This window comes from Anabrus simplex, chromosome 8 (assembly GCF_040414725.1).
Source record: "Anabrus simplex isolate iqAnaSimp1 chromosome 8, ASM4041472v1, whole genome shotgun sequence".
Lineage (NCBI taxonomy): Eukaryota > Metazoa > Arthropoda > Insecta > Orthoptera > Tettigoniidae > Anabrus > Anabrus simplex.
Window position 1 is genome coordinate 164643144 of NC_090272.1, and position 121896 is coordinate 164765039.

The following is a 121896-nucleotide window of genomic DNA, read 5'->3' on the forward strand; positions in this document are numbered from 1 at the left end:
TCCCCCAGCTGAGTCTGGTGGGGTTTTTTTCACTTACTTGTGTCACGTTCCTCGCTCTTACGTTTCCTCTCTGACCTCCCTTGGTCAAGTCTTGTTCTTTTCAGACCTCGATGGTGTTAGATTTGCGAGGCCTAGGGAGTCTTTCATTTTCGCGCTCTTCGTGGTCCTTCACTTTCTTTGACCGATACCTTCATTTTTCGAAGTATCGGTCCTCTTCGTTTTCCCCTCTGATTAGGGTTAGTAGAGCATGGTTACCAAGTTGTTCTTCCTCTTAAAACAATAATTACCAGCAGCACTTAATTTTACGTAGGAAGGACGGGAACTGGCAACCCTCTCGACCATTTGGCTTGTGGAGATTTCAGTAGAGATTTGTGTGATATGAAAATATCGTTTGTGTAGTTTATTTAAAATGAAATTTTCTTAATTATAAATACAACATGTTATTTCTTTTACCGACACCTGATGACTACAGTATTAATACAGAGACATTTATATCTTGGTTAATTTTGAGTACGTGGCTTACATTAGGCAAATCATCTATTTTCTTGTTTTTCCTACTCTTCATTTCCAGTCTCCTACCTTCAGGATATTTTCTTTTAACACTTTTCGATGACAAATATTTTGGAAAATTTTGTAAAATAACTGGACATGCATCAGGAAGAAGCTCATTAGGTTTAGGTGGTAGTATAGTTATGTTGCCTTTACTATCGCAAATTGTATTCCCTGTTGAAAAACTTTCGTCTGTGAAATGTTTTATGCACACGACTGAATCCTTCCCAGGTTCCCCAATTATACCCTTTAAAGCGACAAATCCAATTTTTGTTTTAATTTCTGAAGGAAACCTCAACGAGGTAACAAAACAAATGCTATAGTTGCTATGATACAAATTCAGACTGTGCCTTCATAAATAATAATGTTGTTGATTTACAGTATGTCCCAATAACTACTATTACCGTTGACGTTATTCTATCATCGCCACCCAAAGGCGGATGTTGTAAGATTAAGTACTAACATATGATGCAGATGTCTGTTTTGTAGCTTACATTAAATCATCTTTATTATTTTAGTGCCTTTTCTGTCATAATAATTACCTATTTTAATTATTTTACTGCCTACTTCCTAAATTCTAAGTGTTTATTTGCTTGCCTATTTTTAGCAAAAATAAGTGCCTGAACTTCCGAGCTCTAGTTATTACAGTTGTACAATACTTCAGCTTCGTTTGTTTTAGTTGTTTGTGGCTGTACGCTTCTTACTGTTGCATGGTCAGGCGCATAATTTTGGTTTAATACGGCATCAGTATCATTTTTGAAAGAAAGGAAACTTAGAACACTCCTTAAAAAACTGTACGCATGTCATATCAGCTTCTCTGTAATCTTCGTAATCAATCAATCAATCAATCAATCAATCAATCAATCAATCAATCAATCAATCAATCAATCAATCAATCAATCAATCAATCAATCAATCAATCAATCAATCAATCAATCAATCAATCAATCAATCAATCAATCGATCAATCAATCACTCCCTGATCTGCATTTAGGGCAGTCGCCCAGGTGGCAGATTCACTTATCTGTTGTTTTCCTAGCCTTTTCTTAAATGATTTCAATGACAATGGAAATTTATTGAACATCTCCCTTGGTAAGTTATTCCAATCCCTAACTCCCCTTCCTATAAATGAATATTTTCCCGAATTTGTCCTCTTGTATTCCGACTTTATATTCATATTTTGATCTTTCCTACTTTTAAAGACGCCACTCAAACTTATTCGTCTACTAATATCATTCCACGCCATTTCTCCACTGACAGCTCAGAGCATACCATTCAGTCGAGCAGCTCGTCTCCTTTCTCCCATTTCTTCCCAGCCCAAACTTTGCAACATTTTTGTAACGCTACTCTTTTGTCGGAAATCACCCAGAACAAATCGAGCTGCTTTTCTTTGGATTTTTTCCAGTTCTTGAATCAAGTAATCCTGGTGAGGGTCCCATACCACTGGAACCATACTCTATTTGGGGTCTTACCAGAGACTTATAAGCCCTCTCCTTTACATCCTTACTACAACCCCTAAACACCCTCATAACCATGTGCAGAGATCTGTATCCTTTATTTACAATCCCACTTATGTGATTATCAATAGTGTTTCTAAATATCTACCTTTCACATAAATAATTCACAAATTAAACAAATGAAAATTTTCAGGACTGCTTTTTAGAACATCGTAAAGGCACGAGGAAAGTTATATTTCGCGAAACAACGCGAAAATGTTTCCTTTTCATGAAATCGTACATAAATTAATGCGAAAAAACATGCTTCTGTGCATAAGAAAACATAAAGGTCCAATAATAGTTCCTTGCGGAACCTACGGGCTCAGATAAAGCTTCACCTACTCTAAACCTCTAAACCTCTCTCTATGACGTGAGGTCTGGACAGCAACACTTAGGGTGAAGTCCCCATCCAGGCGCGGGCAATTCCCCGGCCATGCCCCCACAACAAGGTCGTTCCCGTCAGACGGTCGAACACATCTGCGAACAACAAACAGAATTCTCTACACACTCATGTCTCCTACACTAGCTGCAGTAGCCGTCTTTGACACAATCACTTAAATGTGCATGATTACTTTCTTATCTCCCCCTGTAATCGCAAGTAAAATTACGAGGCGTACTAGACGTTTTATACAGTAGAAAGATGATTTACATCCTGTTTTTGCAAAAAAGAAAGTTTTGTTATTGCTATTGTTGCTGCTTGATCGGGCGTTTGAACATATTGCTTAACGATCTCATATACTTGGTAGTTGTAATATCTGATTCCGCTTGATATTTTTAACATGGATATGTTTTTGGGCTCGGACAATAGAGGAAGAGTGGAAATTTTTTAAAAATACATTTGTGGGAGAAGCTAAAGTACTCAGTGGGTTAACAGGATCGACCAAGAAGGAAAAAGAGACACCTTGGTGGAACGACAAAGTTAAAACAGCCATTAAAGCAAGAAACCAATTCAAAAAATGCTAGATAAAGAAAAACAAAAAACTATCCAAGATCAAGCAAGCCAAGAAATGAATAGACTACAGGAACTTTATAGAACAAAGAAGAGAAGAGAAGAGAAGAGAAGAGAAGAGAAGAGAAGAGAAGAGAAGAGAAGAGAAGAGAAGAGAAGAGAAGAGAAGGAAAAAGCATGGAATGAGTTTGTGGATAAATTGGAGTTAGACAGCAGAGGAAATAGGATTTTATTGTATAGGACAGTCAAGAACAGAAGGTGTGAACAAGAGGATATAAAGGCAATAGAACAGGACAACGGAACTTAAGTGCGAGAATAAGATGAAATCAGGAATGAAATTAGCCTTTTTTGATAATCTTTTAAATGGAGTAGCGAGCACTACATCAGACAGTGAGGAACCCTGTGGTAGTAACGAGGAAAGTAGAAGCATAGAACACCCAATTACATGGCTGGAGATAGAAAAGTCCATGGAAAGTATGAGGAAAGGAAAAGCAGTCGGAATGGACGAGTTAAGTACAGATATGTTGCGAACAGCAGGAACTCCTGCAGTCCAATGGTTACATAGACTCCTTAACACAGTATGGCAGGAAAACACTATCCCAGAAGACTGGAAGAAGGGTATAATCGTACCTCATTTCAAGAAGAGGAGTAGACGGAAATGCATCAACTACCGTGGAATAATTATGTTAAATAGTACTCGTAGCATTCTTACAACGTTCGCCGTCTGTTTCCATATCTGGAATTCCAGGCGTAGGGTACAATGGAAAATACCTCAAATTTTTGTTAAAGCTGTAGAATTAGGGGGAAACGTGTCCGCCTGTCATCCGGCGGGCCCGGGTTCGTTTTCCGGTCGGGTCAGGGGTTTTTAATTTTAAATGATTAATATCCCTGGCCTGGGGACTGGGTATTTGTGTCGTACTTAACTTTCCTTCCCTCACATTCAACACTTTACACTTCCGCCATTTACATAATACACGCAGGTTCCGCACATATGGTGCAAGTAGAGGCAAAAGATCTTCATAGGTCGACGCCCCGAACAAATAAAATGAAATAAAGATATAAAACCCGTAATAGGCCACAACCCCCTCCCCTCTCCTCCTTCTTCTTACGCTTTTGCCCATCTCCTTCGTACTTCACATCTTCCCAACCCGCCCGCACCTCTCGGGCAGAGAGAGGGCGCAACCCTCTAGGTGGCCAACCCCGGCCCTTCAGCGTGGGGAATGATACTTTTGATGTACGTACAATGGAACCCACAAATACGAAAGTCATTCATATAAATATATTAATCAGGAATATTTTCATTGTAATAACTTACACTACAAACCGTCCGACTCGTTGGCTGAATAGTCAGCGTACTGCCCTTCGGTTCAGAGGGTCCCGGGTTCGTTACAGGTCGGGTCGGGGATTTTAATCGTTTCTGGTTAATTCTTGTGGTTCGCGGACTGGGTTTTGAGTCCGTCCGAACACTCTCCTCTTCATATTCAGACAACATACCACACTACCAACAACCACAGAAACACGCAATGGTGATTACATTCCTCTCTGTAGGGTTGTCGCCAGAAAGGGCATCCGGCCGTAAAACAGGGACAAATCCACATGTGCGACGCAGTTCGCACTTGTGACTCCACAGGTGTGGGAAAAGCGGTATTAAAAGGACTTACACTACTAACCACGATCATGCCTGTAATTTTGTACCGTACCGGTACCCAACGAGCTCACTATTGGTTATCACTGGAAACCGAAACAATAATCCCGCCAGTTGACTTATTTAGACAGTTTGGTGTAGCGCATTACCCCATTTTCCCTAAAAATGCAAATATATTTCACATTATCTCATCGCGTTCGCCCACATCATAACGAATCTTGACTCAATATGGCCGTCACCACAAAGCGTAGTGTGTTAGCGTGTCCAGACCTTCCTAGACAGCCCTTAATCTTGATCAAAATCTCGTAGCAAAAGCTTTCTTTCAGTTACCTCTATGGTGAATCCAGGGCCCGGTGAAAATAAATCGAGTGTTAAGGTTATTTTGGTTATTAAATGTCATGTAAACATTTAGCTTACCGTGATTTTGTCATTTGATTTCAGAGTGCCACGGAAATGTAATTTCACAATGTGTTTCATTTTAAGTCGTATGTGTGACTTATAACCTTTCACATGCTGTTGAAATACAAAAAATTGTTGAAACGTGGTAGTGCACTGTTATTTATTTCGGGGTGAGTTCCATACATCTGTCTTGTGATATGTCTTCTCGATTTCTTTTTTATTGAAAAAAAAATTGTAATACAATAGAATTGAATGGAATACTTATGACTCCAGGGTATGCACACTAGAGTGGTCCTTATATGGGGGCTGCACAACAGTTTCGAATGATTTCAACGCACACCCCTAAATTCTTTTTTTACTTTTGGCTTGTTTTGGTAATGTGCCAAATTTCATTACAATTAGTTAAGGTTAATCCTTGCCGCACTGAACCTAAAATTTAAATAAGACTAAATTAGGGTCTACTAAAGGAATATATGTATTCTTCTATTCTCATAAACAATTGAAATCAACATACATATTTTGCAGATATACCGGTACTTAAATAATGTATAACTATATGATATATAGATTTATTAAACACACTGTGTAGTTTTAAACAAAGAATGGTTATAAGGTCCCTTGAAAGTTATCATCGTTTGCATAGAAATTCAGGGAATTTATCCTCTCCTTACAATCAGTCAAGTGGTACTGTGGACAATACAAGCCACAGAGCATACAGGAACACTGGGTTGAAGCATGATGGTAACCTCGTTGGTGACAAATTCCTGGTGAAAGCTATGCGCTGCAGTCCGCGTGAAGACTTGTCAGAGTTCAAAGTTGGGCTCTTTCCATACATCTGTGTTCATTGCAGGAGTTTCGTAGAAGTCTGGATCTATTGCTGCAAGCTTTTGCTGTCTTTGTTCGATGTGGGCCTCATTTGCTGGGGTGGATTGTAGATTATTACTTATCATTATCTCCCTGATGAAAAAGTCTGTGTCTACCAGTTTGTACACTAAACGTGTCCGAACTGTTCTGTGTAGCCATAATGCTCTTTTTAAGTAGGTGGCTTTCACAGCTTCCAGTCTCCTCAGGTTGGCCATAGTGAGGTGCGTCCATATTTTGCTGATAGCATAGCAGGCTGTTGGAGCTATCTTAATGTTAAAGAGAATGAGGGCGGTTCTTACTGATAGTTTCTCAATGCTCTTTATTTCAAATATAGACTTGATCACTGCAGTGCATCGTTCCTCTATGTGTTTAGTAAACGTCTTCCCAGTTACTTGCAAGGTTAAGCCTAAATAATGATACGAGTTTACCAGCTCTGGTTTGTTATTGCCGCACTCAAAGACATCTTCTGTGGAGATATTTCCTCCTCACCTAAATTTCATAACTTTTGTTTTGCTGGTATTTATCTCTAGATCATTTCTCAGAGACCATTCGTTTAGCTTATTGAGTCCTTGCTGCAGGGATTTTCTGTTTTTTGATAGCAATATCATGTCATCAGCATACAGGAGCATTGCAGTATCCTCCGAGGCCACCTCACTGATGACATCGTAAGTCAACAGATTAAAAAGCATTGGGCTGAGAGGGTCTCCTTGGAGTACGCCATTAGTCTGGGTTATAAGTCCAGACCGGCCTACTTTATCACTAACCGTAAGCCAGTTAGAACTTAGTATATCTTCCAATAAGTGCAATAGTGAATTCCCTGGTCCTAAGATAAAAGATAGTTTCCTAAATAGAAATGTTCTGTTAACTCCATCGAACACTTTCGTATAATCCACGAAGATAGCATAAAAGAAGCCTCCAGTTATGCTTGTAGCATCCCATATGATGCTAAGTACCCTCTCAATTGCTTGGATTGTTGATCTACCAGCAGTAAATCCATATTGTTCTTCTGGTATGTACATCATGGCTTGTGGTAGGATGCGATCTAATATTAACTTGGTAAATACTTTAAAAGGAGCACATTTGAGGGCTATCCCACGATAAGAATCTGGTGAGTCCTTTGGCCCTTTTCCTTTATATAGCACCTGGATATTAGATTCCCTCCACCTCCTAGGGATTTTCCTCTGTACGATGCATTCATTGAATATTGCTGTCCATATAACTACAGTTAGAGAAACTGATTCTTTTAGAAGCTCGTTTGTGAGGTTGTCCGGACCTGGTGCTTTTCCTTGTTTACATCTTTGAAATGCATTCCATACTTCTTCCACTGTGATTGGCACGATTGGATCCTGCTGCGTGGTTTGAGTCTGTATGTCGGCCATTTGGGTCCTTTGATATAGGCCTATACTTGAAAAATGCTCCTCCTATATTTTCATTGGTATAGCGGGATTCACTTTCGTTCTGTAGGGTTCATGTATTCTATACGGTTCTGATTCTGTGACTGCTATTGTCTCCATCTCTTGCTTTACAATGAAATTCTTGTCGCTTCTTTCTGATTAATTCCTTGTATTTACTCCTTTGTTCTGAATATTTTTCCAGCGTTATTTCTGTTTTGTGTTCTCTCCATCTGTAGAGTTTCTCCAAGTTTACTTTCCTTTGGGTGTAACAATCCTCGTCAAACCAGGACTTGCTTATTCTTTTCGGGGGCATCTTTCCCGCTGAGTTAAGTAAGGTATTTTGTAGTAGGTCTAAGGCCCTATCGATATTCCCTCTAGATGGATATGAGGTTATTGCGTTTTTATCTAGTGACTTTTCCAGTAATGCTATGTTGATGAGCCGTGGGGCCCATTGTTGCTTAATGTCAATGGTTTCCAAGTCCTCCATTTTGAAACTAGTATGTATTGGAATGTGCTTTCTGATCGGTAACCAAATGTGTTTCTGTTGTAGTATGTGAAATTCGTTGCCTCTGAAGAATATTAAGTCTATGACACTGGAGCCATTGTAACCTATGTACGTTGGGAGTTGTTCTTGGTTGACCAGGGAAAATCCTTCTTCTTCAAGGGCTTCAAAAACAGTTAGAGCCTTACGGTCGGGTTTGTCCAGACGGCAATTAAAGTCGCCTGTTAGTAGTATTGGCATGTTATTACTCACTTTCTGTAAAGCATGCAAAATTGTTTCTATGACAACAACATTCCGATTACAGCAAAGTGTCTAAAAGTGACGATCACGATGTCGAATTCTGTGTATTCACTAACTATTTGACCCATAGACGGCTTGTAGAAGCAGGATACTCCTCCAGACAATCTGCCTTGATGTCCTATCGTTGCCAGTGAGTGAACCGAATAGTAGCCCTTGATGCTGATTGGTTCCAGGAGGAAAGTTTCAGTTAGGATTATTAAATCTTGAACTAATATAGATATCTCAGGAGTGCGCATAAGTGACTTGAGGCCTTCGACATTCCACAGGAGGCATGTAAGTTCACTGCTGTCGGATATGAAAGGAGCGAAAAGTCACATCTTCTGGCCAAAAATCAGGGCTGAATATTCTCTCCTTAAACTTGATGGGAACTCCAAACTTAAAGGCTTTGTTTGATCCTTGGGTGGTCAACATGGAACATTTGGTGACTTTATCATTACCATTCTCCTTTAGATATTGAGTGATGTCAAACACAGTTGTTTCGCTGCTAAGGTGACCCACATATAACCATACATTTCTTTCTGCTGCTTTCGGTGCTCCAACTGTTGCAGTACCTCTTTGAGCGTCTAGTGCTCTTCTGCGTCTTGATTGCACCTGATGGTCTGGATGTTGATTGTATTGTCCACGTGTGCATCCTATGACTTTGTTCCATGGGGCTTCCTCTTTACCAGGTTGTACAGCTACCTCATCTATATCCGCCTCTCTCTCTACGCCGACTGGCGCAGTAACTCTTTGGAAGTCTGGTGAATTTCCGATTTTTTATTGCAATTTTTGTTCTGGATGTTGACTGTTTTGTCTACACTTAAGTCCCATAGCTGTGGGCTGCTGGGCGTCCCTTTCAATGAATCGGTCACCTGTATCTTCTGTTTCTGTCACCAAAGTTTGTAGTGCGATTGTGACAACATTTGAGGTTATCCCGGATTGCTGATCATTTAAGGAACTCCTACGTGTAGATGCAGCTGGTGACTCTGTCAATATTCTTCTCGGCATCTGCTTATGCTTCTCCTGTATTCTCGGGGCGTCCAATTTCTTGTAATTGGCAACGTCTGTTTGTCCTTGGGAGCGAGTGATTTTGTCCATTTCTAACGCTATTATTTCTTGAATTTTTCCTGTAAGTAAAGTCTCCATATATTGCTGCATATGATCTATAGCAGACAGAATAATATAAATAATAATATAATATAAAAGTGTTAAAACACCATAAATCAATACCAAGTTCAGCACAGTTTTCATTTCAATGTGTCTTGGCTGCAACTGGGGTATTGTCTCCGGTGATCTTGCACACATTGCAAAATTAATTCTCTTCATTCATCATCGGCTGTTAAGAGCCCACTGCAATCTTGCATTAACTTAACTCCTCTCTCTGCCGTATCATTTGCCACCTTAAGATTTTTCATAGTCTTTTTGGGATTAAGGTAGGAAATCTTTTCGTGCCAAGAAGCAGGATCCATATTTAAGAAATGTAAATCTATGCTTAACTTCTTCAATATGTCCAGACTCTTGACTGAAGCGAACTCGTCAATTCCCTTACCTGTGTTAGAGTTTTAAATTAAATTTATTAATATAGATTTTGATACATTCTGAATAGCTCGTACAAAACTGCTAAATTTAAATTTATAGAATTATCTACGTGAAAAAATGGCCAAAATGTTATGCAACTGCACCAGGTAGAACAGTGTACCTCCTTTCGGTTCCCAAGGTTTCCTGCTTCAGAGTGTAAACCATACATGTTCTTGTGTCATTACTAACCTTGTCATCAAACAGTGACACCATACAAACTTCTTCATTTAAATACTGTAAGTGCTGACAGAATTTCTTTAGAGATCTTGAAGACATCCTTGCATTTACTTTTTCATACTGTTTTAACTCTTTCAACCAGCACAAGCCATTGTAAGGTACAGTACCCCAATTGGTGATGAACTCAGAAACCACCACTTTGCATATATTTTTACACACAAATAACTAAATGTTCTTTAGGCCATCCAGTTTACTCAACTGAGGAACAACTGAAAATGAATGAGGAACACCTTCAATTAATAAATATTCCTTTGGCCATCCATCTTGCACGATGCAAGCTCCAGGCGGCTTTACTTCTAGATTGAAGTCCGCAGTTGTCCACAAAAACATGATGCACAATTCAATGACTTCATGGTTATCATTTTTCGGGCCTTTTTCTTGTAGTAGTTTTCGAAGAAAGACAAGTGCTGCTTGAATTTTGACATCACTGAAAGCCTCCTGTAAATGTTCGTGCTCGTCTTCATAAATTGCTTTTTCCATGGTAGGCCTGTTCCACTTTTCTCTTAAGTTTTTGAAAAATGTTACATCGGAACTAACTTAACTGCCACTTGGATGGAGTAACTCATTTTCGAACACACTCCATAACACTAGCTTGTACATGTGATGAGAGCAAGGGAGTAATATAATTTCTCTTCCTACTAACTGTTCCCACCAAAGTAACAACTCCACTGAAACGACCTGTGTTGGATGCTGTAGTCTCGTCCACTCTCGAAATTTTTATGGCATTTCAAACTGTCCGTGATTGTTCTTTTCCACTAGAACTCAGTACTGCAGGCACACCAATTAATTGTTCTTGATTTTCATAAGTTATGATGTTTGGTAGTCTTTCAGTTCTTGAATCCCTGACATTTAATGCCGGTACCACAAAAAATTTGGATTCGTCTTTTTAAACAAATATATAACATCTTCTAAGTGTTTCTTTGTGAATTGTTCTCAATATCTTTGAATTGAACTACAATTAAGTGCTATTTCATCAATATCATGGACTAAGGACTCAGCTGTAGCTTCAAGAACAAACACAGGATCTCTGACTTAACTAACATCTGTCTAAACCGGTACTACTTTTGATGTCCTAAAGCACTTTCATCCACGTTTCTTTTTCTTCTCTGAATTTGCCTTCCATCTACAATAGCATCACAACCAGAAATTGAAGCTCAGCTTGTGGAGGGTTCTGTAAAAATGGAATTCTCATCAGAGTCACTCACTTCAGTTGATTTGTCAGACAGATCATTAATAATCTCAAAAAAACTGTGAACTTTTATCATCCTTCATCTTCTTTTCCTCTTTTTTCATAACTCTAATCCATTTCCTTTCCTGTCTTACTACTAACTTTCAGTCAACTTGAAGATAACCTCTACGGCAGGGCTCTCTTTGAAGTAATAAAAAAAGTTTATCCCCTTCTATTTTCATCATGTTCGAAGTATTAGCAAGGACAATATCGAAGAGTTTATTTACATTTGCAACAAACTTACATTCTCTTTCTTTATGAGTATTTGTCCTTCTATGTGCACATTTTTGGCATATTGCACCACTCTGAATGCAGATCTATATTTGTTTTTGTACAGCAAGGTAAAGCTCTTGTGGGAATCCTAGCCTTCTCCCAAAACATTACATATTCATGCGCAACTAAATTACCACTTTCACTGATAGTTAATTTCACCTTGCGTATGTTATAAAAAAGACTAACATCATCATCATCATCATCATCATCATCATTGTACAGTTCCAGTTTCCCGGGTACAGTTAATGAGCTTCTTCCACTTCTTCCTGTCCATATACAACTTGTCATGGAGAACATCATCCACTGTCCATCCTCTGGTAACTAGATCAACCTTGATCACGTGCATCCATTGGGTTTTAGGTCTTCTGCAGGTCTTTTCCCCTCCAGCTGTCTTTCCAAATTTATTCTGGCTGTTCATGTAGGCTCCATCCTCATCACATGCCTGTACCACCGTAGTCTGGATGTGCCGATTCGGTCTAATAGGGATGTCTTTATTGGCTTCTTTCCTCACTTCCTCATTACTTAACTTGTCCATCTTGTTCTTCTGGATGGTGGATCTAAGAAATTTCATCTCTGATGCTAGCAGTATTGATGAATCTATTTTTGTGAGGGTGCATGCTTCAATACCATAGGTCAATATTGGTATGAAATAGCTGTTAAATATCATCAGTTTGGCCAGTTTTGGATTCGTGTCATCCCATAAAAGTGTTCTTATTTGTTGGTAGAATTCTGATCCCTTTTTCACTCTGTTTGTAATTTCCTTTCTGACCAAATTATCACTGGAGATTACACTTCCAAGGTGAGGAAAACTATCTACACACTCTAGCTGGTGGTCTCCTAGTTTTATACTTGCTGGACACCCGTCTCTGTTGACTGCCATCACCACTGTCTTGGTCTCGCTAATGTTGAGATTATATTCCTGGAACGGGGATTTCCATAATACGTTGAGTCTGGTCTGTACGTCCTTTTCTGTTTCACCCCAGATCATGATATCATCAGCAAAGTTCACTGCATTCAGTTCACCTAATTTTTCCTTGATGTTCTTCATTATATTGTCCATAACAGTGATGAACAGTAGTGGGGACAGTGTACTTCCTTGCTGAACTCCACTTTTGGTCTCAAACCATGACTGACAAAACTTGTCAATTAGATGGTAATTTAGGCTATGTCCACTGATCTGGTGTTTAATTTCAGCACAGTAACGTAGCCAGGACCGGCCAATGGGGGAGGGGGTTATAGTTACAAAATGATAGAAGGACGTAACAAAGGTGCTTATGTGTGTGTGGCATGCGCATGCATGAGTGTCTTTAAAATGACATATATGATCAAGGTTAACAGTTGTACAGCGAACGAAATGTTCAGATTACAGTCCACCTTTCGGGCCTTCTTAGAAAATAAATTCAAGAGATTTTTTTGGTTTTACTATTATATATCTGTGAATGTTCAAAAGAGTCAACCCATTGAGTTGACTTTCACTTGTTTGTTGTCAGTTTCTGTTTATTTTCTTTTGTAAAAATTCCATGGTGGGGGTTCTAACCCCTCCCCCCCAGTAAACCCCTGTTGGGTTCGCCCCTGCTTCACCAACTAAGTAAATAACTGTGTCACTACTTATTAAACTACTCCCCATGATGTTAATAAACATTCACAGCACTACAGGATGGAAGCTGACATTCATCTGAATGTAGACCAGCAGTAGAGCACATGCATATGCAGGAATAAGCTAACATGATGCTACTTCCCAGCCATTGTGGCATGGGTTCCTCCTATTCGATTTCAGTAAAATAAGTATTAATATTCTTCTTATAACCAAAGGAAAGAAAATAGGGAGTGTGCATGTAGATATTCAAAAGTTGAAAAATAAGGACCATCCTAATGCATACATAACACTTACTATTTAGAGTAAAATATTGGTAAGGTCTAGATATTGATCCTTGATAGATGAGCTTATTTTATATCATCATTTAAACTCTTGACACATTTTAAAAATGTGCCAATTACAGGTGAATAGTTTATTACTTACATAATTTGAAAAGTTGTCTTGTTATTTATGTTTTACTGATTACAGTGCTGTACATAGTTTATTTTGTGGGAAATTATATGGGTAATGTTATGCTAATATTTTAAGAACTTGGGATAATTTTAAATGTGTATGGTATTGAGGAGCTTTGGCTATTGACTGTTATCAGTTATTTCTTGTAAAGTAAATAATATTTCTATCATTAAGCAGAATGAATATTATTTTAAACTTTCTTATAATGATGTTGTCTTGTGTTTGCAGTGGAGGATGGATGTGGTATCAAGTACATAAGATGAGGGATACTTTAAACCGTATTGTGAATACCGATGTACTTGATGCCCAGAGAAGCCAAGCACAATATGTATATTTAACAGATCCTCCATTTATAGGTAACATTTTTGTGTCTTATATTATTGTTATGAACACCGTACTGTTTTTTAACAGTGTCACAGAAGTTGCTTATGTATTTTGAGAAATATAAAAGTGATCAAATGATATTCATGATGTTCGTGATTTATGGGAAATTAGGAGATAATTTTCACGTAAGGAAATAAGAAAGGTGATAAAAGAATAATTAATCCTTGATGTGAGTTTCTATATTTTCATTTAAGTTTGTGAACCATTTTGATGGCCAGGTGGTCCAGTAAGTGGCCCTGGGAGTTGATTCCATTTACTATGGAATAAGAATGGGCATATTACTTATTGGTACTTATTAGAATGTTAAGAATCCTGTTTACATTTTACGAATCATAGATTCACTGAAAGCAACAAAACTGACATTCAAAAAATAGTGCCATATTTATATCAAATCAAATCAAATCAAATCAAAATCTCTTTATTTGCAAATGAGGTGTCTACCTCGGTGGCAAATGGTACGCTAAAATACATTATTGTCAAGCACTAAATATTAAATTAACAAGAGAAGAAAATTTTCCTATAATACAATATTATACAATTTACGCTAACAATGTTTTCTATTAAACACACAGCTCATCCTTAATAAATTTATATTGTTTACAAAATTCTACTTATAATATCTCCTGTACTACTTACAAATATAGTCAACTGATATACAGTATGTGGAATTACTTCAAATGATACTATATAACTGGTATAAGATTAATATTTACATTGCATTTATTTATTTACTATTTTTTTTTAACCCGTTCTGGATCCTAAGTAGCATAACGACCTGCTGCGTCTTAACCAGAGCCCCTTTTGCCACCACTTTTCAGAGTTCCTGAAGGGCCTTCACAGCTACCGTAGCGGTCCCAGGGCCCTCGAAGTCCCCACTGCACTTCACCCCTACAGGCAGTCCCCTACTTTGGCTGTCCAAACTCCTTAGACCAGGGGATGGAATTAATTTATTCACACACATTTTTTTTATTTACAATAACCTGCACTGGTCGAATGCCCTCTAACACTTCATTTATTTTCTCTGTTGCTGTTTATTCTCTTCTTGAATATCTGTACAGATTTTGGAAAAGGATCAAACACTACCCCTGGTAAACTGTTCCACTCCTTCACACCCTTCCCAATGAATGAAAATTTACCCCAATCGCTTCTGCTAAAATTCCTTCTAATTTTATATTTGTGGTCAGTCCTGCCGATATAATTATTTTCCAACTGAAGCCTCTCACGGATATCTCCCCATGCTTCTTCTCCTGTATAGGCTCTATATAATCCTATAAGTCTAGTTTTCTCCCTTCTCTTACTTAAAGTTTCCCACCCAAGTTCCTTTAACATTTCTGATACACTACTTTTTCTTCTGAAATCCCCTGTTACAAATCTTGCTGCTTTCCTCTGCACACTATCTGTTTCTTTTATTAGGTATTCTTGGTGAGGATCCCAAACACTGTTTGCATATTCCAATAATGGACGAACCATACTCGAGTAACTTTCTTCTTTTAATTCTTTGTTGCATCCTTTAAGTAGCCTCATTATGACATGTAACGATCTGTATGCTTTCCCAACAATGTCATCAATATGACCCTTCCAGTGCAAATTACTTTCAAATCTCACACCTAAGTATTTGCACTTGCCATCTTTTGGGATAACTACCTCAACCAAAGTATATTCAAATTCAGTTTTAAAGCTCCTGTTACCGAGCTCGATAGCTGCAGTCGTTTAAGTGCGGCCTGTATCCAGTATTCGGGAGATAGTAGGTTCGAACCCCACTGTCGGCAGCCCTGAAAATGGTTTTCCGTGGTTTCCCATTTTCACACCAGGCAAATGCTGGGGCTGTACCTTAATTAAGGCCACGCCGCTTCCTTCCCACTCCTAGCCCTTTCCTGTCCCATTGTCGCCATAAGACCTATCTGTGTCGGTGCGACATAAAGCAACTAGCAAAAAAAAAAAAAAAAAAAAAAAAAAAAAAAAAAAAGCTCCTGTTTGTAAAAGTTGAAATGGTTAATTTGCCTCCATTAACCTTCATATTATTTTCTTCAACCCATTGTTGGATTCTTTCAAGGTCCCTTTGTAATTCTGAACAATCCTCAATGTTGTTTATTTCCCTATAAACAATTATGTCATCTGCATACAATCTTATTTTTGATGTTATATTGTTCCCTAAATCATTTGCGTATATTAAGAAATGTAACGGACCGATTATACTACCCTGTGCAGTTCCCTTCCAAACTTTCTCTTCCTGAGATACATTATTTCCTACTTTGACTTTCTGAACCCTTGAATTTAGAAATGTTTTTATCCAACGTGTAACCCTTACGTCCAATCCTATTCCCTCCAATTTCTTTAATAATATTCCATGTTCCACTCTATCAAAGGCTTTGGAAAGATCTATGGCTATGCAATCTAACTGACCTCCTGAATCCAACTGATCTGATATGTCCTGCTGAAATCCCACCAGTTGTGCCTCACAAGAAAATTTCTTTCTAAATCCATACTGGCTCCTCATGAACCAATTTTTATCATCACATATCCCTCTGATGTACTTTGATATTAAACTCTCCAGTATTTTACAAACTATACTGGTCAGGCTGATTGGTCTGTAATTCTCTGGTTTCCTTTTATCACCCTTTCCTTTATAAATTGGTATTGTTATAGATTCCTTCCATTCCTTTGGTATTACACTATTATTTATGACATAGTCAAATAGAAATTTTAAATAAGGCACTATGTACCACCCCATTGTCTTTAATACCTCCCCAGTAATTTGATCACTTCCTGCTGCTTTTCCTTGCTGAAGCAGTTGGATTTCTCTGAAAATATCTTCGTTTGTGAATGAGAAGCTTCTTGTTTCCCTCTGTCTCTCTCCCTCTCTATCTTCTGTTTCGGTTTCCAACTCTTGACAATCATCTACTGAATCTCTAAATTCTCTACTAAATAGGTTTGCTTTCTCAGTATCTGTTAAATAGTGTTCACCCCCTTCTCCCACCATTGTAGGAATTTGGATTCATTTTCCTTTTTGATTCCTGATATATGAATACAGCTTTTTCCATTTCCCTTTGTGGTCATTACCCTCTTGAAGTATGCCATTCATATAATTCTCTTTTGCTTCCTTTTTCACTCTATTCAGTTCCCTCATTAGCTGTTTTCTAGTTTCTCTACTCTCCCTACCCTCTTTGATTTTCCTGTTTACTATTCTACATTTTCTTTTTAATTTTCTTATTTCCCTTGTATAATAAACAGGGTCTGAGGTCATTTTACCCTTCTTTACAGGTACAAATCTCTTCTCTCCTTCCCAAATGATTCCTTTAAATTTAGCCCAAAGTGTATCCACGTTACTCCCTTCACTTATCCAACAACTGAATTGTAATTTAAGGTAAGTCCCAAATTCATCAAGTTTAGTTTTCCTGTACAATTTCTTGTCTTGTGTAACCCTCTTATTAAGCCTTTTTGGTACGAGTCCTACATCCATTATTACAGCCTTATGGTCTCCTATTCTTTCAATTACCTCAGTTTTATCAACAATTTCCCATGGTTTAACCAAGAATACATCTAGTAAGTTATTGAGACGAGTCGGTTCTTGTACTACTTGTGTAAATCCTCCCTCCCAAATTAACTTATTTGCCAGTTTCTGTTCATGGGCTTCACTTGCAGCTCCTTTCCGTTCAACTTCAGGCAAATTTAGATCTCCCCCAATTATTACCATATCATTATTATTGTTTTTACGAGTATAATCTATTATTTTCTCAAAGATTTCCATGTCTCTTTCCTCTCTTCCAGGCCTGTATGTTCCTATAATTCCCACCTCCTTCATTTTATCACAAACTAATTTTATCCCTAATATTTCATCCCTTTCATCAGTAAACCATTCATGTGAACGGTAAGTTTCCTTCACCAGAATAAACACCCCCCTTCCCTTTTTATCTCCTTGGTCTCTACGATAGACTGTGTACCCTTCTGGAAATACTTCTCTATTACCCACCCCTTCTTTCAACCACAATTCCACTCCTATCACCACATCAGTCTCATAAGATTCCATCAATGTACCGAATTTTAATTGTTTATTTACTACACTTTGACAGTTTACCAAGAGCAATCTCAGACCCCCTTCCTCCCTAAAACTTGACTGTTGCAATTGGGTAACTTGAAATTCCTTACTATCCTGAGTTTCTTTTTCTAGTTGACTGAACCAGCTTGAAGTACAGCTGGCTCTTTCTACTAGTTTTATCACAGACAGGTATGAAAATGTGGAAGCTTATTCATCAAACAATGGGATAGAATGTGTTAACCGTTAGCAATAGGCAGTCATGCATCCTTGAAGAATGATGGTGTAGTTCACTGGTTATTATTATTTATTGTCTTGTTTTATATGGCGGGACTCAGGCTATGAAGCCTGCTATTCTGTCCGACCATACATACACCTACATGAAGAGTTAAATATACACTAAATTATCTACAGTTTAATATCTTAAGGTATCAATTAAATGTTTTAATTAACCTAATTACTTAGCTATGATCTAATCCTACTATGTTATAAGAAATTATTATTATTTATTAACCAGGTTTGACAAGAGTTTCTTAAAGCGGAGGTGGTTTGACATGCTCCTAATTTCAGCAGGTAGGGAATTCCAAATTCGGCTGGTGGCGTCTACAAATGATCTACTGTAGCCAGTTGAGCGGTGAATGTGAATGCTTAGTACTGCGGTGGATGATGATCTGGTGATGTGGCAAGGTATTCAGATGTATTAAGGTTCAGTATACGATGTAACAGGGAAAGAGTGTGTAAATTTCGTCGCTCTCTTAAGCGTAGCCATGAAAGCCTACCAAATGCGGGAGAAATATGGCTAAACCTTGGTATATCTGAAATAAATCGAACGCATGTGTTATGTGCCTTTTGGAGCTTGATGGAAAATGAGGCGTTCAGGTTACTGTATACTACGTCACAGTAGTCGAATATTGGCATTACCATACTTTGGTTAAGCAGTTTTCTTACATTTTGGGGGAGTAAATCTCTGAGTTTTTTAAGGGAATGTAAGGAATAAAATACTCGCTGACATATACCTGTTACATGATCGTTCCAACTAAGGTTTTTATCCATTATCATCCCTAAGTTTTTAACTGTGTCTTTGAATTGTAACTGAGTGCCTGTTAATGTTACTGAGTGGGTATGGACGTCTGTAAGTTATGCGTGGGTTTTTTGGGTAGCTAAAAGAATACACTGCGATTTTTGGGCATTGATTTTTAGTGCATGGTCATCGGTCCACGTACATATTCTTCCTAGGTCGTCATTCATATTATTTATGGCAGTCGGTAAGTCACGTGGATGTGCATGTATATGTATCTGTATGTCGTCTGCGTACACGTGATATTGACAATGTTTAATTACTTGTGTTAGTCCTGAAATGAAGATCGAAAATAGGAGTGGCGCTAGCACTGACCCCTGTTGTATTCCAGTCTCTACAGATTGCCATGAAGAGAATTTTCACCTGTAGATACACACTGCCGGCGATCAGAGAGATAGGAATACATCCAGGATAGTGTGCTTTGTGAGAAATTAAGAGCACGTAATTTTGCTATTAGTATGTCCGTGTCAGCGCAGTCGAAGGCCTTACTAAGATCTAGAAGAGCTAAAACAGTAACTTCTCCCTTATCCATAGCTACTCCTATGTCGTTTGTAACTTTAAGCAGTGCAGTAGTTGTGCTATGATTGTTCCTAAAACCAGACTGGTATTTGTCGAGAAGCATATTGTTTTTTAAATATGCGGTTATTTGTCTGTGAACTATTTTCTCTAAAATTTTGGACAGAAATGGTAAAATGCAAATGGATCGAAAGTCTTTGGGTTCCACGGAATTGTTGGTCTTGGGGAGTGGGCGAACAATTTCATATTTCCAAAGGGAAGGGAATATGCCGGTTATCAGTGAGGTATTAATGATGTGGGTTAGAGTTGGTAGGATTACGTCTAGAGTTTCTAACAGTAACTGTGGAACAATCTCGTCGCAGTTGTCTTTATTGATCGTGCAGTTCATCTCACTTCTGCCGGAGTTACGAGGGAAAAATAAAACTGTTCTCCTCCATTGTTAGTATTGCCATTGTATAGAATTTTGTTAATCATCTGTTCTTTTGTTGTATTGTCAATGTTAACGGGTCTTGTAGTAAAGTATTGGTTTAAATCATCCAGTGATAGTTTAATGTCAGCAGTATGTATTTTATTTCCACCTATGCCCATTTTTTTAACGGTTTTCCAGATTGTTGTCGTGTTTCGGGTTAGCAAAATGTTCTGTGAGTGTCTTATTTTAGCATTCCTTACGGCCTGTGTGGTCCTGTTATGAAGGGTCTTGTACAGGTCAAAATCGTTTGGTATTTCTGAAAGCTTTGTCTCTCTCTGTCATTAAGTCGCGTATTTCCTGAGTCATCCATGGAGCCGCAGGGCGTGTTTCGCGAGCAGTACGTTTTGGCGCGTGTTTATTAAGAAGAGCTAGCAGTTATGTGTTTAAGAACTCCCTCCACTTTATCATCTATATTATCTAAAATATGGACATTATGCCAAAGTGTGTTTGCAGCGTCTTCTAATAGGGCTTCGTTATTTATACTTTTTAGGTCTCGGAATGTAATTAATTTAGGTCTGTACTTGGGGCATTTAAGTTAATAAGCTAAATAAATTAAGTCGTGATTGGATAGTCCTCAAGCAGACATTTGCCCATGGGTCAGTACCCTGTCAGGGTTATTCGTCACGTCCAGTAATGTATGTGACGTGGCTGTGTGATGTGTTGGGTTAAGTGGTAAAATCGTCATGTTTCAAGATTTAAATATGTTGATTAGTTGTTTAGTCTCAGTCATTTTGTCGTTAAGGATGTCAGTATTGAGGTCTCCTAGTAATAAAACATGCTCATACCTGGGTAAGGGGTCAAGTAAGATGTCTCAAGGTTGGTGATGTATCCTATCTTTGGTGGGCGATACACAACGCTCAGTAAGCACTTTACACTTAAAGCCTCAATTTCAATGAACATGAACTCAGGCCTTGCGCAGTATTCACTAATTGTTTTGTAGATTATTTTATATTTTAGGTCGTTCCTAATATACATAGCTACTTCGCCGCCGGCTTTACCTGTGCGACCATTTCGGATCAAGGTATCATTTTCGAGGTGGACAAGAGATTCTGACAATCAAGGTTTCATCCAGGTTTCCCCGTTCATGACAATGTGAGGGTTGACATTAGCAATTATGTTACGGAGTTCGTGGAAGTGAGGAATTAGACTTTGAATGTTAGGATGTACTACCTGTAAGGAATTTGGAAAGTTGTTAAAAGCATTTGTAAGGGGATTAGTATTAGGGGGCTGTGTAGGTAGGGGAGCGGAGATTCCGCTCAGCTGACCACCAGTAACCTTGCCGAAAATAGAAGCATGTTCAGCACTCTCACTTTGAGTTGCCAACCTGTACGTTATCTTGCCTAGTTATTATATGTAAATCTAATGAAGATATAATTTAAAAGTAATAGTTTGAATAGTAATTATAGTCTAGTGATTAAAAGGCTAGTGTCTAAGTTAGTTAAAACTGTAAAATGTGTAGTGCCATGTCAGTTTCGGTCTGTCGGTTTATTTAATCCTGTCCAATTCCGGTCGGCTCGACACACGATATTTCACACCATTGTGTTTCACAATAATTGTACCGTTTATTGTCCAACAATTGGACACAGAAAATCTATTGATCGCTTCTTGCAACAGTTTCATCCTGATTGACGTGAGGTCTTCTCTAATTGTTTTGCCCATTCCTTTCAGTTTCTTTTGAGATTTGAATAGTTCGTTCCGTTTGCAGTACGACACGAAATTCACTATTATCGGACGCGGCTTATCTGTACTCATCTTGCCTACCCTGTGACTTCTGTCTATGTCCTCGTGCGTTAAATGTACTCCAATACTGTCAGCTAGCTCGATGACAATTTTGTCCGTGTCCTCGCCACTCGATTACCGCACCCCAAACACACGTAGTGATTGCCGCCGCTGATATTGTTCGAGAGCATCGGTCTTAGTTTCGAGCTGTTCCCTGAGGTCTTATATTGTCTTGTCTCTGGCTTCGAGCGCTTCCCTCATCTCCTCGATTACTTTCGTATTAAAATCTATCGTAGCTTTAAGTTGGTCTATAATGGCCCTGGCTACCTGGTCTTGTATGATGTTTGCTAGCGTGGCGAGTGTTTCCTTGTCTCTCAGAGCTTCCTGTAGGGCCGCTTCACTGAGCTGTCTGTTTAGCTACCTTTCCTTTCCCTGGCATGGCTGTTTACAAGAAGGATTATGTTTTTAATTACTTGTGATACACTTTGAACTGGCTGTTTGTAGCACGGTAGTTTTACTTATCACTTAGTTGAGAGTTCCACGCATAAATGCCGATCGTACACCTTCAAATCACTGATAAACCTGGAGACTGAAACACACGCTACTAAGCACTGGTCGCCATTCTTGAATGTTTCAATGACTATGACTGGTTCATTTCTTACATTTCCTGAAATGTGCTGAAAAGTTGCACTCTTGAGTGGCAGCTCCCTGCACAGTTGAGGCATAACTTATATGATGTTCGAAAGAGTCTCCAACACACTATGACATTGTAACTCCTTAGTTATTCAATGTCATGGTTGACGTGTGCTCTCCTAGTCTAATTTATAGTGCATTATTTAATTTATTTAGTACCCTGGATAGTGCTAGTGTACAGTATTTTCATATCTTAACTCATTCCTTGTACCTTAATGAGTATATGTAATAACATATCATCGGCTTACTTCTAAAACCTCATAAGTCTGATTTTTCACGATTTTTAGGTTTGGAACACGTTATCTGGATTTATGTTTGCTCTTTTTGCTGGATAAAACCTCATATGCCTTTCTCGCATGTTTAAAGAGTTATTTAAAATAAATTAAACCTTGTAATCATTCTCGACCTTAGAATGTTACTATAAAACCTCATAAGTCTCCTGGTGTGACATACGTGTTTTTATATCTCAGGCGATGGCATGAAGTTTACCTAAGACCACATAATTCTGCTCTTAATAGAGCTGCCCACTTGTCCGCCACTTCTAACAATGAATTAAACAACATTCAACCTCTCTTGTTGTTGTATGTCCGGCGCTCCCTTCTCGCTCCGCCAGCCAGCTGCACGCGCGCCTGTGTATCATTCTGCTAGCTTCGACGCGCAGCCCTCAGTGCGCGTGCCTGACCATCGAGTGTACTATAAATAGGAGCTCCCTGCCTGCTCACTTGCCCACTTGCCCCGGTGTCCAGCTCCAGAATACACCCTACGTCGAGCACGGAGGCTACTCCTCTTGAAAATGTGCTTCGACCAGGTGGACTGAATTTCTGGCAGTACGAGGTTTCACCTCTGGTCACCGCTCCCTTTCCTGTTTCCGCTGCCTATGTTCCGTAATTCTTTTACAAGCCATTTTCATTCCCTAATTTATGCAAGCTCCCTTAGTTTCGCTAGGTGGAATTTCTTCAATCAATTGAACTTGCTTTTTAGGAATTCAGGCACTTCAACAAACAAGGACTCTCAAAGACATTTATGTTAGTGTGCCAGATAGTTCTCGACTATCAACGTGTCAATTCACAAAGACTATCTTTTCAAGATAGAAGTGTATATAAAGACTGTAAACCTGTACATATTGTATAAAGACAGACTTTTCTCAAGATTCAATATTCCTTTTTGCTTCAAAATAAATTTCAGTTATTTGTGTAAATATCATAAAGTGAAGCAATAAAAGTTGTGTTTTGTAAATTTCAACCTTGGTTACAACACAACTCTATGGCGACGAGGTAAAAAAGCAACAACCTACAATTCTTCGACCCCAGTTGCCAACTCTATGGCGACGAGGTAAAAAAGCAACAAACTACACGTCATCGACCCCAATCGCCAACTCTATAGCAACGAGGTAAACACGACACTACAATTCAACAGGCCCAGTTGTCAACTCTACGGCGACGTGCTAAACGACAACGACACTCCAACCAGTTCTGACACACAGCTTACCTTACTCTTTCTTGCACGCATCTCGCAATGGCTACTGCGGAACAACTCGCTACGGTCTTCCAAGCCTTACAGCAGCAACAACAACAGTTTATGCAACAACAACAGGCAGCATTAATTCAGGCTATTCAAGCTATTTCTGTCTCTACACAGCCATCAGCTATCCCTCCGTTCTCTGCTTTTGATCCGGCTAAGGAAGAATGGTCCGTTTATTTAGCCCGTTTACAACAGCATTTCATCTGCCATTCTGTCACAGATGATCAACGCCGCCGCGCACTATTTCTTAGTTCGGTTGGCAATGCTACGTGTGAATTACTACGTAAATTAAGTCCAGAAGAACACTTATCTGAGGTACCCTTCACGCAGCTCTTGGCCCGTCTCACGGAACACTATGCCAAAGCTCCTCACATAGTGGCTGCTCGCTATAAATTTTTTCAGAGCAGAAAGCAACCCCATCAGACACATACTGAATGGATAACTGAATTGCGTGGTCTAGCTAAACCCTGCCAGTTCATCTGCTCCAAGGACGGTTGTGGTTCATCCTACACTGATTCTCTCATTCGGGACATGATAATTTTACATACTCCTGAAGACAAAATACGTTTTGACGCTGTCAAGCAGAGTAACCCTTCTTTAGAAGACGTCCAGCGTATTGCTACGATTTATGAACTTACTACCAAGACTGCCGCAGCCATAGCTTCTCCACACGAAGTTGCACAAGTCTCGCCTCAGGCCCGCAAGTCCTCTGCTACAGTGAACCGTACGGATAAGGCGCTCTCCACCAAGCATTCTCGCCAGGTTCCCTCTCGTAATGCTACACGGAAGCCCAATTCTAAAAGCACCTCGAAACTCCTGCCTTCCTGCCGAGGTTGTTTCAAGCATCATGAACGTCGTGACTGTCGTTTTTTCAAAGCTACTTGTGAACGATGTAATAAACTTGGACACATTAAGACTGTCTGTCAAAGTTCGCTCCGCCCTGCTAAGACTACTGCAGCACGCCGGAAGCATATACAGCCCCGCCAAGACATGGAAGTTGATCAGATCAATCTTATTCTTCCCACAAAGGATTCTCACAAAATCATCGTTCCTCTCTCATTCTCTGATCGATCTGTCGATTTTCAATTAGACACTGGATCACCTGTCTCTATTATTAACCTGACTACCTACCACGACTTAGGTTCACCTTCATGCTCTCCAGCTGACATCCAGCTCGTGACATTTAACAAGAAGAAAATTGACATCAAAGGTCAAATCAAGCTTCAGGCTAGTTATAAAGGAATTCAGAAGGCCATTCCTCTTCTCGTAGTTAACAACTACACTGCATCAAACATTATGGGCATGGATCTATTTAACTTATTTGGTTTCCAGATACATGACAACATTAACGTCGTATCTACATTGCATCCTACTTCTGACGTTACCGCTCTCCTAGCGCAGTTTCCTGAAGTCTTCGACTCTCAGCTCGGAACAGCCAAAGACTATACAGCCCACATACAGCTGAAATCCGGAGCTAAGCCTCGCTTCAAGTCCAGTACCCCTAGCACTTCAAGACCAGGTCACGAAAGAATTAGAAAGATGGATACACACTGGAATTGTTGTACCAGTTACTTCTAGTCAATGGGCTACTCCACTCGTGGTAATCAAGAAACCTGATGGTAATGTTCGACTTTGTGGCGATTTTCGATCTACAGTCAACGCACAACTCGACACAGATATCTTTCCTATTCCACGTCCAGAAGACTTATTCCGTCGTCTCTCTGGTGGACAATTCTTCTCTCGAGTTGATCTTAAAGAAGCATATCTCCAGCTACTTTTAGACGAAGAATCTAAGAAATTTCTCACACTCAACACTCCTCTCGGACTGCTCCAGCTCCAGCGGCTCCCATTCGGTGTTTCATCCTCAGCGGCTATTTTTCAGCGCTATTTGGCTCAACTCACCGCCTCCATTCCCGGTTGTGCTAACTACCTGGATGATATTATTGTTACTGGAAAAGATCATCAGGAACATCTAACCAATCTACGCCTTCTTCTCCAGAAATTGAAAGACAATGGCCTACGAGCGAATCTCGCTAAATGTACCTTCTTTCAGCCTCAAGTTCACTACCTAGGACATATACTTGATAAGAATGGAATTCGTCCTAGTACACAGAATGTCTCAGCGATAGTAAACATGCCAGCACCTCAGAACCTCAAGCAGCTTCAGTCCTTCATAGGCAAAGCGAACTATTATAATAAGTTCATTCCACGCTTCGCTACAGTGGCAGCTCCATTAAACGCTCTACGTAAAAAAGGTGTTAAGTTTCAGTGGACTCCGCAATGCCAACAGGCATGGAAAACAATCAACAACGCCTTAATTCAAGCTATACAACTCACTCATTTTCAGCCCGACAAGATCATCACGCTAGCTACTGACGCTTCAGACTACGGTGTCGGTGCCGTTCTCTCCCAGAAGGATCGTCATGGACAAGAACGCCCCATCGCCTTCGCTTCGAAAACACTTAATGACCATCAACGTCGATACTCACAGATAGAGAAAGAAGCTTTAGCCATCATCTTTGGTATTCGCCGTTTCAATGAATATCTCTATGGCAACCATTTCCTGATCATTACCGATCATAAGCCTCTCGTACACTTATTCCATCCTGGTAATAAGATCCCAGAGAATTCCCTCAGAAAGCTTCAAAGATGGTCCATGTTCCTTTCTGATTATTCCTATCAGATTGTATATCGAGCCACATCCCAGCATTGTAATGCTGATGCCCTCTCCCGCTTACCCGTTGGTCCTGATACTGCCTTTGATTCTCAAGAATCTGAATGTCTTCAGTTGGACATAGAACTTGAAGATACTGTATCCAGTTTTCCTATTGATGCTACCTGCATAGCTAAAGCTACGGATAAGGACAGTACACTTGCTACTGTACGTACTTACATCCGCAACGGTTGGCCTCTTCAGAGCACACTTCCTGCCCACCTGGCACCTTATCATCGTATGCAGCATCGTCTCACGACTCGTGCCGGAGTTGTATTACTAGAAGCAGGCACCATCTTCCGAGTGGTTATCCCACTTAGCCTACAGAAACAAGTTCTCGAATTATTACACCAAAGCCATTGGGGTATCTCCAGAACAAAGCAACTCGCCCGTCAACACTGCTACTGGCCCGGTATTGATGCCGCCATCGAAAAGCTAATACGTCATTGTGAGCAATGTCAAACGAATCAGAACGCCCCGTCTTCTGATCTTGCTTCATGGCCTCCTGCTACTACTCCATGGGAACGAGTTCACATCGATTTCGCCGGTCCTTTCCTCAATTCCATGTGGTTAATAGTCATCGATTCACTGTCAAACTTTCCATATGTCGTGGATATGCATTCGACTACTACAACCGAAGCTACCATTCGTGCTCTCCAGAAAATCTTTACTACAGAAGGCTTACCGCAAGTACTCATTTCGGACAACGGACCTCAATTTACAGCTACTGCTTTTCAGAACTTTTGTACACATAATGGCATTCGTCATATCCTAGCACCACCTTTTCACCCTCAATCTAATGGTGAAGCTGAACGCTTCGTACAAACATTTAAAAGAAGTATGAAGAAAGCTGTCTCTTCAGGCTTAACTAAAGACCAAGCCTTGCTCCAACTCTTAAACAACTACAGAACTCTACCCGGCGCTGATAATATCACTCCTGCACAGAAGCTCCATGGACGACCTCACAGAACTTTACTTTCTCTGTTACAGCCTCTTCCGGCCCAGCATAAGACCTCACCAACGAAGTTCTCCCTCAACGACAAGGTCTACACCAGGACATTCAAATCCAACCCACTCTGGATACCTGGAGTCATCTGCAGATCTTTGGGTCATCGTCTATACGAGATACAGACTACGGAGAAACGTATCTGCCGCCGTCAAGATCAGATACGTCTGCGCTACCGCCCCTGTCCAGCTATTGATGCTATTGCTAAACCTGATAAATCTATTGCTGAACGCGCTTTAGATCATTTAATAACAATGGGTTCCTTTCAGGACGAGACAGCGCCACTCCGCCCAGTTCCAGCTCCGGACAATACAACAGAGAAATCAGCAGCTCCGCCCCAGCTTCGCCGTCGCCGCCAGCGCCGCCGCCGTTTCACGCCGTACCGGCGTATTTAGGAGGGGAGGGTGTTGTATGTCCGGCGCTCCCTTCTCGCTCCGCCAGCCAGCTGCACGCGCGCCTGTGTATCATTCTGCTAGCTTCGACGCGCAGCCCTCAGTGCGCGTGCCTGACCATCGAGTGTACTATAAATAGGAGCTCCCTGCCTGCTCACTTGCCCACTTGCCCCGGTGTCCAGCTCCAGAATACACCCTACGTCGAGCACGGAGGCTACTCCTCTTGAAAATGTGCTTCGACCAGGTGGACTGAATTTCTGGCAGTACGAGGTTTCACCTCTGGTCACCGCTCCCTTTCCTGTTTCCGCTGCCTATGTTCCGTAATTCTTTTACAAGCCATTTTCATTCCCTAATTTATGCAAGCTCCCTTAGTTTCGCTAGGTGGAATTTCTTCAATCAATTGAACTTGCTTTTTAGGAATTCAGGCACTTCAACAAACAACGACTCTCAAAGACATTTATGTTAGTGTGCCAGATAGTTCTCGACTATCAACGTGTCAATTCACAAAGACTATCTTTTCAAGATAGAAGTGTATATAAAGACTGTAAACCTGTACATATTGTATAAAGACAGACTTTTCTCAAGATTCAATATTCCTTTTTGCTTCAAAATAAATTTCAGTTATTTGTGTAAATATCATAAAGTGAAGCAATAAAAGTTGTGTTTTGTAAATTTCAACCTTGGTTACAACACTTGTACTCGTGGGAATGGTAGATAAACGCCTATTGAATCGAATCAAATAGTACTGTGCTAAGGTTAGTGTGGTGTTACAGCACACGCAAAGTATTAATTGTTGAGTCGCTGTTAGTGCCTATTGCTAGCAAAACTGTGTAATGTCGGTGGTTATTCTGTGAATGTGAACTGTCGTTCGCTGCCTGCATTTACACAAATAAGGTAAGTATCTATCTATTTACAAGGGAAAATTGTAAAGCAGTCAGATAATCAAAGAAATAATTTAACATGTCTTTCATAAATCAGTAGTGTTCCCTAGGCTCTCTTGTGCAGATACTTTTCTTATTGTCATATGACATTCGAGTTGGTGGTAAACATTCCTTCGTTGTCTTTTCATTTCAGAGAAAATGTGTTGGAGAAGTATGAGAATGCTGGGTATGTTGGGGATTGATGTGGAACGTGCAAGAACTTACTTACCTATGGTGCAATGGCCTGTTTTCGGGTCATGGCCTCCCCAGTTGCTCTCCGCCAAACTTGTCGATCTCGCGCAGGAACTCTCCAGTTCCCGATCTTGAGGATGTGTGCTGCGTTCTGATGTACACCATCTTCCCATCTGTTACATGGCCTTCCCATAGGCCTTCCTCCTCCAAAGTCTCCTAAGAATACCTTCTTTGGGATTCAGTGTTCTTCCATCCTAATTAGATGACCTGCCCATTTAAGTCTCTTAATTCGAATGGCATGCGACAGGGGTGCCTCCCCATACAGGGAATATAGTTCATTGTTATATCTAATTCTCCATTCCCCTTGTACGCATATGGGTCCATAAATTCTCCTCAGGATTTTCCTTTCGAAGGAATCTATCTTCTCCACAGCTTTCTTTGGGAGGGTCCATGTATCACTTCCATATGTCACTATACTGCAAATGAGGGTTTTGTATAGCATTACTTTTAGGCTCTGGTTTATATCTCTACTTCTGAAAAGAGGTAGTACTGCGAAGTATGCTCTATTGGCAGCTTGAATTCTTGCTTGTATTTCTACCATTTCCTCATTCTTGTTGGTTAGATATACACCAAGATATTTAAACTCATCCACCACCTCCACTTTGGATCCTTCAGGAACAAGTTGGTCATCTGTATACTTCCTTCTGCGAGCCTGCACTATTACCTTCATCTTTTGTTCATTGATCCTAAGTCCAGTCTCTTTGCCTTCTCTGCTTAAGTCTTCAAATACTTCTTTAACTGTCCTTGTTGTTCTTCCCATCAAATTAATATCATCAGCATATCCAACTAGTTGAGCAGTTTTGTATAGAAGTGTTCCACTGGTGTCCACCCTTAACTTTCTAATCACTGATTCTAGTGCCAGGTTAAATAGAATTGGTGCCAGGCCGTCTCCGTGCTTCAATCCCTGATTCACTTCAAAGAAACTGCCTACTTCAGTCTGAATTTTCACTCCCACCATCGTATTTCTCATAGTTAATTCCACGAGTCGCACCAGCTTTTTTGGTATCTTGAACTCTCTTAATATCTCCATTAAGAGAGTCGTATGTTTGTTGAAAGTTGATAAACATTTGTACCACATCTATGCCCCGTTCCCAACACTTCTCCAACATTTGTTTCATTGTAAATATCTGATCAATAGTGGATCTTCCCTTCTTGAACCCTGCCTGGTATTCTCGTAGGATTTCTTCCACCAGGGGTTCTAGTCTCTTCTTCAGGATGGAGGTGAACAGCTTATATACTGTACACAGCAGCATAATCCCTCTATAATTGCTACATAACAACTTATCCCCTTTCTTGTATATTGGGCATATGATGCCTTTGCACCAGTCTTCAGGCATTTCTTCTGTATTCCACACACTCACAGTTAGATCGTATATAGCTTCTTGTAGTGTGATTCCTCAGTATTTCCACAACTCTGCAGGGATTCCATCGATACTTGGTGCTTTATTGTTTTTCGGTTGCTGTATGGCTTCTATCACTTCTTGCATAGATGGTGCTGTGGCTTCCGATTCATTTGTCTCGTAGTTATTCCTTGAGGTAGTTGGTGTTTTCCCTTCCATTTCTACTGGGTTCAGGAGTTGTTGGAAATATTCCTTCCATCTATCTTGGATCCCTTCTTTATCTCCCAAAAGCTGTCCGTCTCTGTCCTTACACATGTTTGTTCTTGCCTTGAATCCTTCTTTCACTTCCTTAACTTCTCTGTAAGCCATGTACCCTCATCTCATCATCTTTAAATTCCTCCACTATTCTAGCCATTTTCTCATTTAATTTTTCTTCTCTTCTTTCTTCTACATACATTCCTTACTTCTTTATTCAGATTTTCAACCACTTGTTTCTTCACCCTTGTTGGTCACTCTAGGTATGCTTTATATGCCTTATCTCTTTCTTCTATGGCTTTTTGGCATTCCTTGTCAAACCATTCCTTTGTGTTCCTTTTGGGTGCAATGTGTAGTATGTCCTTTGCCACGGCCTTAACGCTTTCCTTCAGAACAACCCATTTAGTTTCGACCGTTGCTGTTTGGTCCTTATTACATTTCTCTACCAGAACTTCTGCCATTCTTTCCCTGTATCTTCCTGATACTTCTTTAATCTTCAGTTCACTAGTATTGTACCTTTCTATCCTACTCACTCCTTCCTTGCTTTCATTTTGTGACACCTTAATATTGCCTTAACTTGAAAGTGGTCAGAACAACAACTTGTTCCTCTATATGATCTGACATCCATGATATTGGATGCTCATCTTTTCTCCATCACTACAGATCTATTTGATTACAGATCTTTCCATCCGGCAATATCCATGTTTGCTTGTGTACCTCTTTATGAGGAAAACAAGTTGACATCACTTTCATGTTTCTGCTGGTAGCAAGGTCAAGCAATCTCTGTCCATTATCATTAGTATTGTTGTGTAAGCTATGGATCCCTGTTATTCCTTGATATATCTCGTCCTTCCCAATTTGCGCATTTAGGTCTCCTATTATCATCCTAGCATCGTTTGATGGGATTGAATCTAGCACTCGTTCTAGTTCAGCATAGAACTGATCCTTGACTATCTGTTCCTTGTCTTCCGTTGGTGCATATACATTTTCAATTGTTAGATTGTAGAATTGCATTTTAACACGCAGTGTTGCCAATCTTTCATTTACTCCCCAAAACTGTAGTACATCACCTTTGGCTTGTGTTCGTACTATAAATGCTACTCCTCCTTCGTGTGTATTCCTTGACTTCCCACTACTAAATTTTGTGTGGGTTTTGGTATCCCAAATCTCATCTCTTCCTGACCATCTTGTTTCTTGGATGGCTGCTATGTCCACTTTGTTGGCTTCTAGTTTCTGCGTCAATACTTTCAATGCTCTGGCTCGTAGAAGGGTGCGTACATTCCATGTACCAATTGCATAGTCCATTTCCTTTAGCTTAGCTCGTCGTCTATCAAATCCACCATTCCGAGGCATATTCTGGTGCTTCGCAACAGTTTGTTTTCCAGAGCGAGGTTGATAGCCTTGCTCCAACCCCCAGCAATCCTGGAGGAGCAATTTTTTCTGTTAGGGTTGTCTCCCTTAGCTGATTGGTCCCCATTTAAGCGTCGGGAAGTCACTTTCTGCCCTTACATGTCTTAGGCGTGGACCTTAAAGAATTGCCCAGAGGCCACAGCGTGGACATGCATGTATCGAACTTAGTAGGAATACACGGCATTTCCTGTGTTTTACTAGTGCACTTCCATAAGCAAGAAGTGTACCCACAGGACCACATACTACCCCTTCGACCCCCATGTGCAAGAACTGCACATGCAAATTACATAAAAGAAACAGATGACAGAAAAGACTACGAAGAAAATTACCCCGACTGTGAAGAAAAGACGGTTTCGTATGACACTGATGAAAAAGAATTTCATTCACAAACTCAGGCAAGCGAATTGTATATGGATTTTGATGTTATTCAGAACAGTGAGATATCTTTGGGAGAGTTTGTGGTTGATAACACTGGTTGTCTTCAAGTCGTAAACGAGTCTGCAGAGGAAAACAACTGCACTGCAAATGCCAGTAAACAAAAATCAGACCAAACCCTTCCAATTTCGGGTTCTCCTCCTACAGGAAATAGAGATGAAGGAAGACAAAGCTGTGAAGATGCAATTGAGACTCAAAGAAGTGAAAAAAATAGAGTACAAACCACTTTAATGGTATTCGACCAAACGTTTAGCCCTACAAATTCCTCAGAGCCCCCAAATAAAACCTTATGAAGATGTCGGTGTAAACAGTAATGGGAACAGTGCACGCCGTAGAAGAAAAAGGAAAAGATCATCAGAGGACCCTGAGTGGACATCTGTGGCAAATAAAACTAATATAATGCATGGGAATTCATACAAGGGAACACGGAAATTCACGGTCGGGAGCTGGGAATACGGCGTGGAAAGACCACTGAGGGAAATGAAACCACACTGCAATTGTATTTTGAGTACAAAGTCAGCCAATGTGCATTGCAGGAGTTTCATGGAAGGTGACAGAAGGCAAATTGTCGATGAGTTCTGGAAAGATTGCTCATGGAAAGAAAAGAAGGGGCTGGTAATATGCCTTGTAGATGTACAGGCTCCGAAGGACAAGAAACTTCAGAAGAATGATTAGTCTCGAACAGCAAACAGCACCTACTTCCATTTAAAATAAAATTGGGTCAGGAAGAGGGTATGGAAAAAACTGTTTCTAAATACCCTGTGTATTGGCGAATGGTCAGTGCATAACTGGGTGAAAGAACACTGAACTGAAGAAGGTGATAGGAATGGGATGGGGACGAACATGTTTCGGTTGAGGAATCCCTGGTACGTCTGAGAAGAATAGGACCAGAACGTCATCTGAAGAACAAAACGGAGAGTGCAGAACACAAAGCTCATTTGGTTGAGTTCTTGAACAAGATTCCGAAGTTAGAATCACACTACTGCCGAGTAACTTATGTTAACAACAAAAAATCTTGAACCAGTACGGACTTCAAAAGATGCCCTGCATAGAGAATATCAGCTGTACTGTGGAAGGCTTTGTCTATAAAGTCATTTCATGAGGTATTTGATGAAATGAATCTAGGTCTCTTTTGTCCCAAGAAAGACAGATGTGATACGTGCTGTAGCTACGAAGCAGGAAATGTGTCAGAAGAGGACTATATAACACACAGGCTCAAAAAGGAATTGGCTAGAGAGGAAAAGGCCTTCGATAAAGACAATGCCAATCATGTGTTCACTGTAGATTTGCAGTCTGTTTTACTCTGTCCATATCTACAAGCATCTGCCATCTATTACAAAACGAAGCTCAAAGTACATAACTTAACGGTGTACGATCTCAAGACTCAAGAAGGATACTGTTACTTATAGCATGAAGGTGAAGGAGGACTAACTGCAAATGACTTTGCAAGCATCATGTTTAATTTCACACTGAAAAATGTTGCTTATGAATCAGGAGATGAGATCCTATTTTACAGTGATGACTGTGGCTTCCAAAACAGAAACAGTATACTCGCAAATGCGTTTCTGTTATTACAGTAGCTAAAGAAAAGAACATCACCATCACTCAGAAGTTTGTCGCTAAAGGACATACACAAATGGAGTGTGATTCAATGCACTCTACAATAGAAAGAAAACAGGCATAAAGAAGTCTACATGCCTGTGGAATATCTGTCGGCATGTAAGTCTGCAAGACTGAAACCCAAACCATACATTGTTACGTATTTGACACATTCCTTCTTTAAGGACTACAGTTGCGTGAAGATAGTTTCTTCCATCCGACCAGGCCACAAAAAATGGGACCCTAGAGTTACTGACCTCTGCTGCATCCGCTACCACGCAGACTTGAAAGTAAGGATCAAGGCGTGTTTCATTCATGGCGAAATATTATTTTACGTATGTTTCATATTTTCTCCATTGTAAATTTTATTAAATTGTAATTTTATTTTCAGGTACCTGGGAAGAACTTCCTCAGAGACAACGAAAGAGCAGTGGAAGTTACTAATTGGAGACAGTGAAAAATATTTACAGTGCACCTTTAAAAATAAAGAAAGACAAATATCTGGATCTCCAGCAACTGAAACAGCTGATACCTCAAGATTACCATAATTTTTATGATAACCTACATCATGATTAGAGACAGCCAAAATTCTCGAATAAAAGGGGCTAAAATTCTTGGTTAAAAAGGATAAAAATTCTTGAGTGAAAACTAAAATTTCTAGATTACTCCTGAAATGTTTAAATTATATATACAAAGTTTTATGTTGATAACAATTCTAAGATACTTAACATTATTTAACATACAAAGTTGTAGGCAGACAACAGTTCTAAGTTTGTCATTGTAAGAATTATTCTTCTACTTGTTACCACACACACGAAGTGTGGGGGGGGGGAATTCATAGCTTTCTCAAGTAACTCAAATATTTACCTTTTTTTGTATTTATGCATGTGATTGCTACAAGGTGGTCCACATTAAAACTAGAAAATAACCGGTAACATTAATCATGTTATGAAAATCAAACCTTAAAACCTTGTATGTCCAGATAAGGTTAGAATTTTATTTCTTAAAACCACGTAAACCGGGCGAGTTGGCCGTGCGCGTAGAGGCGCGCGGCTGTGAGCTTGCATCCGGGAGATAGTAGGTTTGAATCCCACTATCGGCAGCCCTGAAGATGGTTTTCCGTGGTTTCCCATTTTCACACCAGGCAAATGCTGGGGCTGTACCTTAATTAAGGCCACGGCCGCTTCCTTCCAACTCCTAGGCCTTTCCTATCCCATCGTCGCCATAAGACCTATCTGTGTCGGTGCGACGTAAAGCCCCTAGCAAAAAAAAAAAACAAAACGTCAGTCTACCTGATATATGAAGACTTACTTGAAATGCTTATTTATGCTATTCAACCGAAATATTAACGCTAAACAATGTGGAAACTCAAAAATGACTATGGTTGAACAATTTCCGTGAAATTTATAACATTTTTACCCTCTCCTGAAAAGTTTGCTAAAAATGACTTGCGTTGTTTTAGAAGTAAGCCGATGATATAAGTTAAGTGCTTCTATAAGTAAATTGGCAACAAGCGACTTATTTACCTGAACCAGTAGTTCAAGTTATACATACTGAAGATACTTGCATTCTCTAGGATATCAGTATTGGGCACTCTGCCTATCCATGTGATCCAGAAGTTCCTAAGAGCTGTTCATTCTCTTCTCAAGGGTGGTCCAAGCCTTTCTTTGTCAGAAGTTTGTTATTCTACTTTCTCTTCTTAAGTCTAGCCATACTGTAACATCTGATGCACTGGTCATCCTGTTCGTAATCTTAGCATCAAGAGATAAATATATATATATAACATGTCCTGACTGACTGACCGACCAACCGATTCATCATCGCCGAGCCAAAACTACTGGACATAAAGAAATGAAATTTTGACAATACACATATCTTACATTGTAGGTGCTCACTAAGGGAGGATATTGGGATATTCCATCACTAAGAGGGTGAAAGGGGGGGGGGGATTTTTAAAATGAGTGTATCTATATCTCAAAAGCTTAACAGTTTAAAGATGTAGAAATTGGTATTCAGAATCTTCTTTAAAAATAAGAAAATGCATATTTTTTTGTTTTCAGAAAATCCTCTTAAGGGGTGTGAGAGAAGGTGAAAAAGGGGTTGAGTACCTTTTATGTGGATACTTATATCTCAGAAACTGAAGATGTTACAGTCTTGAAAATGGTTATTTGAAATCTTCTTTAAAAGTAAATTTGAAACATGGTATTTTATTGTTTTTGGAAAATCTTCTTAAGAGGGAGTAAACAGGAGTCACCAAGCAGGTGAATTTTTAAAATGAGTATATCTACTATATATCTCAAAAACGTAACATGCTACAGACATGAAAACTGGTATTTGGAATCTCCCGTAAAAGTAAAGGAACACGCATAATTTGTTTTCTGAAAATCCACTTAAGGGGAGGTGTTAAAGGGGGTGAATTTTTAAAATGTGCAATCTATAGTATATCTCAAAAACTTAACATATTACAGGCGTGAAAATTGGTATTTTTAATCTTTTAAAAATAAAGTAAGACATATTTTTTTTATTTTCAGAAAAGACACTTGGGAGGGGGGTTAAATTACTGAAAGGGGGATGAATTATTTTTAATTAGGATGCTGGTATCTCCATAATTGAAGATATTACAGACGTGAAAATTGGTATTTGGAATCTCCTTAAAAAATAAAGAAACATGTTTCTTGTTTTAGGAAAAAAGCCCTTAAGTGGGGTTTAAATGACTGAAAAATGGGATAAATTATTTTTATCAAGATACTGGTATTCCAAAACTGAAGATATTACAGAAGAGAAAATTGGTACTTGGAATCTCCTTTTAAAATAAGGAAACATGTATTTTTGTTTTTGGAAAATCCACTTAAGATGGTGAGGTGGGTGAAGAGAACTGAAGAATGTGTTGAATTATATCAAATACTGAAGATGTTACAGACGTGAAAATTGGTATTTGGATCTCCTGTAAAAGTAAAGGGACACGCATAATTTATTTTTTGAAAATCCACTTAAGGGGAAGTGTTGAAGGGGGTAAATTTTTAAAATGAGCATATCTACAGTTTATCAAAAAAACTTACCACATATTACAGACATGAAGATTGGTATGTTTAATCTCTTTTAAAATAAAGTAACACGTATTGTTTGTTTCAGGAAAACACTTAAGGGTTAGGGGTTGAAAAGAGGGCTGTAAAAGGGGACGAATTATTTTATGAGGATACGTGTGGTATATCTCAAAAACTGAAGATGACATAGGCATGAACATTTATATTTGGAATCTCTTTTAAAAAAAGAAACACATATTCTTTTGTTTTTGGAAAAACCAATTGGGGGGGGGGGGGGGGAGATAAATGAATTGAAAAATGAGTTGAATTCTTTGTTTGAGGATACTTATATCTCAAAAACGAAGGATGTTACGGACGAGGAAATTGGTATTTGGAATCTTCTTTAAACATAAAGACACACGTATTTTTTGATAGGGGAGGGGGGTGGAATCTACTTAAGGGGGTGTAAAAGGAGTTGAATTATTTTATGAGGATGCAAATAAGAAGTGGACTTAAAACAACACAGCCCTAAGGGGGTTTTGACTGGGGGGTGAGGAATGATGACAAAAATATGCATTTATATGAAACCGTTCAAATTATGAAGTTAAAATTTCATATGATATCCTAGGTGTTAAGTAACAGAAGGTTTGAAACAAATTTAACCGATCAGAGAGTTAAATGGGGGTTAAGATCCAAAAACAAATATATTCATTCCTTCCTCTGAAACGGTTTAACAAACTAAGACAAAATTCCAGTATTCCAAATTCTAGGTGTGAAATTGGAAATATTTTTTAACGTTCCAACCAAAAAGTGTTAAATGAGGTTAGCTCAATAAACGAAATTATTTATCCCATCAAAACTGTTTGACGTACAAAGTTGTAATTTTACGAGAAGGGTGTTATTTTATGTCCTAGGTGTAAAATATCGTATACTTCAAAATATTTCTCCCCTAAGGGGGTTAGATGGTGATTGACCCTCAAAAACACAATATCCATTCTTCTCAAAGCGAGTTTTATAAAGCATGTTTGTAAACACGGTATATTTCTTGCATGTCAATGTTCGCCACACTACAAAATAATTACTGAAATGATATACCCATGTAAAATAACTTAGCCTTTGTAATAAAAATAAACATTGCAAGCATGTCCTATGGTATTGACAGGTATTAAAGACTGTTTAGAACAGAGTATCCTAGAATATAGGCTAATAAAACGAAGCCCAAATTAGATCCGTACATTATTATTGTGTTTTGATAGGTATTAATCAGAAATGTATACCACTATTAATGCCAAATATCTTCTTTCTGTTATTCAGATTCCCTGGCATGACAGGCTGGGCCTTCCCAGATGACTTTAGAGTCCTTAGGCAATTGAGGAGATATGTTTAGTGATAACTGAATTCTGTTAATTGTTTATGTAACATACATACTGTGAACATTAATTTTTTTATTTAATTTTTGTAGTGTTTTTCACGTGGCACAGAGCACAAACATGAAAACTTACAGGAAATTATGGTTTAAATTTATCTTTCCCGATGCCCCACTCATCCACTCCCTTCCCCTACACATGTTGAGTCATGCAATGCACACTGCCATATTGCTTGCCATCTTCATAGCACATGAAATGGAGTATGGCTTTTAGTGCTGGGATGCAAGTCTTTTGATTTGACTCCCGTAGGCGACTTGCACGTCGTGATGAGGATGAAATGATGATGAAGACGGCGCATACACCCAGCCCCCGTGCCAGTAAAATTAACCAATTATGGTTAAAATTCGCGACCCTGCCAGGAATCGAACCCGGGACCCCTGTGACCAAAGGCCAGCATGCTAACCATTTAGCCATTGAACTATCACATGTAAACAGCTGATACCATGTGTTCCTTAGTCATGCACTTGTATCTGTACTCCATTTGCTAGAAGAGATTCTGGTAATTTCTGCGTAACCCATGCGTTTTCCTTGAGAATTTTGAATGTTAATCTTAATGTTTTTCACTGCTAATGTTCTGTTGCGAATTCAGTGCACTACATCGCAGGACATGAGATATGAACCAGTTACCCCCTGGCGATTAGCGGAAGGGTTTAGGAAAAATGGACGACGGATCCTCTCTTATATTATTGGGTTCATTATGCCCATAAATATTCCGTAACTTATTTTCAGGCACCCTGTATGTATGCATATATATATATATATATATATATATAAGGAAACATTAAGGTCCAATAATACTGCCCTGTGGGTGAGAGAGCTGTAGAAAAACACCTTTGGTATCCCCTGCCTGTCGTAAGGGGCCTCCGGGGCTCTGAACTTTGGCACTTGGATTGGCGGCCATGGGGCCCTCAGCTGAGTCCTGGCATTGCTTCCACTTGTGCCAGGCTCCTCACTTTCATCTATCCCATCCGACCTCCCTAGGTCAACTCTTGTTCTTTTCAGACCCCGACAGTATTACATGTGGGGGCTGAGAGAGTCTTTCATTTTCATGCCCTTCGTGGGCCCCGTCTTCCTTTGGTCGATACCTTCAGTTGTCGAAGTGTCGGACCCCTTCCATTTTTTCTCCCTGATTACTTTTATATAGAGGATGGTTGCCTAGTTGTACTTCCTCTTAAAACAATAACCGCCACTGCCGCCGCCACTGTTCTCTGAGTTCTATTTTGTAGAAAATGTAGTCACCCATTCAGTCACTCTTTAGTGTGGTCCAGTTGCCCACATTTTCATCAGTAGTCTCCCATGATCTACCTTATCAAAAGCCTTGGATGGAGCAGTACAGTCCATTTGACCTCTTGAATTTAAAATATCTACTAAATCTTGTTGGAATCCTACAAGTTGAGCATCACTGGAATAACTTTTCTTAAACCCAAACTGCCTTCTGTCAAAACTGTTAGTAATTTTGCAATCATATATAGGGCTAATATAATCAGAAAGAATACTTTCCCATGACACAGGTCATGCTGACTGGCCTGTATTTATTGGCTTTATGTTTATCGCACTTTCCTTTGTATACAGGGGCAACTATAGAAACTCTTCATTCATTTGGAATTGCTCTTTCATGCAAACATTAGTCATAAATACTTCAAATATGGTATTATATCCCAACCTTTTGCCTTCAGTATACCCCCAGAAATCTTACCAGTTCCAGTGCTTTTCTAGTTTACAGTTTTTTATACTTGAATATCTTTGTCATAATAGCTAAATTTCAATGTCCGACTTGTTGGCTGAATGATCAGTGTACTGGCCTTCGGTTCAGAGGGTCCCGGGTTCGATTCCCGGCTGGGTCGGGGATTTTAATCACTTCTGATTCATTCTTCTGGCTCGGGGATTAAGTGTTTGTGTCCATCCCAACACTTTCCTCTTCATATTCAGACAACATACCGCACTACCAACCACCACAGAAACACGCAATAGTGATTACATCCCTCCATATAGGGTTGGCGTCGAGAAGGGCATCCGGCCGTAAAATAGGGCCAAATCAACATGTGCAACGCAGTTCACATCCGCGACCCCACAGGTGTGGGGGAAAAGCGGTAGAAAAAGAAGAAGAAGAATAAATTTCAATACGTTCTTAGTATTCATTAGTATTAGCTGAGAATTAAATTTTCATACTTCACAGCCATAACAGTTTGAGGATCAATGGTACTTGTTATCCTATTTGTTGAATGTAACGGGTTGATTTGGCTATTGTTCAGGAGGAATACCTGTGTGAACTGCAGTGAAAATATATTTCATAGATTATATCTGATTAAAAGTATGCAGGCATGTTTTTGAAACTGTTCTGTAAATGTTCCTCGGATATAATACCCAGTAGAAGAAATTAATTTGGTGTGGGCCTACCCTTGGCCTTTATTACAGCTCAAATTCTGCGGGGTAGAGCGTATACTAGATGTCAGAACATCTCTGGTGGAATAGCAGACCATCTTCATGCGGTGGTGCAGCAAGTTTATTGTTAATGATGTGGGCTCTCGCATTGTAGATAGAATCTCTGTTCTAGTTCATCCTAGAGGCGTTCTATAGGACTGACATCATAACTTTGAGCTGGCCAGTCCATTTCTGGAAATTTATTGTCCACTGACCACTCACAAACAGATCCTGCTTTAAGGCAGGGAGCATTATTACGCTGAAACACATCTCTGAACTGGTCTTCTACCGTAGTCAACACACAGCAGGTCAAAATGTCCTTATATCCTTCTGCTTTAACGTGCTCAGTAGTATTACGAGAGAACCAAGTCCGTTCCATGTAAAACAATTTCACACTCACCCCATCTCTGGCAGATTCAATTGTGGGTACTTTATAGGGTAGCATGTATTATTCACACCTGAACCCTCCCGTCTGTCTATCACTTGGTATAATATGATTCATTGTTTTGAATTGCTCATCTCCAGTAGTTCACTGACCAGTAACGGTGCTCTTTATGCTACCAAATGCACCACTTACTGTCCGCTGGGGAAATGGGCAGGTGCCTGAGCCAGTCTCCTTACTTCCCAGTGCACATTCATGGTGCTAGCTGCACAATTATGGCTCTGCAGAATTCATAGTTGATGATATAACACGATTTTCCCACCCCACCTGTGGTCTGTGGTCTGTGGTTTTCAACGTACGTGTTTTGTTGTGGTTGTGTTTCTGCTTCATAATCATGTCTCTGACAGTCGACTTGGGCAACTTGGGAGAGGCGAAATTGGCCCTGTCTGATTGCTTACTAATGTGGCAACCAATAATCATTCCGTCTTTTATTGCAGCAATGGCGGTCATAGCGACATCTAGACTCTTGTTTACTTGTACAGCGGTATGTCCAGTTAATTTTGATCAAGTGGTGTTTATCTATTGTTTATTTAAAATATTTTGTATAATTTTTACTAGTCTTTCTGTTGTAGGTAGAAACCTTGAAGATGAACTATATAGCTTTGATAAGCCATCTGTTTCACAGTGGTGGAACTCCTTGAGGAATTCTGTAGCATGGCGATTACTTTCAGCTGCCAAGACAAGTAACCGTATTGACAGATTACATGCTGTGAGGTTACTTGCAAAAATAAAAAACTTGAATGGTATGATTTTCTATTCTTTGTTGCAGTGCACTTTTATGTATCTTCTCCTGCATGTCATGTTATTTCTTTTGATCTACTTTTTTCTCTTGTCTTTTTTCTTTTTATCTGAATTTGGGAGGTTTTTTGAAGGTCTGAAATGTAAATAAAACAAACACTAAAGAAGGAAGAAATTAAGAGGCAAACAGCCATCATAAAGTTACTTTGCTCAAGCAGAAGTAGTGAAGTCTTATAAAAAAAATCAAAATATGTTATGTAAGTGTGGAGCAGATGAAAACAGAGAACACATCTGGTTCATTCAACTTCTTACACCTTGTACAGAATGCAAGAGCAAAACAGACAATGTCAAATCCTACCTTCTACATATACCTTCTATATACAGCTTGGAGAGTTATGTATTAAATGTAAGAAACATCAGTAAATTGCATACATGTGAAGTGGAGTTTCTAAGATCAACTAGCAGGAGACGAGAAGGAATGGAATCAGGAATGATTACAAAAAGAGACACATGCAGGTGAACTTGGCAGTAGAAGGAAGACTGAGAACTGCACGGCTGAAATGGTTTAGACATGTAAAGTGAATGCAGGGAGCACAGATTCTCTGGCAGTACTTAGAAAGGATGGTGCTTGGAGAAAGAATAATTGGACATCCAAGAAGGGGTGGTTGGACTAAATTTAGAATTATTTAGCAAAAAAGGAGCAGTACATTGGAAGGTATGAGAGAAGTAGTTTACAAAGACAGAAACAGATAGAGGCATATCTTCCACATAAGTCCTAAGCCTACTGGAAGAATCCACAGATTATGTACAATTGTGCAAGAATAATAGAGAATGTTTTGGAGAAATAAATTGAGTTATAGTAGAGGAAGAACAAAGGAGAGAGCAATATGACATCAGACCAGGGATATTAAAATAGGTTTTGTGTGCAGTGTCTAATGGAACACTACCAGTAAGGATGGGAAAGACTATGTCCTTTCAGTGAGAGGGAGCAACATGGTAGTGGGTGGTGTCATTATTTTAGGGTAAATACAAAATAATCATCACAAAGGCAGTGTCATTTGTAATAAAGCCCACCTGGTGGCCTGATTGTCAAGGCATCAAGTTTATGGTCTGACTTGGTTAGCCAGTTTGAGTCCCGTTGGTGGTAAATGATGTTCGCCAGCAGGGTAGGAGAGGTGGTGGTACACAATTTCTAAACACTAGATTGCAGGCCAAAAGCCTAAATTCATTTCAAAACCTCTCCACAGTATTCATATGGAGTGAGGGCACATGACACTGTTGATGGTGATTCACCCATCGAATGGCAATGTTAAGCCTTGAGCAGACCCCTTGATGTTATTTGACAGGAGTAGGCTGCATGCAGCGCTGGATTTCACTCTCTCCCTATGTCATTATCATAGTCATCAACTCACACCCAGACGTGCAGGTCGTCATCGGGCATCAAATAGAAAGACCTGCAAGCCAAACATGTCCTCAGACACTCCCAGCATTGAAAGCCATATGTTAAAATTAAAAAAATTAAAGTTATAAAAAGGTAAGAAGTTCACTTGGTCTTTACTAAACAATGGATTGAAAAAAAAAGGAATGTTCGGTTACCCTCACAGTTCATCCTCCTAGTGGATAAGATTATGAATAAAGTAATACTGTAGATAGGAGAAGAAGTCTTTTTGGAATTAATTGATTGAATGAAGAAAAAAAAGAGATATTCAGTAGCTGTTGGTCAATTGGAAAGATGTTCAAGAACAGTAGAGAATAAAATTCAATATGAAGGAGAGAAATAATCATAATATATATCTGAGAAATATGAATGAGATAGTGCATGCTGACATACTATATATGATTATTTCCACACACTGGTACTTGGCAATATAAAGGGATAACCTGCATTGCTTTCGTAATTTATCATTACAGATATTGTTGTATACATATTGAGTAACGTAATTGTGAATCATGGATTCAGAATGATGGAGGCCTAAATGAAGAGCTAAGAGATAGATAGTATGCAGTTGGTGCAAACGGAAAGATCTAACTGGAGTTCTTTGTAATAAGACAACTAGTGAAACTCAAGTCCAAGGTTTACTGTGCTGTTATAAGGCCAGTAGTATTGTATAGATATGAATGCTGGCCAGTCACTAGAATTGTATATTTTATTTTATTTAGTATGTGGCTTCTGGTGTCAGGAGTGTCAGAGGACATGTTTGGCCCACCTGGAGCAGATCTTTCTGTGTTTGACCTGAGTATGGGTGTAAGGAGAGGATAAAACCTAGTGTCAGCTCATAGCCTACTCCTGTCAAATAACATCAAGGGGTCTGCTCAGGCTTAACATCCCCATCTGATGGACGAATCTCATCAACAGCATCATGTCCTCATCCATATGAACACTGCAGAGAGGTTTGGAATTGAATCCAGGCTTTTGGCTCACAATCTAGTGATTAAAAATTGTATACCACCATCTCTTCTATCCTGTCAGCCAACATTCTGATGGTGAAACGTTTTCCCACCAACAGGACTCGAACCAGCTAACAACAATATCAGATCATATGGACTTGATGTTTTAATGATCATGGTTGCCAGGCAGGCAAGGTATGATAGTAGATAAAAGACTAAAGGAAATGAAAATGCTGAGATTATCACTACGTGTCACCAAAATGGACAAACTCTGAAATTAAAGAAATCCAAGAAATTATGGGAACAACACCCATTAACAAAATGGTATGGTATGGGCATGTAAGAATAGCCCAACCGGGCGAGTTGGCCATGCGGTTAGAGGCGCGCAGCTGTGAGCTCGCATCCGGGAGATAAGTGGTTCGAATCCCACCGTCGGCAGCCCTGAAGATGGTTTCCCATTTTCACATGTTGGGGCTGTACCTTAATTAAGGCCACGGCCGTTTCCTTCCCATTCCTAGGTCTTTTCTGTCCCATTGTTGCCATAAGACCTATCTGTGTCGGTGCAACATAAAACAAATAGCAGGGTAGCCCAAATTTCCACTTTAGCAGCAGTGGTCTTCAACCTTGAAGGTGATGGGGACTGAAGTTGTTAGCGAGGAAGACCTAGACAGCGATAGATGAATACTATCAAATCTGATAGGAAATCTGTGAATTTACAGCATTACCAGGTGTTTGATCAGAAAAGGAGCCAGCAAGCAATTAAGGCAGACACAGCAGTGAAAGATGTATGCTAAGAAGAAGACTGAACATTGTAATATAACATGTGTTACAATGATGAAAATAACAAACAGAATCTAAGAATTCCCATTTTCTGCAATTTTAATTTTGAGACTTATTGTTTACCAAAGGCTTTGTAATAATCTCTAGAATTGTTTTTGTAATAAATTTCCTCAATAGAGTTTATTAAATCTTTTTGATATTTTTCCTTAATTCTTCTAATCATTTGCATGAATTCTTTTCTAACATTCTTGCGGTTCATGGTGTTTTCTTCTGTTTTGTAGGCTTTAAATTTCAACCAAGCTTGATGTCTTTCTTCATGCATTCTATCACAATCAGGGGTCCACCAGGCATGTCTCTTCCTTGGATTGAATGGAGCTAGATCTTCTGCATTCTGTTTAAGAATTGGTGTTAGGTCATCTAAATTGTCTGTTAGTCTTGTAGTTCCTGTTCTTTGCCGATACTGGGCATTCTGGATTAACTGATGAGGGTCGTATGTCCTTTTCTCTCCAACTCTATTTTGTCTTTTTCTTCTTAATGGAGAAAATTTAATCGTGATTTTACTGAAATTAAGTAATGATCTGAACCAGTGTCTGTTCCCCTTAGAACTTTGATATTGTGAATTTGTCCATACATATGTGGTCTAGCTGCCATTCTCCTTTTGTCCAATCAGGATGTTTCCACGTTTTGAGTTTGTGTGGTTTTCCTTTAAGATATGTAGATTTGGAGATTAGTCCATGGGTTCTGCAAATTTTTATGAGTCTTTGGCCATTTCTATTAGTATATTTATGAGGAACCCACTTTCCTACTACATTTCGATACTTCTTTTCCTCATCCAGTTGAGCGTTAGTCCCTTATAAGGATCTTGATATTATTCATATTTATTTTATTCATTGTCTGATCAAGGAGATCCCAGACATTATCGACTTCTTGCAGAGTTTGTGTTAGGAAATTTTGTTCATTGGTAGGGGCATGCGCATTTATGATGGTGTAATGTTTGTTTGTGGTTTGTAAAGTTAAAATTGCAATTCTCGGTGAGATGGCTTTAAAATCAAATATGGAATCTTATTTTCAAATTTACTATAAATCCTGTACCAAACCGGGGGCAATGTTTCATGACCCTTTGGTCTGGCATCCCATTCTATACTCTATAACCTCGAGATTCAAACGGATCTTCTGTTAAATTTCTCATTTCTTGGAGCCCTATCACAAGAATATTTTGCCTATCTAATTCATCTGGGAAGTTCTTGAGCTTTCCGGTTTTCAGTAAGGAGTTTATATTGTGCATCGCAATGTAGTCAATATGTTTATGTTTTGATTCTATGTTTGTATGTTTGGTTATATGTATGTATTTTTGAGCGTTCAAATTCATTATAGTCTTTTAGGCGACTACCCACCAAATCCGATGTAGTCTTCTCCATCCTTGAGGGGTTGGATGGTGGAATTCTTTTATTAAAGGCTTTTCCTTATCTAACTATCAAAGGTTATCAACCTTAAGTGGAGCAAGCTCTGATTTACAACTACGGTTGTTAGCCACAGAGGATATTTATGCAGCCACCACTAACATGTGAAACAGACGCTGTTGGGGTACCGCCACTAAAATGTGGAACCATCATGCCCTTTATTGCCTCAAGATGTTAATTTTATGGCTTTAAGCCAACCCTCCTCTTTTATCCGGGCTTGGGACTGGCAACAGCAACTACTGATCTACTCAATCCACCCAGCAGATACTGCAGGCAGACTTCCTACCTTAATTAATATGATTTATTTTATTTACTCTTTTTTAAATTTGTAAAAGTAAATTATACCTAAATAATCATATTAATATATTCCTTTGTTGTTGGTCTACCCATGTTGCATGTTGTTTGTTTCCTTTTTATTTATATCTTCATCTCTTTATAAAATGGCAACTTATTGTTCAATTAGCACACACATAAAATGTGCTAGTATATAAACATGCACTTATGACCTAGTTGGGTATTCAGCCGAAATCATGGAATATATTTATAATTTATAAATTGTTTAAAATTAAACATATTACAGTGAGCCCTCACTAACTCAGAAATTACAATAATTTGGACTGGTTTTCATTATGAAGTAAAACGCTGCAATATTGTACTGGGCATAATTTCCAGTTCAGACTTTCATTTTTTATTACACACTGTGTATGGGCAACAACAAAATAAAAACAAGAACAACATTTCAAGCCCGATTAATGTAACGTTTCAATATTGTAACTTCAGTTTTATTAATCCTACTGTTCATTATTGTGATAACATTAGTTGCTTTAAAATGAAATATGTATACTGTACTGTACATAATATTATGTTATTCATGAGGTATATTTTGGGCTTATGCTGTGTAATTAATTGTAAACACATTCTACACGTTTCAAAAGGAACCTTGCCTTTCTTCATCAGGAGACAACAGAGACATCGATCGAAAAATATCCTCCCCATAGAGGTTTCTAATATTATCATTTAGACTTTCACGGCCCATATAACTATTCATGAGCTATATTTTGGGCTTATGCCGTGTAATTAATTGTAAACACACTCTTCGTGTTTCGAAAGGAACCTTGCCTTTCTTCATCAGGAGACAACAGAGATATCGATTGAAAAATATCCTCCCCATAGTTACACGGGCCGTGAAAGTCTAAATGATAATATTAGAAACCTCTATACGGAGGATATTTTTCAATCAATGTCTCTGTTGTCTCCTGATGAAGAAAGGCAAGGTTCCTTTCGAAACGCGTAGAGTGTGTTTACAATTAATTACACGGCATAAGCCCAAAATATACTTCATGAATTGTTACATGGGCCTTGAAAGTCTAAATGATAATATTAGAAACCTCTATGGCGAGGATATTTTTCAGTCGATGTCTCTGTCGTCTCCTGATGAAGAAAGGCAAGGTTCCTTTTGAAATGCATAGAGTGTGTTTACAATCAATTACACGTCATAAGCCCAAAATATAACTCGTGAATAGTTACACTGGCCGTGAAAGTCAAAATGATAATACCATATTTACGCGAATAATCCCCGCACCCTAACTTTAGGAAGGCTGGTTTTGAAACAAAAATGCCAACATTGACAGAAAATAAAACCCGCACCCTAATTTCGTACCACATTTTAAAAAAAATATGCAGATATTATTCGCATAAATAAGGTATTAGAAACCTCTATGGGGAGGATATTTTTCGATTGATGTCTCTGTTGTTTCCTGATGAAGAAAGGCAAGGTTCCTTTCGAAACTCGTAGAGTGTGTTTACAATTAATTACATGGCATAAGCCCAAAATATACCTCAAGAATAGTTACACTGGCCGTGAAAGTCAAAATGATAATATTAGAAACCTCTATGGGGAGGATATTTTTCGATCGATGTCTCTGTTGTCTCCTGATGAAGAAAGGCAATGTTCCTTTCAAAACGTGTAGAGTGTGTTTACAATTAATTACATGGCATAAGCACAAAATATACCTCATGAATAGTTACATGGGCTGTAAAAGTCTAAATGATAATAATATTATGTTGTTCTAGTTTTTATTTAACCATTGCATACATTGTATAATTATGTATTATATTCCTAACTATAGCTTCTGATAACTATTTTAGAAAACATTTCTATAATTTGGACTTTCAGTAATTCGGTCTAGGTCCCACTCCCATTAGTTAGTCCGAATTAGTGAGGGATCACTGTATATTGAAATGATTCTATCTTCTTGTCCCCACCAAGTAACGTGATTTGAAGCTTTTTTAACATATTTAACTTGTTTGACAACCTTGAGATAAATAAATGTAAATTTGTAAATGATTGTGGAATATTGTGAATTTTCTGTGTACATCTGAATTTGAGCTATGTTTTCTCACTTTATTTTCTAATGCTCTAGATTCTGACTACAAGCAGTTAGCACAAGTGTGTGATGCTAGGACAGCTGTTGGCTTAGCACGTACCAGAAATGTTGACCTCCGGTTCTTCCTTAAGCCTCCTTATTCACATATATCTCACACGAGACAGGTATTATCTTTTCTTATGTCAGAAGTATTCTCTAGGAAGATATTTTAGTACTAAATCTGTTAATTTTCCATAATCAGCTGAAAATAATAATAACAACAATAATATAGTATACCATAGTGTGTTACTGTTGCAGTTGGTAGTGTGATATGTTGTGAGTAAATGGAGATATGTATTAAGACAATCACACACACCCAGCCCCCCCAAGGCGAGAGGAATTAACCAAATGTTGCTAAAATCCCTGGCCCGGCTGGGAACCAAACCTGGGGTTTCTGAACTGAAGGCTGCTACATAGACCATTCAGCTAAGAAGCCAGATAAATCAGACTGTGTATTAACATTAAATATACCGGGCGAGTTGGCCGTGCGCGTAGAGGCGCGCGGCTGTGAGCTTGCATCCGGGAGATAGTAGGTTCGAATCCCACTATCGGCAGCCCTGAAAATGGTTTTCCGTGGTTTCCCATTTTCACACCAGGCAAATGCTGGGGCTGTACCTTAATTAAGGCCACGGCCGCTTCCTTCCAACTCCTAGGCCTTCCCCATCCCATCGTCGCCATAAGACCTATCTGTGTCGGTGCGACGTAAAGCCCCTAGCAAAAAAAAAAAAAACATTAAATATATACCTGTGTATGGGGTTAAATGGGTTTTGACATATATTTACTCTATTTTCTGTGCTCTTTTCCAGGTGCAAAACATCTCCTATGCACAATAATAAGCAAGCTAGCCAGTTTGAGATAAAAGGTAGCAATTCCAGTATACTTCCAAAACAAATAAAAGGAATAATCAAAATTTAAGAAGTTGGTATAAAAACTTGAAGAATATTTGTTTAAAAAACTTTTAGTTTAAAACAAAATGGCAAATGAATCACTGAAAAACATTCTCTTTAGCTTGCCTCTAAAATTTATATTTGTGACATAGTACCCATAGTACCCTTTACCTATGGAGACACACATGTTTTCTTGCCATCTGGTAAGAAAATATTCTTGAGAATCTACTGTTTTGAAGGGGGGAACTTATCGAACCAAATATCAGCTAATGCCAAGTAAATAGAATGTAAGACTGATGATGGGCTGTGAAATTGTTCATTTCTTTGCTCAAAACTCCATTGCAATGTAAAAACAGGACTAAAAAAAAAAAAAAAAACAAGGAATCTATGTAATACACATTTCTGGTTTTGGGCAACTTTATAAGAAACTTTAAAATAAGTTTGATTGAATCAAGTGAAAAGGTATCAACATATTTAAATAGGCTACTAACGAAACTAGATATTGAATTTAATTTAGTAATCATTCGGTCAAGTACACTAATCGAAGCTGAATCAGAGGGGCTTTGATTATTAGGCGCATTAGTAGGTGAAAAAGTTCTAGCATCAGGATTGATTTTACGAAAAACATAATGGGTGGTATGAATAAACATGAGTATTTAGTATATTCTCAACATTTCTGAGTATATACTCCACTTCATAAGAATAAAGTTCATGAGAATGTACTCACTGAGTATATACTCATGTCATGGAGGTGATGTAGTATAAACTCACAATTGTAACAGTCTGAGAGTAGATTCTCATTTATGGTATGAATAAAAGAGAGTACATTCTCAGATTGATGAGTATAATCTCAGTCCCATGTCCTCAAAATATTTCTGCGAATCATACACACCCGGATTTACAAGAAATGTGAATCTTACATGGATCAGACCCAGTTTGGCTTCCGAAATGGGGTCGACACACGTGAAGCACTCTTCTCCTTAAATGTACTAGTACAGAGGTGCAGGGACATGAATGTCGATGTTTATACCTGTTTTATTGACTACAAAAAAGCCTTCGACTCTGTGAAACATGAAAAGATGATAGAGATACTAAGATCGACTGGTATTGACCAATGCGATTTACGCATTATCAGCGCACTGTACTGGAATCAAACCGCAGATGTCAAAATCGACCAAAGAACATCAGAAGCGTCTACAATCAGAAAAGGTCTTCGTCAGGGTTGTGTGCTGTCACCTCTCTTATTCAACATTTATTCTGAGGCAATATTTAAGGAGGTATTGTTGGAGGAAACCAGCGGGATAGTTATAAATGGACAGGCAATTAACAATATCAGGTACGCAGATGATACTGTTGTCATAGCAAATGAATTACCTGTGCTCCAACGCATGATAGACAATTTAGTCCAGCGCAGTGAAGAGTTTGGCCTGTTTGTCAACGCTTCCAAGACCAAAGTTGTAGTCTTCTCTAAAAGAAAAATTCCAGCAACCCTGTCAATAAACGGCAGTAAGATTGAACAAGTATCCTCCTTCAAATACTTGGGTACTGTGCTAGATGAGGAATGTGATTCCAAGAGGGAGATAAAATCTAGAATAGAACAGGCCAGGAGGCAATTTTTTAGCATGAAACAGCTATTTACAAAATCGGACCTAAGTGTGCAATTAAGAATGCGAATGATTCGGTGCTATGTATTCTCCATTTTTCTCTTTGGATGTGAAAGCTGGACCCTTGACCAAAATCTAGAAAAAAGAATTGATGCTTTTGAAATGTATCTATATCGCCGCCTACTCCGAATACCGTGGGTGCTGAAAATTTCAAATGACGAAGTCCTTCATCGCATGAAGAAACAAAAAGAACTATTACTTACTGTTAAAAAAAGAAAAACCCAATATCTAGGTCACATTATGAGAGGCGAGAAGTACCAGCTATTACAACTCATCATTGAAGGAAAAATACAGGGGAAAAGGTCTGTTGGCAGGAGGAAGAATTCATGGCTGAAGGACATCCAAAGATGGCACAACTGCACTTCAGAAGATGCTTTCCATGCTGCAACATCACGTCCAGAGCTGGCTATGTGGACCGCCAACCTTCGCTAGGAGAAGGCGCCTCAAGAAGAAGAATGTGTCTCAAGTATGAGCATTTACTGATTTATTGCTCTTAAAAGTGTCATGTAAATGGCTGAGTTTATTAATAATGTGGGAACTGTTTCCAGGAGGGACATGGGCATGTGAATTTTAAGAATCTTAGGTCTATATCATGTTTTAAAATTGAATTTATTTGGACAAGGAAAACAAGAGGTGCTATTTAGAATACAGTTAAATTAAACCCATTTTTAAGACTATTAAATCACCCTGGTTTTCAATGTGGCATAGAGGACTTGGTACCCAACAAAAACTGAGTAAACTTATTGTTGAGGTTATGTACGGCACTTTGTGACTAAAGCTGCAGTGTGAATTGCATTTCCTCAAAATAATACAAAACTTGCTGTTACCAAACCAGAGCGGCAGCAAGTATAATTATCCAGCAGCAAGGGCTGCTCTTGACTGCACTCATGTTAGGCCTACATATTGGGGTGGTGAGTCTGTAAACAAGAAAGGTAATAAATGTATTTTCCTTCTGGATATTTATGATCACCTAGAATGCCAGGCAGACATTTCATTTGGAACGTTCATTACACAGACCTATGGGCCTACATAAAATACAAAATTCCTTTTTACTCTCACTTTCATATTAGGCCTATTTATCTACCGAGCTTGCTACACGATTTGGGTCACATATTAGCTAAATCCTGGATTCAGGATATAGGGGTTCGATCCCAACTGTCATCATCTTAGAAGATGGTTTTCTGTGGCTTATTTTCTCACTTGGCAAATCGTGGGGCTCTATCTTGATTAAGGCCACTTTCCTGTCTAATGTTCGCAATAAGACCTATTGTGTTGGTGCAACGTTAAAAAATAACAATAAATATAATTTATTTATTCTTTCGTTCCTCCTGCACATTACTTGTAATTTGGTTTGCGTTAGGCCTAATCCCAAAGCCTCAGATATTTCCTTCCGAGATTTATTAAAATTATGATGAGTATAGCCTACAAAGAAGGAAGGCACTGGTAATGAAGGTATTAACATGCATGTGTGGTTAAGTCACATGTTTGTTTCACTCTAATTTTCGTGCTATTTATCATTAGAGTCATTATGCACGTTTATACATTCTGCCCACGTATGGCTTGTATTTTGGGTTAAATTAAATCAAAGCTTCGGATTTGTGCTAATGAGCAAATACTATGAAACTGTTAACATACCATAGGCTACATTCTTTAAAATTACATTTTTTATCACACAATAATGTTTGTATTATTTATCTTTCACATTATCGCACACGTTTCTACCTTCTACAGTACCGGTACATTGCTTATGATTAGTTTTAAACAGATCGTGGAGCGTTGGACTTTAAGAACAGAAGAGAATATTCCCGCAAAATGATATTGGTGGAATATTTGCCATTGCTATGAGTAAAATGGAACTTGATGTACATGCAGACGATATGGAAATCGAATCTCAGTAATTGAGGTTATGTATGATGACAATCTTACACAGCATGAGTACCTACTCAATTTCAAATGATCCACACGGCGGTGCGCTTGAGTACCTATTACATTGAAGGAGAACCGTTTTATTCTTACCAAATGGAGTACATACTACTTGGACAAAGAATATACTTCTACTAAGTGCTCATACTCATGAGTATATACATTGAGTAAAAACTCAAGTTTTATTCATATCACCCAGTTTCTTAGTTCAGGTACCGCTTGAAGCAAGAGAGCTTACAAGTTGTCCATTTCATGACCTTATCGATGTTTAATCGATTAGGTGGTTATTTATACTTACTTCTTGCAAGAGAGCTTAACAAAACTTAACATTAAGTTCAACAAGAATCTGGTAGCTTTGAACAAAAGGATAGGATATTTCATGATTGAGTTTAAATGACGACAGATCTTGAATTCTGTTCACAAAATGTGTAATTCTTGCTTTGAATCTATTTATCTGATAAGTTGATGGATCCACATTGTGCAAGTCTGAAATAAACATATAAATTTAATCAACTTGAATTAATGATGCTGATGTACCAATCTCGTCTGTAGACATTTTCGAGTATTTTTACTGGAATGCCCATGTTCTCCATTAATAATTGGAGATCAATGTTATGAATTTTTAATTCATATCCTTCTGTTGAAGTATTGAGTGACATTGTAGTCAGGGTTAAGAGCAAGAATTGTGTTGTGCTAATGGGTGATTTCAGTTGCAAGAGTTGGAAATAGAACTGAAGGATATGACAAGGTGGTGGGTAAATGTGGGGAATATATGGAAGGTGATAGGAATGGGAAGCATTTACTGAACTTCTGTGTTAGTATGGGGTTAGCAGTCATGAATACATTCTTCAAACATAAGGCTATTACCACTATGCACGGGAGGGTAGGGACACCAGATCCACATAGACTAGCCGATATCTGTTTGAAATTTGCAGGTTTTCCGGAGATTTTTCATTGATACGGACCACTATCTGATCTGTAGTGAACTAACAAGGGGAGGTCGCCATGTGGTTTTCTAGAAAAGTGTTCAAATTTTTAGGACTTTCCCTTCATTAAAAAGTATTTTACTGCTGATCGAGTGAAATATCTGCGGGAATAAGACTACAAAAGTTTGAGGATAGATTTTAAACATTAAATTTTGAACAAAATAAGACCCATTGGCAAAAACGCTCGAACAGAGCTAAAATATTTTTTAATGAAGGGCAAATCCTCAAAATCTGAACACTTTTCTAGAAAACCATATGGTGACCTCCCCTTGTAAGTATATCTGGGCCTAGGATAGAAAAAGTGAAATCTATCTACAGGTAGAAAATTTCCAGGACAAGGAAATTAGATAGAAGTAAATGGATATGATTAGTGAAAAGTTCCAAACAATGGACGGTAAGCAGGTTCAGGATATAGAAAGAGAATGGGTGGCATACAGGGATGCTGTAGTAGAAACAATAATGGAATGCAAAGGAATAACTGTGTAAAGATCCGAAAAAGCGAACATTTTGGTAGAATGATAAAGTGAGAGCCGCTTGTAGATGTTCAAAGAAAAGGGCATATCAGAAATAGCTCCAGAGAAGGACTGATGCCAACAGAGAGTTATACGTAGATGAAAGAAACAGAGTGAAGCAAATAGTTTTTGAATCCAAGAAGAAGTCGTGGGAAGATTTCGGTAATAACCTGGAAAGGCTGGGTCAGGCAGCAGGGAAACCTTTCTGGTCAGTAAGAAAGAATCATAGAAAGGGGGGGGGGGGGGGGAAATGAAATGAATAGTGTTTTGGATATATCAGGTGAACTCATAATAGATCCCAGGGAATCACTGGACAGGTGGAAGGAATATTTTGAAAATCTTTTCAATGTAAAAGGAAATCTTCGTGGGGAAGTCGCGAACAACCGATCTCGTGGGAAGGAGGACAGTAATGGTGCAATTATGCTAGAGGAAGTGGAAAGGTTGGTAGTTACTTTCCATTGTAATAAAGCAGCAGGAATAGATTAAATTAGACCTGAAATAGTGAAATATAGTGGGAAGGCAGGGATGAAATGGCTTGATTAGAGTAATAAGATTAGCAGGAAATGTTAGTATGGTACCTTCTGATAGGACGAAAGCTTTAATTGCACCTCAGTAACAATCGGCAGCTGGTAGAATTCCTATCCTTGCCACTAGATGGGGGGCTTCATTCATTCCGTCCCTGACCAAGTCAATGACTGGAAACAGGCTGTGGATTGCATGCTGCTGATCAAGATATTTCATTGATCAGTATACCTGGCATCTTTGAAGGGAGGATGCAATCAGTTGTTGAGAGTAATTTGGATGAAATCCAGCATGGTTTCGGACCACAAAGGAACTGTCAGGATCTGATTTTCAATATGCACCAGGTAATCGAAAAATGCTACATGAGGAATAAACAGTTGTGTTTATGTTTCGTATCTAGAGAAGGCATATGACAGAGTACCAAGGGAAAAGATGTTCATCGTACTGAGGGACTATGGGATTAAGGGTAGATTATTAAAAACAATCAAATGCATTCGTTTGACAATTGGGCTGCAGTGAGAATTGATGTTAGAATGAGTTCTTAGTTCATGGTACTTACAGGGTTTAGACAAGGCTGTAATCTTTCATGTTTGTTGCCCATTGTTTACATGGACCATTTACTGAAAGGTATTATGTTGCAGGGATGGATTCAGTTAGGTGAAAATGTAGTAAGCAGTTTGGCCTATGCCAACGACTTGGTTTTAATGGCAGATTGTGCTGAAAGCCTACAGTCTAACATCTTAGAACTTGAAAAGTGATGCAATGAGTATGATATGAAAATTAGCCTTTTCAAGACTAAAGTGATGTCAGTAAATAAGAAATGTAAGAGAACTGAATGTCAGGTTGGGAATACAAAGCTGGAGCAGGTGGATAATTTTTCAAGTATTTAGGATGTGTGTTCTCCCAGGATGGGAGTATAGTAAATGAGGTTGAGTCCAGGTGCAGCAAAGCTATTACAGCGAGTTCACAGTTGCGATCAACAGTATTCTGAAAAATGGAAATCGGCTCCCAGGTAAAACTATCTTTAAACCCATCTGTTTCCAGACCAACTGTGTGTTATTGAGTGAAAGCAAGGTGGACTCAAGATATCTTATTCATAAGTTAGAAGTGACAGGCAAAAAAGTAGCAAAAAATATCGCTAGTACGAACAGGAGGGAACAATGGCAGAAGGGTACTCGGAATGAGGTATAGAGTAAGTTAGGAATGAACTCGATGGATGAAGGTGTATGCATATACCAGCTGTACTGAAGGGGTCATGTGAGGCGAATGGAGGATGATAGGTTACCTAAGAAAATAGTGAAATCTGTTATGGAGGGTAAGAGAAGTACACAAGAACCTCGTTTATCCGGCCCTCATTAATCTGGATCTCCGGTTTATCCGGATCAAAAATAATATTTTATTTTTTATTTTACTTGTACAGTATTCCTTTTACGGGGTCGACTCTTCTTTAATGTCTTTTCCGCAAAGGATAGTTAAGGACAGGAATTAGAAATAATTCGGCCATGGTCTACCAAAGGTACCGTCCTGGCATTCGCTTGGAATTGAGAAGGGAAACTGTGGACTCTTCCGAGTTCCTTGACACATTTGCATGCATTCCCGGATGCTCGGATGTAGATGTGAACGATGTAAATGACTGGTTGAAAAATGACTGTAATTCAGGCTACAGCATAATGACAGATGAAGAAATTATTGCCTCTTGTTCCTCAGCAGGTAATGATGAGAGTGATGGTTGAATATTCAAAGTGAAACCGATGCTCCATCAGAAGAAACAATGACTCATGGAGAGGCAACAATGCAGCAAGACAAACTGATGGCTTATTTAGAATCCCAGACAGAAACCACACCGGCAGAACTGACGTTAGTAAAACGTCTTCGTGATCGTGCTGCGTGCAGACGCTATACAAATGTAAAACAGAAAAAAATCTCTCACATTATTTTAGTGCATGAAACAGAGTCGTAAATGTAAGAAGTGCGTTCTTATATTTTTGTGTACTATTCAGAAAAGGTATTGCTGCACAACTTATGTTAATATATTATATAACATGTACTGTGTTTGTTTTTTAGTTTTTTCCGGATTATCTGGCTTTTTGATAATCCAGAACAGTTCTGGTCCCACTTAATCCAGATAAACAAGGTTCTTGTGTAGAGGGAGACCAAGACGATGATGGTTAAATTCAGTTTCGAAGGATTTAAAAAGATTTAAAATAAGAGGTATAGAACTAAATGAGACCAAAGAACTAGTCACAAATAAAGGATTGTGGCAGCATTTTGTAAATTCAGAGGCTTGCAGACTGAATGCTGAAAGGCATAACAGTCTATATTGAAGATGTATGTATTTATGTATGTATGTATGTATGTATGTATGTATGTATGTATGTATGTATGTATGTATGTATGTATGTATGTATTATTGAGATTAATTTTATCTTTTATTTCAGGAACTTATTAATGAAATGCATCAATTGATTGAAGCTTTGAATCTTGAAACAGACCATCTTTGTTTGAAGTATTTCCTGTCTAAATCATTTCCTGAGTTCCAGGTAATTGTTTGATTTACTTGTCATAGGTATTTCTTGTATTGAATAGGTGGATCCCCCACCATACCTGTAAAAATGATATTTCTGACACTAGATCCTAACTGTTGTAAAACCTTCAATATATTTTAATTATATTTTATTAAATGCTAAATTATCTTTTATTGAATATTAATTATGACATTGATGGTTTCCCTGTAAATATGTATTATAAATTTGTATAACTTCAAATACGTATTGTGTATAAGTTTAACCTCAAATTCTATATAGTTGAAAGCTGTAGAAAACTCTATAATGTTCGTATATTAGGGTATTCTTCTATAATTTGGTACATGAAGGGTTCTGGAAACTTACTGTAAGGTTTATTATCCAGATACATGTAGAGACATTAGGAATGATGGAGAGATTTCCATGTATATTGGTAAACAGTAATCGAAAGTTTGAGCTGGATCCATTACTGGAGTACTCCATTTGACTAGCTGGTCGATTGATGTTTCGAGTGTGTTCCATTTAGAGAGTTGTAAGAACCCTTCCAGAAATCGATAATTCTATACGGTTGATTGAACAGTATATATATCACAGTTAAAATTGAAATAATAAATAAAGAGGTTCAACCTATTCAATACAAAAGAATAAGAAATGCAGTGATTATATTCTTATTTAATAATAAGTAGAAGTGGTACCGGTTTCAACCCTAGTCCAGGTCATCATCAGCCGCTTAAAACATGAAAAACAATGCATAGGAAAAAGAAAATAAAAGATCGAGTTCACTCTGGATCAGTAGAAGAGGCAATATAAAAATGACGAGGGTAGACACTGTAAAATTCAGAAGAAGTTAAATGTAAGTCACTTAAAAGAAACTTAAAAGAAAACAGTGCGTAACTTTCTGAATGGCAGTATGGCACACGCAGTGTTAGGCAAAGTCTTGTAATGTTTATGAAAAGCGGAGAACGGTTAAATGAGCTAGCTTGTATACACTGTCAGGCACAAAGTCATAACATAATCGAACACATATGAAGATCCATAATCGTGCTGAAGCTGAAGATGAGTAGATCAATTGAAGTAACTTGCCAGCTCCTGGTGATCAGCGCAATATATTCAACATCAGGCCCTGTGGTTTCAAACGCCAACGTAAAATGAACAATAGCTTAATGATCTAGTATTTGCTTCGGTTGCGGGAATGTAAGTATATATAGATACATATAATATAATTCAATATAATTGAATAAGTAATTGTGATCCTGTAGAATTTTTTGGAACAGTTGACGTGAAAAAAAACAAATGTGAAGAGAAAAAATATAGTAAAAAGCTCAATACCAGAAACAAATGAAAACATAAATGCACAGTGCGCTATTATTTAAAATGTAAATAATTCAGGTCGTGATTGTAGTAGTCAAAGTCAGCACAAGGCAAGAGTTAAATTTGAATGAGAAGAACTGAAATGAAGGTGTTTTTTTTTTTTTTTATGTGAAAAGAAAAGATAGGATAAATTAATAGAGGAAGAGGAATAGTGGAATAAGAGAAGAATAAAAGAGATTGAAGTTAAACGGTGTTGAGGAAGGATAAGATAGGGAGATGAAGGAGTAGTAGTTTAGGGTGGGTTATTGGAGGTAGAAAATGTGGGTAGGAACTTTGTAGGGCATGGAAAATAGAATTGGGGTTTTGAAATTTAGAATTTTTGAGAAGAAGATTTAGGAAGCCGAAAAGGATGTTGGGTTTTTCAGAAATGTCATTTAAATTGAAATTGGGGTTGAAGTATTGGTCAAGGTGAATAAAGCAATTTTCAGTAGTGTTTAAGAGGGGGCCTTTGTTGATGATTTTAGGTATTTTCATGTCTTTTTCAATATTGGTGAAATTATGCTTGGAGTCTTGTATGTGTTGTCCTATGGCGGAGAATCTGTTGTATTTAATGGCGTTTATATATTCAGAGTATCTGATATTGAAGTTGCGGCCAGTTTGTCCGATGTAGGAGGAGCTGCAGTTGTTACATTTGAATCTGTATACTCCAGATTTAGAAAAAGCATTAGATTTATTTAGCGATTTAGAGTTGTGTAAAATATCAAAATTTCTATTGTTAGTTCTAAAAGAAATATTCATGTTGTGTTTTTTAAAAACATTAGTTATTTTATAAGCATCTTGAGTGAAAGTGGAAAATGCAGTTGGTTTTGTTATGTCTTTAGATAACGTGGTTTTAGGACGGTGTTTGAATTTGTTAAGTATACGGTTAATGAAGGAGTTGTTAAAGCCATTGAATTTAGCGATGTTACGGATGGTGTTCAGTTCATTATTTAAATCTTTTTTAGACATAGGGTTGTTGAAGGCACGAAAAATTAAGCTGTTATAAGTAGCGCGTTTATGTGCTTGAGGGTGCGAAGAATCTTGTCGTATTGTGGTTGCTGTTTGGGTTGGTTTTCTGAATATTTTGTAAGATAAAGAAGAAGGATGTCTAGTAATAGTTAAGTCTAGAAAATTAAGAGTTTGGTTGTGTTCTGATTCAAGGGTGAATTTAATGTTAGAGTCTATGTTGTTGAGATGAAGAAGTGTAGAGGCTGCATTGGTTGATTCTTCATTTAAAATTACTAATGTGTCATCGACATATCTGGCCCAAAAGAGGATGTTAGAGAAATTATTATATTAATTATTATTTATTATTATTAATTATTATTTTGATATATATCGAGCTGTCAGTCAGTTCAAGAGAGAGTGTGTTATAGTGAGCGAGTCAGTGTTGATATCTGTACTGGTCAGAATCGACTTCAGGGTAATCCGCTATTAAGTGTTCTAGTGTCACTTGCTATTGTGTGTAATTATATGTTGTGACCTACAGTGACAATAAAGTAGTTTACACAAGGAAGTGAACTGTTCTCATGTGATATTTATGTACGTTGAATAAAATCGCATTTGAGAGCGATATACTTTACCTGTGTTTTTTGTATGCTCACCTGAAGATACAGCTTTTTATTACTTCATTATTTATCTCTAAACTATTCATCTTCATTCAGAATTCATCTTCATTCTGTACGAGGTTATTGAAACTTCCGTCTTTCTTTTGTCTGGTAAGGCACTACAAATGGATGGTGTTATGCAATGATAGACCAAGCAACAAAATTCATATTTCGAGAAAACAGCGTCTTTTTTCAAATGCTTAAAGAAAAACTATCTACCTCGTGCATTTTTATATAAATCAAATCTTATATTCATGTAGCACCATATTTTGTTTTTCCAAAATAATATAATAAAAAGCTTATTTGAGTATTTTATTTTGATAAAAAAAGCATCTCAGTCTACAAGTAATTTGAGAATTTCTATAATGCAATCAGAGTCCAAGCGCCAGGTGGCGTTTAGTCTACAAGTGCGAAACAGATTAATACAAAACTAGCACAACATTTCTACAGATAAGAACTGACAAGCACAATATCACAGTACAACACTGTTAATATTTTATATTCTATAGTCAATAATAACTCTTATTAACACCCATTCCCATGTTCATTATAGTGTATGAACTTCACAACTAAATGATGCGAATTATAATGGTAAAATCAACGTAAGGAAAAAGAGTAAAGTTTGCCTTCTCAAACGACTTCACGAGTTATTTTAAAATCAGGCTTTCCTGAAAAACTTTCGGTATCATCAGCTGTGGTAGGAGAACTAAATAACTTTTGATAAAACTCCAAACAGTCTTTAGGGATCAAGTGAAAGATGGACTTCAGATCACGTAATTTTCCTGAGCTTATTGGTTTTCCTTAAGGCCACAGTTTAAGCCAGGCCTTTCCAACTCAAGCAGGCTATAAAAGGCGAGTGCGGAGGCAGCTCGGGGACAGTCAGCAGCCAGGGAGGGAGAAGGCAACAGCGCTGCACCCAGCAACACCTTTCTCCTCCTTCCCCACCTACTTCATGCAGTACATTGTATTTTACATCAAGAACAATTATGTGCAAAAAACTTTTGCAACTTTAAATTTGTTATGGATACTATGTCAAAATGTGTAAATTTCTGCAGAAAGCATGGTTTGAACCATCGGCAGTTCAAAGAATTTTTAAAAGATTTCGAGGCAGAATGTAGCGACATTCCCTTTTATTGTATTGTGCACTGGTTAATTTGCATAAAAGTGCTAGCAACCTTCTTTGCAATAATTGAAGACATTGCTCTGTTCATGGAGATGAAAGGTTCTTCACAACCAACTTTGCTGAATAAACAATGGTTAGCTGACCTCACTTTCTTGGTGGACATAGCATCTTATTTGAATGATTTAAATATTTAATTGCAAGGGAGAAACACATTGATTCACACCATGTGTGAAAGAATGAAGGCTTTCAAAATGCAGTGTTTGTTATTGAAAAGTCACCTTGAAGCCGGAATTTTGACAATTTTACTTCATTAAAATCATTACATTTGTCTACTTATGAAAATCTTAGAGAGTATCAGACGTCATTACAGATTTTGCACTATAGCACCTCAACTTGAAATATTTTTATGACCCCATTTTCAGCACGTCCTGAAAATCACCACCATATTTCCAAACAGGGCTGATAAAACTACAGTGCAACGCAATCCTAAAGGACAGGTTCTACCTCTACAACGGTGATTTAATTTGCTTTTACGAAGGTGTTCATCCACAAGAATTTCCCAGACTTCATGCACTTGCCTTAAAATTTTTGTCAATGTTTGGTACAACTTATGCATGCGAACAGATATTTTCAATTCTGAATTTAAATAAATGTAGAACTAGGACTTCTCTGCCTGATGTTGTCTTAGAAGCTGTGCTTAAAATTTCTACTGCCAAATCGATTGTACCCAATTGGTAAATTAATTGCCGCAAAACAATGTCAACAATCGACTTAAACGCTCAATGTGCATTAAGGCAAATGCAAAGTATGTACAGAATACATTGTTTGTTTATGTGTTCACAGAATTGTCATAAATAATATTGTTTTCATAAGCTATGCGCTGACTTGACGACCTGTGGTTGTGCCTCTGCCTTTTCCCATCCTTTCCCCACCACCTCTCCGGGGCTACAGCACAGCGCCGGGGCTGCTGCCAGGGCTATGAGAGCACCTCAGTTGGAATCGCATGGTTTAAGCAGTTTTCTTGAGAAATGTAGGCTGTCACCAACATATTTTCGACCAGTCCTTTTTCCAATGTGTATTTCCTTGTAGGTTTCCTGCCTTAGATCACTTTTCACAAAAACTGACAGAGGCTCTGATTTCCTGTGCTGGATTTCCTTGAACAGTAACCAGTTTACCTTTCCACCCTCAACGCTTTTCTTCCTGTTTGTGATCGCGCCTTTTATTGCCGATGTACCTACAAAATCTTCCTTTACCATTTGGAAGACTTGTAAAGGATTTCTCTTTCTGGAAGACTTCATTATTTTAATGGAATCGTCTGGCACATAGAGACGTTGCTGGAACTTCAATGCAGACTCAATATCACCAAAGTCCGAGTCGTTTTTCAGGAAACTGTGCCGAGGAACTAGAAAGCGTTGTGTGATAGTCAGTAGGCTAGGATGTTCTTCTAGAATAGTTTTCAGCAGCAAAGTTATTTTTATATTTCGATTCTCGCCCCCCATATGAATCTGACCAGAGTATCAAATGTGTTGCATCTGGTGATACATGAGCCAGTATGTTTTTCCTTAAACACGATCCAATTTATCGAGCTTCTCTTCCAGCATCTCCTTCCACTCAAACGTAACAAAATCCTTTGTCCTTAGAATCATGAATACCGCAGTTATACAACCAAAGTTGGCGTTTATAAAACACTGTATTTGTTGATATTCTTGGGAGTGGCAATGTCTTTTTCAAATCAAACGAATGCATTAAGTTTCTCTCAACGTGTCGTTTTTAGCCTGCATGAAATTCTGATTGATGAGATTTCTTGCAAGGTTTACTTCTCTAAATGACTTTCATGTTCTTCTTTTGCTACTGAAGACTCTAATTACAAGTGATGAATTCCGATGAATTCTCTATCCTCACGGTAAGAGCATCACATGTATTGCATTTGTCTTTCTTTAGTGTTTTAAACTTTAGGTTGAACTTGGTAAGAAATATTATTTATATAATGCTAAAGAAACAGGATTTGCATGATTGTCACAATTGAAACCATAAATGACATTGAGATTTAAATACTCTGCTTTTGTTGGTGAACGATAATAATGTGATTTATACTTCGGAAATTTTGAAATGTGTTCACATACTTCACGGACTCTAGCTTCTGGTAATTTATTATGTCCTCCAGCACTCCCTCCCTCATCCACGATTTCACATCGCTTCATTTTTTTAAAGCTTTGTCAACAACACAACTTGATATAGATGCTGATTCCCATAGGGAATCTGAAATATTTGTCCTGAATGAGCAAATTTATAATACCAATATAAATGGTCCGTTATTGGACATTATAAATTTTCCAGCTAGCTCATTCTTGGTTGCCAGCGTTTCGCCCTCGTGTGCTAGGGTGGGCTCATCAGTTGGTACCTAGCACACCTACCAACACGCTGGCTAGTGCATACCGTGGAGGCCACTGCGTAGGCTAACTGGAGCCACCGGCAGTGCCAATGCACTAAGAGACTTTGTCTCATCACTAAAAATTGATGCCTGCTTGGCCATCAGATGATATAGATGCTGATTCCCATAGGGAATCTGAAATATTTGTCCTGAATGAGCAAATTTATAATACCAATATAAATGGTCCGTTATTGGACATTATAAATTTTCCAGCTAGCTCATTCTTGGTTGCCAGCGTTTCGCCCTCGTCTCTTAGTGCATTGGCACTGCCGGTGGCTCTAGTTAGCCTACGCAATGGCCTCCACGGTATGCACTAGCCAGCGTATTGGTAGGTGTGCTAGGTACCAACTGATGAGCCCACCCTAGCACACGAGGGCGAAACGCTGGCAACCAAGAATGAGCTAGCTGGAAAATTTATAATGTCCAATAACGGACCATTTATATTGGTATTATAAATTTGCTCATTCAGGACAAATATTTCAGATTCCCTATGGGAATCAGCATCTATATCATCTGATGGCCAAGCAGGCATCAATTTTTAGTGATGAGACAAAGTCTCTTAGTGCATTGGCACTGCCGGTGGCTCCAGTTAGCCTACGCAGTGGCCTCTACGGTATGCACTAGCCAGCGTATTGGTAGGTGTGCTAGGTACCAACTGATGAGCCCACCCTAGCACACGAGGGCGAAACGCTGGCAACCAAGAATGAGCTAGCTGGAATATTTATAATGTCCAATAACGGACCATTTATATTGGTATTATAACAACACAACTTGACAGTCTTACTGTTTGTAAAAATATTGATTTACATACTTTCTTATTGCACAGAAAATACTCTCTGGACGCATTCCGCTTCTCAGATCCTACTGCTTTCTTCCGCTTAATACTGACCTCTTTCACCATTTCTGCTATAATTTGTCATCTAGCTTCATAAGAGCCAGCTTTATGAAAATTACTAAATATCACTCATCTCTCCTCCACTGTAATTAAATTAGTGTCACTTGAGCTTGTAATTGCATTTTTTTTAAACGTCAAAAACTTCATAATTGGTCCGTATTGAAAAGAGATTTACATTCAAAGATAAAGGAAAGGGTTCTCCACCTGGTCAATACTACTTGAAATGTGATATAATTAAAATGTGATATAATTAAAATGTCTCTAAAAATTGACAATAAAAATGTAACATTTTAATTATATCACATTTCAAGTAGTATTGAACAGGTGGAGAATCCTACCCTTTATCTTTGAATGCTTGTAATTGCATTCGTAATCCCGAAATTCTTTACCGAATGTGACTATCCCCGTACTATTGATGTAGTCTTGATTGGTATTCACCTTCCTTTTCTTAATTTGTTGCGTATGATCTTCAAATTTTCACTTTCTTCCTTTTCTTGGTTGGCCATCTGAAATAGCACTGCTAGTGTCCAATTCCATCTCCACATCCTGTGTCCTAGTGTCTCCTTGTGGGGCGAAATTTTTGCAGGTGCCGTTTTCCTGCATTTCGTCGCAATTTTGGCATAAAATATTGCCTGATATGCTAGGAGATATTTCATTTGTAATATAAATATTGTTTGATAGAATACTGTTATCTGAACACTTGTGGTATAAGCATGGAATATCATCACAGTCTTTCTGAGGCTTTTCATTAGAAAACACTTCTTTTAACACACGTACATCTTCGCCAGAGTGGCTTACTTCCCCAATATTCGCTAAATTTGTTTCTAGTAGTTCACGCAACTCAGGGTTGGACACTTTGATTTCAACAGTTTCCTGAGCTGTTCTATTGGAATTATTACTGGCACTCAAATTTGACAATAAATAATCAAATGTGACAACTTCAGGCGAACCATTTACACATTGTTTTCCAACTGGAAATGAAATATCACAAGGCAGAAGCTCCCGGTTGAGCGAAGGTGAAAATGTATTACTTTCACAGTGAATCATGTCCGTTTTAGGTCGATCAAATTGATCATGTAGATCAGGAACACCTCTGCTGCGTTCGGTAGGTATAAGAAAATTGGTTTGAAAGTATGCGGGATTAGTTACGTCTTGAATGCAGTATTCAACATGCTCTTTATCAGAAGGGAACATTCTGGCTGTTCCGGGTAGAAGATGTATAACTTTAGAATTGACTTGGTCAGAGTGTGCATTTTTAGGGTCAAAAATGGCAATTTATTCCCATAAATTTCAGAGACGATGTCTTGCTTCGCGATGATGAATCAATCATTCAATCAATCAATACTGATCTGCATTTAGGGCAGTCGCCCAGGTGGCAGATTCCCTATCTGTTGGTTTCCTAGCCTTTTCCTAAATGATTTCAAAGAAATTGGAAATTTATTGAACATCTCCCTTGGTAAGTTATTCCAATCTCTAACTCCCCTTCCTATAAATGAATATTGCCCCAGTTTGTCCTCAAGAATTCTAACTTTATCTTCATATTGTGATCTTTCCTATAAACGCCATTCAAACTTATTCGTCTACTAATGTCATTCCACGCCATCTCTCCGCTGACAGCTCGGAACATACCACTTATAATACCAATATAAATGGTCCGTTATTGGACATTCCCTATGGGAATCAACATCTACATCAACATACCACTTAGTCGAGCAGCTCTTCTTCTTTCTCTTCCCAACCCAAACATTGCAACATTTTTGTAACGCTACTCTTTTGTCGGAAATCACCCAGAACAAATCGAGCTGCTTTTCTTTGGATTTTTTCCAGTTCTTGAATCAGGTAATCCTGGTGAGGGTCCCATACACTGGAACCATACTCTAGTTGGGGTCTTACCAGAGACTTGTATGCACTCTCCTTTACATCCTTACTACAACCCCTAAACACCCTCATAACCATGTGCAGAGATCTGTACCCTTTATTTACAATCCCATTTATGTGATTACCCCAATGAAGATCTTTCCTTATATTAACACCTAGATACTTACAATGATTCCCAAAAGGAACTTTCACCCCATCAACGCAGTAATTAAAACTGAGAGGACTTTTCCTATTTGTGAAACTCACAACCTGACTTTTAACCCCGTTTATCTACATACCATTGCCTGCTGTCCATCTCACAATATTTTCGAGGTCACGTTGGAGTTGCTCACAATCTTGTAACTTATTTATCACTCTATAGAGAATAACATCATCTGCAAAAAGCCTTACCTCCGATTCCACTCCTTTACTCATATCATTTATATACACTGACTGACAGAGCAAATGCAACACCAAGAAGGAGTGGTCAGAACTTTATGCCAATTGCAGGGTAGACTGACGTCACTGAGGTATGCTCATGATGTGAAATGCGCCGCTGTGCTGCGCACGTAGCGAACGATAAATGGGACACGGCGTTGGCGAATGGCCCACTTCGTACCGTGATTTCTCAGCCAACAGTCATTGTAGAACGTGTTGTCGTGTGCCACAGGACATGTGTATAGCTAAGAATGCCAGGCCGCCGTCAACAGAGGCATTTCCAGCAGACAGACGACTTTACGAGGGGTATGGTGATCGGGCTGAGAAGGGCAGGTTGGTCGCTGCGTCAAATCGCAGCCGATACCCATAGGGATGTGTCCACGGTGCAGCGCCTATGGCGAAGATGGTTGGCGCAGGGACATGTGGCACGTGCGAGGGGTCCAGGCGCAGCCCGAGTGACATCAGCACGCGAGGATCGGCGCATCCGCCGCCAAGCGGTGGCAGCTCCGCACGCCACGTCAACCGCCATTCTTCAGCATGTGCAAGACACCCTGGCTGTTCCAATATCGACCAGAACAATTTCCCATCGATTGCTTGAAGGAGGCCTGCACTCCCGGCGTCCGCTCAGAAGACTCCCATTGACTCCACAGCATAGACGTGCACGCCTGGCATGGTGTCGGGCTAGAGCGACTTGGATGAGGGAATGGCGGAACGTCGTGTTCTCCGATGAGTCGCGCTTCTGTTCTGTCAGTGATAGTCACCGCAGACGCGTGTGGCGTCGGCGTGGAGAAAGGTCAAATCCGGCCGTAACTGTGGAGCGCCCTACCGCTAGACAACGCGGCATCATGGTTTGGGGCGCTATTGCGTATGATTCCACGTCACCTCTAGTGCGTATTCAAGGCACGTTAAATGCCCACCGCTACGTGCAGCATGTGCTGCGGCCGGTGGCACTCCCGTACCTTCAGGGGCTGCCCAATGCTCTGTTTCAGCAGGATAATGCCCGCCCACACACTGCTCGCATCTCCCAACAGGCTCTACGAGGTGTACAGATGCTTCCGTGGCCAGCGTACTCTCCGGATCTCTCACCAATCGAACACGTGTGGGATCTCATTGGACGCCGTTTGCAAACTCTGCCCCAGCCTCGTACGGACGACCAACTGTGGCAAATGGTGGACAGAGAATGGAGAACCATCCCTCAGGACACCATCCGCACTCTTATTGACTCTGTACCTCGACGTGTTTCTGCGTGCATCGCCGCTCGCGGTGGTCCTACATCCTACTGAGTCGATGCCGTGCGCATTGTGTAACCTGCATATCGGTTTGAAATAAACATCAATTATTCGTCCTTGCCGTCTCTGTTTTTTCCCCAACTTTCATCCCTTTCGAACCACTCCTTCTTGGTGTTGCATTTGCTCTGTCAGTCAGTGTATATAAGAAAACATAAAGGTCCGATAATACTGCCTTGAGGAATTCTCCTCTCAATTATTACAGGGTCAGATAAAGCTTCACCTACTCTAATTCTCTGAGATCTATTTTCTAGAAATATAGCAACCCATTCAGTCACTCTTTTGTCTAGTCCAATTGCACTCATTTTTGCCAGTAGTCTCCCATGATCCACCCTATCAAATGCTTTAGACAGGTCAATCGCGATACAGTCCATTTGACCTCCAGAATTCAAGATATCTGCTATATCTTGCTGGAATCCTACAAGTTGAGCTTCAGTGGAATAACCTTTCCTAAAACCGAATCGCCTTCTATCGAACCAGTTATTAATTTCACAAACATGTCTAATATAATCAGAAAGAATGCCTTCCCAAAGCTTACATACAACGCATGTCAAACTTACTGGCCTGTAATTTTCAGCTTTATGTCTATCACCCTTTCCTTTATACACAGGGGCTACTATAGCAACTCTCCATTCATCTGGTATAGCTCCTCCGACCAAACAATAATCAAATAAGTAGTTCAGATATGGTACTATATCCCAACCCATTGTCTTTAGTATATCCCCAGAAATCTGATCAATTCCAGCCGCTTTTCTAGTTTTCAACTTTTGTATCTTATTGTAAATGTCATTGTTATCATATGTAAATTTTATTACTTCTTTGGCCTTAGTCTCCTCCTCTATCTCGACATTATCCTTGTGGTCAATCAATAACAGATTACTCTGGCGATTCATGGTTCACTGAAGGATAATCTCCATTACCACTTTTCAGCAGAAAAAATCAGCAAAGTTTAATTCTTGCTCATATATTTTTAAACAAATGAAATATTTTAAATTCTGACCAAAGAGGAGAAAATTGAATACAGTTCTGAATAACAGCTTGTTTGGAAACATGCGGAACAAAAAGCAAAACCTGTCTAAAATCTCCACCTACAACAATAACTTCTCCTCCAAAAGAGATGGAATTACCCATGATGTCTTTCAAAAGTCTGCTAACGCACATCGGGGCATGCACATAATGGAATCTGGCCTCCGGAGAGACCTGGTGCAGGTTTTTCGATTTGACACCTTATAGGCGACCTGCATGTCTGTGAAGATTAGGCCCTACTTATGATGAATTCTAATGATGAGGATGGTAAACACACCCGGCCGCCCTAGCCATCATAATTAACCAATGAAGGTTAAAATCGCTAACCTGGCCAGTAATTGAACCTGGGACTAGTGGACCAAAGGCCGGCATGCTGTCCATTTAGCCATGGAGCTGAACAAAACTTACGTTTTCGTCCTGAGGTGGTGCAGCTCTTTTTAGGCACATCCCCAATGGAGGTGAGCTGCGTGTACCATTTTTGTTTCACATCCCAGCCCTCCTGCCATCCTTAAATCTCTGGCAGCGCCGGGAATGAAACTCGTGCTTTCAAGGGCAGTTGCTAATCACACTAACTGTTATGCTATGGAAACAGACACTTGGGTGATTATTACTTGATTTGTATCAAGCAAACCTTGCATTGCTGTGAATGTTCTGTTTGCTGCCACTTATCATGTCGGCAATTCTGCACCCATTTTGCCCTCCTATTCTTATCTCTTGGAAATTTAAATAATAATGTTATTTGTTTTTCATCCCACTAACTACATTTTTCATGGTTTTCAGACAAAATTTAAATAATCTAGTTTCTTTAGATGAGTGACTTCTACAATTTAGAGTGACACAATAATCCTTATAAATTCAATCTCATTGCACTGGATAACATGCAGATGCCAGAAAGTATAGTCTCAAAATGGACACTGTCGCAAATAATTCTGATAGCGTGACCAGACCTGTGTATATAGACCAGCTGTGTCGTATGCTAGGGTTTTGGTTTGATGTAGGCCTACTTCAGTCAGACGTACACCAAGCATAAACAGTTATATCAACCAATTATAATGGTGATAGTCAGTAGGCTAGGATGTTCTTCTAGAACATCCCTGGGGATGCAATACATTTAAAAAATATGATCAGAATGAGGTTGTAACCTATCGCAGGTCCCTTTTCTTTTAAAGATTTATGTCATAAATGCTCATTTATGCCCACGGTTTTTATTGTAATGTACGCTTAACCACAACAACCAAATAGGGTTCCGATTTTGTGACCTATTCATTTATCACTGTATGATGATTCTCTTTATCCTTTTCGAACTACCCTACAGTCAGCTGAACCTGAAGACCTCGCACTGCAACATGGATGAAATTGTGCTATTCGTTCTTGTTCCGACCACACGCGGACAGGTCCCTGAGAACACGTGGTGCTAGGAACCACATGCTGGTTCATACACATAGAAAGATGAAATGTATTTAATTATACATGTACTAGGTTTATTACACTATATACACATCATGATACATTTGTTTAACCTATCGCTCACGCGATGGTTTAGATATTTACAGAACTTGTCCGCATAGCACAATTGAACATAGCCCGGCAGCCATGCTGCTTTTTCAGTCACTCACTCGCTCACCCGATTGCACGCGAAGGTGCCCGACCACTTCTGATATAAAACCACCCCAGGAAGTGGCGCTGTGATCAATCACAAACAGTACTCTATGATTATTAATGCTCTAAGGTTTTAGCTAATGGTCTTTAATTTTGCACAGTGGTTATATAATCCGTATTTTCAACATTTTTTGTCATTTAAGGTCCATGCCTCCTTGCTTATGTGACCACTGAAAACTTGCTGCCAGACGTTTGTTCAATTAGCTTCAGCCAGGCAGTGCTTCCACCTGTCTGTTATTTTACAGCAGCTCGTTGATATAGACCTTGCTAGAATGTGACTGTGGTAGTGCCATCTGTTGAATTCAGAATGAACTACAGTATTGCCATCTCTTGTCAGTTATTGGAACTGATTGAAACTGCTTTTTGAAGGTGAGAGGAAGCTTCATCCGAATAATGAAAAATTCATGTTAAAGTGATAAACTATCAAGAAAATAATGCAATGATGCAGAATGTAGAGATATGAATCTTTAATTTAAAGCAAATAACTTGAAAATTGGCCAAATAGAAGTCATTGACTGATTGTAGACAGAAAGCATGCTTGTCGTACATGGGCGCATAGCATTATGCGCATGCTAATTTCGTAAAATAAAGTACTGTTAATAGTTAAAATAAAGAAAACAGTAGTGTTGGACAGTTTTTTGTTTTTTTTTGTTTTTTGTTTTTTTTGCCAGTATGTCATTTTTATGTACGAAGGAGAATCAAATATAAACTGGATTTTATTTTTCATTTAAATTCATTTATTGAAAAACAGAAGGCAATTACAATTTATTTTTCCACATAGTTTTCTGCTTCGGAAATGCATTTGTCCCAGCATATAAACAGCTTTTTGATGCCCTCATCGTAAAAAGAACAAGGTCGTGTCACCAGCCAGTTGCGCACGAATCAAATCATTGCCCTCCTAGAGCTTCTTTAAGCAGTCCGAACAAATGGAAATCGCAGGGCGGTTAAGTCCGGGCTGTAAGGAGGATGATCAAGTGTAGTCCTATGCATTTCCTGTAGCTGGGAAACAGTTAGAGCTGCAGTATGGGGCCATGCATTGTCGTGGAGGAGGATGACCTGTCGAATCGGTTGGTCTCGTCTTTTGTGGCGATATGCACCCTCGCCTTGTTCAACAGTTCGCAGTAGTAAGCAGCATTGATTGTGCATTGCTCATGCCCGTCAGTCGTCGTCAATAATGTCTTTAACCGCACAAATGTTTTCGTCAGTAATGCTGGTCCGAGGACGGCGATTGTGTTGATGATTTTCCACTCGTTCTCGTCCTTCCTTGAACTTTTTATGTCAGGCAAACACTCACCGAACTGTGCAGTAAATCTCTGGCAAATTTCTGCCACTGTAACTCCTTCACGAGCAAGAAATTTTATAATTATGCATTGCGCAGTGGAGGGGTGCACCTGTTGCTCCGACATCGTGAGCGTTACTGACAAAACGGTGGGAAATATCTAACAGCACGCTCTCCGCACTCCTAACAGTCCCGCCTAAGCATAGCAGAAGCGCGGGGCCAGTCCTACCAACTGTTGATATTCAGGAACAAAAAAAAATCCCATTTATATTTGATCGACCTTCGTACTTACAGGAATTACTGAGCTTGATAGCTGCAGTCGCTTAAGTGCGGCCAGTGTCCAGTATTCGGGAGATAGTGGGTTCGAACCCCATTGTCGGCAGCCCTGAAGATGGTTTACTGTGGATTTCCTATTTTCATACCAGGCATATGCTGGGGCTGTACCTTAATCAAGGGCACGGCCGCTCCCTTCCCACTCCTAGCACCTTCCTGTCCCTTCGTCGCCATAAGACCTATCTGTGTCTGTGCGACGTAAAGCAACTTGCAGAAATTGCTTACCGGAATTGTACTTTTATTAGTGCATGTTTATTTCACTTCAGGTCGTGTTGTCAGCTCGTAACGGGAAGAATATTTTTCAGTGTCTGTACTTCAAACCCACGTGTCCAACTTACTTGATATACCGTATTTGACTTTCCAGAGAAGAATCTCACGCCAAAATTTTACGCCAAATGCCGATTAACCGCAAATGAGTTGAACCAATTGCTTTTATAGTGGATGTATCTTTTAAATGTAAATAAATTGTAAATATTTTTTTAAATATCTGAATTCCTTGAATAATTTACGCATCCAAAGTTTTCGCCTGTATTTTTCATAAAAAAAGTGCGTTAATTACGCAAGAAAATATGGTATATCTCTTGGCAAATGAGTCGCCCTGCCATGCTATCGCCTTTCTGTGTAGCTCCCTGGACACTTGCACAGAGTAAAAAATAAGACCCTGTACATTTTTATTTTTGTTTTGTATTTGTCTACATCTAAATTCATAATTGTAATTTACCTCACATAAATTGCTGCAGGACCGCCACAAGCTGTTTGACCATGACCAAACATCTCTAGAGCCTCCAACTTCATTTATTAACAGACAGGACTTGTTGCCTGTTTGTGTACAAACATTAACACACCATTCATCAGTCATGAACAGTGGAAGAGGTGAGTTTCTTCCAGTTTGATTGATAGTAGAGTAGGCTGGTTAGTATCTCCAAATATTCACAATGACTGCATTCATAATAGTTCCTTTAACGTAAGTTCTGTATTTTAAGATGTGGGTTCCGGTGCAGTTTGTGGCATTTCTTTAATGTGTTGAATTCATGTCAACAGATATTGTGAAGCACGGTGGGCTACGCTTGCTGATGTCTGTACGTCGTCACTGTGCTTCTGAGAAGGAAATACAGGTTCTACTGGCCAACTTAATTGCCAATATATCTGTTAACCAGGACCTATTGGAAAACTTATTTCAGACTGGTAAGAATATCTCTCATTGTAAATCATAAAGGATTGTGTGGTGGGATACTCTTTCTGCTTACAGTCAGTTGTAGCTCTTGCTTCAGGCAGATTTTCCCAGATAAAGTATATGTGTTCCAGTGAACTGTATTTAACAGCTTGGAATATATTAAAAATCTGTTTTCTAAAAAAAAGCAAACAGTGCTAAAGATGCTAAAAATACTCACCTTAAAACAATAGAACAGTACAGAAATATTTTGACATTGCATTGTAATCATATTGAGAAGAACAAGTGTTTGTGTAGGCTGATACTGTAGATTGACAATGTATTCTTGCGGAGTGAGGGGTAAGAAAGATTTTTACTGATTATGTTTCACCATTGGTCGTGAATATTAATTTAAAGATAGAAAGATGGCAAGGATGACTATGGTGGGTCCATCTAAAATGCTTTTTTCTAACTTAAACTGATCATCCCCATAAGAATACACATAGAAGCACATGCATGCAACTCGACAGCTGTCTCCTATCTGATGGTATCACCTCACCTCTGATAAGGGTTTTATTGTTAGTATCATTAATGCTTTACATATCTCTGCCTCTTTTCTTGAACTCCATGGTTGCACACCTTGTCATTCATAAGTCTTGAGCAGACTCAAACATAAACGTAAGATTATCACATTGACATCCATTTTCTACCTTTCTATCCATAGTCGCCACCTCCTCATATGTTTATAGCATCTTCCTCTTTCCCACTGCAGCACTTGACAGTCAACAGCACTTCTTTTCGCTGAAATTATTTTTGCCATCTTAATAATAGAAGTAATATTTTACTTCCCACCTTTACTTTGTGGTTTTTGATGTCTTACTGTCTTACTTTGGTGGTGGTGGTGGTGGTGGTGGTAGTTGTTTTAAGGTGTAGATTTTTAAGACTATCAATACCACATTTTATTTTAAAAAATGTGAGTACTTTGCTTTCTTTGCTGTATAAAACCCTCTACTTTTCTATTTTTCCCTTCTCATCTTGATTACCGGTATGTTGCCTAAACTCTTCCTTTGCATGGTAATATATAATATTGCAAATAAATAATACCATCAATTTTGTACTCTTTATAGTTGTATAGTTGTAGCATTGCTATGAACTTGCATAAGTAATTTATCAATTAAAGGAAATATCCATTGACAATGTTTTTTCCTGAATGCTGACAAAGGAACATACATATACAATTAAGAAATGCAGCAGGAAGAGCTGTCAAGGAAGCTAAAAAGGAATCCTGGGAACAGTTCAGAAGGGAAATAGAAGAAAGTTATAAGGAAAACCAAAAAAAGTTTTGGCATGTGGTGAAAAGTTTGAAAGGAAAAAGGGGAAAGAAAATCAGAAACATTAAGGCTAAAAATAATAGGCTGAAAACCAACATAAAGGACATCCTGGAAGTGTGGAGCGAATATTACTCAGGAACTTTCAAGGAAAGCAATAGAATGGTGGGCATGACACCAATGGAAGAGGATAACAGTGGAGAGAGGGAAAAGGAAGAAGATATTAGATTGAAGGAAGTGCATCAGCAAATTAAGGCAATCAAGACTGGTAAGAGCTCGATAGCTTGCGTCGCTTAAGTGCGGCCAGTATCCAGTATTCGGGAGATAGTAGGTTCGAGCCCCACTGTCGGCAGCCCTGAAGATGGTTTTCCATGGTTTCCCATTTTCACACCAGGCAAATACTGGGACTGTACCTTAAATAACGCCATGGCCGTTTCCTTCCCACTCCTAGCCTTTTCCTGTCCCATCGTCGCCATAAGACCTATCTGTGTCGGTGCGACATAAAGCAACTAGCAAAAAAAAAAAAAACAAAAAAAAAAACAAGACTGGTAAAGCAGCAGGCTGGGACAATATTCACCCAGAGTTTGTGAAATTCGGAGGAAGAGAACTAGAGAAATGGATCTGGGATCTCTTCAAGTTAGTTGAGGACTCTGAGAAAATACCAGAAGATTGGAAGCGGAACATCATAGTTCCCATTCACAAGACAGGAAGCTCAACTGACTGTCATATTTATGGAGCGATATGCTTAGCATCAGTTCTCCAGAAGGTAGATTCAACTATGATAGAGAAGAGACTTAGAGAGCAAATGGAGGAAGAACTGGAAGAACAGGCTGAATTTAGACCCCATCGGCAAACACAAGATAGGATCTTCTGTTTGAGAAATACAGCAGAAAGATACTAAATCGGGAAGGAGAACTATTTGCAGCATTTATCGATTTGAAGTTGGCATTTGACAGAGTACCAAGAGAAGAGCTATGGATAACTTTACAGGAGGCACATATTACTCCCAAACTGATTAGGGTGATTAAAAGTGTATACAGGAGGGTTATAGGTATAGTGAGGATAAATGGTCAAACCTCAAAGGAATTTACAATGGCAAGAGGCATCAAGCAAGATGACGGGCTTATTCCTCTACTCTTTATAATATTCATGGATCAAGTTATTAAACAATGTAAGAGGCGAACAAGTAAATGCAAAGTTGGAAATTTCAAGATGAGACCCGTGTGGGTACAGGCACTAGTATACGCAGATGATATCACAATTTTGGCAACAGACAGAGATAAATTACAGAGAGTAGTGATGGAATGGGAGTGCGCACTCCAAGACAGGGGTATGGAGGTTAATGTTAGTAGAAGTAAAGTTATGGACCTTACTAGGAAAGAGCAAAAAAATCTTAACATCGAGTGGCAGAAGGAGATTTTAGAATAGGTTCAGCAGTTTGAATATTTAGGTAGCATCATAACAGCAGATGGGAAAGTGGATTCTGAAATAAATCACAGAATCAATAAAGCTAACAACCTATATTATAATATTAATAATACCGTCATAAGAAAGAGAGAAGTTACCAGGAAAACAAAAATGAGAATATACAAATCAGTATATCTTCCAGTGCTGACATATGGATCTGAAAGCTGGACACTGTATAGTAATAAAATGAAGGTACAGAAATGAAGTATCTGCATAAAACAGTTGGAAGGACAAGGGGGGATATGGTTAGAAATACTAGGATAAGAGTGCCTTAATCAAGAACCACTGATTAGTTTAATTGAAAAGAAGAAACTTGGATAATTGGGGCATCTGGTGAGGATGGAAGAGGAAAGGAAGCCTAAACAAATGTTCCAAGCAAGACCAGAGGGAAAAAGAAGAAGGGGACGACTGAGGCTGGAGTGGGACACCTACGTCTTTGACGTGGCACGAAAGAGGGGAAAGACTTCAGTAGAATTGGACTTCATATGGGAAGTGGCTGAAAGACCAGACGCCTGCAAGGGCAAAAAGGGAAAAGATGAAGAAGAAGACATGTATGTAACTGTATTTTACTTCCATGATAATGATTCTGTGTAATTTTATTTTGGCAGAACTTCAAAAAAAAAAATAGCCTGCCAGCCAAGTGCTGACATTGGGCTTAGTTCTGGAAAATCTAACCCAAGTAACTATGCTGGGACACCACATGCAGGAATCGGCTTCACGTGTCTAATTTTCTGTTGGCAACACCTTTAACCCTAGAGCAGATCAGTGTATTAGGTCTGCAGCTATAAGCCCCACATATTATTTGAGAATGTAAATATTTGTGGCTTTTTCTTTAGTACAGTATATTATTGTTGACCTTGTGCATATGTTGTCTGTTTTTATGGGGGGGAAAATTTTGTAAAAGAAATGCATGATCTAAATGTGTTCTTCCTTATAGGATGGATTGGTGTTCTTGCTGAATGGGCTCAGGACCCAGACATCCAGATATCAGTTCCAGCTGCCAAAGCACTGGCTAATCTGGATGCTGATGATGACATGCATAACCTGTATGTGAATGGTATGTTTCCATTACATCCTTTGTGGCGCACCTTAGAGCCTGTCAAAGTAGATGTGGTGTTTGTTCATGGTCTTCTTGGTGGAGTACTGGTCACGTGGCGTCAGAGAGATCGCTCTTCCCGTGAGTAACAGTCTAAAAGTTGGTGTTATTGTGAAGTGTGGATCATATATTGAAATGTAGTATGTATTGTGGCAGGTGCGGAAAAACTGACAAAGCCTCAGGAGATACCAGTGCCAGATGACTTCAAGATGAGTGATGAGAAGACTCAAGAGTATATGCTCGAAGTCAGTGCACAAAAACATGAGGAATGGGAAGAAATAGGTCAGGATTTTGAGACAGTGATGCCTGATTCTCCAGAAAATACCAATGTTCAAGCCACTGGCCCATTCATTTTACAAAGGCATGTCCATTGTAGGCATCAACCAATGTACCATTAAAAGTCGTAATACCTTTCCAAAAAATTATATTATAAAACAGTTACTCATATGATAAATGTATAGGAAGAAACATACAGTGTATCTGTTTCCGTAGATAAAAGCTAATATAGGAATCATAATTGCAAACAGTAAAAAATTTCCCTTAAATTTGAAAGGAAAATTATCTTGAAATTATATTAAATATGGACTATTTGTGTTAATTGAAATAATTTTCAGGTTTAAATTACAACAAAAATTAACAGACTTGCTTTGTTAAGGAAACTTTATTTTTAGTGCTCTGGATTTTCTCTACCATTTGTATCATTATGACTACTCTTCTAGATAGTTTCATATAATCTTGGCATAACTTTATTTTTTTAGATAAAGAGAAATGGAGTTTATTTTGCTAATAGTTGAATACATTTCATCTAGTTTAGAAAATAGGCTTTATGGCAAGAAATTTGTTTTCACTTATAGAAATATTGTGAATTTTACTCCAGTTTTTAAAGTAGTATTTATTGTAGAACATACAGCACAAAATCAACTCTTCTTCACAACTTCCTAAAACTCTGAAATATCAGAGATGAATGTTATGTTTGTACATTTTCTTATTACCTTTTTCCAATTTGGTATGTGTGGTTTTCAGGACAGTAATTCGTGGAATATCTCCCAACTCAGAGGTTGAGAGAAATTATACACTTGTTAATTAATACAGAAGAAGTAATGTACCAAAATCATTAATTAACAAGATAAAAATGTTGTATCATGAAAGTAAAAGTAGTGTACAAGAGGGGAGTGGTGAATCTGAAACATTTTATACAAAAAAAAGGGTCTCGAGCAAGGAAGTGCACTGTCACCATTATTGTTTATTATATTGATGGATGAAATCATAAAACATGTAAAACAGAGTATCAGTAGGGATGAAGTGAATGCTGTGGTATTTGCAGATAATGTTGTGATTTGGGGAAAGGGAGAAAAGGAAGTACAAAGGAGACTGGACATTTGGAATGAAATATCTGAAGGAGTTTGGATTGGTAATTAGTAAAAAAGAAAACTGTAGTCATGCACTGTGGAAAAGAGAAAAAGAGAAGCCAAGTGAACATAAACAGAACAGAGAACAGTTAGAGAATGTAGAACAGTTTACATATCTGGGTAGCATTATTAATGGAAGAAATGAAATCAACCCTGAAATTAATAACAGACTAAAGGTACAACATTCTATCATCAGGTCAGTGAGCTTTTATGGGATGACAAAGTACCCAAGAGAATGAAATTAACATTATGTAAACAGTATTTCATACCAATTGTAACATATGGACTAGAAACACTGTTAACTAATAAGAGACAAGATAGTAAGATCCAAGCAGTAGAAATGAAATTTTTAAGAATATCAGTTTAAAAGACAAGAAGAGATAGAATTCAAAATATTAAAATCAGAGAAGAGCTAAATATAGAACCGTTAGTACAGAACATACAGAAAGCAAGACTGAAATGGTTCGGACATGTAAAAAGAATGGGAAAGGAACGGGTAGCAAGAAGAGAATTGGAAAGAAAAGTTAAGGGAAAGAGACCAGTTGGAAGACCGAGAAGAAAGTGGATGGATCAGATTTGGAAGGACATTAGAGAAGCTGGATTGGATGTGGCGGAAGTAATGGAGCAGGAAATGCGGAAGGACAGAAAGGAGTGGAGGAGGTTTGTTAACCACACCCGGGCAACTGGAGTGGGACATTGATGATGATGATGATGATGATGATGATGAACCTGATTTAAGATAGTTAGAAACTTTTAATTCACTATTATCATCATTGTTTCCTTCCTTGTATGACTCATATGAATTTTAAATGATTATTCATTTTGAGTGAAAATATGAACAAAGTCAGCTGACAGAAATCATTACAGACACACAAAAAAAAGGTGGTGTGTACAAGTTTTACTGTTCCAATCCCATCACCAGTCGTGATTGAGATTTTCATTTGTTTATCCTGTTTATACCATATGGGAATTAGGATGGTACGTTTACAGAATCTGAAAGCATCTTATTTCTCCCTAGTATACCGACTCAGTTTTTGTAAGCAGAACCTTCCTTTGGTCTGTCATTCCAACAGAAGACCTCTCTTGTTCCCTGTTAGACATCTTGGCCCCAGAGCATCCATGCTTCTCTGTTTTCTACATCCTTCTCTCATTCACTATTCTGACTTGCAGATTTCTCATAGTTGCAACCAAGGCTCTACCACTGAGCCTATCTCTAGCTTGATTGATCTTCGTTCAATCTGAGATTCAGTCTCCACCCTTGCATTCAGCTACTTTCTGCTTTCTGTACACAAATATACTTTACACCCTAGGTCTGGCCTCTCTGGAACACTTCTTTTATCAAAGTGCTCATGAAAGCCTCTGAAATATTGGATACCTTTCTCTTCTTTCCTCTGTTTTACCTACCAGTAATGGAGTTAAGTATTCTCAAAAAATGTTATCTTCAGATTGAAATATTGCCTTTGTGTTTCTCAACTGGACTGGCATATACAGCCAGTTGCTGAGCCACCTATGACCAGTCTATTTGTATCTTGTAAACTACAGTTAGGTACAATTCATTAACCTTCACTGGCCACGGTAATTCATGGCAATAGGTGACGAAAAAATTGAAAAATGAAAAATTCAGGTCTGGGCTGAGTGGCTCAGATGGTTGAGGCACTGGCCTTCTGATCTCAGCTTGGCAGGTTCGATCCTGGCTCAGTCTGGTGGTATTTGAAGGTGTTCAATTAAGTCAGCCTTGTGTTGGTAGATTTACTGGCATGTAAAAGAACTCCTGTTGGACAAAATTCTGGCACCGTGGCATCTCAGAAAACCGTCAGAGTAGTTAGTGGGACGTAAAAACAATAACATTATTATTAAAAATGCAGGCAAAATTTCTGAAAATTTACTAAATTGATGAAAATAGACAATTAACTATATACCTTGTTTAAGATTGGAAACCCAACTTTGAAGTGGTCTGAAGATAAAATAAGTTATCGTCTCTTTTTTTTTTTTTTTCACCGGAAGAATGAAACAAGGGACACTCCATGATATGATCTGCCAATGGAACCAATGGTGATTGAAATTGGGGAAATAGGTGGAAAAAAATGGCTGTGGCCTACGAATAGGAATTGTGCTGGCATTTGCCTGGAAGTGAAAATGGGAAATCACGGAAAATCATTCGCAGGACAGCCAGTGGAGGTCAGACTTGCATCTCCTGAATGCAGAGCTTGGCTGAACAACCGTAGCATGGCTTCTCTGCTCGGTACATATTAGTTCACTATTATGAAATATATGTACAAAAAGTTACTTTCAGTGATGCTTTGGTTTCATTTTGTCTCTTTGTTCATCAAAAAGTGGAAAAATTAGTCAAAAAATAGTCGCAGCAGTTAAACCTATGCTCTGCGCAAATAACATAAATATTCTATATGATGTCTTTCAGTATCAAAGTTTAATGGCAACATTAGCCCTTGATCAATATTATGAACAGGATTAATAGTCGTAGTTCCAGGACTGTTATTACTTATGCTGCCAGTGTCACTTTTGTGGATGTTGCTCTCAGATAAGCTGGTGCGGCCCCGGTCTTGAAAGTCAAGAATAACAGCTGAGAGGATTTGTCGTGCTGACCACATGACACCCCATAATCTGCACGCCTTTGGGCTGAGCAGCAGTCGCTTGGTAGGCTATGACCCTTCAGGGCTGTTGCACAATGGGGTTTGGTTTTTATTTTGCTGAAAAACCGCAAAAATACGTAATAGGTATGAAAAAACTGTGTCATGCAACATGTGATATGCAACTCTCACTAACAGGAAAAAAAAAAAATATATTGTAAGACATTGAGGGTATTTTCCTCATCAGTAGAGTTGAAGGAACAATTTCTGCTATCTATGAGCATATTTGTTTACCTCTTCGGCTAATAAAGCCGTGAAATTCGAACATATATATATTTTTCTGCTCATGAAGAGTTAAAACTACACCAGTCCAAACATCACATCCATTTGAGCTATCAGTCTTAACATTCATCAATTGCATGGGGTTATTGTCTACATTATCCCCAGCCACATTCATGAAGGAGCAACAACAACAATAATGATCTATTTCCTTCCACCTTCTTTTTGTTATCCAGTGCCATTCCTGGTTGCTCAAAATCAAAACAGCTCCTCTATTAAGGGTTTCATATCCCCTTTTCTCTTTAAAAGTTCTCAAATGGGAGCATTGAGTGGTGACTACAGGGCCTTTTGCTGAACCTGACACTTCTTCCACTTACATGTTTCAGGATCCTCACTTTCATCATTACAATTGCCAACTTTGAATGTATTCTTTGAGAGATACTTGGCAGTCACTCCTTTCATGAATTACTTTGTTTTAAACAATGTTGTTACTTATAGAAATTCTCAGTATCTGATATGGGTGCTGCATTTTGAATACCTCAAGTTTGTTGAGATCAGTCTTGAGAAGTGTACATATTTCAGACCAACACAAGAGTGCTGGGAGAATAAAGTGTCTGAAAGAGGAGAATTTAAGTCTTGAGTACAATATTCTTTTTCATTCAGAAAAACTAAGCGAGTTGCATATGTAGTTTGTGTCAAATAGCTGTGAACTTGCATTTGAGAGATGGTGGGTTCGAACCCCTCTGTTGGAAGCTCTGAAGATGTTTTTCTATGGTTTCTCATTTCACACTTGGCAAATGCTGGGGCTGTACCATAATTGAGGCCACGCTGATTCCATCCCTGTCCTAGCCCAGTCCTATCCCATATTTCCTGCTTCGTGCCTTTAATATCGCAGGAGATGGGGAGGATATATGATTTTTTCTTTTGTACTGTGAAGATAATAGTCTACTCTCTAAGTGTTTTTCAGGATTGTAATTAATGAACATTTTTCTGTTAAAATTGCCAAATAATGCAAATCAATTTTTATCTCTAAAAATCAGTGGTTGTATTCTCTCAGGTAGGCGACTACTTTTATGTTATTGTTTCCTGCCTCTACTCTACTTTGTGTTTTGATTTGTTCACATGCTAAAAATTTGTTTTCCTTTCAGAAATCAGAAATCTTCATTACAGTCTGATAAATATACACGGTGTTGGCCTATGGATTGGTTACCAAAAGACTGTAGTAACTTGAGGATATTGGGTGTAAACTACGATACCAAGTTAACTTTGTGGAGTCCTATGTGTCCAATTGAAGCCACCAAGTAAGTTGCAAAACAACTTTCTTATAAATATTCGATATTTTCCATCTTGAAAATACTTAGAGATTGGTAATATGGATTAATGTTAAGAAAAATAATAGTAACATGCTGTACATTAGCAATGATGTTAAGATTGTCTGACCTTGAACTGTTCATTATTGTTGATATTCGTAATTTTTTGTTATGAATGTAGACATAGTTTGAATGTTGAAATTGATAAAAATTATATTAAAATGCTTTGTTTCTACAAAAAATATTGAAATCTATAGGCTATGTGTTACGAAAGATACCTTCCGGCTATCCAGAAAGATATAGAAGATCTTGTAAATTGATTATTAAGACACTCGGAAATATGAAATAATGGAACCTCTGTTATTAGACGCAGTTTGGCTGAACGAAGTGAGGATATGCTGAGAATGTTACAGCAGGCGGGCGTTGGGTGCCGACCTGTTGTCTGGGTGGCACATTCTATGGGCGGCCTCTTAGTCAAGAATACACTTGTCAAAGGTGAGAATCGAAGAAGAGGAAACCTTGAAAAACTTTTCTTTTACTTGAAATGTATCTTATGTAGACCTACTTCGTTTAGTTAACTTGCTTGAGTAAGAGAGACAGGAACAAGAAAATAAAGACATAATAGGTTAAATGACAAGTCGGTGTGGGGAGAGGGAGCAGCGAAAAGAGGAGATGAGGATAAACATGAAAACACAAAAGGACAAGGATAATCTCCACATCTTAAAATACTAGTGTTTGATAGTAAATTTCTAAACATGTACAGTCATACCTCGTTAAGATGTTTCTGCAGGAGACAACAAAAGTGAGAAAACGTACTACTGAATATACCAACAGGGATATAGATACAGTAGATACAATTTTTTCCGACGTGAGGGCATTTTACGCCGTGTATCCACACTTACAGTGAAAACTTTACCGACCATTTCTGCAGATTAGAGAAAAGGATTAACCCCTTTGCGTACTACATAAACATGTGCTCTGAACCTTTGATTTACCGTTTAAATTCTGATGCAAATGAGGTTCATACTTGGCTGTATTTAAATATTAATATCTCCGTAACTATTTGCTCAGATAATGTGAAACTGATATGTAAATATTCAGAATTAAACAGACCCCCATTGCGGTTATGATCTAGAATTCTACCGTCTCGTTAAGGCAACCTGGGTTTGATTCTTGGCACCGACAATAGTTTATGGACAGTTAAAATTGAAATAATGAATAAAGAGGTTCAACCTATTCAATACAAAAGAATAAGAAATGCAGTGATTACATTCTTATTTAATAATAAGTGGAAGTGGTACCGGTTTCGACCCTAGTCCAGGTCATCATCAGCCTGAAAAGCCTTACATCTGATGTGTTTTAAAACATGAAAAACAATGCATAGGAAAAAGAAAATAAAAGATCAAGTTCACTCCGGATCAGTAGAAGAGGCGATATAAAATGACTGGGGTAGACACTGTAAAAATCAGAAGAAGTAAAATGTAAGTCACTTAAAAGAAACAGTGCGTAATTTTCTGAACGGCGGTATGGCACACGCAGTGTTAGGCAAAGTCTTTTAATGTTTATGAAAAATGGACAACGGTTAAATGAGCTAGCTTGTACAGTATACACTGTCAGGCACAAAGTCATAACACAATCGAACACATATGAAAATCCATAATCATGCTGAAGCTGAAGATGAGTAGATCAATTGAAGTAACTTGCCAGCTCCCGGTGATCAGCTCAATATATTCAACATCAGGCACTGTGGTTTCAAACGCCAACGTAAAATGAACAATAGCTTAATGATCCAGTATTTGCTTCGGTTGCGGGAATGTAAGTATATATAGATACATATAATATAATTCAATATAATTGAATAAGTAATTGTGATTTTGTAGAATTTTTGGAACAGTTGACGTGAAAAAAAAATTGTGAAGAGAAAAAAATATAGTAAAAAGCGCAATACCGGAAACAAATGAAAACACATATGCACAGTGCGTTATTTTTTAAAAGGTAAATAATTCAGGTCGTGATTGAAGTAGTCAAAGTCGGCACAAAGCAAGAGTTAAATTTGAATGAGAAGAACTGAATTGGTGGTTTTAGGATAGGATAAATTAATAGAGGAAGAGGAATAGTGGAATAAGAGAAGAATAAAAGATTGAAGTTAAACGGTGTTGAGGAAGGATTAGATAGGGAGATGAAGGAGGGGTAGTTTAGGGTGGGTTAGGAGGGTGGGTTATTGGAGGTAGAAAATGTGGGTAGGAACTTTGTAAGGCATGGAAAATAGAATTGGGGTTTTGAAATTTAGAATTTTTGAGATGAAGAATTAGGAAGTTGAAAAGGATGTAGGTTTTTCAGAAATGTCGTTTAAATTGAAATTAGGGTTGAAGTATTCGTCAAGGGGAATAAAGCAATTTTCAGTAGTGTTTAAGAGGGGGCCTTTGTTGATGATTTTAAGTATTTTCATGTCTTTTTCAATATTGGTGAAATTACGCTTGGAGTCTTGTATGTGTTGTCCTATGGCGGAGAATCTGTTGTATTTAATGGCGTTGATATGTTCGGAGTATCTGATGTTGAAGTTGCGGCAAGTTTGTCCGATGTACAAGGAGCTGCAGTTGTTACATTTGAATCTGTATACTCCAGATTTAGAAAAAGCATTAGATTTATTTAGTGATTTAGAATTGTGTAAAATATCAAAATTTCTATTGTTAGTTCTAAAAGAAATTTTCTTGTTGTGTTTTTTAAAAACATTAGTTATTTTATAATCATCTTGAGTGAAAGTGGAAAATGCAGTTGGTTTTGTTATGTCTTTAGATAACGTGGTTTTAGGACGGTGTTTGATATTGTTGATGATACGGTTTATGAAGGAGTTGTTAAAGCCATTGAATTTAGCGATGTTACGGATGGTGTTCAATTCATTATTTAAATCTTTTTTAGACATAGGGGTGTTGAAGGCACGAAAAATTAAGCTGTTATAAGTAGCGCGTTTATGTGCTTGAGGGTGCGAAGAATCTTATCGTATTGTGGTTGCTGTTTGGGTTGGTTTTCTGAATATTTTGTAAGATAAAGAAGAAGGATGTCTAGTGATAGTTAAGTCTAGAAAATTAAGAGTTTGGTTGTGTTCTGATTTGAGGGTGAATTTAATGTTAGAGTCTATGTTGTTGAGATGAAGAAGTGTAGAGGCTGTGTTGGTTGATTCTTCATTTAAAATTACTAATGTGTCATCAACATATCTGGCCCAAAAGAGGATGTTAGAGAAATTATTATTATTATTATTATTATTATTATTATTATTATTATTATTATTATTATTATTATTATTATTATTATTATTATTATTATTATTATTATTATTATTATTATTATTATTATTATTATTAATTTTTGTGTTTTCTAAAAAGTCAAGGTAAATTTCAGCAAGAATGCCTGAAGCTGGTGAGCCCATAACCAAAACCATCTTGTTGATAAATGGTGTTATCAAAGGTAACCAATTTTAAAATAGACATGAAGTCTTGAATTTCAAGTTTACTCAGGTTACTGAATTTGTTTAGGTTGTTGTTTATTATGGGGAATAATTTGGAAATTGGAATACTTGGGTACATGTTTACAATGTCAAAAGAATGGAGAGAAAAATTTGGTTGGATATCAAAGTTCTTTAATTTGTTGATTAGTTCAGAAGTGTTTTTGATAGATTTGTTGGATAAAAATCGATAGTTTTTAGTAAAAGTGTTCGGATGAATTTAGAAGTATTGTATAGGGGACTGGCTGATTATCTTATCAATGATAAGTTTAAATATCTTGGTGAAATTATAACTTGGAACACCAATGAAAAATCATCAATGGAAAGCAGAACATTTAAGTTTAAAAAAAGGACAACGAATTACATGGCCAACGTACAAGAAAAAATCTCTTTCAATAAATGCTAAACTTCAACATTACTGTTCCGTCATTAAACCTGAAGCGACTTATGCTTGTGAAACACTATTTAAATTGAACACCAAAGCAACAACTGATACACTGCAAAAGGTTGACAGAAGGATACTCAGAACAATCATTAATAAAAAACATCAGGTGGATGGACAATGGAGATTATTGCCTAATGCAGTGGTTTATAGGGAAAGTGAATCTGCAATAGATACGATGAGAAAAAGAATTGCCTTTTTCTGTCATCTTTCTAGATTAAATGATAATAGGATAATAAAACAACTATTTAATTACTTTTGGAAAAGTAAAACAAAAAATAATTGGTTTAAAGAAGTTCAGAATGATTTAGAAGAGCCGATATTACAATGAAGCAAATTGAAAATAGAGAAGAAAAAAGGATTCTCAAGAACAAACAAATAAGATTGTCATTAAAAACTGTACAACACAAACAATATGTCATATCTGATGAAGAAAGGGCAGCCAGGTCAGCCAGAATTGAAGAGGTTTTGGGAAAGGAAGAAGATGATGCAATCTAAATCTTCAGTTAATTCTTTGTTAACGTAAATGTATTTGGATTTGATTTAAGTGCTCCAATGTGGGCGTAAACTATGTAAATAAATAAATAATAGGGGACTGGGTCTGTAATTGATTATTGGACAGATGGGAATGTTAGTTTTGTGAATTTTTGGGAGGGCTTTGGCAGTGGGTAGGCCATAGGACAACACATACAAGACTCCAAGCATAATTTCACCAATATTGAAAAAGACATGAAAATACTTAAAATCATCAACAAAGGCCCCCTCTTAAACACTACTGAAAATTGCTTTATTCACCTTGACCAATACTTCAACCCTAATTTCAATTTAAACGACATTTCTGAAAAACCCAACATAATTTTTGACTTCCTAATTCTTCTTCTCAAAAATTCTAAATTTCAAAACCCCAATTCTATTTTCCATGCCCTACAAAGTTTCTACCCACATTTTCTACCTCCAATAACCCACCCTCCTAACCTACCCTAAACTACCCCTCCTTCATCTCCCTATCTTATCCTTCTTCAACACCGTTTAACTTCAATATCTTTTATTCTTCTCTTATTCCACTATTCCTCTTCCTCTATTAATTTATCCTATCCTAAAACCACCAATTCAGTTCTTCTCATTCAAATTTAACTCTTGCTTTGTGCCGACTTTGACTACTTCAATCACGACCTGAATTATTTACCTTTTAAAAAATAACGCACTGTGCATATGTGTTTTCATTTGTTTCCGGTATTGCGCTTTTTACTATATTTTTTTCTCTTCACAATTTTTTTTTCACGTCAACTGTTCCAAAAATTCTACAAAATCACAATTACTTATTCAATTATATTGAATTATATTATATGTATCTATATATACTTACATTCCCGCAACCGAAGCAAATACTGGATCATTAAGCTATTGTTCATTTTACGTTGGCGTTTGAAACCACAGTGCCTGATGTTGAATATATTGCGCTGATCACCGGGAGCTGGCAAGTTACTTCAATTGATCTACTCATCTTCAGCTTCAGCACGATTATGGATCTTCATATGTGTTCGATTGTGTTATGACTTTGTGCCTGACAGTGTATACAAGCTAGCTCATTTAACCGTTCTCCGTTTTTCATAAACATTATAAGACTTTGCCTAACACTGCGTGTGCCATACCGCCGTTCAGAAAATTACGCACTGTTTCTTTTAAGTGACTTACATTTTACTTCTTCTAGTACCGTGTAATTTATAATTTTGTGAATATATTTTAGTATTGAAAAGGTGGAAACGTTTACGTTGTTATTATTATTACTTATATATTGTGTCTACCCCTGTCATTTTTATATCGCCTCTTCTACTGATCTGGAGTGAACTTGATCTTTTATTTTATTTTTCCTATGCATTGTTTTTCATGTTTTAATAGGCTGATGATGACCTGGACTAGGGTCAAAACTGGTACCACTTCCACTTATTATTAAATAAGAATGTAATCACTGCATTTCTTATTCTTTTGTATTGAATAGCTTGAACCTCTTTATTTATTATTTCATTTTAACTATGATACTTTTCAGTACGGAACAATGAAATTTTTTAAATAGTTTAGAAATACAAGGAATCTTGGGACGGTGTTAACCATGCATCGTGAAGACACTTAGGGAGCTGCTGTGAGTAATAGCAGCTAAGAACTAAAACAGCAGTTGCTGTCCTCCCATCATCTACACGTCATGAGCTGGGCAGCAGCCGCCTTGTTCTCCAAAGGCCAACGCAGTACAAATAACTATTTCAATGAAATTTGCTACATTCCAGCAAAATATACTGTAGGAAATAATTCAGTACAAATAACTGTTCCAATGAAATTTGCTATATTGCAGCATAAAATGTACTGCGCAAAATAAACTCGCCTAGTAACGCATATCTGTTTGTCTCATCACACACGCTTTGCCAAAAGTCATCCGAGAAATTGATCTAGAATGTTTTTAGCCATAAGTTCAGTGTTTTGAAAAATAGGACTTACCCCAGGAATTGCACTTTTATAGGAATATCTTGTAATAGACACGTAGATTTCCACTTCCACTCTTCTACTTTCTGTTTTTTGTTACAGTGTGCAGGAACAACAGTCACAATATTTACGTATGCTTCATCACTCGTATCATTATCACTAACTTCACTAAGCATGCATAAGGTGTCTTCAACACTACATTCAATAGAAGAACTTTCAGGTATATCATGATCTTCATCACAATCACTATCTAGGAAGATATCCACAACTTCCCACTCGTTTATAGCTTCGCACGCTCATCTCTACTGGCTGAATAATCGCGACAACAGCTGTTCAGATATCTTCAAATACAGTGGTTATTCACCAAAAGATAATGTAAATACAGTGATAAGCGACTTCCTTGTAATATAAAGAAGCATTTTAATGCCATCTGTTGAATTAATAATCAATTACTTCACTGTTTCGTCGATAACACAGGGCACTGAATTGCTCCATCGATTCGGTGATTACGTAAGTCGACTCCAAGGTAGCGCAACCCGTCGATTTGACAGTTAGGTAAGCCAAGGGGTTAAAAAGTGTGAAAAACATGCGAGAAAAATATAAAAACCTTTTCTGCTGGGGCTTATAAAATAACAGGTGCACTGAAAGGTGTGAAAAACACCAAACAACAAATATGAAAACATGTGCACAGAGGCCAATAAAAATATCAGAGTTTTATTGCAGATCGCACTCTTTCTAGAATAAATGTTAGTAGAAGCTTTCTATTTCGGAGCAGTGGGTTATTAAACATTATTTTCTGTTAACACTCTTAGACAATGAATTGGAGGTTACACTCGACCATGTGCGACCAGGAGGAATGACTTTGGCCACCATTTTGAATAAACTTCAACCAACTCGAGTGATCGAGTCGAAACTCAAAGGTGCGAGCTCAACATTCGCGACCCCTGCACACTTTAAGATGTGGACGCCATTCCACTTTCTGGCAGATTTTAATTTTGCCTTCATTAGTAAGGAATTTCACGACTTTTTCAGTATCCATAACTAGGTTATCACAAGACAAATATGCACCACACTAGTCAATTTTACACGATTATGTTCCTAATCCAGATATAAGCTACCATACCACTCGACAAATACAGTAGAAGTCCGTTATAGCGAGAATTCATAACGGCGAAAAATTTACTCGCTATAGCGGATTGTCGTTATATCCGATTTGTTTTTAAAGTCAGGAAAACCCCCATACACATTAAAATCAGTATAAAATGGCACTCAGTGTGTTCAAAACTTGCATTTTTGCGGATGATATCCACCCTATGGCTTACTTGTTTGTTTTTATCGAAATCCGATACTATGTGAAAGTTTGTGTTTAATTTCATTCTGGAAAAAATATATTACCGTATTTCTCCGAATCCAAGACGACCCCCACATTTTCCTTCAAAAATTTTTAATCATGCTTAAAAAGTGCTTTGTAAAATCATATGAATGTCTTTCTTACAGTATACATTTTTAGACTATTTGTAGATGCCAAACATTGGCTTTAGTTATGCCGTATTTTTTGCAGCTGTACAATTATGCTTTATTTTAGCGGGTTTAATAACCATTAACTTAACATTGGCATCATAATATCGAAGGGAACTTGTTGATAATTTGCCAGCAATACACATTCTACGCGTCTCTACAATACGACAATCCATCAGAAAAATATTCTTGCTTACTATAAAAATGTTACTTTCACTCAGTGTCAGATATAACTGGCTGCCGCTACACACATATCTTGCTTGCCGGATTCGGCCAACTTCAGCGGCTGGCGATGTATAGATCTTAATTGCAGACTTTAAAAGTCAACGAACAAGTTTATTGCGCCGCGGCATGGCAATTCCGCCCTTGTATTTTTGTGCACATACCTCACAATTTCATCTTTGACTTCTTTAAAGCATTAATGGTTATGAATTTCATGTTTTTGGTCCGTATTGAACTGAGAATAACATATAAGTAATAATAATAATAACAACGTAAACGTTTCCACCTTTTCAATACTAAAATATATTCACAAAATTATAAATTACACGGTACTAGTTTCGACCCATCTAGGGGTCATCATCAGCCGTATTGGAGCAAAGATCACTTTTGGCGAAATCCTAAGAAAATGTTATTTTAAAGAATAACAAGTGAAATGAGATATTATGGTAATAGTTAATAATACAAGGAATATAGATATTAAGAGGTTTTTAACAAAGAATAAAGTATAAATGGGGTGTTGTAAAAATTATAATCATGGAAATCAGTAAGTTCTTGTGTTGAAATGACATATATAAAATTATATATGGCTTAGGAATAGGGCTTAAGGGTGCGGAAGAAAGTGTAATTGTCTAAATTTAATCAAAGGTACTTTTCCAAGACAATTACACTTTCTCCCACACCCTTCAGCCCCACCTTAAGCCCTCTTCCTAAGCCATATATAATTTTATATATGTCATTTCAACACAAGAACTTACTGATTTCCATGATTATAATTTTTACAACACCCCATTTATACTTTATTCTTTGTTAAAAACCTCTTAATATCTATATTCCTTGTATTATTAACTATTACCATAATATCTCATTTCACTTGTTATTCTTTAAAATAACATTTTCTTAGGATTTCGCCAAAAGTGATCTTTGCTCCAATACGGCTGATGATGACCCCTAGATGGGTCGAAACTAGTACCGTGTAATTTATAATTTTGTGAATATATTTTAGTATTGAAAAGGTGGAAACGTTTACGTTGTTATTATTATTACTTATATGTTATTCTTTAAAGCATCCTTGTTGCGGGCCACTGAATGCATTTTTTGTGCAGTACGCATTTTTAAGTTATCTTTGTCTTCACGGTAACGCCGAATAATTGGCTTTAGTTAGGCCTATGCCGTATTTTCTTGCAGCTGCACAATTATTATACATTTCCGAGTGTTTAATAGCCATTAACTTAAAATTGACATCATAACATCGACGAGAACCCGTTGAAAATTTACCGACAATACCTGATCCACGTACCGTATCTTTACAGAACGACTATCTGTCACAAAAATATTTCTGCTGTCTATAAAACTAAGCGTCAGGTACAGGTACAGAAGACGCGTTATAACTCTGTTACTGAGTAGCCGTGGCCTTTCTAAGAATTCAAAGGCTGGCATGTTTTGATGCCATTCTGCAGATTTGAGGATAATAGAATGTCATTCTCTCTTCACTATTTCCCGAGATCCAGTGACGTTACATATTGGCACTGTACAACCGGTCGCCGCGGCTAGCTGTGTATGATAAAGAGGCGGTCGTTTATTGTCAACGAGTTTTTTGTGCATGCGCGCAGGGGTGAAAAGAAACAGCGTGGTTACTGTGGTAGTTGCTAGTGGTGTTCATTACTATCAGGCCGCGAATGCAAAATGACCCTTGATTTTTCACATGAGATTCTGAGAAAAAAACGTCTTGGATTCGTAGAAATACAGTATCACTCCAGAGGCTTCTGTGGCAAACATCTTAGTTTTCTGCTTCAAACGGCATCACCTAACCTAAGCGTGTATGTATCATGAAAACCTATTTGAAACGCATGTAGAGAAATGATAACCTACTCGCTAAAAATTGACATGGGAATAGCTTTCCGAAATTTAACTCGACGCGAGAAAATATAAACTATCCTCCGAAATCAGTGATGTACTCTGCCATAACTTGAGGTGTATCACATTCTTAATTTCAGTACATGGTATACCGTACCATTAAAATTAAGAGATCGTTTACTTCAGCTTTTATTTTTAACGAGTTAACAACTGCTATCGGCCACGTTATTCACGCATTTATTACGAAAACGTGTTATCCTCTTTAATTTCGAATTTTCTTTAGAGAACAGTAGTTGACGGGTATTACTAATCGACTCCAACATCGCCTTTGAATGTCGACAAGAGAGCTTGCAAATGCACATAGCGTGAAAACTATACCGTAGCGAAGATGATTGATCGCATTTTGTGGCAAACGTTTCATTTTTGTTATTCAGATAGCGTCATCTATCCTAACTTAACTCAACTATATGTATGATGAAAACATACTTCAAGCGCCAGTAGAGAAATTATAACCTTCTTGCTATAAATTTACATGATAATAGCCTTTCCGTAATTTAACGGACAAGAGAAAATATAAACTAACCTCGTAATCAATGACGCACTCTGCCATATCTTGAGGTGTAGGCCTATCCCATTCTTACTCTGTTGCGGTATTTAGCATTAAAATTAAGCAATCATTTATTCAGCGTTTATCTTTAACAAGTTAACAATGGTTATCGAACATGTTATTTACGCATTTATTACGAAAACATGTTCTCCTCTTTCATTTTCATTTTCCTTGCAGAAGAGCAGTCGGCGGTTTAATCGAATGGCTTTGAATGTTGATGAGAGAGCTCGCTGGTGGACATAGCAAGAAAACTATATCGAAGATGATCGATCGCACGCAGTATAATGACTGGGTGCATAAAGATCGGCAACAGAAAAATAAAGCGTGCATAATCGCTCATAATAACGGATGCGTCAGTGATAGGGCTTTCACTGTAACCGATGGATAATACACAGTTAAATATAGGAATTTTGAAGGGACGGACAAAAATTATCGTTATAACAGGATTCTCGTTATATGCCGTACTCGCTATAGCGGACTTCTACTGTATTCGCTACACCATACTGTACCACTCAACACAAAAAAATTTCTAACAACTGAATGGAATGTGAAATACAAGCACAAATAGGCTCACTGTGTTATTCGGCAATGTCATTGCTAACCGGCAAGCAAAACTGAACATTCCTGAGACTAACGGCTTGCTCCTCGAAGGTGCAACTTATCCTGTGAAGTTCAGAAATTGAAGGACTTTTCCTGTAATCACACAACTTGGTGATGGCTCTTACCCGAGGTGGAAATCACATTTCTTACACGAGGGATGACAAATAATATTTTCAGGGCTAGGAAAAATGTGATCATACTAAGAGGTAATAGCGAACATTCGTGACGCAATAAGTGAGATATTTTTATATAGATTTAATACGATGAGAATCGGGACTTTGAATTTACGATGTGCTAAGCGGGAAAACATGTTAATGAGGAACGCACTAACGAGGTTTCACTGTATATCCAAACAGTATTATTTTAGCGTTCATAGTTTTCAGTGGAGCCTCCGTGGCTCAGACGGCAGCGCGTCGGCCTCTCACCGCTGGATACCGTGGTTCAAATCCCGGTCACTCCACGTGAGATTTGTGCTGGACAAAGTGGAGGCGGGACAGGTTTTTCTCCGGGTACTCCGGTTTTCCCTGTTATCTTTCATTCCGGCAACCCTCTCCATTCTCATTTCATAGCATCTATCAGTCATTAATATATCACTTTGGGAGTGGCGACCCCATCGTACTAACAGCCTATATATGCTTCATTCATTACATCCCTGACCTGGTCAGTGACTGGAAAACAGGTTGTAGGTTTTCATTTTCATTTTCAGTTTTCAGTGGATGATCTTTTAAATGTCTTTGTATATTACCAGTTTTGTTTTATTCTTTTAACTCAGATGTGTTAGTTAACTATTGTTCATTAGTATTTAAAAATGGAGTCTAACTGACAAACTGTTCATGTTTCATTACTGCTAGCTATTGTTGTTGGCTAAAAGTGTGTTGTACTGAGGGACTGCAGATTAGTGAGCTGTTGTTCATTAGTATTTAAAAGTGGAGAGGAGTCTGATAAACTGTTCATCCTCCTTAGAGGCAACCCTATTTCAGGGAGTGATGCTCTTACCTATGCGAATCTTAGGGTACACTGACCCAGAGGGTATGATTTCCATCTCAGGATAACTGGTGAAAACTTCAACAGCACCAAAGGCAGAGAAGGTGTTTTCGGCATGGCAGAGATGACGGATGTGTCAACCCATTAGCTGTAGCGTCTGTCCTCCAGTGGACCAGCTACAGAAGGTGTCTGTTCTCCGTGTTAGGATCAGCTTGAAGAATCACTGGCAGTAACTCTAAAGTCCCTTTGGGAATAACAACCCCATTGTAATAATAAGCCTCTACTTATGATGATACGACAAAACCAGACATGCAGTTGTCATGGGGCTGGGGAACTGTGAAACGTGGGCGACCAGTAACGAACACCATGAAGGTGGAGATTTTCAATGTGATGACCCTGATGGGGAAAACTGAAGATATCATTGATTTTGTGGAGAAAGTGAACGTAGCAGTGATGAGATTAAGTGAAGTAAAGTGGGAGGGGAAAGGAAAAAAAGAAAATGAGAAAAGGGTACCAGTGAAACTCTGTTAAGAAGTTTTTCAAGGGACCACAAAAAAAAAAAAACTTCTTAAGCAGAAAACTTCTTAAAACTTTGAGACATCTCTGCGCTCAATTTGGGGAAGAAACACTTTCGCAGACTCGAGGGTATGAGTAGGCTAAAAAATTTGTGGCAGGAAGAGAAGCTGGGGAAAATGAACCTCATGAAAGAGATCGTGGAAAAGCATCACTGCAGACAACATTGTTGCAATTCGTGACATTATTGGTGAAGATCGGCAAATAAAAATTTAGCAAATTGTTTGAGTAGTAGGAATAAGTTACGAAAGTGTTCAAACCATCATCAGAGATGAACTCCATTTCAGAAAATTGTCTGCCAGGTGGCCGGGCTGAGTGGCTCAGACGGTTGAGGCGCTGGCCTTCTGACCCCAACATGGCAGGTTCGATCCTGGCTCAGTCCGGTGGTATTTGAAGGTGCTCAAATACGTCAGCCTCGTGTCGGTAGATTTACTGGCACTTAAAAGAACTCCTGTGGGACTAAATTCCGGCACCTCGGCGTCTCCGAAAACCGTAAAAGAGTAGTTAGTGGGGCGTAAAACAAATAACATTATTAAAAAAAAAGAAAAAAGAAAGGTGGATTCCTAGTCTCCTCAACCAGGTCAAAGTAATCCTCTCGCACATGGCCGAGTTTAACCTCCAAAAAATTCATGGTCGTAGAGAGTGACCAGCAAACAATGTTTAATAATCCACTGTCCCAAAATGTAAGGCCTCAGCTGACATTCGTTTTACAAAGAGTGTGTGTGATCTGCAAATAATCCTCTGATACTTTTATGGGCCCCAGTGCAAATGGAAGGTTTGGTGCCCTCTTTTGCGAGAAATTTGATAATGATGCGTTGTGCAACAGATGTGTGCACCTCATGCTCACTCATGGTGTGCTGAAGCAGCCCAGCTCTCCACTGTGGTTCACGCGTGCAAATCCCTTCTCCAGACACCAGGGGCGGTTTGTCCATAAGGTTGCAGGTTTGCACTACCCCCAATAAATTTTTATGTTTATTTTAGGTAAAGTTTTATAATTTGGATTACTCAACTACTGTATTTTCATTCAACAAGACAATCCTTTCAAGAGCTTGAAAGAGCAAATATTGACTACAGGGTACTTTACAAGCCGGTACTCTAAGATGTTCACTGCAGGAGCAGAAAAGTTTGCAGCGGGAAGTCAACCTGAGGTAGGATGAAACCTGGGCAGCTAGAGGGGTGCGCGGGGCTGCTAGAAGTGTGATTTTAGGCTGCCAGAGGGGTGCGTGGGGAGAGGAAAAGATAGGCGTGACTTCTTATACATTGCTTAAATGGAGGTTTATCAACCTGGCTGCTCCTACCACGGCCGACTTGATGCATCGCTCTAGTGGAGCGCAGCTAGGGATCCAGTCGGCCGTGCTCCTACGTAACCAACTACTAGCAAAGTCGCTAGAGACCGTTGCTGCTCAATGTGAGATTCTGTTATAGAACAGGAATGTCATCTAGCAATACTGGATGGAAGTTTATCTGCTGGATCACGGCCGGTTTGATCCCTCGCTCCGAAAGGAGCTAGCTAGAGCGATGCATCAAGTCGGCCGTGGCTGGATATATAACTAATGGGTCTAAATTTGAAAATAAAAACCGCCATTTCTTTCAGTATAGTCGTGAGCTTTGTTATGTGTGTACAAGCTAAGTAGCTTATTGATTTCATTGTGTAAACATTTGTGTTAGCATGTGTGTGTTTTATTATTGTGCGTTTTTATCAGTTAGTGGTATTTTGCCAGATCATGAATTCGGTGCAGTCTTTAATGGCTAGGCTGTTTCCGCAACGGACTGCCGAAAAAATCTGAGGTGAAAGGAATGGGTAGGCCCACGCGACGTTTAATTTCAAAACCAGTTACATTACAAAAGGACATTTTTTTCAATACCGGAATTAGACTACCTCAAAGTGTTTCATTTCAATATGGTAAAAGAGTTTTTAAGTGAAAAAATGTTAATGGCTAGTAGTAATATTCCTGAAAATAGAAATGTAAAATGTTTGTTTTATTTTTAATAATAAAAAAGTATTGTTGATTTTTAAATCATATAATTAATATTTGAAACCGGCCCCGCAATCTAGCTAGCCTGCCTCTCAACCAGAGACTCCGGGTTTGATTCCCGGCGAGGTTGGGTATTTTTACCTAGATCTGAGGGTTGGTTGCAGTTCCACTCAGCCTATGCGATTACCATTAATTGAGGAACTATGTAATGGTGAGATGGCGACCCTGGTCTAGAGAGCCAGGAATAATGGCCGAGAGGATTCATTACACTGACCAAGCATCACCTTGTAACCTGCAGGCCTTCGGGCTGAGCAGCGGTCGCTTGGTAGGCGAAGGCTCATTAGGGCTGTGGTTTGGTTTGGTTTGGTTTGGTTTGGTTTGGTTTGGTTTGGTTTTGGTTTTGGTTTTGGTTTTGGTTTTGGTTTGGTTTGGTTTGGTTTGGTTTTGGTTTTGGTTTTGGTTTTGGTTTGGTTTGGTTTGGTTTGGTTTGGTTTGGTTTGGTTTGGTTTGGTTTGGTTTGGGAGATTATAATTATACATATTTCATTTTTGTGATGTTTAGCCAAATTGTTAATGCTTTTAATTTGTTCCCCGATTTTCAGTTTTCCTGTATTGTAAGTTTTCTTTTTGTGGTCTCCCCAGAAACGGAGAATGAAGGCTCCACTGTATTAGACTGTGAAGTATGTAATGAAAGACTCAAAATATGTACCATAATGTTATCAAAATTACAAGATCATTTCAGAACTGCTTTTAATAAATATTGAAAGGCAAAAAAGTAGGTTAATGTCAAACAAATTTACAATATAAATCATTATTTTACATTAGATTGTGGTGCACAACTCAGTCAAGGTGTATGTTACAAGGTATTTCTCTATGTTATCAGGAGGGGCGATCTTGTACACTGAAAATGATTGCTGAGCATCATAAGAAGTCACTGTTGCATGCTTGAATAATTGAGTATGTTTGGGAGCGTGTCTTTCGGAGTTTCTCATGACTCTCTGTTGAGGATTTGGTTAACAATGAACAAACTGGAGTAAGCTAGATTTTTTCAATATATAATACCTTTCTTCTTCTTTCTTCTTCATCCATTCCCTTTTCCATATTATCTCTGTGTAGGGTAGTGTACACCAAAAATGAGTACCACGTTAATTCCTGGGGGCAAAGGCGGCCAGGTGAAGAGCTAATCACTCTACCCCATCACGTGCCGCGGTTAACAATGGTGGAAGCCTTTACCTTCCGCTCCTCCAAGGGCCTTCATGGCCTGTACGGAGGTGTCTTTGTCTTTTTTTTTTTTTGTAGGGTAGTGTACCAAAGCCCTCCACCTTACTCGATCTTTCCACACCATCCCTCTTCTAGTACAGTACTTTATTGCTATCGACTCCTCTGCAATATAGTCCACAACAGAGCTCCTCCATCTCATTCTATGACGTCCCCTAGGCCTCTTTCCAGTCTCTGTAACCATGAATGTTCTCTTTGGTATTCTCTCTCCTGGCATTCTCATCATGTGTTCAGACCATTTTAGCTTTGCTATATCAATCTCTTCTTGAATTTTACATACTCCCACGCTTCTCCTTATTTCCTCATTTCGTATCCTATCTCGTCTTGTCTTTCCCTGTATGTTCCTTGAGAACCTCATTTCAGCTGCTTGTATCTTACTTTGGTTCCGCTTAGTTAACGTCCAGGCTGCTGAAGAATAGGTCAGTATAGGTTTATAATAGGACGAGTATAAAACCTTCTTGCACTTCATTGGCGCATCTTTGTTCCATACAATGTCTTTCACACACTGGTAGAAACTTGCAGACTGCTGTATTCTTAAATCAATTTCTCCATCCAAATTTCCATCCAATACCCTATCACTCACTAATTTCAATACACCCTGACTGTTATCTGTTATTTCAGATATGAACATAAAAACCAAATTATTTTCTCCAAACATATAATTATATAAACTTAAACATATAATACAAACAGAATAATTATATTTTACTTTCATCAATTTATCCTCCCTTGGATTTTGAGTCTATATGATTCCACACATCCATAACAAACGTTCCATAGATGTTCCTTGCTGGATACATGAACTTCCCTGATATGTCTGTCCACTTCATCCCAGACCATTTAAATCGGATTACAATCCAGGCTTTGGGACGGTCAGACCATATCTTTCAGTACTTTCTGTTTTTCCGTTAATGCAATGTAACCGGGCGAGTTGGCCGTGCGGTTAGGAGCGTGTGGCTGTGAGCTTGCATCCGGATAGTGGGTTCGAATCCCACTGTCGGCAGCCCTGAAGATGGTTTTCCGTTGTTTCCCATTTTTACACCAGGCAAATGCTGGAGCTGTACCTTAATTAAGGCCAAGGCCGCTTCCTTCCAACTCCCAGGGCTTTCCTCTCCCATCGTCACCATAAGACCGATCTGTGTCAGTGCGATGTGAAGCCACTAGCAAAAAAAAAAAAAAAAAAAAAAAAAGCAATGTACTTCTTACAGAACTCTGACCGATGTTTTGGGTCATTATCTTGTTGCAAGGTGAACCATTTCCCTATTAAGCGCAATCCACATAGTATTGTATGATAGTGAAGTACGCGGTGGTAGTGCTTCTGATCCTTACTTCTATTTTTCATAATGTCTCCAACTCTATCTCCTACAAAACACCCCCAAACCGTAATAGAAACCTCACCATGTTTAACTGTAGGTAGACCGCACTGCTGGGCCACCTTTTCTCCTTCACATCAGCAAACATATATCCTCCTCCTTGTTCCAAAAATCTCGAAATTCAATTCATCTGTGATTAACACTTTCTTCTGTTCTTCATGACCGGGCAAGTTGGCTGTACGGTTAGGGGCGCGCACTGTGAGCTTGCATTTGCGAGATAGTGGGTTCGAACTCCACTGTCGGTGGCCCTGAAGATGGTTTTCCGTGGTTTCCCATTTTCACGCCAGGCAAATGCTGGAGCTGTACCTTAATTAAGGCCACGGCCGCTTCCTTCCCATTCCTAAGCATTTCCTATCCTATCGTCGCCATAAGACCTATCTGTGCCGGTGCGATGTAAAGCAAATAGCCATTCTTCATGTATCCAATTATGATGTTTTCTAGTCCATTCGAGTCTCTTCTCTTTAATTATGGGCTTCAGAAGGGGGTTTCCTTGGCTGCCACACATCCTTTCAAGCTGGCTTCAGTTAGTCTCATATTTACTGTTGCAACAAATATTTGTTTCTTGTTCAGTTCTACCAATTCTGCACGAATTTGTGGAGTTGTTTCCAACCGATTTCTCTTACTGGTAATTCTGGTGAATTTATCATCACTTCTAGATGTTTCACGAGATTGTCCTGGTCATGGTCTGTCCTTATTGCTACCTCTTGTCATCTGGTGGTGAAGGATGTATTGCACTCCCCCTATAGGCACGCTGTATTGTTTTGCAATTTGGTGAATTGATAAACCTGCTTGTCTGAGAGCTACAATTTCAGCGCTGTTTTGTACTGTATAGATATCTCCACTCTAGGAGCCATAATAATGATGTGCACACTATCAACTCTCACTATAGGATCTATACACACACAAAAATGTTAGGTTCTTCAGTCTGGCAGAACTAATTTTGAATAAATAAATTTATAAACTATGTGGAAAAAACATATAGTTACAAAATGATACCTGAAAAACAAAAAAACTTAATTAAAATAGAATGACACGTTTCATTCTTGAAAGAACATCATCAGATTCTATCAGATCACACTCAAATATATTGAGAAATAATACAAAACATGTCATTCTATTTTAATTAAGTTGTTTCTTTTTCAGGTATAATTTTGTTACCATATGTTTTTTTTTCAGGTGGTTTATAAATGTATTTATTCAGAATTAGTTTAAGCAGACTGAAGAACCTAACAGTTATAAATTAACTGAATTGAAACTGAAAAGAGCTAGCTACTCATATTACAAACCAGGATTTATTTCAAGAACAGACTGTAATTTTGCCATGACTTTTCACCTACTGACCCATGAACAGCATTCAATTTATTTTGCATGTCTCAGATGATGTCCAACTTTTTAACGTTTTCAGGAATCCAGTCAAAGTTGTATTTGATGTACTCAACATCACATGCAGTTTTAGGATTCTGCAAGGTATTTTGCGTATCCCTCATCAATAGTCTACAGATAACTCACAAGGGGAAATGTCAACAACAGTTTTAACGTCTTGAATGTGTCCATTGTAAAAATTAACTATTTTTATCAAAGTGCTCCATCATGTACCAACAGAACTGAATTACTCTCCGTGACAAAACAAAACGCCTTGTTTCCTGGAAGTACTTCAAATGAACATCCCCCCTGCTGATTACTGAAAATGTTAGTAACAAAATATAATGCTTATCACTCCCTGCCAAATCTCTACCTGCCTTGTTGAATAAAATCAATGAGCTTCATAGTAAGCTGCCTTCAGGTGGTGGATTGAGGAAATGCCTTACACACTTAAATATAGCAGTAAAAGTTAAGCTGCATTCAGGTAGTAGGGTATAATAATAATAATAATAATAATAATAATAATAATAATAATAATAATAATAATAATAATAATAATAATTTTTTTTTTTTTTTTTTTTTTTTTTTTTTTTTTTTTTTTTTTTTTACGAGGGATTGTGGAAAATCTTCAAAAGACACTTGTGAAGGGTCCGCACTCCACAAGTGTGTGGGATTCTTACCCACTAAAAACCACACGCCCTTTTCCCACGATGTGTATCATCACCCCGGAACTGCTCTCGCATTACTTCAGGGTGATATCGTGCTTTGTCTTTCAGATGTCTTCTTTCTTCATTTCTCCTTTACGAACGTTCGTATGCTTCCAAATCCTTCTTCTTCTGACGAAGGACATTCTCCACGTACACTGCCACGTGATTCCAGGATTCCTGGTTTTGCAGCATCACCGAAATAATATTATCTGCTGTCAATTCTCCTAGTTCAGTTTCCACACATCTTCTCTGAATCGTCCAATGGCCGCATACAAAAAAGGTGTGAAATACGTCGTCAATGTCATCACAGCATATGCATGCTGCATCATTTGCTCTGCCCACTTTATGCAGGAATTTCCGGAAATATCCTGTTAGAAGCTGCGTGAGGTAGTAATTTACTTCACCATGGGCCCTTTCAACCCAGATATCCAAGCGTGGTATCAGTCGCTTGGTCTATTTGCCTCGAGGGTCACTTCCCCATCTGAGTTGCCATCGCCTCATCCGTTAACTGAAGGCACGCTTCTTTGCACATTTCTTTCCCAGCTCTCCTTGGGTTCACCAGATTTCATGTCGCTCCAATGCAAGTAGGTCTATTGGGGCTATTGCTGCCACCATGAGGATTGCAGGTTCGGAGAGCGTGCGGTATGCGCATGCAATACGTAAAGCCGCTCTCCGTTGTACGGCAGCTATCCTTCTCCGATACCAAGCGAATCTCAAGGATTCAGCCCAGATTTCAGAGCCATATAAGAGCACTGACTGAACCGTCGACATGAGAAGACGTCGTTTGCTGGATTTCGGACCTTTAATATTTCCCATTAGTCTGCTAAGTGCAGTCATGTATTTTACTACCTTTTCTGTCGCTCTCTGAATATGATTCCAGAATGTGAGCTTGGAGTCAAGTGTCACTCCTAGATATTTTGTGCCCACAGATGTTTCAATTACTAACTCTCCAACAGTCATTGATACAAGAGTTTCGATCCTTTTCCTCGTCAGAAGAACTATCTCCATTTTGTGTTTGGCTAATGTCAGACTGTGGTTCATCATCCATTCTTTTATGCGCCGCATCACCTGGTTCAGTTTGATTTGAGCCATTTCAACATTACGAGCTACTATCAAGGCGTCCACATCATCAGCGTAGCCCACAAGCTTCGTGTCCTCTGGCATCTCCAAACGTAACAAGCCATAATACATTATGTTCCAAAGATCTGGACCAAGGATCGATCCCTGCGCTGCACCAGCCGTCAGGCGTTTTGTCTTTTCTCCATCTTCCGTATCATACAGCAGAGTGCGATCTTTGAAGTAATCTCTCATTATGCGCATAAGATATTGTGATAGCTTGAAAGTTTCCTCAAGAGCTACCAACATGTCGCTCCATCTTGCTGAATTGAAGGCATTCTTCACATCCAGGGTCACAAGAAGTGTCAATTTATGGGAATGATGGTTGCCCATTTGTGCCCTTTCTGCTGTATTCACCACCTCCCACACTGCATCTAGCGTCGAGTGTCCTCTCCGAAATCCATGTTGGCGAACAGATAGATCCCCTGCTAGTTGAACTACTGAGAGGATTCTGGGCTGCAGAAGTTTCTCCAGGCCTTTTCCGGCTGTGTCCAGCATACATAAAGATCTATAACGACCAAGTTTTCCTTTGCTGATCAGAACCAAACGAGCCATTTTCCATCGGGGACTAAAAACACCCGTTTGCAGGCAATGATTGTACATATTCAGCAACAGTTCTGGACATAGTTCTGCTATTATCTTTAACACTTCTGTAGGTATACCATCTGGTCCTGGAGTTTTCTTGTTTCTAAGAGAGCTAATAGCTCTATTCAGCTTTTCTTCAGTGAAGAGGGGTATATCATCCAGTTCTTTTTCTTTTTCGTCGTCACAGTCAATCCTCTCTGGATGGTCTGGGAATAGTGTATCCACAATTTGTTTAATTGTTTGCGGATCCGCACTCGGGGTTGAAAATGTCCCGAGTTTCTTCATTACAATCTTATAACCTTGTCCCCATGGATCATCTTCTACTTCTTTAGCCAGTGCCCACCATTTATCGGCTTTACTTTTTCTGATTGCTGACTTCGCTGACTTGTACTCCGCTGTGACTGAGGTATTCTCTTGACTGCCTCTCATCCTCTGAGCCCTGCGTCGAAGTCGCAGACAATTCTTTGTCAGTTCAGCAATCTCTTCGGTCCACCAGTACGCTGCGCGCTTGCTATTTCGCGGTCTCCTTCGGGGCATTGAGGCGTTGCATGCTTGATGGATTAGCTGCATAGTGAGTTCAACACATACACCAGCTGCTTCTTTCCGTCTACAAGTAGAACATTTTTCAGTTATGTTCTCCATTCCATTCCGTATTACATCAATGAACGTTTCCTTGTCAATACCGGCTACGTTCCACCGTGCTGGTCTGCGCAAGATGTTTCTTTCTTGAGGAGATTCTTGGAGCAGTCGAAAGATGATATATTGGTGATCGCTCCCCGTATAGTTCTCAATCACTTGCCATTCAGAAATCTTAGGCGTAATATCCTCTGATGAAACGGTTACATCCGGTATTGTTCCCTGGCATCCTGGCCGTCGGAATGTTGGCACATTTCCAATGTTGTTGACCACCAAACCCGTTCTGGCTGCCATCTCCATTATATGACGTCCTCTGGAGTCTGTTTGTGGCATGCCCCATTCCAACGCTTGAGCATTTACGTCACCAGCGACCACTAGTTTTTTTTTCCATTCTGCGTATTACATCCTCAAGACCATTTCATCTGAAAGTTGGAAACAGATTCATTTGGCGTAAAATAACAGCTTACAATAGTGATTCCCCCAGTCTGTACCCAAACAAAACCGTCATCGCATCCATGCTGTGTTACTGGGACTTTTCCTAGATCTGGTATCCAAATTGCAGCTGTTCCGAGGTTATCCACAAACCACCCTGGATGGTCCCTCTCTTGATATGGTTCGCTAATAATAACGATGTCTACTTCCATCTCGTAAATCAGCTGTGTCATAAGATCGTTAGCTGTTTGACTCCTGTGCATGTTTGCTTGAAGTATTCGCATCATTTACTGTGATTTTTTGCCTTCTCCAGAGCTTCACGAAATATTGCACATGCTACCGATCCAGGAATGTGATTTCGTTTAGCTTCATTGACACCCTTGTCTGTACAAAGCATACATCGTGGATTGTTCTTTTTACAGTCTACTGCCTTGTGGCCAGATTCTCCACACTTAAAACAGAGCTTACTTCTGTCGGGGCCTGTGCAGTTTTTTGCCAGATGACCATATGATAGGCATTGGAAGCAGCGAGGTAACATGGTTCTAGCTCTTACTCTGCAGTATAGCCATCCTATCTTAATTCTTCCTGCTTCCAGTAATTTCTGAGCGTCCTCGTCTTTGGTTTCAAAGATGGCAAGTTTCTGTCCCCAGCTGTTTGGTTTCGAGACCGATATTTTAAGTTCTCCATGGGGATTTCCAGAATCTCGTCTTACAGCTTCCTCCACGTCTGCGGCGGTAGTGACGCCATCCATGTCTCGAATCTCCAGTGTAGTTCGGGGGATTAACGCCTTTACATCGCCATCACGTTCGAGGGCATCTCTCAGAGAATTACTGAATACCTCCCTATTTTCAATCTTAGTTGTTTTGTTGAATTTAATAAGGACAGCTCCAGCTCTTGTTTTACGGATGGATCGAATGCCTGCTCCACTGTCTTCCGGCTTCACCCTGTTCCTGATATCCTTCAAAACATCAGCGAAAGTCTTACCGTTCATCGGTTTGATAATTACGGCTTCTGTACGACTCCTAGATTTAGATTGAGGTCGTTTCCCACTTTCGCTAAGCACTGTAGTTTCAGGATCATTACTGGCCTGTTTCGTTGGAATATCTTCGTGCTTCCTATCCTCGCTCTTCTTCTTTCTCTTCTTCTTTGACAGAAACGTCTCCCATTTTCCTTGATCTTTCTCCTCCGAGTCATTTGTCACTAGTGATGTGTTGGACAATTCCTTATTCTCCATGGCAATTGGTCTCTGCTTTTGTTCTTCTGCAGGTTTCTTCCACGACATCCTGCATGCTGCTCCAGCCTCTAAAGCTTCTTCCAGCTTCATGAGGCCATTCTTTATTTCCGTTTTGAGATTTTTGAGAGGAATAGCCATTATGTTCTTTAACAGTGATCTTGCAGTCTCAAGATGCACCTCTTCTTTGTATTGATTATCCATTATCTGCCGACTGATACCATCAATCAGATTTAGATCAATACTCCTACCATTTCGGCCATTGTGGATACTTTCCCTTGATACACTAGGGAGCTCCACTGTATCACACAGAATGTCTGCTTCTGCCATCATGCCAATGTGAGAGTCTAGCTGGCCGTGTCTTGAGTCAAGGAGATGAAGTTGTGAGTAGGCGGCTGGGAGCGCTTACACTATACAGCGATCGTCTCATCTACCGCAGTGTACCTTCTACGTGATTTTGATCTTTGGCAAGATGGCTGCTCACAACAGGATTATTTCACTGCAAACTTTTCAATATTTCACTAAATATTCTGTTGTTCCAGTTGTAAACAAACACATCTACCATGCAGTGGGGTTTAAAATAACCATACAAGCTCGTTTCGGTGAGTGCCTTCACAATATAAACCCGCTTTCTTGAGCTATTTTGTAGCTGCGAAGTTCATGCGTCCTTTCATGTCCAACAATAAAAAAAATATAAAAAAAATAATAATAATAATTTGAATATGTCCATTGTAAAAATTAACCATCTTTATCAAAGTGCTCCATCGTGTACCAACAGAACTGAATTACTCTCCGTGACAAGAATAATTAGCTCTCATATGATGCAAACGAGCATTTCTGTAATCCAGTATTCTTCAATCACTTTTGGAAAAATCAGAGACCATGGTTCATATGCTGTCTTCGAATTTTGTCCTCCTCTTTTCACTCCAGGTGGATGAATTACTATGTTTTTCTTAAATCTTCTACTGCTTTGGGGAAGTGGATGAACATCCCATAATGCAACATTGTCAGTCGAACATACTGAGGGCTGGATTTTTGTGCGCATCGGTGTTTACTGCGAAACACCAGAATTTTCCAAAGAACTGTCTTGATCACTATTTGCAGGCTGTTTTGCATCAGAATTCTCTGATTCATCAATATTCCCATGGCATATGTCCTAGGGAACATCATCATCCATCTCTTCGAACAGCCACTATCTAATCTTCGCATTTTGAGCCATCGTTTACCACCAATTTCTCAAGAATGAATAGTAAAACATAAAATCCTAGACAATAATTGAGTGTAAAACTATAGTAACAACGCAGGTCAAGTATGAGCGCAGTGCTCTTTCTTGGTGCACTGTTGACAGAAACAGTGTCTTGCTACTACCAAAGTCGACAGTGCCCCACACCAGTGCTGTTACTCAACTTTTGAAACCCTAGCAGTCATTACATAGTAATTCAAAAATTAACTTAAATTTAATTTCATATTTTAGAGAATAATATCAGAAGGTGAGCGCCAGGTAAGCGCTTTGCTCACCCCTTGACCAAAGAAAGGTTAAAATTAAAATGCCTACTCGTTTTCTATTGACTAAATTTATTACAACTTCTAAGTACGGTTATTTACAAGAGGACTCAAGTTCAAGTATTTTACTTCACACAGTTTGTTTGGCCGATCGCACAGCCCTCTGGCACATCAAACTCATGCTCTCGAACAAGACCTCTTACAATATAGTGTCATCCCCAGAGAGCTCACTCCACGCCAAACTAAGCCCATGAACTCAACTGACACGTTATGCTGAACGTTACATTGTCAAAACCATCTAACTGACTCCTTCATTGATGTACTCTTGACCGACTCGCTCCTGACTCATTAACTGCTCATCTTGGATCTGTCATAACACCTGAAACCCCACAATGATGGTGTCAGAGTCGTGAACAAACTTCCTTTCAGCCTTGTGATAATCCAAGATCGGTGCTGAGCACAAGGATTCCTCGAGTAAACGAATGTGGCCTCTACCTCTGATGTCCATCTGAAAATCCTCTTCTCTTCAGTAAGCTATGTGGGTGGCTTCAAGATGTTGGCAAACAGGCAGTAGGCACAGGTCAAGAAACTCCCAGCTTCCGCTTGTCTTTCGACATAGCCAGTTTCTAGTGGCTCCTAGCATTTCCGGGTCACTGGCTACTCCTCCCTCCAGTGACACAGTGTGACATACAGTTGGTAGTATACCTCCTGCTGGAATAATTTGCGCTTTCCAGGATTCAAGCTCCAGGTGAGCACCTAGTCATCTCTGGAACACTTCCTGGAGGTTTTCCAGGTGCTCTAGGAACATGCGTTTTACTGCAGTGATGTTTTCCAGGTACAACTGCGGGAGGGAGGATCAGGACCATCCAGGCTATACTCACACATTTACAAATGCTTTAGTCACCCCAAAGAAAAATCTCATTGAGGGGCTCCACACCTGTCTCGTTCAGTGTGAAGGAAAGAGGGAAATATTCATTCAAAACATTTCTGAATGCTACTATTTCTGACTGCTGCTTAACTCCTCTCTACAACTTCCTATTAAATCTGTTATATTAACATGGCAATTTACTTTCTGCTTATTTTAAATTGAAGTCAGCATTGAAACTGCTGTTAAATAAGCTCATTTGATTTTGTGATGTATTTGTTTGTTGATAGCATGGAAAAGTGATGATCCAGAATTGAAGAATATGTGCCACAGCACAAAGGGTATTGTCTTTTACAGTGTTCCACATAAAGGGACACCCATGGCAAACCTCACCTCTGCAACTGAGCTAGTAGTGTCACCTACTGTGGAAGTACAAGAGCTCAGGGAAAGTAAGTGATCTTCCAGAAAAATACTACTTTTTTGTGATTTGGAAAATAATCATGTAGTTCAGAAGCCTAAACATTTTAAACCGTCAGTTGGAAAACCGTAAGTTTGGCTAACTACAAACTCCATATCGTGTACACTTTGTTTCTCAAATAAAGTTAGATAAATTGTTTTTTTCTTTTCTTAAATAGAACAAATTTTAAATATTCAGTATGAGAGATGGCTCTTCATGGTGCATAATGTTAGTTGAATTGTTTATAACGGTAATAGTATGGAAGGGATACAACAGATAGAGATATGAATTCCGCTGCTGTATTTGCCATAGAATTGCAATGAAGTTCTAAAATTATTTACATTCCTTACCACAATTCTGACAGAAACCCATCTCACACCCTACTACCAGACCCCACAGAAAACATCCCTCCACATAGGTTTGACAACAAGAAGGGTATCAGTTCATAAAACAGGGCTAAGTCCACATGTGCAACACAAATTGCACCTACGTCCCTAACCAGGCTGTAGAAGAAGTGGCAGAAGAAGATAGAAATACAGATTGAGAACTGAACTCAATTGCTTATCTCAATTTTTTTTAGTGGGGAGAATGCCACTGTAAAAGACATAAAATACATGTATAAATACATTAAAATATATCCACAGGCATTATTGTAGATGCCAGGAAATCGATGATGATTAAGGTCCAAAGTAACTCCTTCGTATTCCTTTCAGAAAAATGTTATAAACATATTAAAACATTCAAGCCCTTTAGGCCTTTTCAGTCGTGAAATTACCAGTGTTTCGCCCCATGTGGCAGTGGGCTCATCCGTTGGACTGTCGCACCTTTTCAAAATGCTGGTAGCTAGTGCACTGTTGAGACACCACTGCAAACCTCCTGTGTAGGACAAGACAATACAGCAGTGGTGCAACAGTGGAAGTATGTACATCTTATATACCGGTAAATGCCAGCCTTAGGCTTTTATATCAAAAATTAAGTTCCCTGCAGAAAAACATAATTTAATTTCATCAGTTGCAGATGTTAAAACATTAAAGCTCTTTAGACCTTCTCAGTCATGAACTCAAGTGAAGATACATACTTCCCCTAGTGCACTGTCACTTCATTGCCCTACGTAGGAGGCTTGCAGTGGTGTCTCAATAGCGCACTAGCTGCCAGCATTTTGGAAAGGTGTGGCAGTCCAACGGATGAGCCAACTGCCATACTCAGGCAAAACACCGGTAATTTCACAATTGAAAAAGCCTAAAGAGCATTGATGTTTTTAACATTTGCAGTTGATGAAGTAAATTATGGTTTCCTTCTGGGAACTTTTTTAAATATAAAAGCCTAAGACAGGCATTTATACAAGTGGAGGTACATACTTCCCCTAGTGCACCATCACTGCATTGTCCCACATTGGAAGCTTGCAGTGGTTTCTCAACAGCACACTAGCCACCAGCATTTTGGAAAGGTGTGGCAATCCAACTTAGTAGCCCACTGCCACACTGGAGTGAAGTGCTGGTAATTTTGCTATTGAAAAGGCGTAAAGAGCTTGAATGTTTTAACATATGTAGTCAAAATGAAATTATGGTTTCTATCTGGGAACTTAAACATTTTGTAACATTGATATGATGTGCTTTGTAATTTTGCAGTTTTATTGTTTACTATTTATAATTTTAGATTCTCCTGCATTGCTAAATCTTCATGAACAATTCCTAAAGATGCTGCAGGACATTCCTGTTGAAGTTATCAGCTTTGCAGAAACCAGACCTACTCTTGTTCCTGCTGTTCGTATGCAGTTCAGTTTTGTGCCTCGTGCTTCAGCAGGTAATTATATCTATCTACAGCAGAAGTTCACTATAGCGAGTAGGCATATAATGAGAACACCATTATAACGACAGTTTTTGTCTGCCCCTTCAAAATTCCTGTATTAAACTGTGTGTTATCCTTCGGTTACAGCGAGAGCCCTATCACTGACGCATCCGTTATTACGAGCGATTAAGCGTGTAAAATTTTTTCCGTTACCATTATTTATGCATGCAGTGATTATATTGCATGCGATCGATTACAATAAGATATTTATCTTCAGTATCATTTCCTCACTATGTCCACTAGCGAGCTCTCTTGTCGACATTCAAAAGCGATGTCAAAATCGATTAGTAATACCCGTCGACTGCTGTTCCGTAAATAAAAATGGAAAGGAAAGAGAACATGTTTTCATAATAAATGTGTAAATAACATTTGCGATAGCAGTTGTTAACTCGTTAAAAATAAAGGTTGAATAAACAGTCACTTGATTTTAATGCTAAATATTGCAAATAAGTAAGAATGGGATACACCTCATGATATGGCAGAGTGCATCTTTGATTTCAGAGCTTAGTTTTATATTTTCTCGTATCTGGTTAAATTTCGGAAAGGCTATTATCAAAAAACGGATCAGATGTAAGGCTTTTCGGGCATTTGCTCTATTAACCAGCGTTTCGCCTTAGGTCTGACACTAGACTCATCAGAGTGGGATGTGTCAGACCCTATTATCATGTTAAATTTATAGCGAGAAGGTTATCATTTCTGTACTGATCCTTGAAATATGTTTTCATGATACGTATAATACGGTTAGTTTACGTGACGCTGTTTGAATATTATCCGTAAAAATGCAAGTTTTGAACACACTGATAGCCGTTTCATACCGATTTTAATGTGTATGAGGATTTTCCCAATCTTTCAAAAATTGGATATAACGATAATCCGTTATAGTGAGTAAATTTGTTGCCGTTATGAATTCCCGCTACAACGGACTTCTACTGTATATAAATGGAAGTTTGATTTGTAGTGATCCATGTAGTATACCCCCGATTTTGTGTGACCTCGATTTAGCATAAACCCGCATTTAATAGAAGAAATTTAAAGTCCCAAAAATTATTCCATAAGAGCAGTGCAATTTTAGATTTGATTTAACATAATTCACATTAGAACAAAACCCGCATTTATCATAAGGAAATGTTAAAACTCTCAAGTATTTATTTCCCTTTGCTATGGTGATGGCATATTAAAAACCTATGAAAAAGACGTCATAAGTTTGCTAAGGATGATTCAAGGCAGAAGGGGGATTTAGAGCATGGGCCGTCAGGGCTAAAGTCAGACATCAGACTCTGATACACATCCAGCCGCGGCCACTCTAGTACAGTAGAAGAGAACCCCATTTTAATGACAATATTATTATGCCCTTTGAAAATTCCTATATTAATCTCTGCAATATCCTTCAGTTACAATGAGAACCTTTTTATGGAATCATCCATTATTACGGCTAAATTTGGGCATGTTCGTTTTTGCAATCGTAGTTGGTCTCGACTCTACTCCAGAGTTTATATTGAATGCGATCGATCATCTTCTGTATCGGTTCCTCGTTAAGTGCATGATCGAGCTCTCCCCACAACTCCAACTGGAGTAAACAAACATTGGGAGAACATGATTCTGCAGTAAGTGCACTGACAGCAGTTAACTCCTTAGAAATAACGCCTGAAGTAAATGACTGCATAATTTTAATACTATGTACTGAAATAAAATAAGAATGTGATACTTCTTCTTCTTCTCAAGATACAGCGGTGTGCATAACTAATTCAGAGGTTAGGTTATGTAGGTACTTTTGCATCTGGTTAAATTACAGAAAGGCTATTCCCATGCAAAATTATAGTGAAAAGGATATCATTAATCGACAGGGAGCTCGAAATATGTTTTCATAATACGCCCTCGGTAAACCTTGGTTAGGTGATGCCGTTTGAAGTAAGAAAATGGAACAAGCCTCTGGAGTGATGCTATTTTAGGACTGAAACTGAATATGCATGTTGACTATTGGAACTAGAAAATACGTTCTAATAAGTAAGCGACTGTTTGGAAAACATCCGCGAAAATTTTTAAACAAACCATTTGCTGTTTGATACCAATTCTAATATGTTTTTGTGCGAGTTTGTTATCTTCCCCGACTTTTATGGAAAATCTTGTATAACCTTATAAGAACAACCTTAAACTGAAGTGGTTTTGCGTTCACTGACAAAAATCTACTGTCAAAAGGAAGGGTTAACTCTGGGTTCACCATTACCAGGAATAATAGCAAACTTATTCCTAAATGACATTGAAAACAATTTCTTAACCAACTAAGAGTCGTAGAGGGAGACCAAGTTTTAAGAGGTGTACAACTAAAAGAAGCTACAGAGCTGGTTACAGAGGGAGGATTAATAAGTTAATTATCACAGAGGCTTGCAGACTGAATGCTAAAAGGTTTAACAGTGTACAATAGGATGTATGTACGAGGGTCGAGTCATAAGTCACGGCAACGTGTTTTTTTTTTCTCACGAACAGGAGACAACACGTATATATGAGATAATGATCCATCATCTAACAACCATGTTTCCTACAGTCAATATGAGCTCTTGCCTCCATTGTAGCAATGTTAGATTCTGTATAGTTCTATTGTTACTTCATATATCAGTCTTCAATCAATGTTCGTTCAATATCTTGAATAGCTTGAAGATTTACATGCTCTTTTTGGGTTTTCCTCTCATTTTATCCGTACTCTATATGATGCTACTAGTGTAATGTTTTGTTATTTTTTTATAGATCCAGGTGTTGGGGAATACTTTGAAATACCTCAGGATCATCTATGCATCTGTAAGCCAGCTAGTCGGTATGTACTGCAACTAAATTATAACAAATCAATTTATACAATAAAAAGGAAAGAACAAGCTACCAGATATTAATTTTAATAATCATTACATGTGGCAGTTAGCATTTCCTAAGAGGCGTATTCCTAAACGTGAGGCATGTAGATTGGACCATACGTTTATACTTTGGTTACATTATTTCTGTATACAGAGAAATCTCATTAGTACTCTCCTCATTAATTTGTTTTCCCACTTAGCACGTCATAAATTTGAAGTCCCGACGTCCATCATAGTAAATCTCTATTAAAAATCCCTCACTTAACATGTCACGATATTTCGCCTCTACTGCTTAGTACGATCATATATTCCCCAGACCTGAAAATGTTCTTTGTCATCCCTTGTGTACGGCATGTGATTTCCAACAGAGATAAGAGCCCTCGCCACGGGTCGGTCATAGTAAGTTGCGTGATAAGAGGAAATGACCTTGAATTCTCGAACACCGAGTATATTGCGCCTTCGAGGGGCAAGCTGTTAGCTTAGGTAAAGTTGAGTTTTGCGTCATTGACTGGCAGCAAAGCACAGTAATAGAAATCATGGGGCCAGGGAAAAAGCCCTCTAACCCCCAAAACTGTACCATATGTATATATCTTAACCTTAAGTATTTTTTTAGAATAGTGACCTTCATGTTTATTTTAATGGTATTCTTGTTTAATTTTAATTTTAGTAGTATTTATTTTGTTCAGTCGCTATTAAGCAGGTTCTTCAACAGCTGAAGATGACCTATTTACAGGTCGAAACTGGTAGTGTTCTTTTATGTAAATAATATTGACACTATGTAAAATAAACTATTGATTAGGTGGAGAACTCATCCTTCGTACTTGTGTACAGTACCATCTCGTCTACAAAGGCCAGACAATCTGTCAGCCCTATACTCTTGTGACGTAGATAGACCCCACTCTGGACAATTACTTGGGCCATTTTCAAGGACGCAATTGAAGAGGAGTGCAAAAAACCTGTCACTTTGTCTGACCCATTTTGATCTCTAAGTTTTCCTTCTTTGAATTCAACCTAGGTGTATGTGTCAGTCAGGATATGTAGAATTACCCTATTTTCTCACGTACCACATGCCATTGCACAAGACACACACCCAGGTTTTACAGGACATAATCAGGGAAAAAATTTATGACGACAACATTTTCTTGAAACATATGTATTTATTAAACATTACTTAGGGCCTGTACTATGACAGCCAGATATAAGTTGGGTTTAAATTTATGTGGCAGTTTGCGCATTTATCTGGAAGTTCGGTTGAAAACCCTTACTACAACTATCGTTTATGTGCAATCTGGGAGAATATTCTCGAGTTTAGCTATGCCGAAGTTGGAGAGGCAGTTAACGCCCTTATCTGGGACTTTGCTCCTATCGGGGACGCTACTGTAAGAATCAAGATGGCTACACATCAGACGAATCTACATTTGCATGATGCTCTACAAAAAATACGTTGTTATAATGTAATCTATGTATATATTTATAAAATATTTCTTGCTACTCATTATACGAATTGCGCGCAAGCAACTCAACAGCAAGCTTCTTAGGTAGCCGTAGTCGTTGCGGCAACATTGTTTGATGCTGCCACGCAGTTATTTATGGATTCGAGCCCCAATAGTCCATAATTTTTTTTCCTTCTAAATGTTAGTCGGTAGGGTGCTAGAGGTGATAGTGCACATTTCCAAATCATTAGAGTGTGTGTCAAAAGCTTGGGCTGAATTCCAAATCTATCCGCGATGCACGTATGAAGTAAAGGTATACGACGTTGTTCATAGTGATTCGTCCGTCGAATGAGGACGTTAAAGAGGTTATATTTCTTTGACTTCATAACAACTTGCAACTAAGTATTTACACTAAAATGAGATAAATGCTTGCCAGTTACTATTCTAACAGTCTTGGAAAAAAGAAACTAACCAGGCATACTTATTAAATAGCAACAATAAATTGAATTAATAATAAAATTAATGATCCTACGCCACATACAGTGGCATTAATTACTAATATAAACTTGACTTTCGCCATAACATGCATCCTCGTTAATAGTATTAGGAAAAATCCATGATTATACCGCGTGGTAGGAATTATTTGATAAGATACATAACCTGAATCTTAACTTTTTGCGTCCAGGTTACATTTTCAGTCTTTTTATTTTCTACAACAGTTTCTGAGTTTCGTTACATAATTAATTTTAACATTTCTTCGTATGTGTAGATTTCAGTCCTAATTCTGTGTTTGACCTGAACTTCCACATTATAGCTTAATAAGAGTCTGATCTTGGACTCTAGTAATACCATTTCAAAAGGAATAACGCTAAACAAACGAAAACACCAGGGAACACGTATGCCACAATGCTAAATTTCACTATATTTTCAGTAACCTTATTACCAAAGCAATAAAAATGTTACTACGTCTTCCGCATAACAATACCGTCGATAAAATCCATTGGTAGTACGCAAGAAAATATGTAACTTCTAGTTTGCAAAACTGCAGCCTATGTATCTGGCTGTTTATCTGACAGTCGTAGTACAAGCCCTTAGTCTTGAGAGTCTATAAGCCAATTTAGGAAAACAGTTCCCAAGAAATCTTTCCACCGGGGATTGTTGTAAAGGTGCAGGAGGATGGATGTTGCATATACTGCGTTTTTTTGGCTGGATTAGAAGTGTGTGGGAGCAACCTCATGGAGCCCTGTTTAAAGTGAGGAGGATGAACATGTATAGTTTTGGTTGCCACTTAACAAAAGAAGGAAAGAGAAGATTAGTAGCAGGGAATATGAACCTAGTTTTCATACTAGGTGGAATGACCTCAGTGCTTCACCTGCTTCATGTGTACTTAAAATAGACCATTTCAGGCACACTATAAAAACCTGTACATTTAATGGATGTCAAGCGCTAATCACAACTTGACACCGACAAGCAAAATAAGGATACCAATGGAAGATTTTGGAGTGGTGATGACAAGGCTTCAAATTCTGCAAGTGAATACAGCAGTGCTAACAAAGATTACCGTAGGCCTATCTGTGAATGACAAATAAAATGCTTTTAAATCTTTCTTACAGTACTCATTATACTGTAATTCTTCATTTCTTCATTTTTACCAATATCCAGTATTCAACTTCTCTCTCATTTTAGATTGAATTCCAGTGGACTTCTTGTACACCAGTACTATAATGACTGGATTTGTGGGCACTGCTTCCTTTTACCATACAAGTTCTTCACCCCAACATCAAAGAGACTAACAGGGAGAGGTCCTCCTATTCCAAGTGAAGTTCATCTTGCCAGTCAGGCCTCGAGAAAGGCTGAATTGCATGTGTCCAACACTTCTGACCAGCGCCAGGCCCACAAATTTTTTTTTAAATTATTATTATTATTATTATTATTATTATTATTATTATTATTACAGACATAAAGGATATCACTTTCCATAGCTTTTCTCTCTCTCCCGGCATCTAAGTTTGTTGTTACCAATACCAATCCATGAATTTGGTAACAAAGAATTCTGCATCAACATTTTATGGGGATTTTTTCTTCAAGATTATCAAATTTTGTTTCTAGTGTTCGGGCTTAGCTGCTGGCTTTCCACTCGAACGACTTAGGTTCAATTGCTGGTTGATGCCAGGTTGTTGTTTTTTTTTTTTCAAAATTAGCAAAACCGTTTCCTTGAAGAGATGATACTATGGACTAGAATAAACTAATAGCTGGAATTTGTAACTCCTGGACTGTATGCTGAATGAAGTAGCAGTTCCAGTCCATCTAATTCATGGAGTTTCCTTGACTCATTTTACTGAAGTTTTGTCTTTCTACAATATAACATACTTTCTGCTGATTAAATCTGGCTGCTTGGCTGGTCATACGACACCATTTCAAAGTGAACAGCATCTTCAAAATTCCACCATATATGCAATGTTTTCCCTAAAACATCCAAGATAGACTACAATTGAAGTTCTTTCTCCTCAGGTACCACCTGCTTTTCTTCCCAAGATTATGTAAAGACAGCCCAGAACTTGTATACAAAAATACTTTTCAGCCAACCTAAGTATATGCCTAAATTAAAAGTAATGCTATAATGAGTAACTAAACAGAGATCTGCTGACTTTCATGTATGAGAGGTAAAAAGTTTTAATTTGTGGCAGTAATGTTTGTGGTTTTTCTCACTTTGAAGCATATTTCATCTGCAGTCACTGGTAGATGTAAGTTACGCTTTTCTCTTTACATTATGTATTCTGTTATATTGCCTTTGATGAAATGTCCCTAACTTTTAAAGGGTATTGTGATTTTTATTGATCATTCCTGCAATGGAAATATTCTTCTCTTATTTACAGTTGAAGAAATGTAATTATTATTTTGCGTTGCAGGGAATCATTCCTCTATCAGAAAGTCCTACATTTGATCAGCAAAATTCTGGCATCTTCATGACAATTCATCACTATACTCAACAGCAGCAGCAAGAAGAAGAAACAAGAATGAACATAACAAACAGAAATTTTCCATGAGTACTTCCTCATTGTGCAATTTTTTATTTATCAAATAGCCCCTGTGATTACCGGCACTTCAGAGCAACCTCCATGAACTGGAACCCATCCATAACTGGTATCAATGCTTTGTAACAGGTCATCCACAACATGTAGTCCTTTCTAACATAAGAAACTATTGCAAACCTTGTAAATTTGTAAGCAGTAGGAAGTACAGTGCAAAAATACCAGTTTTTCATTATACAGGGTCTTCTTGACAGAGTTGTAAAGTACAATAGTCCTTGAATTTTTTCAAATGTATGTTTCATTTTTTTTTACTCTCTGTTTGATTTTGTTGCAACTAAACTTCTTCATAGTTTGAAAATCCAGTCTGATGAAAATGAATAATCCTTTGGTATAAAATGCTAAAGTTTTGAATTTTTATATCAAAAATAATAATCAAAGTTATCAAAAATTCTGATATAATATTCATTTTCACCATGCTTCTACCTTTATAAAAGAAATTTCACGTATTTTAATTTATTTACTGTATGCGAGTTTATAGAACCACATAAAAATCGGTCATTAGAAAGCTATTTTCTTAAACAAAAATGTCATATCTGTTATTATCATAATAATAATAATAATAATAATAATAATAATAATAATAATAAATAATGTTTTTTTCATTCCGCTAACTACTCTTGTGGGTTTTGAAGATGCCAAGATGCTGGATTTTTTCCTATAATCTATGGAGATAATTTTGACAAAATTGTTATTACAATGTCCATTTTAATTAAATCTCATAGTTTTCAGATTTATCCAGACTTTTTCTCCAGAACCTCCTGCAACTAACAGAAGATCCTGAATTATTTTGTCTTTCCAGAAAAGGTCTACATCACTAAATGGTTCTAAATTTGAGTATAAAATTATTTAAATACCGTATTTACATGCATAATCCCCGCATATTTTTTAAAAAAATTTGAGGCACGAAATTGGGGTGCAGGTTTTATTTGCATCAGTGTTGGCAACATGCTCCTGGCTCACCTAGTTTTCGATATTGGGTGTACACTTATGCTTTGTGTAACCACAGATGGAAGAAAACTGCCCCCATATGTCATATTTAAATGGAAAACAATTCAGACTTGTAATTTAAAACTGCCTTTACATTCAACATCTATATCAACAAACAATATTGTCAATGCTAATGAAACTGCATTGGTTTTTTTATGCCTAGCCCAAATGGACTTTATAAAAGGAGATGCAGATGGAAGTGAAAGACTTCCTACCCTCGTCATAGGAAATTTGATAAGCCACGATGTTTTAAGGGCATCGGATACTTTCCTTGCAAATACAACGCATCGGGCACTTTCCGTGCAAATACAAGGCATCTAAAAATGTATACAGTACAGTAATCCAATGAATAAAATACTTGAACAGGGGAGCCAGCATAGACTTCTCGTCTTTGACTGTTGTTTTCTTTTTTTCTTTCGTTGCGTGAGGTTATGTTTGTCAGTGAGTTATCCAAATGCATTATTTGAATACTGTAAATGCACCTTGTTGAACACATTTTGGAAATACAGTGGAACCTCGTTTCTCCGGTTTTGGAGGGACCACGGAAAGAAAACGTACCACACGGGAAAACTGAAAATCCGGGAACGAATGAATCATCAACAATTTGGCTAAACATCACAAAAAAAAGAAATATGTATACTTGTAAACTTACAAATACCCCTAAACCAAACCAAACCAAACCAAACTACAGCCCCAATGGCCCTTCCGCCTACCAAGCGACTGCTGCTCGGTCCGAAGGCCTGCAGATTACGAGGTGACACATGGTCAGTGTGACGAATCCTCTCAGCCGTTATTCCTAGCTCTCTAGACTGGGGTCGCCATCTCACCATTAAATAGCTCCTCAATTAAAGGTAATCGTAGAATGAATGAACCTGGAACCAGCCCTCATATCCAGGTAAAAATGCCTGACCTGGCCGGCAATCGAACCCGGGCCCTCTAGGTGAGAGGCAGGCAAGTTCGACCGTGGGGCCGGCTTCAAACATTAATTACCGGTATGCGACATAAAAATCTCGAAACTTTACATTCAGTTTTACCGGGGAAACTTCGTCAGTTTCCTCTGAAAACTTCTTTCAGTTCAGCAACTTTGATCTGCCAAGCTCTCCGAAAAATCTAATACCGGTACCCGGAACACCAAGCCAACAACAATCAAGCACAAGTTGTTTTTAATTCTCTAATCTAATGAAAT

General features: G+C 38.5%; 1 protein-coding gene across 3 annotated transcripts; it reads left to right on the forward strand.

Moving 5' to 3' along the window:
- Positions 1-4982: 4982 nt before the first annotated feature.
- LOC136878911 (protein SERAC1) lies at positions 4983-120283 on the forward strand. 3 transcript variants are annotated; one of them, XM_067152512.2, is made up of 15 exons: positions 4983-5208; positions 13672-13799; positions 42064-42234; positions 49281-49408; positions 58216-58317; positions 74324-74456; positions 74625-74768; positions 78466-78705; positions 78781-78985; positions 84049-84201; positions 84578-84705; positions 110341-110499; positions 112164-112310; positions 115098-115164; positions 119541-120283. In XM_067152512.2, the coding sequence occupies exons 1-15, from the start codon at positions 5150-5152 to the stop codon at positions 119599-119601; spliced, it is 2025 nt and encodes a 674-aa protein (XP_067008613.2). In that variant the 5' UTR covers positions 4983-5149; the 3' UTR covers positions 119602-120283. The 3 variants fall into 3 exon arrangements, with proteins under 3 accessions (XP_067008613.2, XP_067008615.2, XP_067008616.2); XM_067152514.2 differs by lacking the exon at positions 112164-112310; XM_067152515.2 differs by lacking the exon at positions 42064-42234.
- Positions 120284-121896: the final 1613 nt, after the last annotated feature.

What these genes read in the sequence shown, in the direction of transcription:
- LOC136878911 (XM_067152512.2), top strand. Translation starts at nt 5,150, where the DNA reads ATGCTGTTGAAATACAAAAAATTGTTGAAACGTGGTAGTGCACTGTTA. An exon ending in GGAAAACTTATTTCAGACTG is followed by an intron (nt 74,769 to 78,465) that starts GTAAGAATATCT and finishes TCTTCCTTATAG; the next exon opens with GATGGATTGGTGTTCTTGCT. An exon ending in ATCTGTAAGCCAGCTAGTCG is followed by an intron (nt 115,165 to 119,540) that starts GTATGTACTGCA and finishes TTTGCGTTGCAG; the next exon opens with GGAATCATTCCTCTATCAGA.